This window comes from Labeo rohita, chromosome 18 (genome assembly GCF_022985175.1).
Source record: "Labeo rohita strain BAU-BD-2019 chromosome 18, IGBB_LRoh.1.0, whole genome shotgun sequence".
NCBI lineage: Eukaryota > Metazoa > Chordata > Actinopteri > Cypriniformes > Cyprinidae > Labeo > Labeo rohita.
The window spans coordinates 21,277,469-21,421,647 of record NC_066886.1 but is presented as its reverse complement, the minus strand read 5'-3'; the positions used below and the strand labels follow the sequence as shown (position 1 = coordinate 21,421,647).

Here is a 144,179-nt window from a genome sequence, read left to right as displayed (position 1 = left end):
AACACAGAGGCACGCATCTCTCACAGATTAACTCGCTATGATGAGTAAGCTTTAACTTTTACTTTCACTTTCATTGATACTGCTTTAGTGTGACACACACACAATGCGGTCTCTGAAGACAAAGAAACCTGAAGATTTGTATGTCTCACACCTGTTTATAACCCTTAGGTGCATGTAATCAAATGACGCCACCTGCCGAGGTTATTTAGGCCAATTCTTGGCGTGTTTGACACACATGCTTCACAACCGGTCGAACAAAGATTGTTCTCATTAGCGTATTGATACGCTACATCGAGTGTAGCTTTTGGTAGGGAACAGAACAGAAATGCAGTAAGCGGAGAGTAGGAAAAAATTTCCTACCTGCCATCACAACAACCTTGTCTTGATATGTGGCCAATATAACAGAGTATCCTCCCGAGCCCCAAGGCTGACTCCGTATCACAGCACATTAAAGTAGTACTCAGCATAATCACGATGTCAGTCTATAAATTTCCTTCTAGAGACCAAGCACTGGCATCCATTACCATTCCTGCTGGCGTGCTGTCATATAAGGGCTGAGATGTAGTGCCTGTTGCTGGTCAGCATAAGTTTCCTCTTCAGTCGGTGTTTGGAGATGAGAAGTTGATCGGCGATGCGTCACTTTGATCATGGCGGGATAGATCATGAAGGAAGAGATCCCGAGCTGCGTTAGTCTTTTTCTAGACTGATTCATCTCCTCATCACTGTCTTTTCATGGTGTATTGATTGCTGTAGTTGGGAAAAAAGAGAAGCAAGTTGCCCTTGTGAGGTATTTGTCCTGTGGCTCGTGCTTCCTTAAGGTTGGCGTTTCTGTCCTGGAAGCGAAGCAATTTGAAGATTAGCATTCGCGGGCTCTTTTTGCTGCTGTCACCGGTATAGATGCAATGCCCCCTCTCTATCTCGATCGATCTGTTTTTAAGTGACGGGATCCACTGGGGTAACTGGGTTTGTATGAATCGTAAAGCATCTCTGCCCTCTTCCCCTTCTGTGAGGCCGACGAGACTAATGTTACACTAGTGAGTTTTATCTTCCAGTCTCTCCATCTTGTCTTGAAGTGTATTTACGGTTAGCTTAACTTCGGCCGCGTCTTGCTTAAGTTTCCGAACAGTTGTCTGGATATTGTCAAAGTTATTACTGATCAGTCTCATCCATTTCTCCAGAAATCCAATTCTTTCGGCGATCAGTTGAAATTCCTCCTTAAAAATTTTCCGAACAACGCCAAACTGTATCTTTAGCTCGTCAGCAACCATGGCACGCAGTGCTTCATTAACGGGCTCTTTCTGCCGCTTTTTTCTCCGGATAGGATAGTAAAAGCTGTTATTTAGCCATCACAGAAAAGTAAACGAATTCAGGGAAATAAATATAAGAAAGTTGCACAGAGACTATAACTTAAACGAATGATTTATTAACCAGAGTCAAGCGGCCATCTCTGTCAGTGGGTCACGTGATCTCAAAAATGCTCAAAATCAACAAAACCTAATGATATTACATGAATTACACGTTAAACATTGACATATATGATGCAAACATCCAGTCTATGCTGAAACATCGCAATTTCAACTATCCAACACATAAAAATGCTGGTGCCCCACTGTGCATTAGATAATTCAACATTAAAATAACTAAAACATATTAATAGGATATAATGCCAATTATGTTAGATTATTGTCATAATTTAAGTTTTAACATTACATGACGTGACGAAAAACAACTCAAACTTGCCACGTTACCTATTCAGAATTTCCTTAAATCAACAAAACTACACAAACTGCATCAAAATGCAACATATGAAGTAACATTAGCACATGTATTCAGATGAAATATTAAAACTATGTTTTAGTATGTGTCAGACCTGTGTGTGTGCCTTTTGGACTGTGGACACTTTGGAGTATCTGAATAAACTGCACTTAGTTGGATCTCCGCTCTTCTCCTGCGTCATCCCTCGCACATGACGACTATACCGTGACAGAAACACCGACCAAACAAAATGCTCTGGGCTGAGGATTACCTGTTTAATATCCAGCAGGCAGAAAGGCCGTTGGAGCATTACGTGGAGGATTTTCTGAGTGTTGTACATCTGGTGAGTTGGAGCGATGCTACTATTAACGCGTGTTTTCAAATGGGGCTAAACGAAGATAGATTGTTCAATTTGATAACTCCTGACGATTGCTGCAAACCGGTTGCGGAATTTATCAACTATGTCCTTGCCCTTTTTCATTCCAAGTTCCTTGTGTCGATGTGGAAGATTCTCATCTTCCCCCCCATTTGTAAACATGCGGACGCTCCAGCTCACCACCAGCCAGAATTCTCCACGTGCCGCTCCAACGAGCCCGCTCCCTCCGGTCCTCCCTCGCTCACTCCAGTTCTCCATAACTCCTCCCTTGTCCTCAGCCCAGAGCTCGCGGCCAGCTCCCGGACGCCTCCTCTTGCTGCCAGCGCTCAGACTCCCGCCGCCAGCGCTCGGACTCCCACCACGCCCGCGGCCGCAACTCGCAAAAAGCACCGTAAAGTTGCAGCTGCGTCTCCAGTGTCAATTCAAGTTTCAGCTGCATTTCCTGAGTCAAGTCAAGCTGCAGCTACGTCTTCTGAGGCAAGTCAAGTTGCAGCTGCGCCTCCAGAGTCAAGTCACATTGCAGCTGCGTCTCCTGAGTCCAGTCAAGTTGCAGCTGCTTCTCCTGAGTTCAGTCATGTTGCAGCTGCGTCTCTTGAGTCAAGTCAAGTTTCCGAGTCCAGTCAAGTTGCAGCTGTGTTTCCTGAGTCAAGTCAAGTTTCCGAGTCAAGTCAAGTTGCAGCTGCGTTTCCTGCATCAAGTCAAGTTGCGGCTGTGTCTACTAAGTCTAGTCAAGTGACGTCTGCATCTCCTGAGTCAAATCAAGTTGTAGCTGTGTTTTCCGAGTCCAGTCAAGCTTCCGAGTCCAGTCAAGCTTCCGAGTCAAGTCAAGCCAAAGCTGTCATTCCTGAATCAAGCAAGGTCACGGCCGTCGTTCCTGAATCAAGTAAAGTCACAGCTGTTCCCCATGAGTCAAGCCAAGTTATAGCGGGTGTTCCTGAGTCAAGTCACATTACCACTGTGGTTCCTGAGTCAAGTCACATTGCAGCTGTGTTTACTGAGTCAAGTTACGGCGGCGCTTCCTGAGTCAAGTCACGTCGCAGCTGTCAAGTCAAGTCACAGCGCGCCCCGAGCACCTTCCTGTGTTTGCACCTACAAAGCCCGGCCTTCCCGTGATCTCCTGGGCAGGCTACGCCCTAAGTTCCCCCAAGAAAATTTGGGGTGGGGAGGGGCTACTCCCCTGATCAGCCATGGCCACCTGGACTGTTTACCCGGCCTCCCGAACTCCCGGACCCGCCATGGCCGCAAGGACTATGTACTCGGCCATGGCTGCCTGAACTCCCTGACCCACCGTGGCCACAAGGACTGTGTGCTCGGCCATGGCTCCCCGAACCCCCTGACCCGCCATGGTCGTCTGAACTATGCTCTTGGCCATGGCTCCCCGAATTCCCTGACCCGCCATGGCTCCTAGAGCTCCCGGATCCGACCTGGAGGCGTACCCCTTCTGTGTCTGCCTTGCACAAGCCTCCAAGGCGCCCACCCTATAGAGCAACACTGCTTGATTAATACTGCTGATTTTACTGTGTGCCTAATACATTATTATTAAATGCTTGTTAGGCAGTTGATTCCCACTTTTCAGATGTGATATTTTATGAGAACAGGAAGAAAAGCGAGTTCTGCAAAAGTCATGCTCGACCCTCAGTCGATCGCACCATGTGCCACATCTGTGTACATTTCTCTCCAAACTACGCCACTGCAAACACTGCATGATTCTCTCCAACCAGATGAAATGAACATGACACAAATGTGTTTATTCTCAAAATTTAACAACTTTTTTCTCGTAATTTAACAAGTTTATTCTCAACATTTTATTTCAAATTTTTTCTCTAAATTTAATGACTTTTTATTTCGTAATTTAAAGACTTCTATCTCGTAAATTAATGGCTTTTTTTCTCGCCATGTAATGAGTTTATTCTCAACATTTTATCTCGACTTTTTTCTCGAAATTTAGCGACTTTTTTCTCACAAATTAATTACTTTTTTAATGAGTTTAATGAGTTTAATCTCAACACATTTAATCTCAACTTTTTTCTCGAAATGTAACGACTTTAATCTCGAGATGCTTTTATTTATTTATTTATTTTATTATTTTTTTTAATTGCAGGGCCCTAATCCTCTTCTGTAAATGGCCATTTAGAAATAACCTGAAAGGAAAAAATAATAGCTTTGAGTATGTTCAGGAGTCAGTATCCAATGCACCAAATATAATCAGAATGTAACGTGTTTTTTTTTTTGTTTTTTTTGTTTTTTGACAATGGAAGCATTAATTAATGATACTACAATATATTTTCTCATACAAAAAAGAAAAAAAAAATGATGCAGCATAGGTATAAAAATAGGGGGAAAAAAACAGAATATTTCAAACTGGTTTGGTAATTCAAAGATTTATGAGATATTAGGTAATGCAAATATGATTGCACAGACAAGTGAATACTTCAATATTGGCTGTTTTACGGTTTATTAATTTTTATTGTTTGAGAAAATATATTAACTGTATTACTTAGACTTTGTTCCACCCCACTTGACCTGCTTCATGTCCTGCCCTGCAAGGTCATTGGTTACATTAATAATCAATCATCCATATTAATTCTATCTATAAAAGTGAAAATAATGTATCTGGTCGACTGCATTTGACATCTGCGGTTGAGCTCAATGCTTGGGATGCTTTTCTTTCTTTACACACTCCTGCTTTTCATTCTGCTTCATACAAAAGCAGAAAAGCCTTTTTGTCGAATGATGGGAGACCCTAATTACCCACTGATATCCAAAGATGGAGATGTAACTATTGGAGCACTTTTTCCTATCCGGAGCATAGAGACATTACCTTCATTTGAATTTACACAAAAACCTCAGTTGCTATCATGCTCCAGGTTTTCTACATTTAACTAACATATATCAGAGAAGATAATTCATTTGATATGATCATTTATACATTTGCTACAATAAGTTCATTTGTAAATGTCTACCATAACATCTGTAATGTCATAATGTTTCACAAATGAACCAGATGTATTTTTGAACAATATGTACTTTTTTTGGTATTAATGCTAGCTCTTAAATGTTTTCACAGTGTAAATCTAAGAGATTTTCGGATGGCTCAGACCATGATCTTTGCCATTGACGAGATTAACAACAGTAAAAGTTTACTCCCAAATATTTCTATTGGCTACCGAATTTATGATACCTGTGGTTCAAGATTGTCTTCTATGAGTGCAACTATGGCATTAATGAATGGACAAGAATTTGCAGCAGAGGACACATGCGATGGGCAGTCTCCTATACATGCCATCATAGGAGAAACAGAATCATCAGCCACAGTGATTCTGTCCAGAACTACAGGGCCTTTTAAAATTCCAGTGGTAAGGGTCTGCTCATAGAGTAAATCTAATAGTGATCTCCATACTGATGATGTTATCACTGTTTCCTTTTCTTTCTTTTTCAGATAAGTCACTCAGCCACATGTGAATGTCTCAGTAACAGGAAAAATTATCCATCTTTCTTCAGGACTATTGCTAGCGATTACCACCAGAGCAGAGCTCTTGCATACATAATCAAACACTTTGGCTGGTCTTGGGTGGGAGCTGTGAACAGTGACAATGATTATGGGAACAATGGAATGGGCATATTTCTGAATACGGCCCAGGAAGAAGGGATTTGTGTGGAGTACTCTGAGAAATTCTACCGAACAGAGCCTGAAAAACTTCGAAAAGTGGTGGCGACAATTAAAAAAAGCACTGCAAAAGTGATTGTTGTGTTTCTTACCAGTTTTGAAATGGAAAATTTGCTTGAGCAACTAAGTACTGAGAATATTACAGGCCTCCAAATGATTGGGGTAGAGGCATGGATAACTGCTAAAAGTTTGATTGGTCCAAACAGCTTTCGTGTTCTTGGAGGGTCACTGGGGTTTGCAGTGAGAAAAATCAATATTGAAGGTTTTGCAGACTATGTTATAAAGTCATTTTGGGAAACAGCTTTTCCATGCTCACAGAGAGAAAGAAATCTTCCTCAATATGCATTAAGTTGCAACATATATCAGGATCTGCTTGTGCTTAAAAACTACAATGAAGATGTACCTGAACAAAGATATTCGAGCAATGTGTACAAAGCTGTTTATGCTGTGGCTCATTCACTACACAGTCTACTCAAGTGCAAAGAAAATAAAGGTTGTGAGAAAGACCTAAAAATACAACCTCAGCAGGTAATTGAAAAAACAAATAAATAAAATAAAATTATAAAAAGGTGAGTGACAGAAAGCAAAATGGTTTTCTGTTTGAAAATGTTTAAAATGCCCTTTTCTCAAAAGGTTGTTGAAGCACTGAAAAGAGTAAATTTCACTGTAACAATGGGAGATCGTGTGTGGTTTGACAGCACTGGTGCCGCAGTAGCCCAATATGAAGTTGTGAACTGGCAGAAGGACTCTGATGGCTCAATCCAATTTACACCAGTGGGATACTATGATGCCTCACTGCCCCCTGACCAGCGCTTTGTGCTCAAGACTGAAAACATAATCTGGACTGGAGGACAGCTGGAGGTAAATGGCAATAACATGTTTATTTGAAACAAAATGTCAGAATATATTGCCCTATAGCATATGCAAGAACTGATATACAAACATATATATATATATATATATATATATATATATATATATATATATATATATTGTTTGTGTTGTGATAGATGACAGCTTAAAACGTGATCTGATCTATTAATAAAATGATAAAATGAAATTAGTAGCACAAGGGTGTGTTTCTCTAAAGCAACTATGGTTATAGTTCTGTCTTTACCAATAGAGTTCAATGCAACTTACGACCATAGTTAGCTAATGATGCTTTTGGAAAACACAACCCAGCGTAGTTCAAAACAATGTGGGAAAATAGATGAAGGAAGACATTCAGAAAAACACAGAGATGAACACAACATTCTCCTCCCTCCATACACAGCTCAAAAAAGGAGACAAATAGATGAGCTAAAATTAGGGCTGTCAAACAATTAATTGCGATTAATCGCATACAAAATAAAAGTTTAATTTTGTTGTGTAATTGTGTGTTTACTGTGTGTAATTATTATGTACATATAAATACAAACACATTCATGTATATATTTAAGAAATATTATATGTATATGTATTTATTATAATTTTTATGCAATTTATATTATATATAAATAAAAATATTTTGTGCATCGTCTCTAAAATATATACATTAATTTGTGTGTATTTATATATACATAATAATTACACACAGTACAAGTTAAGTCAAGTCAAGTCACCTTTATTTATATACCGCCTTTAACAATACAGAATTGTGACAAAGTGGCTGTACAGTATTAAATAGTAAAATAGTGCATCAATAATGCAAAAGGGCAACAGTAAACACTCAGTTGTCAGGTAAAGTCAGTTCATCAATGGATTCAATGATGTCATCATCTAGCTCAGCTCAGTTCAAATAGAATACAATATCGTGTGAAGAAGAAGTGTCCCCAACTAAGCAAGCCAGGAGCAACAAAGGTGACAAATGGAGAAAAAGAAAAAACCTTGGGAGAAACCAGGCTCACTCGGGGGGCCAGTTCTCTTCTGGCCAGATGCAGAGGACTCATCTGGTTTCCGTGGTCTTGTGACGATGACCGTCTAGGTGACGAGGTCTTCACTGGGGATCCGTCTCTGGGGCTTATCTAGTCGATGTGGTCTCTGCTGACATAGAAACAGTCTTGAGTAGATTGTTCCAGAGTTTGGGCGCTAGATAAGAGTATGATCTAGAAAAAGAAATTGTCAGAGTTTTGAGAACGCAGCAGACGTGAGGGACTATAATGTGATAAGAGCTCACTCAGGTACTGGGGAGCTAAACCATTTAGGGCTTTACAAGTAATTAGCAAGATTTTAAAATCTATACGTTGCTCAATAGGGAGCCAGTGCCGTGTTGACAGAACCGGGCTAATATGGTCATACTTTCTGGTTCTAGTAAGAACTCTAGCTGCTGCATTTTGGACCAGCTGGAGTTTGTTTATTAAGCGTGCAGAACAACCACCCAATAAAGCATTACAATAATCTAACCTTGAGGTCATAAATGCATGAATTAATGTTTCAGCATTTGACATTGAGAGCATAGGTCATAATTTAGATATATTTTTGAGATGGAAAAATGCATTTTTGCAAATACTAGAAATGTGGTTTTCGAAAGAAAGATTGCTATCAAATAGCACACCTTGGTTCCTAACTGATGACAAAGAATTGACAGAACAGCCATCAAGCATTAGACAGTGTTTTAGGTTATTACACACAGAGGTTTTAGGTCCAATAATTAACACCTCTGTTTTTTTTTTTTTTTTGTTTTGTTTTGTTTTTTTTCAGAATTTAGCAGTAAGAAATTACTTGTCATCCCGTTTTTTAACTCAACTACACAATCTGTTAGTTTTTCAAATTGGTATGTTTCGCCGGGCCACGAAGAAATATAGAGCTGAGTATCATCAGCATAACAGTGAAAGCTAACACCATATTTCCTGATGATATCTCCCAAGGGTAACATGTAAGGCGTAAAAAGTAATGGCCCTAGTACTGAGCCTTGCTGTACTCCATACTGCACTTGTGATCGATATGATACCTCTTCATTCACTGCTACGAATTGATGGCGTTATGATTTGAACCATGCCAATGCACTACCACTAATGCCAACATCATTTTCAAGTCTGTTCAAGAGAATGTTGTGGTCAACAGTATCGAACGCAGCACTAAGATCCAGTAGCACTAACAGAGAGATACAACCATGATTGGATGATAAGAGCAGATCATTTGAGCAGTCTCAGTACTATGATACGGTCTAAAACCTGACTGGAAATCCTCACAGATACCATTTTTCTGTCAGAAGGAAGATAATTGTGAGGATACTACCTTTTCTAGTATCTTTGACAGAAAAGGGAGTTTTGAGATTGGTCTGTAATTAATTAATTTGTTGGGGTCAAGTCCCTACATCTACCCCTAACCCTGCCTAATAAACACTTTATTATTAAAAGTGCCCACAAGGCACTTTATTTCCATTTTTCAAATATTTTCTTAATTTTTACTGAAAATAAACTTTTTTCTGATCTGATATGTGATGGGAAAAGCGAGAAGCATGAATGGCAAAAAAAAAAAATAATTTAAACTCAGGTCAGTTGATGAGTGAGTGGACATAATTTACGAAAAGTAATCTGCCAAATTGGATAGCGTTTAATAGCGTTACCTGCCACAGCTGGTTTTTACCTGCATTTGGCAGGTTGGCGTGTTAATTTCAAACCCTGTGTACAATATGCATTTCTATGTAGAAACCAAGGTCTGTGTGCAGTGAGAGCTGTCCTCCAGGAACTAGGAAAGCTGCACAAAAAGGAAGACCTGTCTGCTGTTATGATTGTATTCCATGTGCAGAAGGAGAAATCAGTAATGAGACAGGTAATATTTAGCTAATTTCACAAAATGTTCTAAGAAAATTGTTTAGCTCCTTTGTGTGTGTGTGTGTGTGTGTGTGTGTGTGTGTGTGTGTGTGTGTGTGTGTGCGTGTGTGTGTGTGTGTAGCTTACAAATAAAACCATTTTCCTTCATTTCTAACTACAGTGATCAACTTCCTTTCCAGATTCAAATAACTGCAAGCAGTGTCCAGCAGAATACTGGTCTAATGCTGAGAAAAATAAATGTGTGTTAAAGGTTGTAGAGTTTCTGTCATTCACAGAAGTTATGGGTATAGTGCTTGTCTTTTTCTCACTCTTTGGAGTAGGATTAACTGCACTGGTAGCCATTCTGTTTTACAGTAAGAAGGACACCCCCATAGTAAAAGCCAACAACTCAGAGCTGAGCTTCCTGCTGCTCTTCTCATTGACTCTTTGTTTTCTCTGCTCACTTACTTTCATTGGTCAGCCCACAGAGTGGTCCTGTATGTTGCGTCACACAGCATTTGGAATAACTTTTGTCCTCTGTATCTCCTGTGTTCTGGGGAAAACAATAGTTGTGTTAATGGCCTTTAAGGCTACACTTCCAGGAAGTAATGTCATGAAATGGTTTGGGCCTGCACAACAACGACTCAGTGTTCTTGCCTTTACACTTATACAAGTTCTTATCTGTGTACTTTGGCTAACAATATCTCCTCCATTTCCTCACAAAAATATGAAATATTATAAGGACAAGATCATTCTTGAGTGTAGTCTGGGTTCTACAATAGGTTTCTCTGCTGTTCTGGGTTATATTGGCCTATTGGCTGTCTTGTGTTTCATTCTGGCTTTTCTGGCTCGCACACTGCCTGATAACTTCAATGAAGCCAAATTCATTACATTCAGTATGCTTATATTCTGTGCTGTATGGATTACATTTATCCCATCTTATGTCAGTTCTCCTGGAAAATTTACTGTAGCTGTGGAGATTTTTGCAATTTTAGCCTCAAGCTTTGGCTTACTGTTCTGCATATTTGCACCTAAATGTTTCATCATCCTACTTAAGCCTGAACAAAATACAAAACAACATATGATGGGAAAGGTTCCATCCAAATCCTACTGAGAAAAAAAATAACATCATATATGTTTACATCATAAATGTAATGGTCTTTAATTGTTCAACAAGCTGATTTACATAGATGTCATTTCATAGATTAAAAACAGACACATTCAGAAAAATGTCTCACCACATGATAATATGACTTCATTTGCATATAATGTGCCCATATGGTGCTTTTTTCTTGCTCCATTAAAACAAATGAGGAACAGTACAACTGAAAATGACAGAGAAAGCAGCAAAGTTTCAAACCCTGAAAGGATGGTGATGTTAGGCCCTTTCATTAAAATAGCTTTTTGAAAGAAAATATATATATTGGCTAATCCCTACAGATGCTATAAATTAACAAAGCCATAACATTAACAGTTTAAGCAGGTGATACATCTAATGCAGGAAATGTTTGTCAATCAAAATTTGAGAAGATTTGAAAAGAAGTGTAATTAAATTAAAATTAAATTCATTTAATATTTAAATGTTATTTCCAACAAATGCTATTAGAGAGTTTTAAGTATATTTTGATGGTGGTACAGCAATAATCATAAAAGACAAAGAGATTTTGCTTGCTTGAATAACATCAGATAGTAAATCATAAGAATGTCATGTATGCTGTATGTATGTATGCTTTCTGAAGCACATTTGAGACTCTGACCAATCAAAACAATTACGAAGGTGTTTTGAGACACATTCCACATGCAACTGATTAGGAGTAAATGCAGGATAGATGCTTACAGCAAAAGCTCCAATAATCAGTTTAACAGCATAACCAATATATTCTACTTCTATGCAACTGTGACTGTAATTATTTAACTTTTTAAAGACTTTTTAAGACACATTTAAAATGTCACCCTAACCACCCATTAACATCTTACTATTTTTTTTTTTTTTTTAGCATTTTAACTATGCGTCTGTATTTTCTTGTTAATCCAAATTCAGATGGAAAAATTTATACTTCTGCTGTAAGGAATTAATACAACTGTAGCATTAAAGTACTCCTTAAGTGTTTGTAACTAACTTAGCAGAAATAGTAATTTAAAATGAACTTTTAAACTTTTAATAATGCAATCAGCATAAAAAATACAGAATTGTTTGACCGATGCTCCACAGACTACTGTATCAGTATCCACACCACAAGCACTTCAGCTGAAGGATAAATGCACACATCACCACCGTAAACAAAGCAGCAAGACTTTTTGACAAGTTCATCTCAGCTACTTGTTAGCTACTGTTTCTGGAAGAAGGGGCGCTGAGAGGAATAAGCCAGAATTTACTTCAGAACGCGATGTGACACGCGGCTTAAGCCAGCAGAGGAGAACGTTTACATTAGTAAGTCTTTTTTTATTAGCCTGCTTGCATTAGTTGTTATTGTGTTATTGTGACATATTGCAGACACATTTGACTAGTTATACTTTTTTCCATGAGATATAAAGGTAATATGAATGTTACTCCTACAAAAGTGATTCACTTTTTTTTTCTTTCTTTTTTCTGATCAACATTTTTATTCAGATTTTTTGTTTCACTTAAGAAAAGAATCACAGTTCACAGCTGAGTCCTTTTTACTGTCCTTTGTGCCATTGAGCCTATTGAAGTAAGCCAAATAAAAGTTGTGGGAGTGGATGGTTCTATGCATAACTTCAAAACAGTCTTTTTGGCAGCAGTACTTGCAGCTGATAGGGTCCCTTTTTTGATGAGAATTCAGCTGGAGAATGGAATTGTCTAACAATAGAAAAAGTACGGGATCTCGAGGTATATCTAAATGTAGGAAATCTGAAATAACAGAACATACAAATTTCCAAAAAAGAACCACCACTGGGCATTCCCAAAACATGTGCAAGTACGAGCCTACTGTAGATTTATTACATAAATGACAATAAGGATCAGATCTGACCTTCATCTTGTATAATACACTGGGGCTAATATAGACCCTATTGATACACTTACAATGTATCATCTGATGTCCAAGATTCTTAGAAGCAGTAAAACATCCGGCCCATACCACGTCCCAGTCAGGTTGAGCAAGACCGTCCCTTTCCCAGGAGTGGATATCTGGAATATAAGTATACTGCAGTAAAAGGATTGAATTATAAATCTTAGAAACTAAACCACTAGAAGGAGTATTAATGTCCAACCACTCCCACAGAGGATGTGGGAGCACATTGGTGGCCCAAGGAACACCATAAACCTGCAAAGCTGGCCTCAGTCTTAAATATAGGAAGAAAGAAAATCCAGGTAAAGAAAACTCCTCACTTAATTCCTGAAATGATTTGAGGCCATTTAAATGTCATTCAACACCAGCGTCAGACCAGGCCTTAGAAACAAAGGGTTTGTTATCAGTGCATAAACGATTATTATGCCATAATGGAGTTGTCTTAGTATATAAAAAAGGACCACCCATGTGGACCACCCACCTTAAGATTTCTTTAAGGATTTTGAAATACCACAAAAGGGAAGATCTTGTAGGTGAACAGGATGGATTTAAATTAGTTCAGGGGGAATTCCGTCACTACCTGGAGTTTTTTTTTTTTTTTTTTTTGGCATGGAGTCTAGAGCCAGTTTCAGTTCATCTAGTGACAGAGGCCTATGTAACATCTCTAAGTGATATTCGTCAGACTTGGGGAGGGGAAACTTAGGTCCAATAAGTAATATCTCTGTCTTATCTGCAGAAAATTGTTGGTCATCCAATCTTTTACATTTTTTTTTTTTTTTTTAACACACTCTGTTAACTTCGATAATTCAGAAGTTTCATCTGGTCTTGTTGAGATATATAGTTGAGTATCATCAGCATAACAATGGAAACTAATCCCGTGTTTTCTAATAATATTACCAAGGGGCAGCAAGTATATTGAAAATAGTAGAGGACCTAGAACAGATCCTTGTGGCACTCCATACTTTACTGGTGATAACTGAGATGACTCCCCATTTAAATAAACAAAGTGGTAGCGATCAGACAGATAGGATCTAAACCATTTTAAAGCCTGCCCTTGGATACCTGCATCATTTTGTAGTCGATCTATTAGTATGTCATGATCTATAGTGTCGAACGCAGCACTAAGATCAAGTAAAACTAGCAATGAGATGCAGCCTTGGTCTGATGCAAGAAGCAAGTCATTAGTGATTTTAACAAGTGCAGTTTCTGTGCTGTGATGGGGCCTGAAACCTGACTGAAATTCTTCATAGATATCATTTTTTTGCAAGAATGAGCACAGTTGAGCAGATATAACTTTCTCTAAAATTTTAGACATAAATGGAAGATTAGAAATGGGTCTATAATTTGCCAGTTCACTAGGGTCTAGTTGTGGTTTCTTAATAAGAGGCTTAATAACCGCCAGCTTGAATGGTTTAGGGGATGTGACCTAAAGATAACGATGAGTTGATAATATTGAGAAGCGGTTCTTCTGCCACAGGTAACAATTCTTTTAGTAATTTAGTGGGTACGGGATCTAATAGGCATGTTGTTGGTTTAGACACAGTGATGAGTTTATTTAACTCTTCCTGTCCTATAGCGGTAAAGTACTGCAGTTTTTCTTTGGGTGCGACGAAAGAAGTTGACATATTAGATGCAGTATAATCTACATTGGTTATTGTATTTCTGATGTTATCTATTTTATCAGTGAAGAAATTCGTAAAGTCATTGCTATTAAACTGCAAAGGAATATTGCAAAGGCGTCTGGTTATTTGTTAATCTAGCCACTGTGCTAAATAAAAACCTTGGATTGTTTTGGTTATTTTCTATGAGTTTGCGGATATGCTCAGCCCTAGCAGCTTTTAAAGCCTGTCTATATCTGGACATACAGTTTTTCCATGCAATTCTGAAAACTTCCAAGTTAGTTTTTCTCCATTTGCGCGCAAGATTGCGAGTTTCTTTCTTGAGGGAATGGGTATTACTGTTGTACCATGGCGCAATACGTTTTTCTCTAACTTTTTTCAATTTGATGGGGGCAACAGCTTCTAACGTATCGGAGAAGATGGTGTCCATATTGCTAGTCATTTTGTCTAGATCCTGTGTATTAAGGGGTACACAGAGCAGTTGAGATAAATCAGGCAGGTTATTTGTAAATCTATCTTTGGTGGCTGGAACAATAGTTCTGCCAAGACGATAACGTGGAGCCATATAGTTAATATCAGTGATACGCAGCATGCACGATACAAGGAAATGGTCAGAAACATCATCACTTTGAGGTACGATATCTATATCAGTAAGATCAATTCCATGCGATATAATTAAATCTAGCGTATGATTAAAACGATGAGTGGGCCCGGTGACATTTTGCTTGACTCCAAAAGAGTTTATTAGGTCAGTAAACGCAAGTCCTAACGCATCATTTGTATTATCAACATGAATGTTAAAATCTCCGACAATTAGCACTTTATCAAAATTAACCAATAGTTCTGAAAGGAATTCTGCAAATTCTTTTAGGAAATCTGTATACGGCCCTGGCGGTCTATACACAGTAGCTAAAACAAGAGATAGGAGAGGTGTATAAAGGTGTATAAATGGTGTATAAATATAAGGGCTGAGGCGTAGTGCCTGTTGCTGGTCAGCATAAGCTTCCACTTCAGTTGGTGTTTGGAGATGAGAAATTGATCTGCAATGCGTCACCGTGATCGTGGTGGGATAGATCATGAAGGAAGAGATCCGGAGCTGCGTGAGCCTTTTCCTAGACTGATTCATCTCCTCATCACCGTCTTTTCATGGTGGTTTGATTGCTGTAGTTGGGAAAAAAGACAAGCGAGTTGCCCTTGTGAAGTATTTGTTAGTTAAAGTTCCTTCTTAAAAATTTCCCGAACAACGGCGAACTGTATCTTTAGCTCGTCAGCTACCATGGCACGCAGTGCTTCATTAACAGGCTCTTTCTGCCGTTTTTTTCTCTGGAGAGGATGGTAAAAGCTGTCGTTTAGCCATCACAGAAAAGTAAACGAATTCAGGGAAATAAATATAAGAAAGCTGCACAGAGACTCTAACTTAAGCGAATGGTTTATTGACCAGAGTCAAGCGGCCACCTGTATCAGCGGGTCACCTGATCTCAAAAAGTGATTCAATTTTGATGGAATTCACACTGCATTGGAAAATTGTGATGCTATGTGAACGTCACAAGTTGGCTGACATCAGGACCAGAAAGCTTAAAAGGGCATCCAGAAAAAAAAAAAAAAAAACAGCTTTAGCTTTTGTGTCTGCAGAAATTGTGTGTCAAGTGTATGTTGTTTATCCTGTGCCAGTAAAAAATTCAATTAACAAATCATTGTGAGAAAACAGCAGTTTAGATTGTATATTACTCCCTGTTTAAGCTACATTATGGATCTGGATATGAGGAGCTCTTTTCCAAAACGCTATAAATCCATTTTGATTAATTTGAGTAAAAATGTGTTTTCTTTACCAAGAAAGTGGCAAGATGAAAACCACTATTTTCTGTTTTAAACTTTCACATATCATCTTTAGGTTATAATAACATAAAAATTCAAATCTAGATTTTGATGGGAAGACATGACATAAGTGCAATCAAATTCTAAAATCTTGTTGAGATTAATGTTTTAAATATACAATTTTAAACAGAGAAATATTAGATGATTTTAATAACTAAAAAGAAGATAAAATGAAATACTGCCAGTAGGTGGCGGTAAGTCACTGATTTAATTTCTGAATCATATCATTTCTTTGATTCGTTCGAACGGCTGATTAATTCAGAAATAAAGCAAGTGACTCTTTTTATGAATGGGTAATTGATTCATTGACTTACTAGAAAACGCACGTTCATTCGTAAACGAAACACCGCTGTGTTTGAATGGAGATGTGCAGTGGCTCAGCTGTGACTTTGTTTCAAACTATTTTTGAAGATGAAATAGAGCAAAATCAGGCAATAGTGTTATAGTCAGACAACGTAAGTCACTTAATGTTAACTTCTTGTTTATTTAACTGTTGTATTAAATCAATATCTCATTTACAAACTCCCTTAAAAATCATTAAAAGCTGTCAATCATCTTAGTTCATGGCGATCTCACAAAATCATAATCAACAAAACTCTCTACACTGCTCAATGAATCTCTTATTTACACTCTCTCTACACTTTGTTTATGAAAAAATTCGTCAGATATGTCTGTGATACATTACTCAACGTTGAAAACGTCTCAGGTTACGTATGTAACCCTGGTTCCCCGAGGGAACGAGACGCCGCGTCGAAACGCTTTGGGAACGTCTTCAGCGTGACCATGCTCTGAATCACATGTGAAATCAGTCCAATGGAAGAGCGAGACGTCAACGGCGGGTGACGTCACCAACCAGGAAGCTATAAATACACGTGCGTTGGAAACCGGCGTCAGCTTCAGGAGAGAAGCAGCGCGCTCGCAGGGATGCAGGATGAGGGCCTCGAGACGCGGCGTCTCGTTCCCTCGGGGAACCAGGGTTACATACGTAACCTGAGACGTTCCCCTTCAGGAACTCGAGCCGCGTCGAAACGCTTTGGGAACGAGATGCCCACGCCGCCAGAAGCCGAGTCCCTGCCTAGGAAGAGCTAGGACAAAGGACAGAAGAGCCAGGAGCGACTCGTAAGTCCAGGTCGTAAAACCTGACAAAAGTAAGGGGCGTGGACCATCCCGCGCATTACAGATGTCCTGCATAGAGACACCTTCAAGAAAGGCTTTGGAGGCCGAAACACTCCGGGTTGAGTGAGCCTTGACCCCTAAAGGAGGAGGGAGACCAGAGGACTCATACGCAGTAGAGATAGCATCCACTATCCAACGACTTAAGGTTTGTTTGGTGGCCGGAAAGCCACGCTTAGCCGGACCATAGCAAACAAAGAGCTGATCAGACTTTCTCCACCTGGCTGCTCTGTGGACGTACGTGTCCAGCGCTCGAACTGGACACATACAGTTTAGCTTCTGCTGGTCGGGCTCCCGAAAGGGAGGAGGACAAAAGGCCTGAAGTACCACTGGCCGTGGTGCTGAGGAGGGGACCTTAGGGATATAACCCGAACGAGGGTGCAAAAAGGCTTTTGCCAAACCTGGCGCAAAGTCCAGAAAAGAAGGGGCCACAGAAAGGGCCTGAAGATCCCCAACTCTCTTTAGAGAAGTGATAGCAATCAGCAAAACTGTCTTAATCGTCAGAAGACGATCAGAAATCTCTTCTATAGGCTCGAAAGGAGGCCCACAGAGAGCCTCTAGCACCAACGACAAGTCCCAGGAGGGAACACGAGAACGTACAGGAGGCCTCAGCCTCAGTGCACCACGGAGGAAACGAGAAACAAGGGGGTCTTTACCCACCGAGAGACCACCGAGAGACCACCGAGAGAGGGGCGTGGTAGGCCGCAATGGCCGCCACGTAAACCTTCAGGGTGGAGTGGGATAACCCTGCGGAAAGCCTATCCTGCAGGAACTCCAGCACTGAACCAACTGGGCAGTTAACTGGGTCCTGCTGGTGGCGTCCACACCAAGAAGTGAAAAGCTTCCACTTCAAGGCATAAAGTTTCCTCGTAGAGGGAGCTCTAGATTGGAGAATGGTCTCAACAACCTCGGTTGAGAGACCGGAAGCTAAGAGGTGTGCCCCCTCAGGGGCCACACCCAAAGTTTCCACAGCTCCGGGCGAGGGTGGAACACAGTGCCCCCCCGCCTGTGAGAGGAGATCCCTCCTGACGGGAATCTCCCACGGAGAGCCGTCGAGGAGAGAAATCAGGTCTGAGAACCAAACTCGGCCCGGCCAGTACGGGGCAACTAGAAGAAGGGAAACCCCGTCCCGGCGCACTCTCTCTAGAACTCCCGGCAGCAGAGCGATCGGGGGAAAAGCGTACAGGCGAAGCCTCGGCCACGTCTGTACCATGGCATCCAGTCCCAGGGGAGCTGGATGAACTAGAGAGTACCAGAGGGGACATTGTGTGTTCTCCCTCGTGGCAAAAAGGTCCACTTGGGCTGGACCGAAGACTCTCCAGATCTGCTTCACCACCTCGGGGTGAAGCATCCATTCCCCGGAGCCTCGGCCCCTGTCTCGACAGGATGTCTGCTACCACATTTAAGTAGCCCGGTAAGTAAACCGCCTTCAGCGAAAGGAGTTTGCCCCGGGACCACACAAGGATCTGGTGCGCCAGCTTGTACAAGGGGCGCGAACGCAGACCTCCCTGGTGGTTGATGTAAGAGACCACTGATGTGCTGTCGGTGCGGACCAACACATGACGGTCTCTCAGGTCCGGGAGAAAGTGCTTTAGCGCTTGAAACACGGCCAGCATCTCCAGGCAATTTATGTGCCAAGTGAGTTGGTGACCTCTCCACAGACCGCGGGCGGTGTGGCCACTCATGACCGCACCCCAACCGGTGAGGGAAGCATCTGTTGCTAGCGTTACGCGGCGACAAGGAGCTCCCAGCACCGGCCCCTGAGACAGGAACCAGGGATTCCTCCACATGTCCAAGGCACGTAGGCATCGCCGCGTGACCTTGATCATGCGAAGCGGGTTTCCCCCGGGGAAAACCCCTGGTTTTGAGCCACCACTGTAGGGGTCTCATGTACAGCAGGCCAAAAGGTATCACGTTGGACGCAGCCGCCATCAGACCCAGCAGTTGTTGAAACTGCTTGACAGTGAGTGACCGGCCTATTCTGACTCTCCTGACTGCGGCAAGGATCGACTCTATCCGAGCAGGAGACAACCGTGCCTGCATCGTGGTCGAGTCCCATACCACACCTAGATAAGTGGTTCTCTGTAATGGAGATAAAACACTTTTCTTGGCGTTCAGTCTCAACCCCAACTCTTTCATATGAGCGAGCACAGCATCTCGATGCTGAGCCGCTACCTGTTCCGACTGTGCTAGGATTAACCAGTCGTCGATATAATTTAGTATGCGGATGCCCTGGAGTCGCAACGGAGCCAGGGCTGCATCCACACACTTGGTAAAAGTGCGGGGGGAGAGTGCTAGGCCGAACGGAAGAACCCGATATTGGTATGCTTCGCCCCTGAAAGCAAACCTCAGGAACTTCCTGTGTTGAGGAAGGATGGAGACATGGAAGTACGCGTCTTTCAGATCTATCGTCACAAACCAGTCCTCGGACCTGATTTGTGACACTACTTGCTTGAGAGTAAGCATCCTGAACTTCAGCTTCATGACTGAGCGGTTCAGAACACGAAGATCTAAAATGGGACGCAGGCCCCCATCCTTCTTCGGAACGATGAAGTACCGGCTGTAGAACCCGGACTCCCTGTCGTGAGGAGGGACCACCTCGATGGCCTCCTTCCTCAGAAGAGAAACTACTTCTTGTTCCATTACCAGACCCTGCTCGGGGCCCACCAAGGTGGGGGAGACCCCGATGAAAGGCGGCGGAGGAGCGCCGAACTGTATTCGATACCCTCTTTCTACAGTACGCAGGACCCAAGCAGACACATTGGGCAGTAGTTTCCACGCTGCCAAATGATCTACTAGGGGAACCAGTCTCTCGAGACTGGCCTCTGGTGTTTGTTGAGCCACTAGAACGGTGTCCTGTAACGGTTGCCCGGCAGGAAGCACCTGAACTAGCGGCCCCTGAGACCCCCTCGGGGGGTGGCGAGCTCCCCGGCCCCGCTACGTTGCCGGGCGGGAGAAACCGAGGTACATGCTCGCTGGAGGCCGCTGCGCCCTGAAGCACCGGCAGGGTTAGCGAAACGGTCTCCCGAGGGCACAGGGGGGGAGGCGGACACCGAGGAATGCGGTGCACCCCGCCTTACCCCCCTTGGGGCTGCCCTCAGCGGTCCTGAACTGTCAGGACCGCTTAGTCGAGGACTTCTTAGACTGCAGCACGACCCTCAGGTCGGGCCTCGCCTTAGAAGTCCCCGACTTAGAGCGTACGACCACTCGCTCTCGATGGGGCGGAGTGCGAGTGGCTACGCTCTGCTTCTGTGCCTCTCTGTATGAGGAGCTGGTAGACGGCCGAGGCTGCTCCCGCCCAGCAGCCTCGCGAGCTGGATGGCGGAGGGGGAGGAACCGCTGGAACGCCGCCGCTTGTTTACGAGCCTCCTGGTACCTGTCGACGACCGAGTTAACGGAGTCGCCGAACAGGCCAGAAGGCGAAAGCGGGGCGTCCAGAAGGAAGACCCTGTCCTTTTCTTTCATATCGGACAGGGTCAACCAAAGATGCCTCTCCGCGGCCACTAGGGCAGCCATAGACCGCCCGATAGCGCGAGCGGTCTCCTTAGTGGCGCGGAGAGCAAGATCAGCGGTCCTCCTAACCTCCGCGATATCTGCATCTTTGATCTCTTCTCCCTCATCCAGCTCTTTTAGCAGGTCGGCCTGGTATGCCTGCAACACGGACATCGTGTGCAGACACGCACCAGCCTGACCTGCCGCCGTGTACCCCTTGCCGACCAACGCTGAGGTGACTCGCAGCGGTTTGGTCGGCAATACCGGAGCCTTGAGAGACGATGCCGAACCGGGGGACAGATAGCTGGCGAGAGTCTGCTCCACCCGTGGCATCGCTCTATAGCCGCGCTCATCCAGCCCCGCAACGCTGCCATAATTATAGGAAGCGGGGATGAACAAGCGGGCTGAAAAGGGGGAATTCCATGATCTCGACACCTCGGTGTGGAGATCGGGAAAAAAGGGAAGGCTCCGGCGGGCTGAAGGTGGCCGAGACTGCAGAAATCTCTCATCCAATCTACTTCTCTGAGGCTCGGCCTGTGACTCGGCGGGCCAATCTATTTTCAGCTTCTCAACCGCACGAGTCACAACCTCCAGCAGCTCCTCATACTGCACAGACTGAGGTGTATCGACGATCTCGACCTCACCCCCCCTCAGAGGATGAGAGACGGACCGTCGAGCCCGATCCGCGGGGGGAAGAAACCGCAGTGCGGGCTTCCGAACCCGCGGACCGGGCTGCGGATCTGCCGGGTGAGGCAGAAGATAGGGGGACACCCGTCTCCATACCCTCCAGCAGATCCAACTGCGAACCCCACGAGTGCAGTGCCCGCTCCGCCTCGGCGGAAGCGGGACCAGACCCGCGGGGAGCGCTGGTGAAGGCTCCCTCCTCGAAGAGAGCCTTCCGGGAGCGGAGCGTGCGCATCGGAAGGAGATCGCAATGCGGGCAATCGGCCCTCTCAAGGGCCGATGCCGCATGCCCCGCTCCCAGACAAACCACGCATAGAGCGTGTGTATCCCCACCCGTGATGTAGCGAGGGCAGGGAGGAACACACGCTCTAAAACATGGCTTGTCTACGTTCTTTGTTTTGTCACTCTTCTTAGACATTGTGCTCAAATAAAAGTGGTGCAAACTAGCAACCGAAAACGAGCACAAACACACATACACAGAGCGCTGCTGAAAGACAGAAGCTGACGCCGGTTTCCAACGCACGTGTATTTATAGCTTCCTGGTTGGTGACGTCACCCGCCGTTGACGTCTCGCTCTTCCATTGGACTGATTTCACATGTGATTCAGAGCATGGTCACGCTGAAGACGTTCCCAAAGCGTTTCGACGCGGCTCGAGTTCCTGAAGGGGAACTAGGATGCGGGGTGTATTCAAAGCGCCGCCTTTACTGTTTACAATGCGTGAAATGCTGCGCTGTGATTGGTTGAGCGGATGTATCGCATTTTGCAGAAAAGGGTGACTGGCGTTTGTCGCGGTTTGGGAAAAAAAGGGAGAAAACATGACAGAATAACACGGCGGATATCGCATTTTTTGTAAAATTAAAAACTTTAGCTGCCTTTTCAATAACGACCAGATACAATACTGGTTTTGGCAGGAACTCAATTTTGTAAAAAAATGGCGTTTATCGCGTTTTGGAAAAGAGCTCTTCATATACACTATATGTTTTTTGAGTGGAGCATGCACAGTCAGCTCTGTAAGGGTGGCCCATTAAGCTTACTCTAAGTGGCTTTTGATGCAAACAATCCACTTCTGCCAGTTTGATCTTTGAGGAGGGCGCACAGGCTTACGGTCTTCACAGTTCATAGGGATCACAGATTGATCTAGCAGAGTGGATGGAGACAGGCCTGGTCCTTTCTGCAACTTCACCTGCTAGATCTAATGTTCCTTCATTGGGTTCTCAAATCTGTGCTGACGTTTCTTCCCCACAGAGTGAGAGCCAGGTGCTGCAGCTGTCTAGTTCTGAGGAGGTAGATGTGTTCAGCATTGATAAGATGTTGGTGGAGGTCGTTACTCATGAAGTGGGCAAGTTAAACATCAACTGACAACCCAAGAAGAAGGAGGATTGTCCAAAAAGCATACTGGATGAGCACTTCTTGCAAGTTAAAATCATGACATCCATGCTGGGGCCTACCACTTTTTCCCTCAATTTCCACAAGGTCCCAAGATCACGGAAGAAATCATTATAGTTACTCGAATATAAGAGGACTGAATGAGGGTGATGCCTAAGGCCTGGGACACACTAGACCATTTTAAAATCTTAACCAATTTTAACTCTCTGTGGTCTGAGGGTGTTTTGGGGCCCTGGAGAAGTTTTGACACGCCCTGACATTTGTGCTTTTTTCAGTATCTTAAAAACATATTAATGGCTAAAGTCTGGTTACACTGTAATCAGCACAAACTGGGATATAATAATATGTACAAGCAACATGAATGTACATGTTTGTGTTTTTGAGAAAACAACTTTTATGTGTGGTTAGTGAAAAACTAAATTTTTTAAGTCGGTGAAATAAGGCCATGAAACACATGTAGAACATTTGTTCACAAGACATGAGAACTGGATGTGGTAGGCTAGAGTTTTTTTCTACAAAATGATATGAAAATCATCTTGTTCACTCGTTCAGAGAAAACAATATATTGATGTCAATTTCTAAGACATGTTTTGTGATCGAAAGGGAATATGTAAAGGAGTGGCAATGATCCATGAATATTTAGCAATTCACACGTGAAAGACAAAGAGCCCTCCCTAATGGCCCATCAATGAGACTGACTCTCAGGAAAGAAACAATGAGAGATTCGAAGAATGGAGTTTTAGATTATTTGTATTTTATTTACAATACAGTATAATCAAAATATACATAATGAAGGTCAAATACACATTATTGAGCACCCTGATCTAACCACAGAGATGTGAACAGACTTTGCGTAGTTTCTGAAACTGTTGAACTGTTGAAACTGTTTGAACTGTCTGAATTCTGTTCAACAAGTGAAAAAAGTATATCATACCTGATATTTAAGTGCTTGCAAATCATCATCTGTGGTCAAGGAACTTGTTTTACACTAGAATATATGTAGTTGAACATCTGATGTTGGTACAGTGCTCTCAGAGCAAAATAATTTGAAAGACAGCAGGATTCATCTGTTGTGCAGGTATCATAAGAAACATCTGTGACATAAGAAACATAAGAAAAACATCTGGGAGCATATTAATATCAGGAGCATCTGTAATATATATATAGTGTATATATAGTGTATGAATTTGTAGCCATAGACTCACGCATTTGTACTAATGTAAAAAGGACATTTTATATCTGAGAAACTAATAATTATTGTTTTTCATGTTAAACATCTATTCGAGAGCAGAGTATTGATAAACATGATCTAAACATACACTCAGTGTAAACACTCATATTACATCCTATTGTTATACGATAAATAAATAACTAAATAATATGATCTTTAAGTCATAAACATAAGCATGCTTTGTATGTATTATACAATAGAAAAACATTTTATATCAGGGGCCCGTTCTTCGTACGTCGCTTATTACATCCGAGATCAAATGACACATCCAAGATGACATAATCGCGCTAATCATGACCTGGCTAATTCGGTTCTTCGAACGCACCTGTTGTTGATGATTAGTATGGCTGGATTGAGTTATCTGTTGGTTTAAAAGGGGCTATGTATCGATACTCAAAACCATGATCAGCAATGCAGCGATTGGCTGGCGGCAAGACAGCAACGTAATGACATCATATGATTAAAAAACACACCTGACGAAAAACATGACAAATTTCTGGACTTTTATAAGGAAACAGCCAAGCGAACAAAACTACATAATGTTATAATAGATCAATGAAATGTGCACTGTTTTTATTTTATTTATTTCTTTATTTTTTTTACATTATTCCCAATTATTTATATTCACAATTTCTAATATTTGTACAGACTTTACTTTTTTTTTTATTTCAATGTAATAATTAGCAATTCATTTAATTTTATATTTGAAACAAATTTGCTACGTGACAGCATTAATTAAAATTTCTTAAGGGTCAAGATCTCATGTTATCTGTATCTCATGTGCTCCATAAAGCCACTCCCATAATAGCTGTCATCACTCAAATTAATACACGCCTCTACATTATCTGTATAACATGTGTGTAAGATTCTAATACATTTATAAAGTACTTTTAATGAGTAAACCTGGCTGTCTATTATAGATTACACAACATTATTATATTATTTTCAAATACATTTTTTTTTATAATTATTATTTTAAATTATTGTCCCTGGGTCAATAGTACTCTTGTAATAAAGTAGTAGTGGTTGGGACAGATTTTAAGTATCAATTCTGCTTAAATGCAATTTGTTTAGATGCAATCTAATCCTGTTTACATGAAATAAGCCTGCTCCCGAGCAGGTTTACGCTTACGGATCTGTTGCTATGACAGCAAGTCCCGGATGAGCTTCGAAGAACCGAACGATCCAAGATCACGCGAAATCGTCAACAATCAAATCCAGCTAACTTAGTTAGCGAGGTACGAAGAACGGACCCCAGGGAAACTATATTATTATTGTTAAGCGTAAGTGTAAACACTATTACCTTTATATCGCATCATTTTCTATTGTATAGAATGTTAAAAAACATCCTGGCGTCGTGAGATATTTTCATGAAATAAAATGAATTCGCCCTCACTTGGCGATTATACTATGAAAAGCAAAGGCAGCTCGTGGGCGTAATCTAATTAAAAATAATGAAGCAGACAGGAGAGACTGGACATATGGATTACTTCATCAGAGAATATTTGTTTTCAGCAAGAGGGGCCGTCATCTAAAAGTACAAATGTCAAGCTTTCTATAGATATACAGTGGATACGGAAAGTATTCAGACCCCCTTAAATTTTTCACTCTTTGTTATATTGCAGCCATTTGCTAAAATCATTTAAGTTCATTTTTTTTCCTCATTAATGTACACACATCACCCCATATTGACAGAAAAACACAGAATTGTTGACATTTTTGCAGATTTATTAAAAAAGAAAAACTGAAATATCACATGGTCCTAAGTATTCAGACCCTTTGCTCAGTATTTAGTAGAAGCACCCTTTTGATCTAATACAGCCATGAGTCTTTTTGGGAAAGATGCAACAAGTTTTTCACACCTGGATTTGGGGATCCTCTGCCATTCCTCCTTGCAGATCCTCTCCAGTTCTGTCAGGTTTGATGGTAAACGTTGGTGGACAGCCATTTTTAGGTCTCTCCAGAGATGCTCAATTGGGTTTAAGTCAGAGCTCTGGCTGGGCCATTCAAGAACCGTCACAGAGTTGTTGTGAAGCCACTCCTTCGTTATTTTAGCTGTGTGCTTAGGGTCATTGTCTTGTTGGAAGGTAAACCTTCGGCCCAGTCTGAGGTCCTGAGCACTCTGGAGAAGGTTTTCGTCCAGGATATCCCTGTACTTGGCCGCATTCATCTTTCCCTCGATTGCAACCGGTCGTCCTGTCCCTGCAGCTGAAAAACACCCCCACAGCATGATGCTGCCACCACCATGTTTCCCTGTTGGGACTGTATTGGACAGGTGATGAGCAGTGCCTGGTTTTCTCCACACATACCGCTTAGAATTAAGGCCAAAAAGTTCTATCTTGGTCTCATCAGACCAGAGAATCTTATTTCTCACCATCTTGGAGTCCTTCAGGTGTTTTTTAGCAAACTCCATGCGGGCTTTCATGTGTCTTGCACTGAGGAGAGGCTTCCGTCGGGCCACTCTGCCATAAAGCCCCGACTGGTGGAGGGCTGCAGTGATGGTTGACTTTCTACAACTTTCTCCCATCTCCCGACTGCATCTCTGGAGCTCAGCCACAGTGATCTTTGGGTTCTTCTTTACCTCTCTCACCAAGGCTCTTCTCCCCCGATAGCTCAGTTTGGCCGGACGGCCAGCTCTAGGAAGGGTTCTGGTCATCCGAAACGTCTTCCATTTAAGGATTATGGAGGTCACTGTGCTCTTAGGAACCTTAAGTGCAGCAGAATTTTTTTTGTAACCTTGGCCAGATCTGTGCCTTGCCACAATTCTGTCTCTGAGCTCTTCAGGCAGTTCCTTTGACCTCATGATTCTCATTTGCTCTGACATGCACTGTGAGCTGTAAGGTCTTATATAGACAGGTGTGTGGCTTTCCTAATCAAGTCCAATCAGTATAATCAAACACAGCTGGACTCAAATGAAGGTGTAGAACCATCTCAAGGATGATCAGAAGAAATGGACAGCACCTGAGTTAAATATACGAGTGTCACAGCAAAGGGTCTGAATACTTAGGACCATGTGATATTTCAGTTTTTCTTTTTTAATAAATCTGCAAAAATGTCAACAATTCTGTGTTTTTCTGTCAATATGGGGTGCTGTGTGTACATTAATGAGGAAAAAAAATGAACTTAAATGATTTTAGCAAATGGCTGCAATATAACAAAGAGTGAAAAATTTAAGGGGGTCTGAATACTTTCCGTACCCACTGTACCTCTCATGTGTGTGTGTCACATATTCGCTGAGTTTTAGTTCAATTTAATGATGCATTTCAAAAAGATACGTGTGGAGACTGAGACTGCTGAATGCGCACCCTGTTTATTTTCTTTGTTTTGCAGAAGCATAATGTTTAGTTGATACTGTGAGTGTACACAAATAAAAGTAGACCCTCTACAGATTTAAATTATGTATTACTCTTATATGTACAATCAAAAATGAGCAAGCATTTTAGGTTATTTTTGCTCCTGATGCAATTGGCATCGCCGGCGGCACTGTGGACCCCAAGAGGTTAAAACCATGGGAGATCACAGACATGAAGACATTTTCAACCAGATTTTAGCCTTATAATCTTCTAAACGCACACAATAGATGATTCGACCAGACCGCAAGAGAGTCCAGGTTCTACAGGCAAAGAAGGATGGGGGTTACATCTGATTCTAGATCTCTGCCAACTAAATCATTCAGTCAAAACATCCAGGTTCAAAATGCCAACACTGAGACAAATCATAACTCAAATCAGATCTGAAGACTGGTTTTCCTCAATAGATCTAAAGGATGCATGCTTCCTTATATCCATCCTTCATCAACACAAGAGGTTCCTGAGGTTTGCTTTTGGTGGCGAAGCATAGTAATATTGGGTTCTTTCAGCAAATACATAGATCTAGATTTGGCTCCACAGCGACTCTGTGGTATTCGCTTGTTACATTATATGAAAGAGTTGGGGTTAAGACTGAGTATCAAGTGTGCTTTCTCTGGCACAGAGAACTACTTATCTAGACATGGTATGGGATTTGACAACAATGTAGGCACATCTGTCTCCTTTTTGTGTCAATTTGTATTTCTAACTCCTGTGTAATATTTTCACGCACACAGACAAACTCTTTTTAGATGCTCAGCAGACATGCAACTTCCTGAAGACAAAACAGCTGGGGATTCCATGACTTATGACTTGCTTCTCCGCTGACACTGTACTTTTGGCTCGCTTCTCCACACACTCCAGTGCTTGTGTCTCGTCAACCTAACTATTTTCCTGCATTTCACATGTGAATCCCTCACTTCTGACAGTGAAAGCTACACTAAACATGTGGCAAGCAGTGCAAGTGACAATAGTAGAAGAAGAAACCATGACTAACCATGATTGCTTAATGATTCTGACTTAACACAGTTGTTTGCTGAATGTGAAAAACGAAGTGAAAGGGAGAAAATAAACATTCGGTACAAATGACAGGCTAACAGGCTTTTTTAGATTAATTGTCAAATTAGATTTTTAGATAATATCAGAAATATAGTGATAAATTAGGTTACATTTTAGCAGAAATTTTACAGAAATTAATAGTAAGATAAGAGGAAGTAAGAGTAAGATCAACAAATTTCCAACACCACCATTACTTCAACCCTGCCATCGATGTCTACTGCAGCAATTCCTACAAATTCTTCAACCCATTGTCCAACAACTGTGGTAAAAGTAACCATAACAAATACCATATCAAATTCAATTTCCCCACGTTTGGTAGACCATCAGACAATGCAGATGCACTACTTTACTTAACTAGATGTCAGGATTTCTTGACCCTACATCGCCTCACCAATGCACACATTCCTACCTTGCCAGGTAATTGCGTAGTCAGGTGAATTCTGTGGAGGAGTTGGGCATACTAGGACACCAGCTGGAAAAGGATTATGAACAACAGCTTCGGTATGAAAGTTAAATAAGTTCTAAACATCAGTTAACATCTCAAAGACCCTCACTGAACCGACCTACTGGAAACCGGAAAATTTCAGTTCAGTGTTGGAGATGCAGAGATCCCCAGTGAAGTGTCCAAACTATACCTCTCCACAGTCATCTGGTCAACAATATACCACCTGCAAACATCCTTATCCCTCTCCTCAGTCAAGGGATCAGTCTTCCAACAACTCCGTGACTGCCACAAGAATGCAGAACTCACCATCTACCACCAAGAAATTCTCAAACTTCACAAGCCCTAATGCACCTGTGACAGTACCAGTATTGATGCCTGGACTGGAAAAGTCATTGTGGATACTAGTGCAAGTTACACAACAACAACAACAATAACAACATTTAAGAATCTGTTTAAAATATGCTGATCTTATGTTCTGACATAGCATCACATAAAAAACCTAAGGTGAAATATATTGTATTTAGCATTTAAGGTAAATATGATGTTATCAGACAAATGATTCTCTCAAGCAGAGGAACAGTTCCTGTTCTCTTATTGTAAGTCAAATGAGCCAGATTACTGAGATGTTCACCTTTTGCTTGTAATGGCTCTTGGTGCCTCTGCCCCAGTCTTTGAGTAGTTATGATGATGGGATTAGGACTGGTGTAAACGGTGCAGGTTGCTATACCTGAATACTTCAGTTGCATGCTTTGTTTGTGGTTGTCACCCAGGAGTGCAATACATTTCTAAGCACTGCCCCTTAAATGTATATAAATTACAATGTATCACTGCCTTAGTTAGACTTTTGATGACTGCAGCGCCACGCAGCGCATTCTCAATAAAGAACTCTGCTGAAGATACCCAAGAGTCCGCTTCTGAGTTTCTAACAACACTCATCCATAAAAGTTTTGTTGCAAAAGTTTCCACTGTCATTCTTTGATTTCAAGCCCTCACCTATGGTGTGGTCCTGGGGTTGAACTTTATTTTCTTCATCATTCAAGATGATCATTCAAGTTGGCACAGCAGATGGCCATCTTGACGTCAACTGTAAGCCTTTCTACTCGCTGTGGGAGTTTTTCTCATTCATTCTGATTAGTGTTTCCTCCCCTCCCCTCCCCTTTATTTCTTGCACGTGAACACGTGCAATATATCAGCTGGCTAATCAGAAACAACACCCATACTCTGTTATAATCATTATCGGGGACTTTAATAAAGCAAACCTCTTACGTGAACTGCCAAAATTCAAATAACACATAACGTGCCCCACCAGAGACAACAATATCTTGGACCACTTCTACACCACAATAAAGGATGCATATCGTTCCATCCCCAGAGCAGGTTCAGGACTCACTTACCACCGCCTGGTTCATCTTCTCCCAACATACAGGCCAAAACTGTTAAGCCTGTAGTAAGGACTGCAAAGAGATGGACTAACAAAACAGAGCGGGCAGTACAAGAATGTTTCGACTGCACTGACTGGAGTGTTTTTGAGTGTTTATGTAACATCATATATAAGTTTCTGTGAGGATATATGTGCATTCCTACCAGGACTTACAGATGGTACTCATCCAGAAAAAAACTTCTACTGCAAAGTTTGCTGCAGTGGCAACATTAGAAGTGTGTATTTGCTGCTTTTAACCGCTAAGTGGTGCTTTAACCACAAACTCTGAAAAGTTAGAATGTGAACATGTTCATGTATTGCACTCTGCTGATGGGCTCGTTGATGGCTGCGGTAGTGGATAAATTGGTTGCAGTTGGTCTATAAGTTACAATAATTCACATCCACAGAAGCAAATGTAGTACTTTAGTGCCTTTGCCATTTAGAACAAATTTGTTAATATAGTATAGCACAATAAATAACAATGAGGCTGTGCTTTCATTTTACTCTGTTACAGAGTACTATGTTGTATTTTAAAATGTACACATTTAACAGATGTGCAGTATTATTTATATTATTGAATTATATTTTACATTACCATAAAATAAAGAAAAGGTGGTTTACTTTGCATTAGAACATCACAAGTGGAAGCACGTTCAATATGGATCAATATCAATATGCTGAATTCAGTGTTGTCACATTACTCAGTATTTGTCACAAATACAAATGTATAAAATTTACATTACTTTGTTATCTGTCCTTATTTAACAGGACAGAGAACTATAGTACTCCTGCACATGACATGCCTGTGATTTAAGAGTGTAACAAGCAGGATGGCATTTAAAAAAACTACAAAATAAATAAATAAATAAATAAATAAATAAATAAATAAATAAATAAATAAATAAATAAATAAATAAAAATAAAATAAAATAAAATAAAATAAAATAAAATAAAATAAAATAAAATAAAATAGTATTATTATGATACTTACTATGATGCCTTACAATGTAATAACTTGTGATAACATATGACTCATTTTAGCTTGACTCTTGTCTGCCCCTGCTTGACCTGACCCATGTCATGCCCTATGAGGTCATTGGCTACATGCACAACCATTCATCCATATTAATTATGCCTATAAAAGTACAAATGTTGTATCAAGTCAGTTGCGTGTGGCCACAGTTAAACTGAATCTTTGTGATGTCTGTCTTTCTTTACATAGTGCTTATCTTTCAACTACATGCAAAGGCAGAACAGCCTCTTTGCCGAATGATGGGAGACCCTAAGTACCCACTGTTATCAAAGGATGGAGATGTAAATATTGGAGCACTGTTTTCAGTCCACAGTATAGAAATATTACCTTCATTTAAGTATACACAAAAACCTCAGCTTCTATCATGCTCAAGGTTTGTTACAGTGTAAAATATTATAGTACTATTTAACAGATATGCAAATATTAATTTCAGTGTTTTTTTATTTTATTTTTTTGTTTTTTTGTTTGTTTTTGTTTTGTTTTTGTTTCATGAATATAAAGTGCAGGGCATTTATAAATATATAACAACTGGAATGTTAATGTCTTTCAGGTGTGAACCACATACATATTGTGAAATAATCCTAATAAATTATGTTTTTTAATTGTATTTATCTGTTTATGCTTTTGGTCTGCATTTAATACACTGTACACTGGTTTAATGTTTTTACAGTGTGAGTCTTAGAGATTTTAGAATGGCTCAGACCATGATTTTTGCCATTGAGGAGATTAACATAAGTCAAAGTTTGTTACCAAATATTTCTGTTGGCTACCGAATTTATGATACCTGTGGTTCAAGAATGTCTTCTATGAGTGCAACTATGGCATTGATGAATGGTCCAGAATTTACAGCAGTAGACAGATGCAATGGACAGTCTCCTATACATGCTATCATAGGAGAAACAGAGTCATCTGCAACAGTAATTCTGTCCAGAACTGCAGGACCTTTTAAAATTCCTGTGGTAAGGAGAATAACACTAAACACTTGGATATAATCACCCTTCTGATGACGGTTTAACATTTTGCAGTTTTTTGTTTTTTTTTTCTTTTTTCCAGATAAGTCCCTCAGCCTCATGTGAATGCCTCAGTAATAAGAAAGATTACCCCTCTTTCTTCAGGACTATTGCTAGTGATTACCACCAGAGCAGAGCACTTGCATACATAGTCAAGCACTTTGGCTGGTCTTGGGTGGGAGCTGTGAACACAGACAATGACTATGGAAACAATGGGATGACAATATTTCTGAATACAGCCCAGGAGGAGGGAATTTGTGTGGAGTATTCTGTGAAATTCTACCGAACAGAGCCTGACAAACTCCAAAAAGTGGTGGAGACAATTAAAAAAGGCACTGCAAAAGTGATTGTTGCATTTCTTACAAGTTCTGAAATGTACAATCTACTAGAGCAGCTAAGTATTCAGAACATTACAGGCCTCCAAATGATTGGAGTGGAGGGATGGATAACTGCAAAGAGTTTGATCACTCCGAACAGTTTTCATGTGCTGGGAGGGTCACTGGGGTTTGCAGTAAGAAAAATTGATATTGAAGGTTTTGCAGATTATGTTATAAAAGCTTTCTGGGAAACGGTTTTTCCATGCTCACAGACTAAGGGAAATTCTTCTCAATATGCAGTAAATTGCAACATATATCAAGATCTACTGTTGCTGAAAAACTACAATGAAGATGTTCCCGAACAAAGATATTCGAGCAATGTCTACAAAGCAGTTTATGCCATAGCTCACTCACTACACAATCTACTCATGTGCAAAAAACAAACAGGTTGTGAGAAAGGCCTGGAAATAAAACCACAGCAGGTAAGTAAGTAAGTAAATAAGTAAATAAATAAACAAACAAACAAGCAGTAAGGCAGAGAAAACAAGAGCAAGAGGATAACTGGATTTCTGTTTGAAAATGTCTTTTTCATAATAGGTTGTTGAGGCTCTTAAAAAGGTCAATTTCACTGTAAAAATGGGAGATCGTGTGTGGTTTGACAGCACTGGTGCCACTGTAGCCCAATATGAAGTTGTGAACTGGCAGAGGGACTCAAATGGATCAATCCAATTTAAAGCAGTGGGATACTATGATGCCTCACTCCCCCTTGACCAGCGCTTTGTGCTCAATACTAAAAACATAATCTGGGCTGGAGGACAAATTGAGGTAAATGCCAGTAATATGTATGTCTCTAAAGGGTTTCTTGACACTGGAAGAACAATATCTTAAATACTTGCACTGTCCTATGCAAATGACATTTACAAGATCACATTAGCAGGATAACAGGATAAACTGAAAAAATGTGGTTCCCCTGTAATATAGTCAAAAGAAACAGCAGAGGGCAGTAATAAACCAGTTTTAAGCAAAAGTACTACCCTGTTGGTAATGATGGTCATTTCAGTAAAATCACTTTCAAATGGCTTTGGTCCAATTACTTTTTTGGTTCATTTAATGATTTAATTATGCAATATGCTGAATTTTAGCAAATGTATCTTCATTCTATTTTTTATTTTATTTTACTTTAATATGCAGAAGCCAAGGTCTGTGTGCAGTGAGAGCTGTCCTCCAGGCACTAGGAAGGCTGCACAGAAAGGAAGACCTGTCTGCTGTTATGATTGTGTTCCATGTGCAGAAGGGGAAATCAGTAATGAGACAGGTAATTTTCGGGCCATCTCACAGTTTCAAGGAAAATTGCTCCTTTTTGTGTTTTCCCTCTTACGTTGCAGTTCTGGATGCAGTTTCCTAGCAAAGGATTTAAATAAAGTTATTTTATCTCTAACAATAACGATCATTACTTTCTTTCCAGATTCAAATAACTGCAAGCAGTGTCCAGATGAATACTGGTCTAATGCTGAGAAAAATAAATGTGTGTTAAAGACTGTAGAGTTTCTGTCATTCACAGAAGTTATGGGTATAGTGCTAGTCTTTTTCTCATTGTTTGGAGCAGGATTAACTGTGCTGATGGCCATCCTCTTTTACAGCAAGAAGGACACCCCCATAGTAAAAGCCAACAACTCAGAGCTGAGCTTTCTGCTGCTTTTCTCATTGGCTCTGTGTTTTCTCTGTTCACTTACTTTCATCGGTCGTCCCACAGAGTGGTCCTGTATGTTGCGTCATACAGCATTTGGGATCACTTTTGTCCTTTGTATCTCTTGTGTTCTGGGGAAAACAATAGTGGTGTTAATGGCTTTCAAGGCTACACTTCCAGGAAGTAATGTCATGAAATGGTTTGGGCCTGCACAACAACGACTCAGTGTTCTTGCCTTTACACTTATACAGGTTCTTATCTGTGTGCTTTGGCTAAAAATATCACCTCCATTTCCATATAAAAATTTGAAATATTATAATGAAAAGATTGTTCTTGAGTGCAGTCTTGGCTCTACAGTAGGTTTCTGGGCTGTGTTAGGTTATATTGGCCTTCTGGCTGTCTTGTGCTTCATTCTGGCTTTTCTGGCTCGCAAGCTGCCTGATAACTTCAATGAAGCCAAATTCATCACATTCAGTATGCTCATATTCTGTGCTGTATGGATCACATTTATTCCATCTTATGTCAGTCCTCCTGGAAAATTTACTGTAGCTGTGGAGATATTTGCCATTTTAGCGTCAAGCTTTGGTTTACTATTTTGCATATTTGTACCTAAATGTTACATAATTCTGTGGAAACCTGAGCAAAATACAAAGCAACATCTGATGGGAAAAGCTTCCATATAACTCATAGTCAAAAATAAACTGATATGTCAATATCAACATTACCGTGTTTTGTGGTGTTTTTCAATAACTTAGATAATGTTAAAACATGTACAAACAAACTGAAAATAAACCGTCAGACTTTTATAATGGATAATATATGAAGAGTTCAGATGCAAAAGCCTCCATCTGACGAATTTCTTTAAAATAAACATTTCTTTCTGGCTACTTTGTATAGGTTTCTATGTAAGTACTGGTTCTTCTGATTGGGCTGAGGCTGCAATGAGCATGTTTCAGTCATATTCGATGTAGAATGTGCACACTTTAATGTAGAACATTGTGTTTATATATATATTTTTTCTGTTAATACAATATATTTTCACCCAGACTGAATAATTTAAAACAAGTTTAAAAAGGTAAATCTTTCATACATATTTTTGATTCTTCATTTTTATTTCTGATATACTCCAATTCTTATTAAAACTAGACACACTAGACATACTTATTCTGTGGATTTCTAGCACTTTTTGTGTAAAATCATATTTATGTTGCCCATCAAATTTGTGCTGTCACTTTTATTGTGTGTAAACAGTGCAGCAAAAATGTATTTTTGTCTTGTTTCTAGTCAAAAATCTAAAAAAAAATCTTATATATATATATATATATATATATATATTAAATAAATAAATAAAGTACATTTTGCTTCAAACAAGTAAAATTATCTGCCAGTGGGGTAAAATATATTTAAAACAAGTCAGATAATTTTACTTTAACTTAGGTCCCCCTGGAAACAAGATTAAATATCTTATGCCATTTTGCTTATCTAGTAAATGAACCTTAACTTAAGAAAATGTAGATGTTTTGACTAGAAACAAGACAAAATACTAAGTAAGATAAGCCTTTTTTTTTCTTTTTTTTTTTTTTTTTTTGCAGTGTAGTTATGTGCGATTCTAATGTATGGAACGTGAAAATAGACAAACCAGCCACCAAAGTCCAGTGTTTACCAGGAACCAGAGCACTTGAGTAAATCTTAGTAAATTTTAAAAGCGCTGCCTAATGCTAAACATAAATTCAGTTAGACTGTCATTCATGTCACTAGCCGAAGATCACTAAAAATAATATTAAGTAGGTATGTGAAATTGCAAGTATGATGTCAGACACTGCAGTTATCTACAGTCCCCTATCTGCTTACTGTGGTGACGAGATACATAGCGAACTGTTGTCACTCAATGGCTGGATGTCTAAGTGGTGCCCGCAGAATAATATGTTTCATAGAATCTTGGGAAAGATGTGACCTGTAAAAAAAAAAAAAAAAGGATTGTCTTCATACATTAACTTTGAACTTTATGCAAATGAGTTCCACACTAGGGTGGGCAACACTGTGGCCACCTAAGACACAAGTGGCCTATCACATTCCAGGAATGGAAAGGTGTCATATTCCAGTCTCCTCCTGATCAGAAACGACCCTTTCATCAGACACTCCTTGTTCTAAGTCTCTGGCACTAACAGATACAACAAAGTTCTGCATTTCCAACTCGACGGGGAAGAAAACATTAACAGACACCAGGGTCTAAGCTTCTGACCTGATGAGAAAAGAGACTTCAAGACAGTGAAGTTAAGGTTCGGCTCATCTCTTGAGTAAACCTTTTATATTCCATTTGGCTGTCCTTGCAAAGATCCCAGCGGTGATATACTTTGTCTGACTCATGCATTTTCCTTTGAACAGCAAGAAAAGACCAAGCAATTATATTATATAATGCACAAGAATTTACTCCCCAAGCTTCAAACACCAGCGTGGAATATGTGGAATCAGGAGATGAAGTGTGTTAGCCTGGGTACCTTCCTTTTTCTTGGAAATATCTACCTCTGATTGTTGGTTTCCCCAAGTTCACAAGAGTAGCGGTCAACTGTACAGTTTCCTTCACATCCTTCACATAATATGATCATACTAGAAAGTATGACCATATTAGCCCAGTTCTGTCAGCACTGCACTGGCTCCCTATTAAACATTGTATAGATTTTAAAAACTTGCTAATTAAAGCCCTAAATGGTTTAGCTCCTCAGTACCTGAGCGAGCTCCTATCACATTATAGTCCCTCATGTCCGCTGCATTCTCAAAACTCTGGCAATTTGATAATACCGAGAATATCAAAATGTATAGAATATCAACACTGTTCGGGATGCAGACACACTCTGTCAATTTAAATCTAGATTAAAGACCCATCTCTTAACCTTGCTTACACATAACACATCAACATATTCCTATAATTCAAATCCGTTAAAGGATTGTTAAGCTGCATTAATTAGGTCAACCGGAACCGGGAACACTTCCCATAACACCCAATATACTCAGTGCATCGGCAGAAGAATGGCATCTATGCTAATATTAGTCTGTTTCTTTCTTATTCCAAGGTCACCTTAACCACCAGATCCAGTCCGTATCCAAATCAGATGGTCACTGCAGTCCCCCGGATCCAGTCCGTACCCAGTCCAGATGGTGGATCAGCACCTAGAGTCGACTTCTACAGCCCTGAATGTCAGTGGAGACCACATCGACTAGATGAGCCCCAGAGACGAATCCCCAGTGAAGAGCTCGTCACCTAGACGGCCGTCAGCACAAGACCACGGGAACCAGATGAGTCCTCTGCGTCTGGCCAGAGGAGAACTGGCCCCCCGACTGAGCCTGGTTTCTCCCAAGGTTTTTTTCTCCATTTGTCACCGATGGAGTTTTGGTTACTTGCCGCTGTCGCCTCTGGCTTGCTTAGTCGGGGACACTTTTTCTTCACACAATATTGTATTTTATTTAAACTGAACTGAGCTAGATGATGACATCATTGAATCCATTGATGAACTGCCTTTACCTGAAAATTAAGTGTTAACTGTTGCCCTTTTGCATTATTGATGCACTATTTCCTATTTAATACTGTACAGCCGCTTGGTCACAATTCTGTATTGTTATAAGGCGGTATATAAATAAAGGTGACTTGACTTGACATACCACATTCATCACAAACATCCATTTACATACAACTCCTTTTGTTGTGTGAGTATACCTATTTTGCTATTGTTATATAGAAATCTAAATTTCTATTATATAGAGAACACTTACAATGATATGTACTGAGAATTGGACTTTTGAAACTGCTCATTTGAATGTGGGATTACAGTGGATCCTCCTCATTATCGTACCCATTTATAACATTTTTTTGTTTAATTGGAAACAGACCTAAAATCCTCTTTTCTTGTGCATTTATTTTATGTTGTGTGAAGAGGTAATTTACAGTATCTCACAAAAGTGAGTACACCCCTCACATTTTTGCAATGTTTTAGTATATCTTCTTAAGGAACAATACTATAGAAGTGAAACTTGGATATATTTTAGAGTAATCAATGTGCAGCTTGTATAGCAGTGTATATTTACTGTCCCCTGAAAACAACTCAACATATAGCCATTATTGTCAAAATAGCTGGCAACAAAAGGGAGTACACACTAAGCGATAACAGCACTATGTCATTTAACCATGCAAAGCCACATGTCCTATTCATCATGTTCATGTATTTGTCTGCTTGACAGGACCATACAAAGTTGTGTATCTTGTATTAGAGCAGTTAAATACTGACCACTGAATGTTCAACAAGGCACCTCATGGCAAAGAACTCTCTGAAGATTTGAGAATTAGAATTGTTGCTCTCCACAAAGATGGCCTAGGCTATAAGAGGTTCAGTAACGACCTGAAGCTGAGTTACAGTACTGTGGCCAGAGTCATACAGAGGTTTTTCAAGATGGGTTTCCATTCGAAATAGGCCTCACAAGGGTTGATCAACAAAGTTAAGTACTCGTTCTGTGCATCAAGTGCAGAACCTGGCTTCAAAAAACAGATGCATGAGTGCTGCCAGCATTGCTTTAGAGGCTGCAGAAGTAGAAGGTCAGCTTGTCAGTGCGCTCCATACGCTCCGCACAGCAACAAGTCGGTTTGCACTGGCATCATCCAAGAAGAAAGCCTCTTCTGAAGCTGGCTTACAAGTAAGCCTGGAAACAATTTGCTGAAGCCAACCTGTCCAAGAGCACGAATTACTGTAATCAGATAAACTTGTTTGGCTCAGATGGTGTCCAGCATGTGTGGTGATGCCCTGGTGAGGAGTACCAAGAAAATTGTGTCTCTCCTACAGTCAAGCATAGTAATGGTAGCATAATGGTCTGGGGCTGCATGAGTGCTGTTGGTACTGGGGAGCTGTGGTTCATTGAGGGAAACATGGATTCCATTATGTACTGTACATTTCTGAAGCAGAACATGATGCCTTCCCTTTAGAAACTGGGCCGAACAGCAATTTTTCAACATGATAATGACCCCAAACACACCATCAGGTGATTTGACCTGAACCCTGTTAAGCACCTATGGGGTATCCTCAAGCGGAAGGTGAAAAAGCACCATGTGTCTAACATCCAGCAGCTCCATGATGTCATTATAGAGGATTTGAAGGGGATCCCAGCAACAACCTGTGCAGCTCTGGTGAATTCCATGTGCAGAATGAATAAGGCAGTGCTAGATAAAAATTGTTTGACACAAAATATTGACACTTTGGACACAGTTTTGACAAGTTCACTTAGGCTGTACTCACTTTTGTTGCCAGCTGTTTTGACAATAATGGCTGTATGTTGAGTTATTTTTAGGGGAGAGTAAATATACACTGCTATACAAGCCACACATTGACTACAAAATATATCCAAGTTTCATTTTTATAGTATTGTCCCTTGAGAAGATATACTAAAATGACTGCTGAAATGTGATGGGTGTACTCACTTTTGTGAGATACTGTATATGTAAGCAGTGGCTTTTAGAACTTATCTGGGTATTTGTAATTTTGACAGGCTTACTCTTACTCCTGCCTGTTTTTACCCCTTAAGTGGCTTTCACACCGAATGTGGAAAGTGCTCCACTGGCCGCTGGGTTCAGCGCAGCCCTTTAGAGTGCAGCGGCAAAAGTTCAGCTATTTTTTTTTTACTACTTTTTGACATGACAATAGTGCAATCGTGCCGCAAGTTTATCCATAAAATCATTGTTAACCGACAGCAGCTTTTACATTTGAGTGGAGATCGGAGCATTTGAGCCGTGTGCAGAACACACAACTGACGGGAGGGAGCGGCTCTGGTGGAGACTGGATATAAAACTTTCAGATGACAAACAGCTCATTTCTCTGTCACTGTATGTTACCGACACCACACATTAAGACATGCAGCACATGGTAGATGCACATTTGTGCGGCAGAGTAGGTCTCTCGCACTGAATGACATGACACACAACTAGTTGTCCAGTCTTGTTCCGTTCACACAGCGCGTGTGTTCCAAGAATGCGGTTGTGAGTCCTGAAAATTTACGGGTGTGAGTTCGGTTATAGAATACGGTTGTCACACCCATAAATAACTGTACTGTGTAAACGTAAGCGTATTAAGGACTCAAATATGGTATTGACAACCATATTCTGCTGCTGTGTGAACATGGTCTTAAAAAACATGACAAATGATAAACTTTCGTTACGACACAGCAGTGGCCCGATCGGGCCAGTGATTAGGCTTGTTTGAGATGCGCCTCGCCTGAAATGTAGGCGAGAGTAGGCGGCTGCAGTGAGGGGAGTAGCGAAATAAGTGCAGTCAAGACGGACAGTTCTGACCTCTCAAAGTAGAACAGATTAGTGATGGGAAGTTCGGATCATTTTACTGACTCGGACCTTTGAGTCTCTTTCAGCAAAATGAACGAATCTTTTTTTGAGTCATTTCGTTCATTTCAGCAAAATATAATTAAAATGTTACCTGTTACCTCCCTAACACATCTACTGCTTACACAAATGTTGATCACACTTAAAACAAAACAAAACTATAATGCTATAAGAAACAGAAAATATTACTTCATTGTTTACCTGGGTCTTTAGTCTACGATTCGCTCACCTCACCTCTTATCTGACAAGTTTTCGGGTTTGAGTCGTTCGTTCATCACCTGACAGCCCAATTAGCTAACCAACGCAGTCTAAGCCGGAAAAAGAATTGATTAGTTCATCTCTCGAGTCTTCGGGTTTGAGTCATTCGTTCATCACGTGACAGCCCCATAAGCTTAACCAATGCAGTCTGAGCCGGAAAGATAATTGATTAGTTCATCTCTCGAGTCTTCAGGTTTGAGTCGTTCGTTCATCACGTGACAGCCCCATAAGCTTAACCAATGCAGTCTGAGCCGGAAAGAGAATTGATTAGTTCATCTCTCGAGTCTTCGGGCTTGAGTCGTTCGTTCATCACGTGACAGCCCCATAAACTTAACCTATGCAGTTTGAGCCTGAAAGAGAATTGATTAGTTCATCTCTCGAGTCTTCGGGTTTGAGTTATTCGTTCATTACATGACAGCCCTATAAGCTTAACCTATGCAGTCTGAGCCGGAAAGAGAATTGATTAGTTCATCTCTCGAGTCTTCGGGTTTGAGTCGTTCGTTCATCACGTGACAGCCCCATAAGGTGAACGAGCGACTCTAAAAACCCGAAGACTCAAAAAAGGTGAACTAATTCCAGTACAGGCGCGACTGAACAAATCACTCCCTGAGACAACTTGTTTGTCCCGAGTCACATTAAAGATTCGTTCAAAATGAACGAATCATTCAAGAACGACCCATCACTAGAACAGATATCTATGAGATTAAAGGTGGATATCACGTTATCACACTCACGTGCTGTGTTGCTGATAAACATAATATAATTTCAGCTCTGTTGTTTTTATGTGAAAATAAATATGATGAACAAGACACTCAAAGTGTTTGCTATTTAATTCTGTTTGCTATTTAATTACATTCTTGTAGTGCAAGATTATTTCACCAAATGGGTGGAAGCGTACCCCCTGCCCAACGACCAGGCTGTTACTGTGGCAGAGGTTATAGTCGCTGAATGGGTCTGCCGTTATGGGGCACCACTTAGCCTCCATAGTGACCAGGGCACCAATTTCGAATCGGAGGTCTTCCAAACAATGTGTGAGCTGCTTGACATTGACAAGACCCGTACAACACCTTTCCGGCCTCAGAGAAAGTAACAGAATGCATTCACAAATACTGAATGCAAATACAAAAAAAAAACAACAAACAACAAAAAAAAAGTCCAATGTTGTGTGCGTGTATATATGTGTGTGCGTGTGTGTGTGTGTGTGTTGAATCAGCCTCACCTGTAAAGTCCGAAAGCACAATAAGGAACAGCGCTGTCCTGTGACGGAATCCCCAAGAAGAAACAGTCCAAGTTCAATAATCCACAAGTGAAATATTTTCACAAGGGCAGTATTTCCAGCAGGGTAGTTATAGAGTCAAATACGTAGGAATATAGAGTGATCGATGGTTGTACAGTAAATTAGCCAGATGAGCGTTGCTCTAGAACGCCGATAAGCTGGCTTCTTTTATCGGAAGTAAGGAATCAGATGATTCAGATGATGTCAGGGGATTCCCAGGCGCGTCGCGGCGGAACTCATGCGAGAGAAAACAAGATCAACGACACTCGATGAGGCAATACAAACAAAGGGACAACAACAACAGCTGAGATATATCAACAGTCTTACAAAATCAACAAATTAGGATTTATAGGTGTTTGGGTATAATTGGCCATGTCCCTTTAAATGTGACCCTGTTGTACCTTACCAAAGTGCAAGTTTATTAAGTTTTTTATTATTATTATTATTAATTAATTAATTAATTTATTTATTTATTTATTATTATTATTATTATTATTTTATTTATTTATTTATTTATTTTTTGATAATTATGGATCTAGAGGGTCCAGAGAATTCTGCTGCAGTGGTATTGTTGAGATTGAGTTTCCAAAAGTAGCTTTTTTAAATCATCTTCAATATTTAATCAACAATGTGATTGACAGCAGTGGTCCTAGAGTCAAAGTTTTTCAGAATGAGGAGATCTATCATATGATATGAAGATCTAGTGTATGTGTGAATGTGTGAATGATATGAACTTTATATTACCATTTAAGGTCATTTACCACATAAATATTGTTTTTGAGGCCTTTTTATTGTTATAGCGCCACCTATGGTCCAGTCTCCATGAAACTTTGCATGCTTATTACGAGTCCACTGACATGTTTTTACCTTGGTAAAGTTTTGAGTTTTCGTTTAGGTTTTATAGGCTTTTGGGTGTTTTGGCCACGCCCCTTTTACTAAATTAACCCGTTATAGCTAAAAAAAGGACTAGTGGCCGATTTCTTTCAAACTTCTTACAGACCTTTAGGGTCATGAGTCGAACATGTCCACAAAGTTTTGTTCCGATCGACCTCTGTTAACCTTGTCTAACAGGTGCTCAAATTCATTGGCCAATGGCAGCCATGTTTTTTGAGATATACAAATGTCCTCATATACTCTCATGGGAAATTGGTCAAAGACACTGCATACCAATTTTCAAGTCGATTGGACTAATGGTTGCGTAGTTATAGCTGTTTTTATGTTTTTTCCCATCTTATAGCGCCACCAAGTAGCAAAGCTGCAAATTTTTTGAGATTGGGCTTATACACGTGTGTAACGAGTTTGGTGAAGATATTTTATTCCGTTCAAGAGTTGTAGCCATTTTAGTTTTAGCGTTCCTATGGGACAGTGGCTTGAAATCTCAACTTTTTTTTTTTTTTTTTGATAATTATTGATAAGCACTGTCCAGAGAATAGTTTTTTTTTTTTTTATTGAGCCAAGGATTACAATGATATAAGATACTTGAGTCTGCAATAAACAGTCTAGGAGTTATGATTGATTTCATGTTTTTTTGATCACTGCAGCACCCTGATATGCCAATATTACCATCTGACCAAGTTTCAGCTCTCTAGTCCTTATGATTTGGGCTGCACGATCAGTTTTAGCGTGGAATAATAATACAAATCTTAACAATTACAATGGGGTTTTAGCACTATGTGCTTGAACCCCTAAAAAAATGCTGACCTGGTCCAAATGGCCACGTATTGATGACACGTCTTAATTTTCTCAGTTACCACTCCATCGATAGCGTATAGCGGATGGGCATGCATGAAGTTCATTTTGTTAATTTTCCTGACTGACAACCAACGCTTGTTAACCGATCATTAACAGTTAACGGTCACATCACGCACATAGCTGCAGCACTTCTGTGTAGGGAGAAAAACAGAATAAAACAACATAAAATTAATACAATAAAAAGTCCTAAACTTAATTTATCCAAAATGCATGAATGTAGGGAGAAAAACAGAATAAAACAACATAAAATAAATAAAATAAAAAGTCCTAAACGAAATTGATTTAACTCAAATAACAAACATATTAACAAAGCCAAAAAAAACCAAACAAACAAAATAAAAAATACCCAACAAGTCTACACCGAGTTCAGTTTCATTTTTGTGACCATGCCAGAAGTTCAAGGTAACCGCACCCTATTTCTTGTCTTTATTTTACAAAAGCACAGTGTTTTGTTTTTAGTATTGTATACACAAATAAAAGTAAACTCTTTATAGTTCCAAATAATGTCTTATTCTTATTTGTATGACAAAGTCGTTTCCGCTGCTATAAGGACAACTACAGCAGTAGTACTATAAACGATACTAAACTAAATTATTATCATCACTCAGAATACTCTATACTCATCATTTTGTAATACGTTCAGAGGGAGCTAGGGCAGATAACAACACAACCCTTATGAAAATTAAAACCAAAATCCATGGTTACTATAGCTAAACCAAGGTAACCACAAATTAACCATGGTTTTGCTAGACTAACCATGAGATGTGTAGTAAAGCTATGGTTGTAAATAAAAAGAGATTATAATCAGTCTGGCAAAAAAAAAAAAAAAAAAAAAAAAAAAAAAAAAAAAGGAAAACATGGTTACTAAACTTTTACTATAATAAACCATGGTTAATTTTGGTAAGAGAAAATATGGTTCATGATAATGCAATCAGTATTAGGATTTTTCTGTAAAGATGTTGTCATGATGTAATCATTATTGGACTAATTTTGACATTTAGGCAATTTAGAAAATATAGTCTTGTTAAATCTATAGTATTTAAGTCATTTTAAGATAAAACAACAAAACATAGTCAATGTGATACTTTAAACTGAACTTAAATAAAATTGTTACTGCAAATAGAATATAATGAGGTGGTTGTTTTTCAACAAGGTGGAGACAAGTCTGCTCATAACAGTAAATGGCTGAAGGGAAAAGTAACAGGTACAAGAAAATTTGTGAAAAAAGCAAACACACACAAAGTGAGATGCAGAGGGATATCAAGGGAAAATTAAGAGACTGAAAAGGAAAATGGAAAAGAAGGTGCAGTTCAAGAGAGAGCCTTTTTCTTATTTTGCACGGCCCCATCCTAAGGTTTTAAACATTTATTTAAATGTGATGGCCTTTAAGAATTTTTTGTGGGTGTATGGGATGGCCTAGATGAGTGTAAAATTTCCCGGCCTGAAATTTTGTCCCAGTCCGGCCCTGTTCTATGGTGGTTGTTTAGCCTTGATACATTCATTAGCTAACAAATTTTAAATGTAAGTTATTTTGCATTAATATGTCAATATGATGTGAGGTCCAGTTACCAGCGTGACACTAAAGCAGGTAGTAGTAATGGGTACTTTTGACTTAAGTACATGTCTGAACCCATACTTCTTTACTATAACTTACGTAAAAAAGTGTACCAGAGTATTTTCAAACATGAATATCTGTACTTCTACTTGAGTGAAGGATATGTGTACTTTTGAAATGATTTGTAGCATTGGCAAACCATGTTTTACCCCAGTTACCCCAAAAGCAGCTTTGGTGCAATCGACTGATAAAAATGCATATGGTATGATATTTAGTCAATGATTATTTGTTCTGTGCATTTTTTGATTTATTGATTTTTTTTTTTTTTTCATAATATGGTAAATAAACCTTGCAATAAATCCCTCCTACAAAGCATCAATAAAGTATCTGTATGAAGTATTCCTTCCACACATTTAAATATTTTTTTTATTTAAATATAATATATATTTACATAGAACTTTATTATTCAACAAATGGCGCTGTATTAAGCAGTATATATAAAAGTGTTTCTGTTGCTCATTAAAACGTTTCTAAAATGTGTGTATTTGACAAATATTGCATTGAATTCACTTAATCTGTGATAGAGTATGCAAAGATTGCGTGAGCATCACTAACGAAATCATTTTACATTTTAAATATGGATATTTTCTTACAAAAACACATCAATTTGCTACAGGAGGCCTTTATTGACCCCCCCGTGAGTCACTTTTTATTATGGATGGATGCACATTATTGGACTTGTTTTGGATTGATGAAGAGAAATTCAAAATTTTAATATAATTCAGATTGCATTCGTCTGAAAGAAGGAAGTCATATACACCTAAGATGCATGGAGGGTGAGTATATAATACGCTACAGTAGTGTTGGGTCCTATTGTCAGCCTGCGTGATCGCCAGTACATGACATTATCGTGCTAATTTATTTCATTATTTACATACTTCGTTTCATTGCCCGAAACCAGCTCCAGCTTAAAGCTATAAGCATCCTAACATTATCAAAGAACATCATCACTGATTAGCTTAGCCTATTCTAGTGCAAGTTTATGCATTTAAAAAAAAAATAATAAAAAAACTACTTGTTATTAGTAAAGCTATCTACACTGTATGATGTATAAATCTCTTACCACACACTGCAACGGCACGTTACGGCTTCCGACACAGCAACCAGAGTAGAGTGTTCTTTAGAACTTCGTAAACTTCAAAACTTTGTGTAGCTGATTTTATATGTGCTATATATAGGTGGAGACTCTTGAGACTACTCTCCTGTCTCGTTCTTATCAGAAACTGAAAAAAATAATAATTGCAACACTGTAAATAATGATAGCGGGCATGAATGTTCAGTTTCATATTATTCATATACTGAGACTGGTAATCCCAGGAGAGTACATAGGGTTCCCCCACTCATACAATATTTTGTTTGCTGTGTTCACATGAAATTATTTATAAAGGCTTGGAAAATATGTGTAGAGTTTGAAAAATTATTATCAGACTAATTGTCTATTAGGCTGAACATTTTTTATATGCTAAGCTATCACTGGTCAGAAATTAAACTGATGTGTGAATATTACAGCACTTATAAGTGTTTCAAAGGAAGCAGACACACTGTGTGTGTGTGTACGCTATATTCCCATACATTATGAGGGCCAAATTTCCCCACAAATATGGTAATACCAGCAACTTTTGACCTTGTGTGCTAGGTTCCCATTAAGTGGAACCAGTGTGTGTGCGTGTGTGCCCCAAACATTAAGTTGGAGTGAGAGTTGATCACTAATGTCAATTATCATACTCCATAAATCCTGATGTTAATGATATACATCACATAATTACAATTTAATGTAATTTATTTTTTATTTTTTAAAGACCAAACAGTAACTACATAAACCGAATCAAAGTTTACAACAAAAACTGAATATTCCAGTTTAAACAGTTTTACAATTTACTATCTACAATTTTACTATCAGAAAATCAGATGCTTTCAAATTAGCAAGACTCTATTCCACCTTGCATCTGACTCAGTACCACCTTGTAATGTCATTGGCTACATTCACAGTCATTCATCCATATGAATTTATCTATAAAAGTGCAAATACTGCATCAGGTTATTTGCATTAGAGATCTGCAGTTCAGCTTAACCTTTGGGATGCTTCTCTTTATTTACAAACTCCTGCTTTTCCATCAACTTCATACAAAAGCAGAAAAGTCTCTTTGCCGAATAATGGGAGACTCGAAGTACCCACTGTTATCCAAGGATGGAGACGTAACTATTGGAGCCCTTTTTCCAATCCGGAGCACAGAGACATTACCGTCATTTGAGTTTACAAAAAAACCTCAGCTGCTATCATGCTCCAGGTATGGCATGTTATGGTGTTTAATGTATGTAACATTCATATATGTAAAAACAATTTTTACAAAAAGTATTTACCTGTTAACTTGTTTTATGTCTTCACAGTGTGAATGTAAGAGGTTTTCGGATGGCTCAGACAATGACTTTTGCTATTGAGGAGATTAATCAAAGTGAAAGCTTGCTTCCAAATGTTTCTATTGGCTACCATATTTATGATAGTTGTGGTTCAAGACTGTCTACCATGAGTGCAACTATGGCATTGATGAACGGTCATGTGTTTGCAGTAGGGGAAAGATGTGATGGACAATCTCCTATACATGCTATCATAGGAGAAACAGAGTCTTCTGCTACAATGATTCTGTCTAGAACTACAGGACCTTTTAAAATTCCAGTAGTAAGAAGCAATGACCATGAAATAATTACTAATGATATACTTTATCACTGTTTCCTGATGTTTTTCTTCTCTTTCTTCTTCCTCCTCTTCTTCTTTTTTTTTCTTCAGATAAGTCACTCGGCTTCATGTGAATGTCTCAGTAATAGGAAAGATTATCCTTCTTTCTTTAGGACTATTGCTAGTGACTACCACCAGAGCAGAGCACTTGCATACATAGTCAAGCACTTTGGCTGGTCTTGGGTGGGAGCTGTGAACAGTGATAATGACTATGGAAACAATGGGATGACAATATTTCTGAATACAGCCCAGGAAGAGGGGATCTGTGTGGAGTACTCTGTGAAATTCTACAGAACAGAGCCTGACAAACTCCAAAAAGTGGTAGAGACAATTAAAAAAAGCACAGCAAAAGTGATTGTTGCTTTTCTTACTACTTCTGAGATGTACAACCTACTCAAGCAGCTAAATATTCAAAACATTACAGGCCTCCAAATGATTGGTGTTGAGTCATGGATAACGGCAAAGAGTTTGATCACTCCAAACAGTTTTCATGTGCTAGGAGGCTCATTGGGGTTTGCAGTAAGAAAAGTTGATATTGAAGGTTTTTCAGATTATGTTATAAAAGCATTCTGGAAAACAGCTATTCCATGCTTACGAACTGAAAAAAATTCCTCTCAATATGCGTTAAATTGTAATGTATATCAAGATCTGCTTGCGCTGAAAAACTACAATGAAGATGTGCCTGAACAAAGATATGCAAGCAATGTCTACAAAGCAGTTTATGCAGTGGCTCATTCACTGCACAGTCTACTCAAGTGCAAAGAAATTAAGGGCTGTGAAAAAGACCTTAAATTACAATCACAGCAGGTAATAACATTTAAAAAAGATAGTGGTAGACAGATAGAAAGTAAGACCAAGAGAATAACCCAGTTGTTCTTAATCCTAGTCCTGGGGACCCCCCACTCTGCACATTTTGTATTTCTCCCTTATCTGAGATATTCAGAACAGTTTATGGAGCTCACTACTAATGATCAGATGATCTGAATCAAGTGTGCTAAAAAGGGGGGATGTCCCCAGGACCAGGATTAAGAACCTCTGGAATAACCTGTTTCTGTTTACACATGCATTAAAGTGCCTTTTTTCACAATAGGTTGTTGAGGCTCTAAAAAACGTAAATTTTACTGTAAAGATGGGTGATCGTGTGTGGTTTGACAGCACTGGTGGCGTAGTAGCCCAATATGAAGTTGTAAACTGGCAGAAGGACTCTGATGGATCAGTCCAGTTTAAACCAGTAGGATACTATGATGCCTCACTGCCTCCTGACCAGCGCTTTGTGCTCAACACTGAAAACATAATCTGGGTTGGAGGACAGCTGGAGGTAAATGCCCATATTTATCGTAAAGAGTTTGCTGACATTGGGACATAAACAAAAGACATAAAGCATACAATTTAATGCACTGCAATTTTATTTATTTATTTGAAATCCTACACAGTGCCTTCCACTTTTCTGTAAGGCACAGCATCTATTCAAATTCAGGACAGAAAATTTGGTTTACACACAATAAATATATATATATGATCCCACATTGGTTTAAAGTAATTTTACCTACATCTGAAAAATGTAGTGCTCATTTTTTGTAAAAGTACTTTCAGATATTTTTGCTCCCAAAACATTTACATTTGCAATAGTAACTGTCAAATGTATTTTTATTCTTATAAGTTTAAATAGCTTTGTACAATGTATTTTTTTTCCCCTCATGTAGAAGCCAAGATCTGTGTGCAGTGAGAGTTGCCCTCCAGGCACTAGAAAGGCTACACAGAAAGGAAGACCTGTCTGCTGTTATGACTGTATTCCATGTGCAGAAGGAGAAATCAGTAATGAGACAGGTAATCTTCAGCCCATTTTACAGTGTCAAAAAAAGACTGGTTATTCCCTTCTTTGTTTTTCCTTCTTCTTTTGTGTTTTCTGCATGCAATGTCTTAAACTGTTCAAATATAGCATAATAATAATATTCATTTTGTTTGTAACTATAGTAATTACAACTTCTATTGCAGATTCAAATAACTGCAAGCAGTGTCCAGGGGAATACTGGTCTAATGCTGAAAAAAATAAATGTGTGTTAAAGGCTGTAGAGTTTCTGTCATTCACAGAAGTTATGGGCATAGTGCTAATCTTTTTCTCACTGTTTGGAGTTGGATTAACTGCACTGGTAGCCATTCTGTTTTACAGTAAGAAGGACACCCCTATAGTAAAAGCCAACAACTCAGAGCTGAGTTTCCTGCTGCTCTTCTCATTGACTCTGTGTTTCCTCTGTTCACTTACTTTCATTGGTCGGCCCACTGAGTGGTCCTGTATGTTGCGCCACACAGCATTTGGAATCACTTTTGTCCTCTGTATCTCTTGTGTTCTGGGGAAAACAATAGTTGTGTTAATGGCCTTTAAGGCTACACTTCCAGGAAGCAATGTCATGAAATGGTTTGGACCTGCACAACAACGACTCAGTGTTCTTGCCTTTACACTTATACAGGTTCTTATCTGTGTACTTTGGTTAACTTTATTTCCTCCATTTCCCTACAAAAATATGAAATATTATAAGGAAAAGATTATTCTTGAGTGCAGTCTGGGTTCTACTACAGGTTTTTGGGCTGTCCTGGGTTATATTGGCCTGCTGGCTGTTTTGTGCTTCATTCTGGCTTTTTTGGCTCGCACACTGCCTGATAACTTCAATGAAGCCAAATTCATCACATTCAGTATGCTCATATTCTGTGCTGTATGGATCACGTTTATACCAGCTTATGTCAGTTCTCCTGGAAAATTCACTGTAGCTGTAGAGATATTTGCCATTTTAGCGTCAAGCTTTGGTTTACTATTTTGCATATTTGCACCAAAATGTTACATTATCCTATTCAAACCTGAGCAAAATACAAAACAACATATGATGGGAAAAGTACCACCTAAGTCCTTTTGAGAGAGAAAATAACATTTTGTAATGTTATATTAATATTATAGTGGTATGCTTGTAAAGTCAATTTATAGAAAAGAACAGAAAATCATAATACTAAAGTGCTGACACGTAAATGACAGACTACATTAATTTATTGGTACATAAAGTGCTAATGGACCATTCCAAACTCTATAAAGAAACCCAGAATAAAGCAGGTGGCAAAATCTCAGTGATGTTTGATTGTCTTTTTATCTCTTGCTATATTAAAACAAATGACAAATAGTATAACTGTACTGATAGGGAAAGCAGAGTACAATGGGTATTTACTCAAAAGTTATTTACACAGTTATACAACTGAAATAAAATTCCTTTGACTTAAACTGTTGATAATTTTGTTACATATTTGTCAGCTAAGCAAGTTGAAAGAAAAGTTCTGTATTGATACTATAAATGATAGTCATAACATTAAGAGTCTGAGCATGCACAAGGTAGCTCTGATGCAGAAAACATCTTGTCAGTCTTGTGGTTCTGGAACCTAGCTCTGGAAAGATGAAGAAAAAAATAAATAAAATAAATAGTTAAGGGGGTTTGAACTACAATGACAGAATGGAAGAAAAAAAAAAAAAACTTTGGAGAAACCAGGCTCAGTCAGGCCAGTTCTTCTCTGGTTTAATTCCAGGGTGCAAAACAACTCAGAATTGTGCAGAAACCTCATCTGGTTCCCATGGACAGAGCCGATGGCCGTCGAGGTCTCTGCAAGCAATCTGTCCATAGGGCTCATCTAGTTGGCATTCAGGTCTGTTGAGGTCATCTCTAGGTGCTGATGCACCATCTGGACTGGATACAGATTGGATCCAGGTGACTCCAGTGGCCATCTGATCTGGATACAAACTGAAATCGGGTGGCTACAGTGACCTCGGAATAAAAGTGAAATGGACCAATATTAGCGTAGATGCCGTTCTTCTTATGATGTAACAAGTACATGGGTGTTATGGAAAGTGTTCCCCGTTGACCTAGGGTTGACCCAGTTAATGCAGCCTAACATTCCTTTAACGGATTTGAATTATAGAAATGTGATAGGGTGTTATGTGTAAGTCAGGTTAAAGAGATGGGTCTTTAATCTATATTTAAATTGACGGAGTGTGTCTGCGTCCTGAACAATGTTGTGTAGATTGTTACAGAGTTTTTAGGTTCTTAATGAAAAATCTATAACATACTTTGGTTAAAATTTCTCAATGGTAGTGTAAAATTATATCCTTTTTACCTTGTCAAAAACAGCTCTGTTCACAGCGAGCCATTTTGGTGCATGTCCCTTTAAATGCTAATGAGCTCTGCTCCTCTGTGGGGTAACAAGCTATTCTGAGAGACTGTAAACTTTAGCCGCATTTATTATTACACATTATTAGGAAAGGTGATTTGCAAAGATTGATTTAAAAATAACCTTATACTCACTTCTGTAAGTGAAGCTGGATCACGAATGATTCGCCCAAACATAGACACATTTACACTGTGTCCAAATGACAAGTGACACAATGCTGTGACATGCGATAAAAGGTATCTTTTCCATGTTAATCAGAGTCTTTGTCCTAACTAGCTGTGACAGCAACACGCAAAATTCTGAAAATATGTTTTAGAAATAGTTTCTATTTCTGTGACGTTTCGGCTGAACAACAGGATACAAATTATGACAATTATAATCTCAGGTACTGATTGTGTGCTTTATTTAATTGTGATGGGTTACTAAATATGTTTATCTTTGTTGAAACTATCTTCGACTACGCCACTCCAATTTCCAATTTTCCCAAGGCCACCAAAAGAGGGGTCCCGCACTGCTATTCAATTCAATGAATATGCTCAAGGCAGAATTACTATAAATAACAATTCACTTTTAATAAATACAATAAATATAATCGTATCTAACTGTGCTCACAAGCTGGCCAAACACTGCTCATATGAGCTGGAAATACAGGAAGTCAGGGGGGTAGTACAATATTTCCAAACCATACCAACCAATACAATGCATAAAAAAAAAAAAAGGAAAATACAATAAACCCAAAAGAAATTACAATCTTCTTACACAGCACACCGACTCATAGACACTCTTAACACCCCACACTTGTGCATATGGAAGTGAGAATACTCCTCTTCTGTAATCACACTGAACAAGGCTATACGTCAAGGCCTCGCTAGTACACAAAAGAAAATCAAAATCAAAATACAAAAGACAAGTCCTGGGCAACACTCAAAAATAGAATATTCGCAAAACAAAATACAAAAAGAAATGAAGGTGGGAAAAACAGTGATCAACTGAGCTGGACTGAAACAAACTCTAAAAAAGAGAAAACAACATTAAGCAGCGAAACACAATTTGTCAGTTCATGTTATACAATCCCACATTCTTAAATTGGACAATTAAAATTACACACATAAGAAAACAAACATTACAATTTCAAATAGAAACCACTGTCTATACATTTATTACAATCAATGTTAAAATGCTAGCTATCCTAGCCTCACAATAACCATTAAAATAATTACCTTTGAAATGGTTAGCTGATCATACACATACATCATAAAGGGGCTATAATCATCACAATACACTTCCTAAAAAAGGAAAGAGTTTTAACACTCTCATTTAGAAGGATGGTAAATTAGTGCATACAAGGATATTCTAATTATCATTTTACACAATAAAACGACCTACCATAGATCGTCAACCCCCACGTGCAGCACGCTGTACCGCACATTCAGCGTCCGCCACTCGTCCAACCCAAGCCAACAAATACAAGAGTCTCAAAACATCTCCAGTTGGCTAAGAGCAATCACATAATTAAAATTACTTCTATACAAAAAAAAAGTGTTACAAATCGTTTTATACAATAAAATGATTCACTTGAACCACCAGTCAATCGTTAACACTCAAGTGCAATATGCAGTGTTGATCATTCAGTATCCACAAAGTATTTAATTCAGAATAACCAGCATGAAAATGTCTAAGACGCACATCTAAAAATCAACTGACAAGCGATTACATGATTACACACCATTCTTCAAAAAGACTCTTCAACAAAAAATGACATTAAACAAAAGAAAACCTACCAGCGATTGTTCTTCCAGTGCAACCACCTGCACGCTAAACAATTGAAATGCTGCTAATCGGAAGTACGCATTTAAAGAGAGTCCTGTCTACCATCGTAGGTTCAACATCGCCTCCTAGTGGCTTGGCTACATAATGTTAAGTGTGTCTAATGTGAGTTTGAATATCATACTGTGACATTTATAGCCATACTGAAAGCAACAACAGGTTGTTTACCTCAGATCTTGAAAATAAATTAGAGCAAACATATGTTAAAACTACGAACTCCATGCAAACCAACAAGTATTTAACATAACAAAAATGTATCAGTCACTCAGTATGTAGTTTTAATAATGTTAAAAAGGTTTAATACTCATGAATTAGATTATAAACTTGCCCATTTCTTTGGGAGTGTAGTGCACTTGTGCGCTTATGAATGGCTAAGTGATTCTGTTACGTCACGCTGTTGCATTGCATCTGGTGTGGACAGCCAAATTGCTTGTTGCTGGAATCTTGTTGTGTCGCATGTAGTTAGAACACGGTATTAGGCAGATCAGGGGGCACACTCCCTTCGAACGAAAGCAATCCTCTTCATCTTTAGCAGCTCAGATGTTGGGAGTAAATGACGAATGCTATGTTCATTATTACATCCAACAACAATACACCTCAACTGCCATTCTTGTCTACTCCTGCTCAGGCATAGAAACAATGGCGGACTGTTCACAGCTCACTCAGGGCAGGTCTGTGCTACAATGGTCGTGTCAATTAATAGTTGTGGAAGCGGCCTGTGCAGAAATACGTCATTCTGCCAGGAATCTCAGAACTGAGAAGGGATCATTATTATTGGAGATAAAAAAAATAAATTAAAAAAAAGGACTGGGTGGATTTGTATCATTATAGGGTGGTTGTGTACACACACTGCCAACACACATTTATGTTTAAACAATATGTAAAAGTTAATTGTGCATCTGATGACCCCTTTAAGTGATGATGAAGATTTGACAGAGCAGCCATCAAGTGTTAAACAGTGTTCTAGGTTATTACATGCAGAGGTTTAGTCTGGTAATTAACACCTCTGTTTTTTTCAGAATTTAGCAGGAAATTACTAGTCATCCAGTTTTTATATCAACTATGCACTCTGTTAATTTTGCAAATTGGTATGCTTCATTGTGCTATGAAGAAATATAGAGCTGCGTAGCCTATCATCAGCATAACAATAAAAGCTAACACCATGTTCCTGATGATATCTCCTGAGGGTACGATGTAAAGCATGAAAAGCAATGGTTCTAGTACTGAGTGTTGTGGTATTCCATACTGCACTCGTGATCGATATGATACCTCATCATTCACTGCTACAAACTGATGACAATCAGATAAGTAGGATTTGAACCATTTGTATGGACTTCCACTAACTGTGTGTTCAAACTGCCGCCGGCGAGAGCGTCAAAATTCGCTCTGGCCGCCCTGCCAACAACGCTGTAGAAAGATTCGTTGACGCTCTGACGATCGAACGCTTGGTCTTGTATTTAAAGCGGCCACATGCAAACAAGCATGTTGATCTTGTGCAGACTGACCACAAGTAGGGTGTAAGATAACCTCATGATTTTTTTTAAAAAAGTGAAAGTAAGAAATTGAATTTAATTGTACTTACATGCAGTGGTGTAGTGGTGCCTGGAGAAGTGGGTATACGCATTAGTTATACACATGTATATACGCAAGATTTTAACTTACTGACATCTGGATGTGACTCTCTGCAATGCCTGACATGAACAGGCAGCAGCTGGGGTGGAGGAGGACTGAGCGGGCGTGGGCGCATCAGGCCCAATCTTCAAACATATTTCAAAAGAAGGTGGCGTCCTTACTGGGTGTTTTTAGTGAATATCTGGATTAATTCACATATGACTGGATGTGCTGGACTGTCATGATTTTGGCTAATGCAGGACACTAGCTTACTGAATGATGTGCATCAGAGGGGATTTCAAAGTGGGTATACGCAAACCCAACTGATAAAATGGATATATGCCGTAAAGCTGCATATACCCTCCACTACACCACGTTTGCTAACGAAATAAACCAATTAACTATACAGACACTGTCTGTATATAGTTAAGCCTAATGACATTTATCGTTATTTTGTTCGCAGAGGTGACTCTTTTTATTTTGAAATATGTGACATACACCCCGTCTCCATCAGATGTCAAAATTTTCGCCGCAGCTCTCTACAACACCTATTTTTCGTTTAATCCAATTTGTGTCGATATGTCAGAAATATTTTTCAGCAGCAACACTGTTGTGCATGCTCTGGCACTAAAGTTAGCATATGCAAATCCCTCTTATTTACAGAAAATATATAACGTTAATGCACATCAACAATCTCAGACACCTTGGTCCACACATCATTTTGCTTGGGAACTAATGTGGTCGGAACCAAAGTTTTACACGACTGCATTCTCTGGAATCCTCTCAAGGGGTGGACTTCTACATTCCGACTGGTTGCAGCAGAACCGCGTCATAGCTCATTACCATAAAGTTGACCTGACTTCAACTCTTCCCGATGCCCACACCATCCAAAACGCGCCGCGCTTTGCAAATGAATGACTTCTGGCCACTTTGACGCACTCGTCGGCGGCGGTAATTTTATAGTCTATTCAAAAGAATGTTTTCGTCAACAGAGTTTACAATGTCTAGAAATACTAATCCTGATGCATCTTTTTCATTACCCACACGGATATTAAATACGCCAGCAGTTAAGACTGCAGCCAGCACTAATTCAGACAGAAAATCACCAAATTCTATGATAAAGTCTGTATGGTGCCCTGGTGGCCTGTGTACAGTAGCTAGCACAAATGTCAATAGGGATTTATCATTAACACTTAACACTAGATAATAATTATCACTAGATAATGTTACATAAAGCACCATTACTTCAAACAAATTATACTTAAAATCAGACCTCTGAGAAATACTGAAAATATTACTATAAATTGTAGCAACACCAGCCCCTTTATCTTTTGGACATGGCTAATGTTTATAACAGTAATCTTGGGGGGAAGACTCATTTAAAGTAATGTAATCATCTGGTTTTAACCAGGTCTATGTCAGAGCACAAATAGGTTTTGATCTGTGATGATATAATTTACAAAAAGCGTGTTCGTAGAAAAGTATCTAATATTCATTAAACCAAGCTTTATCATGTGTTTATCTGCAATATATCTGTTTTTTTTATTTTTATTTGGTGAACATCAATTAAATTGTTGCCCTTAAATTGCTTTGCACCTTTATCAGTTTGGACAGATTTTTTGTATTGGTTTGAACAGATTTTGTGACAAACTTTGGGCTGACTGTGTTCATTGAGGCTGCTGTTGTGAATGCTATGCTCCTGCTGGGCACACTTTGAGGAAGGTGTTCAGGCCTGTAGGCCTTGTGGTTCTGGTACCCACTGTTGCTGAGGCAGAGCAGCAATTAAGGTCATGGAGCTTGCAGAAGGATCTAGCAGAGGGATTAGAGATGGCCTCTTACTTATCTCTGCCCTCACCTGCTAGATCTGGAGCCCCATCTTAGGGTTCAGAAGCCATGGTTTCTTGTGCCTTCTGACCTGTTTGGCAAGTCATCTCAGTTGTTGACAGGTTTTAAGAGACTAAACAGCTGATGGCAGCATTACCTCACTCCCTTGCAGGCCTCAGGCAAAGCATACCAGTATCGGTGTAGCACTGTCACTCCGCAGTTTCACCAAATGTGTGGCCTGCTGTACATGAGACCCTTGCAGTGGTGGCTCAGGACCAAGGGGTTTCCCTGAGGGGTAACCCACTTTGCATGATCAAGATCACGCAGTGATGCCTTTATGCCGTCATGTGGAGAAAGCCTTGGTTCTTGTCCCAGAGTCCTGTGTTGGGAGGTCCTTGTTGTTGCGTAATGCTTATGACAGACACATTTATTACGATTATAGATGGCTGCTCAGCTCAGGGTCTGTGTGGAGAGCATCATCTCTCATGTCACATAAATTGCCTGGAGATTTTGGTCATGTTTCAAGAATTGAAACACTTTATTCCAGACCTGAGAGGCCATCACGTGCTTGTTAACACAGACAACACATCATTGGTCTCTTACATAAACCATCGGGGGGGTCTGTGGTCGCGCCCACTTCGCAAGTTAGCACACCAGATCCTCCTGTGGGCTCAATACTGCCCTTAGAGAGAGCAATTACATCCCCGGGCACCTCATTCAGAAAGCAGATGTCCTGTCAAGGTAGGGGCTGATGTCCAGGGAATAGATGCTGGTGGATCTGTTTGCCACTTAAGAAACGACACACTGTCCGCTCAAGCTCCTTTTAGACTGGATGCCATGGTTTAGACATGGTCAAGACTGTGTGAAAAGCTTTTCTGCACTCAAGGGCAGATTACATTTCGAAGGTGCCTACTACTGTGCCATGGCCCATAATCCTTCCATGACTCAGAACACCACTCATATTGTTTCTATTAAACTGCATTATATTATTGTTAACTCTCTGGGGTCGAAAAAATGCGTTGGCGTGGTTTGTGGCACTTTTTCTCCTAACTCCTAAAAGGAAATTCAGTTACTCTGTCATTTTTGATCATACAGATAAGAGCAATGCACCAATCAAATCCGTAAAGTGTCTACTTTTGTTTGTATATACTTATAATAACAACAAAACATTGTGGTTTTATAAAATAAAGAAAACAAACAGGGTGTGCAGTCTGCCGCTTTGGTCTCTGTGATCTTTATTTAGAAATGCATCACTAAAATGAACTAAAACTCTGCAAATACATGACACAGAGATGCAAGAGATATATCCATAGAAAGCTTGATACATCTACTTTTAAACGAAGTAAGTTTTATCAAAAACAAATATTCTGTGATAAAGTAATCCGTATGAAACCAACGCAACATCCAGTCTTTCCTGTGGGACTTTGATCACACCTACAAGCTACTTTCACTTTTGATATTATAATCGTGTATGTGAAGGCGCGTGACATGTAAACGCCCACATCACCGTAAACAAAGCAGCGAAGCGTAAACAAAGCAGCGAAGCACTAAGCGGCTTCATTGTTCATCTCGGCTACTTGCATCTCGTTTCTGGAAGAATACGGGCTGTGAGGACACACAGTGCGATCCAGCGAAGGAGTTAATTTACATGAGTAAGTCTTTCTTTTATTACCCTATTGTGTAAGTTGTTATTGTGTTACTGTGACATAACTTGTACACATTTTACTAGTTAGACTTTTTCCAAACTATAATTCCTGACTACATCAAGTGAAACGTTATGAAGTACGTTTCATTTCATTGCATCTAAATGTCTCACGACCCCAGGATGTTTTTTTAATGTTCTATAAAAACCATGTGAATAAAAGTAATAGTTTTTACACTGTAACACTAAATGATAGAGTCTAGATAAAATGTTTTTGTATTGTATAATATATACAAAGCAGGCTTATGTTTATGACTATAAAATCCTATTTTTTATTTCTTTGTTTATTTATCATATAACGACAGGATGTAAACATCCTATAAAATGTCCTTTTTTACATTAGTACAAATGCATGAGTCTATGACCACATCATCACACTATATCTATATCTATATCGTCTCGGTTACAACTGTAACCCTCATTCCCTGAAGGAGGGAACGGAGACGTTACGCCAATACTGACGTATTTGGGGTCTCCCTTGGGAGTCCAATCACTTCCAATGAAATTTGGCGAGTGGAATTTGCATGCCACGCCACACCCCCATACATACGGGTATGTAAGATCACGGCGTGCAACCACTCATTCAGGTTTTTGCTGAGGAGCCGAAATCACCCGGCATCTCCAGCGTAGTTCAGGATTGTGGCAAGAGGAATGTAACGTCTCCGTTCCCTCCTTAAGGGAACGAGGGTTACAGTTGTAACCGAGACGTTCCCCTTCAGTCGTTCTCTACGATGTTACGTCAATACTGAAGTATTTGGGGTCCCTATGGAAAACGCCACAAGCCTGAACCGCGTTACGTAATTGAGGACAAATGCCGACAGACAAGTGTGTGTAATAAATTTCGCTTTCGCCAACCTAGGGACGCCAATTAAGGTAGTGAATTTAACTTTCGACAACCTAGGGAGGTGAAATAGGGTAGTGATGGATACTCATGTCACAGCTGATGTTATGATTCTTGGATCGCATCAGTTAATGTGTGGTTATGAGTACATCACATAAGAAAGATTGGTGGGATCTCTAACTTGTAGAACCTCTTCTGTATTATCAACACAAGGAAGACACAAGTTGTAATAAAATAAATTTTATTAACAAAAGATAGACAAGAGTAATCAACAACTACTAAATGAATATCATGAATGAAAAAGGAATAAAGTGCATAAGATGCATAAAAAGCAAGTGATAATGTTGGGAGTTGCTATGTCAGAGCTACGTTATCTGGACAGATGAACTGTTGCTACTCTGAAACAAATAAGGTGAAGAACCTTATTATGCATCAAACAAATACATGTAAAATTTGTTATCAACTGCAATCAGCTGATGGTTGATCTGCTATCGTCTCACCGGATGGGAGACTCAGAATGAAGGTGATCTGTTTCTGATTCATCCCTTACAGAACCAAGACTCAGAACATTGTTGTTCTATTACAGTCCTTTCCTTAACGGACGGCAGACTCAGAACTGGTGTTTCCTTGACAGGCCACAGACTCAGAACAAGGAGTGTCTTTTGGAAGGGTACCTTTATCCCTTTCTGATGAGGAGGAGATTGCAATTTGGCGCTTCTCCATTTCCGTGCTGTGATTGGCTGGTTCCATCAGAGTGGGGGGGCACGTGGTGGCCCACCCTTCTTTCCTCCTGTGGAATTTATTTGCATAGTCCAAACACAAAGCTGTCAAGTGTCACTAAAGTTTTACCGGTGTATTTCTTACTTCTCAAACCATAACCAGAATGCATTTGGCAATGTTATGAACACATTAAGTCCAAACATGATGGGAAAAGACTGAAATGTCATGCATGCATTCATTTGTCCATTAACAGCTAAGTTTGTGTAAGAGGTTGCACTACACGTTGCTGTCACAAGGAATACTTATTTCTCTGAATAAGTATAAGATGCATGTGTTGTAGTGTGCATCAGTTTTAAGGTCTGAAAACAGTTATAAATGGATTTGGATGGATCTCCCTGATCTCTCTTAGTTTCACCCACTGCTGCTGCATCTGAAAGTCCTAAGGAATTTTTATGGTTGGTCACAGGCCAAACCATTAGGAATCAGTCTCAAGGTGGGTGAAGGGCACAAACTGCATTTTGACCAATAGGAAGTTCTGGTGCACTGATCCGAATGGAATGCCGCAGCAAACCGACACCAAGCCGTCCTCCCGTAATTACCTGATTTTACCTTAAAACACTGGAGGAAACTGGCTTTACGCGGAGGTTGTAAAATCTTGCGAAGGTGTTAGGTGTCGCCCAGCCCGCAGCTCTACAAATGTCTGCCAGAGAGGCACCATACGCTAACGCCCAGGAGGAGGCGAACTCCTAGAGGGCACGGCTCACCCTGGCACTGGTATGCCAGTGGGCCAACCTCTGTTTGGAGACAGCATTCCCCTTCTGCTGTCCCCCAAAACAGACAAAGAGCTGCTCAGAGCGTCTGAAGCTCCGGGTGCGGTACACGTAGATGCAAAGAGAACAAACGGGACACAGCAACACTAAGGCCGGTCTGCCTCCTCCGGGGAACCTTGGGCACATAACCGGGCCAGGGTCTCAGGAGAACGTGAGAATCAGCCGGACCAAACTCAAGGCATGATTTGTTGACAGAGAATGCGTGCAGCTCCCCCACCAACTTTTCCTGCAGAAAGGAAAGCACCACTCCGATTGAACATCTCTGAGGGTCCTCTCGATGAGAGGAACACCAATCAATGAACAAACCCCACCTCAGAGCATAAGCCTGCCTCGTAGAGGGGGCTCTAGCCTGAGTGATAGTATCTATCATGGCCTGGGGAAGGCCAGAGAGGTCTGCCGCGTCCTGTCCAGAAGCCACACATGAAGGTTCCACAGATCGGGGCGCGGGTGCCAGATGGTGCCTTCCAGGGAGGGGTTGTCGCAAGGAACATGAGTTCTGCGAACCAGGCCAAAACGGCGCAACCAGCAAGACCTGCTCCTCGTCCTCCCTGATCTTGCACAGAGTCTGTGCAAGGAGGCTCACTGGGGGAAAGGCGTACTTGACTGCTGTCTTGTGACTGAATAGCCCCAGACAATTGAGCACTGACTGTGCGCGCTCCTCCGTGAGGTGCACCATCATGTTGACCGAATCCAACTACATCCCGAGAAAAGAAATGCTCTGCACAGGGGAGAGCTTGCTCTTCTCCCAGTTGACCTGAACCCCCAAAAGTCAAGTCAAGTCACCTTTATTTATATACTGCCTTTAACAATACAGAATTGTGACAAGGCGGCTGTACAGTATTAAATAGGAAACAGTACATCAACAATGCCAAAGGCAACAGTAAACACTCACTTTTTAGGTAAAGGTAGTTAACCAAAAACAATAAAATAAAATGCAATATTGTGTTAAGAGAAAGTGTCCCCAACTAAGCAAGCCAGAGGCGACAGCGGCAAGGAACCAAAACTCCATCGGTGACAAATGGAGAAAAAAAACCTTGGGAGAAACCAGGCTCAGTCGGGGGGCCAGTTCTCCTCTGGCCAAAGTTCCCGTGGTCTTGTGCCGACAGCCGTCTAGGTGATGTGGTCTTCACATTCAGGGCTGTAGAGGTCGTCTCTAGGTGCTGATCCACCATCTGGGCTGGGTTCAGACTGGATCCGGGGGACTGCAGTGACCATCTGATCTGGATACAGACTGGATCTGGTGGTTAACGTGACCTTGGAATAAGAGAGAAACAGACTAATATTAGCGTAGATGCCATTCTTCTGATGATGCACTGAGTACATCGGGTGTTATGGGAAGTGTTCCCGGTTCCGGTTGACCTAATTAGTGCAGCCTAACAATCCTTTAACGGATTTGAATTATAAGAATATGTTGATTTGTTATGTGTAAGCAAGGTTAAAGAGATGGGTCTTTAATCTAGATTTAAACTGACAGAGTGTGTCTGCGTCCCGAACAGTGTAGGGTAGATTGTTCCAGAGTTTGGGCGCTAGATAAGAAAATGATCTCCCACCTGCGGTTGATTTTGATATTCTCTGTATTATCAAATTGCCAGAGTTTTGAGAACGCAGCGGACGTGAGGGACTATAATGTGATAGGAGCTCGCTCAGGTACTGAGGAGCTAAACCATTCAGGGCTTTGTAAGTAATTAGCAAGATTTTAAAATCTATACGATGTTTAATAGGGAGCCAGTGCAGTGTAGACAGAACCGGGCTAATATGATCATACTTTTTGGTTCTAGTAAGAACTCTAGCTGCTGCATTTTGGACCAGGTGGAGTTATAAAGCATTACAATAAAGCATTACAATAATCTAACCGTGAGGTCATAAATGCATGAATTAATGTTTCAGCATTTGACATTGATAGCATAGGTCGTAGTTTAGATATATTTTTGAGATGGAAAAATGCAGTTTTGCAAATACTAGAGATGTGGTTTTCAAAGGAAAGATTACCATCAAATAGCACACCTAGGTTCCTAACTGATGACGAAGAATTGACAGAACAGCCATCAAGTATTAGACAGTGTTGTAGGTTATTACACGCTGAGGTTTTAGGCCCAATAATTAACACCTCTGTATTTTCAGAATTTAGCAGTAAGAAATTACTTGTCATTCAATTTTTTAACTCAACTGCACAATCCATTAGTTTTTCAAATTGGTATGTTTCGCCGGGCCGCGAAGAAATATAAAGCTGGGTATCATCAGCATAGCAGTGAAAGCTAACACCATATTTCCTGATGATATCACCCAAGGGTAACATGTAAAGCGTAAAGAGTAATGGCCCTAGTACTGAGCCTTGCGGTACTCCATACTGCACTTGTGATCGATATGATACCTCTTCATTTACTGCCATGAATTGATGGCGGTCAGATAGATACGATTTGAACCATGCCAATGCACTACCACTAATGCCAACATAATTCTCAAGTCTATTCAAGAGAATGTTGTGGTCAACAGTATCAAATGCAGCACTAAGATCCAGTAGCACTAACAGAGAGATACAACCACGATCGGATGACAAGAGTAGATCATTTGTAACTGTAATAAGAGCAGTCTCAGTACTATGGTACGGTCTAAAACCTGACAGAAAATCCTCAGATATCATATTTCTGTAGGAAGGAAGATAACTGTGAGGATACAACCTTTTCTAATATCTTCAGAAATGGGAGATTCGAGATAGGTCTGTAATTAGTTAATTCGTTGGGGTTCGAGTTGTGGTTTTTTAATTAGAGGCTTAATAGCAGCCAGTTTGAAGGTTTTGGGGACATATCCTAATGACAGTGATGAATTAATAATATTTAGCAGAGGATCTATGAGATCTGGAAGCAAGTCTTTTAGTAGCCTAGATGGAATAGGGTCTAGCATACAAGTTGTTGGTTTAGATGATTTAACAAGTTTATACAATTCTTCCTGACCTATAGTAGAGAATGAGTTGAATTGTTCCCCAGGAGATCTATAGCGCACTATCTGATGCGACACTGTAATTGACGGCTGCATAGTGACAATTTTGTCTCTAATTGTATCGATCTTAGAAGTAAAGTAGTTCATGAAGTCATTACTGCTATGCTGATGGGCATAGTCAGTGCCTGTTGGTTCTTTATTTTTTGTTAACTTAGCCACTGTATTGAATAAATACCTAGGGTTATGTTTGTTTTCTTCTAAAAGAGTCGAAAAGTAATCAGATCTGGCCGATTTTAACGCTTTTCTGTACGATAGGGTACATTCCCGCCAAGCAGTACGAAAAACCTCTAATTTTGTTTTCCTCCAGCTGCGCTCCATTTTCCGGGCTGCTTTCTTTAGGGCGCGAGTGTGCTCGTTATACCACGGGGTCTGACTATTTTCCTTAATCTTCCTTAGGCGCAGAGGAGCGACCGTATCTGGAGTCCTGGAAAAGAGAGAGTCAATAGTTTCTGTTACATCATCAAGTTTTTCTGAGCTATTGGACATGCTGAGGAATTCAGAAAAGTCAGGAAGATTACTTAGAAAGCAATCTTTTGTAGTAGAAGTGATGGTTCTACCATACTTGCAATAAGGAGTTGAATTTACAGTTTTAGTCATCTGGAGAATACACAAGACTAGATAATGATCAGAGATATCATCACTTTGCTGCAGAATCTCAACGGCATTGACATCAATTCCATGTGACAGTATTAAGTCTAGAGTATGATTTCGACAATGAGTGGGACCTGACACGTGTTGTCTAACTCCAATAGAATTTAGAATGTCTGTAAATGCTGCTTCCAGTGCATCATTTTCAATATCAACATGGATGTTAAAGTCACCTACTGTTAAGACCTTATCTGTAGCCAACACCAGCTCAGATATAAAATCAGCGAATTCTTTAAGAAAATCTGTATGGTGCCCTGGTGGCCTGTATACAGTAGCAAGTACAAACGTCATAGGGGATTTATCATTAACACTTGTTTCTCTGGATAATGTTATATGAAGCACCATTACTTCAAACGAGTTATACTTGAAATCCGTTCTCTTTGAAACACTAAAAATATTGCTATAAATTGTAGAAACACCCCCCCCCCCCTTTACCTTTTAGACGTGGCTCATGTTTATAACAGTAATCATGAGGGGTAGACTCATTTAAGATAATGTAATCATCTGATTTTAGCCAGGTTTCTGTCAAACATAGCACATCTAGGTTATGATCAATGATCATATCATTTACAAAAAGCGCTTATGTAGAGAGGGACCTGATATATAAAAGGCCAAGTTTTATCATTTGTTTCTCTGTATTATGTAAATTTTTAATTTGTTGAACGTTGATTAGATTGTTACTCTTAAATTGGTTTGGATGTCTTTTGTATTGTCTAGCTCGGGGGAACAGACACAGTCTCTATAGCATGATATCTAGGTGTGAGGGTCTCTATGTGCTGAGAATTAACTGATTTTGGTGACGTGAGACGGCTAGCAGATGGTCGGATTAGCCAGTCTGTCTGCTTCCTGACCTGGGCCCTAGTTAGTCAAGTGCAAACTCTAAGACTATATGCCATATTACTAGAGAGAAGAGCAGCACCACCCCTGGAGGGATGAAGACCATCTCTTTTCAACAGGTCAGGTCTGCCCCAAAAACTTGTCCAATTGTCTATGAAACCTATGTTATTCTGCGGGCACCACTTAGACATCCAGCCATTTAGTGACGACAGTCTGCTATGTATCTCGTCACCACGATACGCAGGGAGGGACTGAGATGCCAAAGCACCTGATCCAAAGTGGGGCAAGGGCACCCTCCGCGAGCTTGTTAAAGACGCGGGGAGACAGGGCTAGTCCGAAGGGGAGGACTTTGTACTGATACGCCCGACCCTCGAAAGCAAACTGAAGGAACGGTCTGTGTAGAGGCAAAATCGAGACATGAAAGTACTTCAGGTCGATGGCTGCGAACCAATCCTGGTGTTGAATGCATGAAATAATGCGCTTCAGGGTTAACATTTTGAATGGCAGCCTGTGCAGGGACCGATTCAAAACTCGAAGATCCAGGATGGGTCATAACCCACCGTTCTTCTTCGGTACAATGAAATAGGGACTGTGAAATCCCGATTTCATCTTGGCTGGAGGGACTGGCTCGATTGCATCATGAATCGCAATCTCCGCATGCAGAACAGAGGCATCTGTGTCCGAACGGACAGATGTGAATAAGACACCCCTGAACCTGGGCGGGCGCCTCGCGAACCGTCCGGATCAACCAACGTGACGGGTTGGGAAGCGATAGCCAAGCCCCCAACCTGCGTGCTAGTGGGATCAACGGAGCTGGAGACGTACCGACAGTGGGGCAGCCATGGGGGGGAAGGTGACTCAATGTGGAGGGCGCCACGTCCCAAAGAAGAGTCGAGCTGCGAGAAGCAGCACTTACCTTCTGCCCCTGATTCTGCGGAAGTGGTGAACCTATACTCCGAGCCCAAGCCTGAGGAGGTCAGCGGCAGCAGCAAAGGTACAATCCCCGGCCCTCCCCCGGGGTGTGGGCGCAGATGTTGAGGTCCCCCGCAGAGCAATCTCTCCCATCTCCAGGTCGCCCGTCTCAGTGTCGCTTCGCAGACTTCCGGGTGTTCCTTGGGGTCGACACCTTAGCAGTGGGCTGCATTCCTCTCCCACGGTCAGCTTGATGCCCTTGCTGAGGAACTGGAGTCTCCTTAGGTGGTAGTGGAGGCGGAGCGGATGTAGAAGCTGCAGGGGGACGCCCTCGGCGACAAGCAGATGAAGACCTGGTCGCCGGCGGTTTGTTAGACTCACGCCAGGGCAAGATGTGCTTAATCGCCTCCGTCTGCTTCTGGACTGCCGAGAACTGCCGGGCAAAGTCCTCGACAGTGAAGCCGAAGAGGCCGGCCTGGGAGACGGGCGCATCAGGAAAGCGAACTTTGTTGACATCGGCCATTTGCGCCAGTTTCAGCCAGAGATGGCGTTCCTGGACTACCATGGTAGCCATCACCTGACCAAGGGACCGCGCCGTGACCTTGGTCCCCTGGAAAGCAAGTCGGTCGCTGTATGTAGCTCCTGCATCAACCCATTGTCAGGCCTACCCTCGTGCAGCTGTTTTAACGCCTGGGCCTGGCGGACCTGGTGGGCCATGACGTGCAGCGCAAAGGCGGCCTGGCCCGCAGCACTATAAGCCTTCGCAGCGAGAGCCGATGAAATCTTACAGGCCTTAGACGGGAGACGCGGACGGTTCCTCCAGGTGGTGGCATTTTGCGGGCATAAATGCACCGCAACTGCACGCTCCACCTGGGGAATGTCCGCGTACCCCCTAGCTGTCCCATCCTTGAGGGTAGTGAGGAGGGAAGAGCCCGGACGTGTACGGGCGCAATAAGCCGCCATCTTATATACCCGTATGTACGGGGGTGTGCCGTGGCATGCAAATTCCACTCGCCAAATTTCATTGGCTTTTTCTTCTAAGATCGGAGGTGATTGGACTCCCAAGGGAGACCCCAAATACGTCAGTATTGTCGTAACGTCGTAGAGAACGACTGAAGGGGAACTATATCTATATCTAAATGTCACAGATGTTTTGTTTTGTTTTAGTTGTTTGTAATCTGATACCTGCACAACAGATGAATCCTGCTGACTTTCACTTGAGTCTCTATATATGACTACTGACTACTGATGATGAGTTTTGCAAGCACTTGAATATCAGGTAAGATTTACTTGTTTCACTTGTTGATCAGAATTTAGAAAACTGTTTTCAGGAATTACACAAAGTTCGTTCATATCTCTGTGGTTAGATCAGTGTGCTTAATAAATGTGTCTTTGACCTTCATTATGTATGATTACACTTCTCACGTTCTGAATCTTCTCACATTGTTTCTTACCTCACAGTCTCATTGATGGGCCATTGGGGAGGGCCTTTTGTCTCTCAGGTGTGAATCACTAAATATTTATGGTCATTTTCATTCACTCGCATATTACCTTTTGATTACAAAACACGTTTTAGAAAATTGTAAACAAATATACTGTTTTTTGTGGACGACTGAACAAGATGATTTTGTGAAGTGAACTTTTGCCTTTTTGCAGTGTATGAAGTGGCCAGCACTTCTTAATTTTAATATTTAGTGTACCACCTCTTTATCTTGTGCACTTCTCACATGTTGCTGGTACAGGTGGCACTTATGGAGCAGCAGCAATATACAGTTTCCTAGATTACTGCAGTAAACAAAGCAGCACTGCACTTATAAACACATTATAAATACCTTTACAGAAGTATATGATGTCACATGTCACACTTCGTCTGTGTGTGAAGACACTGCAGGCAGCGGTGCAGCGCAAATCCTTGAATGTATGTTCCTGTAACGTCACGCCAGCAGAGGGAGCCCTCACCCACTGACTCTCTGTTACCGCTCCCTCTGCTGCTTCATGGGTTACTTCCTGTTTGGTGGCCATTTAAGGAGGCCTACACCAAACAGACTCCGTGAAGTATTGTTTTGCCTGTGCGGACTCTACCAAGCGTGTTTTCCCTGTTTTCCCTGTTTTCATTGCCTTGTTTTGCTATTCCCACGGTTTTGTTTTATTGTCATAGTTTTGTCTTGTTTTCTGCCATAGTTTTGTTTTGTTACATTGCCATAGTTTTTGCCTAGTTTCATAGCCTTGTTCATTTGTTACTTTTGGACTGTTCACTTGGATTTTGACCTTCTGCCTGTTTTTTTGGATTTCGCGTTTGTCTTGCCCTGGTTGTTACTGTTTGTTTGGAGATCGACCCTGCCTGTCTTGACTACGCTGTGTTATAATAAAGCTTGCATCTGGATCTTACATGCTTCCCTGGAGTCCTGTTACAGAATACTTCGCCTTCCAAAGATCCAGCGGCTTTTAGTACACAGACCACCATGGATCTTCCACCTCCGCCAAGGTAACCAGCCCATTGAGGATTATGTCACTGATTTCTGTGAGCTGTGCTATTTGGTACCTTTTAATGATGTGGCGCTTAAAGACATTTTCTGCCACGGATTAGACGATCTGATTCATTCCTGCCTACCTGGAGGTAAAATCCACTGGACACTTGAACAATACATAGACTTTGCACTCTGCTTAAGTGGCTCACCTTTTACTGTTGGGATTGCGGATGAGGGACCCCGCAATCCTGCAGTAACCCCCATACCACAACCTGCTCATGTCTTGTCTGCTACATCAGAGCCTTCTCATGCCAAGCCTACCAAGCCAAAGCCAGTTCATGTCATGTCCGGAAAGCCAAAGCCTGTTCACGTCATGCCTGCCAAGCGAAAGCCAGTTCAAGTCGCATCCACCAACCCACAGTCTGCTCACGTCACGTCTGCCGCTCCAGGGCCTGCTCACGCCATGCCTGCTGCTCCAGGGCTTGCTCACGCCATGACTGCCGCTCCAGGGCCTGCTCACGCCATGGCTGCCCTTCCAGAGTCTGCACCCGTCAAGGCCGCCGTTCCAGAGTCTGCACCCGTCATGGTTCTTATCCCAGAGCCAGTCCACAAGATGGCCGCCATCCCAGAGCCAGTCCACAAGATGGCCGCCATCACCGAGTCTGTTCACAAGATGGCCGCCATCCCCAGGTCTGTTCACAAGATGGCTGCCACGCCTGAGCCTCATCAGTCCAAAATCATCTCATCCAAATCTCATCTCGCCATGTCTGCTGCACCCAAAGCAAATCAAGTGATGGCTGATCCTCCGGTGTTAAGTCAAGTCAGGGCTGCACTTTCAGTGTCAAGTCAACTGACAGCTGTGTTTCCTGAGCCACGTCAAGTTACAGCTGTTACTTCGGAATCAAGTCAAGTTACAGCTGTAGTTCTTGAATCAAGCCAAGTCACAGCTGTTCTCCATGAGTCAAGTCAAGGTACAGCTGTTCTCCATGAGTCAAGCCAAGACACAGCTGTTGTTCTCCATAAGTCAAGCCAAGATACAGCTGTTCTCCATGAGTCAAGCCAAGTCACAGCTGTTCCCCATGAGTCAAGCCAAGTCACAGCTGTTCCCCATGAGTCAAGCCAAGTCACAGCTGTTCCCCAAAAGTCAAGCCAAGTCACAGCTGTTGTTACTGAGTCAAGCCATGTTACAGCTGTTGTTCCTGAGTCAAGCCAAGTTACAGCTGTTGTCCCTAAGCCAAGCCAAGTTACAGCAGATCTTCATGAGCCAAGTCAAGTTGCTGCTGTTGTCCCCAAGCCAAGCCAAGCCACAGTTGATCTTCATGAGCCAAACCAAGTTACAGTAGATCTTCATGAGCCTAGTCAAGTCACAGTTGATCTTCCTGAGCCAAGTCAAGTCACAGCTGGTCTTCACGAGCCAGGTCAAGACACAGCTGTTCTTCATGAGTCAAGTCAAGTCACGGCAGACCTCCCTGAGTCAAGTCAAGTCACGGCAGACCTCCCTGAGTCAAGTCAAGTTACGGCAGACCTTCCCGAGTCAAGTCCAGTCACAATAGACCTTCCTGAATCAAGTCAAGAAACAGCTACGCTCCTAACAGAACCTCTTCACGACATAGCTGCTAGTACAGGGCCTCGCCAAGCCACGGCCATCCTGCCAGAACCTCACCAAGTCCCCTCTGACCTTCCAAAGCCACGTCACATCTCAGCTGATCCTCTAGAGTCTCGTCATGTCTCAGCTGATCCTACAGAGCCTCGTCGTGTCTCAGCTGACCTCCTAGAGCCTCGTCACATCTCAGCTGACATCCTAGAGCCTAGTCACGTCTCAGCTGACCCCCTAGAGCCTCGTCACGTATCAGCTGACCCCCCAGAGCCTCGTCACATATCAGCTGACATCCCAAGCCACGCAGAGCCCACGCTCCCAAGCCACATGTCCACACCCTCAAGGCCGGCAGGCATCCCACTATCTACTGTGCTGCCTGTAATGGCTGTTGCCATTTTGAGCGTGTGGGCCACACACTGCGCTCCAGAAGCCTCGTCTGACCACGAGTCTGCTCCAGAGGCCTCGTCTGACCACGAGTCTGCTCCTGAAGCCCCGTCTGTCCACAGGTCTGTGCCAGAGGCCTTTCTTGCCAACGAGTTTGCGCCAATACCTCCTGAGGTGTTAGCATGCACTGTAGAACCTCCTACCACGTCTGACCACGAATTTGCACCAGTGCCTCCAGAGGTGTCAAGGAAAGCTGTAGGACCTCCCACGGAGGCGGTGTCCACCCTTGAACTCACTGCCATGTCTGACTATGAATCTGCGCCAATGCCCCCAGAGGTGGCGGCTTCGGCTGCAGAACCCCTAAGGGGGCGGCGTCCTCCTATGAACTCTCTGCCCGCCATGTCACGGTCAAGAAGGCCAATCATGAACTCTCTGCCCATCATGTCACGGCCAAGGAGGCCTATCATGAACTCTCTGCCTGTCATGTCACAGCCAAGGAGACCAATCATGAATTCTCTGCCTGCCATATCATGGCCAAGAAGGCCTATCATGAACTCACTGCCTGTCATGTCACAGCCAAGGAAGCCCAGGAGGCAAAGGAAACCATCTACGAACTCTCTGCTCTGCTATGGATGTCATTTGTTCCACTGTGGATATAATTGCTCCTGTCTGCTCTGCTTGCTCTGTCTGTCCCGCTATGGCTCCCTGTTCTGCCTGCTCTATCTGCCTCGCCATGGCTTCCTGCTCTGCCTGCCCCACCATGGCTTCCTGCTCTGCCTGCCCCGCCATGGCTTCCTGCTCTGCCTGCCCCGCCATGGCTGCCTGCTCTCCCTGCTCCACCATGGCACCAGGCTCCTCCGAATCAAACATGGTGGACTTCTGCTCCAGTGTTATGCTGTCTGCCATTCCTCCACGGCCCAGGTCCTCCAAGGTTCCACTGTCTGCTACTGCTCCACGGCCCAGGTCCTCCAAGGTTCCACTGTCTTCCACAGCTCCACGGCCCAGGTCCTCCAAGGTTCCACTGTTTGCCACAGCTCCACAGCCCTGGTCCTCCAAAGTTCCACTGTCTGCCACAGCTCCACGGTCCAGGTCCTCCAGGGTTCCACTGTCTGCCACAGCTCCACGGTCCAGGTCCTCCAGGGTTCCAGCGCCATTAGTCGCTCCTGGGGGGGGTTGTTACTGTTTGTTTGGAGATCGACCCTGCCTGTCTTGACTACGCTGTGTTATAATAAAGCTCGCATCTGGATCTTACACGCTTCCCTGGGGTCTCATTACAGTTCCGAATGGGGCAGCCGTGACCTAAAGTCGGGCTTGTAACCGAACAGTGACCGAAAGAGGGCAAGGATTGGGATTGGGAACCACTGGTCTAGTGGAGTCCATGCCTTGACAGGTCAGGACTGTTTTGGACCAACACAATATTAGGAAGGTGGTCATAATGTTATGTCTGATTGGAATTTAACACAACTTAAATTAAATTAAATTAAAGTATGCTGTACCTAAAAGTTAAATAAAAACTGTACTGTACTTAAATGTAAAATAATAATAATAAATAAATAAAAAATTGTACTCAAATAAAAATTAAATTAAATCGTCTTGTGTTTTAACATTCATTTATATTTCATTTAGTGATTCCTCTGCGTATCACTAGAGGGAGCCTGAGTACCACTAGTGGTATTCGTACCACACTTAGCACTGCCTTAAGATATCAAAAACCGCTTAACAACCTGAAACGAGATATTTTACATTTTTCTAAAATGTCTTACTATCTTCAGCCAATTGGTGGCACTAAAATCGTGACCCACACTACCCACATCAAAGTGATCAGATAACAAAGCCAAACATATGTGTGAAGTTTGATGTAAATCACAGAAGGCACATAGAAGATGTGTTTTTAATGATATTTAGTTCCTCTTGCATCCCTAGGAAGAACGTTTTAAAATCCACAGTATGCTATTTTCAGCTGTTTAAAATGACTGACTTCTTGTCACACACTTGGCACATCTTATCACAGCTAATGAAAACATCGACCTTAGAATAAACGAATGTGAACATTGAGATTACACAGCTTATTCAAATGACAATGCGCCATGTGATGATGTCATTATGTCAGATTGAGTTAGACCTATTGGAGACCTGTTTCATGACAGAACTTTGTATTTTTATGATCATAAGCTAGTTTCTTAAAATACATTGTCAATATTTCTTGCTAAAATCTGGAAATATTTTAACCAGAAGGAAGTATTTACATGCATACAGAGAAGCACTAACAAGGCTTAAAGAGCTTGCAGTCATGTATAGACACAGGTGTAGAAAAATAAATAAATAAATACATTAATTAATTAAAAATAAAACACATTGCTTGACTGACTGACTGACTGACTGACTGATTGATTGTTTGATTGACTGATTGACACCAAAACCCAAGATGACTGTTGAAAAACAGAAATTGGGATTTCTGATCCACTTGTCAGTTCTGTGACACAGATGCTTTGAAATTACTTTTACTCATACTTGACCTACCTCATGTGCCTATGAAGTCACTGGCTACGTTCACAAACAATCATCCATATTAATTATCCCTATAAAAGTGAAAATGATCTACCAGGTGAAACACATCTGACATATGCAGTTGAGCTCAATCTTTGGGATGCTTCTCTTTCTTTACACAATCCTGCTTTTTTGTCAACTTTGTACAAAAGCAGAAAAGTATATATGCCAAATGATAGGAGACCCGAAGTACCCGCTGTTATCCAAGGATGGAGACATAACTATTGGAGCACTTTTTCCGATCCGAAGCATAGAGACATTACCTTCATTTGAGTTTACAAAAAAACCTCAGCCTCTATCATGCTCTAGGTTTGTTTTATTTTATTTTATTTTATTTCATTTTATTTTATTTAATTTAATACAACTAGACTTTTACACACACACAGAAGTAAATAATTAAATGTTGTTGTTATTATTATTATTATTATTATTTTTATTATTATGTATTTTGACTACTTATTTAATGTTTTTACAGTGTTAATCTAAGAGATTTCAGAAAGGCTCAGACCATGATTTTTGCCATTGAGGAGATTAACCAAAGTGAACGTTTGCTTCCAAATGTTTCTGTTGGCTACAAAATCTATGATACCTGTGGTTCAAGACTGTCTTCTATGAGTGCAACTATGACATTAATGAATGGTCATGATGTTGCAGCAGGGGACAAATACACATGCAAACAGTCTCCTATACATGCTATTATTGGAGAAACAGAGTCTTCTGCTACAGTGATTCTATCCAGAACTACAGGACCTTTTAAAATTCCAGTGGTAAGGGGCAATAACACTAAATGTATTCCTGCATGTTCATGGACATAACTGTATCACTGTTTTTCATGCTTTCTTTTTCAGATAAGTCACTCAGCCACATGTGAATGTCTTAGTAATAGAAAAGATTACCCTTCTTTCTTCAGGACTATTGCTAGTGATTACCACCAGAGCAGAGCTCTTGCATACATAGTCAAGCACTTAGGCTGGTCTTGGGTGGGAGCTGTGAACACTGATAATGACTATGGAAACAATGGCATGGCCATATTTCTGACTACAGCCCAGGAAGAGGGGATCTGTGTGGAGTATTCTGTGAAATTCTACCGAACAGAGCCCGACAAACTCCAGAAAGTGGTAGAGACAATTAAAAAAGGCACTGCAAAAGTGATTGTTGCATTTCTTACCAGTTACGAGATGTACAACCTACTTGAACAGCTAAGTATTCAAAACATTACAGGCCTCCAAATGATTGGTGTGGAGGCATGGATAACAGCAAAGCGTTTGATCACTCCAAACTGTTTTCATGTACTGGGAGGATCACTGGGGTTTGCAGTCAGAAAAATTGATATTGCAGGTTTTGCAGATTATGTTACAAAAGTATTCTGGGAAACAGCTTTTCCATGCTCAAAACCTGATGAAAATTTGTCTCAATATGCATTAAGTTGCAAAATATATCAGGATCTGCTTGTGCTAAAAAACTTCAGTGATGATGTGCCTGAACAAAGATATGCAAGTAATGTCTACAATGCAGTTTATGCTGTGGCTCATTCATTACACAGTCTTCTCAAGTGCACAGAAGGTTGTGAAAAAGATATGTTAATACAACCACAGCAGGTAATATAATTTAAAAAAGAGTGGTAGACAGATAGAAAATAAGAACAATAGAATAAACCATTTTAGTTTAAATGGGTGTTAAAATACCCTTTTTTTTTTTTTTTTTTTTTTTGCAATAGGTAGCTGAGGCTTTAAAAAAAGTAAATTTCACTGTAAAGATGGGAGATCATGTGTGGTTTGACAGAACTGGTGGCGTCATAGCCCAATACGAAGTCATAAACTGGCAGCAGGACTCTGATGGATCAGTCCAGTTTAAACCTGTGGGATACTATGATGGCTCACTACCCCCTGATAAGCGCTTTTTGCTTAATTCTGAAAGCATAATCTGGGTTGGAGGACAGCTGGAGGTGAACAGCACAAATGTATACTTACATTGACCTATAAACAGAATGCACCATATCCATTTAAACTGTATCTGTTTAAATTTAGCACAGCAAATTTGGTCCACACAACAAAACCATCTGCAGATTTGCAAATGCATGTAATTTCACATTAGTTTGAAAAAGCTAATATGACTTACATCTATAAGAATATTGGAATATCTATAAGAATTTTTTGGTGGATGGGGTTAATTATTGTCTCCAGTGGTCTAAATTGTACATAATGTATTTATATTGCTTACTGGCACTGGAAATTGTGCTTAATTTCTGTAACAGCACTTTTGAATTACTTGTTTTCATCAAAAACATTCACTGTCATGATTTATTGCTTCAACTATACAATCTTTTATCAATAATACAGGTGAATGTATTTCTGTTTTTGAGAGTCATTTGAAAAGCACACTGTATGCTATTTAAAAATATACAATGCATTTTTACATGTAGAAGCCAAGGTCTGTGTGCAGTGAGAGCTGTCCTCCAGGCACTAGAAAGGCTGCACAGAAAGGAAGACCTGTCTGCTGTTATGACTGTATCCCATGTGCAGAAGGAGAAATCAGTAATGAGACAGGTAATCTTCAGCTCATCTCCCTGCTTCTACAGTTTCTGCATGCAGTGACTTAGCAAAGGAGTTCATAAATAAAACCATTTTCTTTATGTTTAAACTGCAATGATCACATTTTCCTTTTCAGATTCAAATAACTGCAAGCAGTGTCCAATGGAATATTGGTCTAATACTGAGAAAAATAAATGTGTGTTAAAGGCTGTAGAATTTTTGACATTCACAGAAGTTATGGGAATAGCACTAGTTTTTTTCTCACTGTTTGGAGTAGGATTAACTGTGTTGATGGCCATCCTGTTTTACAGCAAGAAGGACACCCCCATAGTAAAAGCCAACAACTCAGAGCTGAGCTTCCTGCTGCTCTTCTCACTGACTCTGTGTTTCCTCTGTTCACTTACTTTTATTGGTCGGCCAACTGAGTTGTCCTGTATGTTGCGTCACACAGCATTTGGGATCACTTTTGTTCTCTGTATCTCCTGTGTTCTGGGAAAAACAATAGTGGTGTTAATGGCCTTCAAGGCTACACTTCCAGGAAGTAATGTCATGAAATGGTTTGGGCCTGTACAACAGCGACTTAGTGTTTTTGCCTGTACACTTATACAGGTTCTTATCTGTGTGATGTGGCTAATAATATCTCCTCCATTTCCTCACAAAAATATGAAATATTATCATGAAAAGATCATTCTTGAGTGCAATCTAGGTTCTACTGCAGGATTTTCTGCTGTTCTGGGTTATATTGGCCTACTGGCTGTCTTATGCTTTATTCTGGCTTTTCTGGCTCGCACTTTGCCTGATAATTTCAATGAAGCTAAATTTATCACATTCAGTATGCTCATATTCTGTGCTGTATGGATAACATTTATACCAGCTTATGTCAGTTCTCCTGGAAAATTTACTGTAGCTGTGGAGATATTTGCTATTTTAGCCTCAAGCTTTGGTTTACTATTTTGCATATTTGCACCTAAATGTTATATTATCCTGTTTAAGCCTGAACAAAACACAAAACAACATATGATGGGAAAGGTTCCATCCAAGTCTTATTGATAAAGACGGGAGGCAGAAATATAAGTCTATATTAACATTGGATCAGTTATTTATTTATTTATTTATTTAAAAACACTGTCACAACATTTCAAATCCATCACCCAATATACATTTATAGTAAACAAATGTTATAGCTATGTAAATAATTTCAAGAACAATGACAGAAATAAGTGACATTACTACATCACTAAAAGATTTGTTACATTCAAACAGAAAATGAAGAGAATGTGTACATGATTTTATATGCACGTTATTAATGTTGCAGATATATACGCAACAGTAGCAAACTGAAATTAAATGTAACTAAACAAATTTTGTTCATTGTTATTAGTTGTTACATTTACATGTATTAATGCAATGTAAAACTATTTTGATGTTCAAGAGCAAAGGTTTTCTCTCGAAATTATTTCTTAGCTTATTGTAATATTGGACTCTGAAACCTGCCATTAAAACGCCTCACCACGCCATAGAACATTATCACACAACCTCAGCATTTCACCAGCAAGAAGTAGCTGAATGAAAACTAGTTTGTTTGCAAAACTACTATGACAAAAGGATGTTTGATCTTTACTTAAAATGAAAGACTGAAGCCTTCAGAATCAATATTGGAACAATGATTTATGATTGATTAAATAATAATAATAATAATAATAAAGAATATATATTATAAGAATAATGAAGACTTCAGATGCAAAAGCCTCTAAATCCATCTGATGTATTTCTTTAAAATTAGCATTTCTTTCTGACTACTTTGTATAGGTTTCTGTGTAAGTACTGGTATACTATGTATCAAGAGCATTCACTCAGTATCATTAACTCACTTTTGACTGAGATGGCTTTTAGCTGGTTTTGCATCTGAACTCACACACACGTTTGTTTTTGTGAATTGTGGGGACTTTCCATAGACTTCTATAGATTTTATACTGACCAAATGATATTGTCTATCCCCTAACCTAACCCTAACCCTAAACCTAGCCCCCACAGAAAACAAGTTTGCATCGTTACACTTTCAGATAAACATCATTTACTATTTTTAATAATTTTTTAACATTGTGATATATATATATATATATATATATATATATATATATACATATTTTTGTTTGTTTTAAAGTGAAGACAGACCATTTTTATTTTCTAATTTATTTATTTTTTATTTAACTTTCAAAGAATATACACTGCACACAGCAAGAAGTCAAACTGAAGTGGGGCATAGATATAACATAACCTGCTACATAAAACATGGTACAAGTATTAGATTCTACATATTACTTTTTTTATAATAATAATAAGAGATGATTTTATATACTTTTTATTTGTAACATCATAACATACTTTAAGATCTTTAGCTTTATGTATATGACCCCCCCACCACAAATTTCACATATTGTGTAGAAATCATTTCAGAACATTACATTTTAAGGCAAATCACACATCAGGCCAATAAATAAAATGTTAATAATAATAATAATAATAATAATAATAATAATAATCTAATTGTTTCTTAGATTTTTTTTTTTTTTTTTTTTTTTCAAAAATCAACAAATAATAAGAAACAATATTCTGATTATTGTCATGGTTATGTGGTACAACAAATGCATGATAAACAAAATGAAAGATGACAGTCCTTCAATATTCCACACAGGGTAGCTCCAACAAAGAGAAGGCAATCCAATACAACCAAAACATAGACAACAGCAGACAACTGAACTGACACAGAATAAGACTTAAATACACATGATAATGAGACAAGCACACAGGGCCTAAAATTAACACTCGCCAAGTGTCGGCATTGGTGAGTATATGTAACAGTGTCAATCGCCAGTTGGCGGGTAAAACCTTTATGAAATATAATAAAGCAATGTTGTGACAACAACAGACAGTTTTCAAAGAGATGCGCTGTTTCTGACGTAAACGAATAAAATAATCTTTTCCGAAGACGAGATCATCATGATCAGCTGTTCTGTCATTAGCAAAACGACCGAAACAAATAATAGGATACAAACAGGCTGATAAGCAGTGTGATGGCCAGCTTGTCTCTAGACACAGTTCTAATAAATTTTAACTGAGAAGATATTGGTGCTTCATTTCAGAAACTAACGTTTTCCCTTCTTTATTTCTAATAATCCGAGAATGTGGCGACACATACTTGGGATTCCGCCTAAACGTTGCAGTTAAGTATAGTTTGAAAGGTTGCGCTTACTGCTGTACACATACACTAAACCGCTTCAGACAGCTCACCAGTACCACAGATGAAAACACACACATTCATATTAAAATGCACGTTTGTGGGGATAGCACGCTGTAGTCATTTTCTGTGTGACTTTCCATTTAGCACAGATGTCTTGAAAGATGGCTGACATGAACTCCGTAACTTGATCAGACAAAATGAAATCTGGTAACCCCCACTCAGTGAAGATTTCTTCTCGAAGGTGGGAAGCAACAGTTTGAACAGTGGCATTTCGCTAGGGGAATAATTCAAGCCACTGAGATTAATAATCTGCAAATAAAAAATAAATAAATAAATAAAAATAATAATAATCTGCAAATACTAGTAGATATTCATGTCTGTGAGAACTGCGAGGCAGTGGACCCATGATATCCACTCCCAACATCTCGTTTGGATGAAAGGTGGTGGTCTGTTAAATTTTTCCAGCAGGTTTGCGATTCTTAATTTTCAAGGTTTGACATTTCATACACCTTTTCACATATTGTTTCACAGATGTCCGCATGGCTGGCCAGAAGGCAACTTGATGTTGAATTTTGTAAAATCATAGGTGACCACTTAACGGGTGTGCGTGGAAATGTTGTAGAATGTTTGGGACAAGGGTAGCAGGAACATAGATTCTATAATGCACTTGTCCATTTTCCATTTACTGGTCATCCATTATATCTGATGACACTACTGGAAGTTGTGGTGGAGGAATAGAACTGAACAACAAAAGGGTTTGGTTTGAATTTGTGTTGTGTTGTTTCATTTTCAGCTGTGGGGGGTTTACAACTGGAACACTGGCTTGGCCTAGTTGAAAAGGATATTTCTTGTGGGGAGCTACCTTAAACAAATATTTCCTGTCTGCAACATTTATTTGCAGGCCAGTGGAAAAGATGAAGTCCAAGCCTAAGACCACAGAGTAAGTCAGGGCTTTTGAAGTGAAAATGACAACACGTACAGTAAAGACTTGGTCATGAGGCATGATCTGTGTATTTGTCCATCCTAAAGGTACTTAGGCATGTTTCAGACTTGGTGGATGACTTTGAAGGAATTGCGACAGACATGGCATTGTTAGAAGGCAAAACTCCTGACAGGTTGGAAGGAACATTTACTTCCCATAAAAGAATGCTGATTGAAAGAACACTGAGTGGATGGAAGAATGGAATAGAGTGGACAGTTCCCCAACAGATGGTGTACTTTGCATCTCCAACACTGGACTGGAGGTTTTTCAGCAGGTCGATTAGAGGTGGGTCTTTGTGGTGGTGCGGGTTGAGTTGTTATGCGTCTTTCATAGTGTAACTGTGGTGCATGATCTCTTTCCAGTTGAAAGCCTAGTTCATTCACAGTGTTTACACAGCTGCAAAGTTGCCTGGTGAGGTAAGGTTTGACATTCTTGAGGATCATTTTAACTAACTCGCTCTCGATTAAAGCGGGCTTCCAACATTTACATAAAGGTCTGTAGGTGAAGGCAAAGTTTAATTGATTATTTTTCTCCTTGTGTCTTAGTCCTTACTTGCTCTGCCAGCTCATCTTTATAATCTTCTGAAAGGAAGGCTGACAGCAATGCGGATTCAAACTCGCTCCAGGTACTAATGGAAGATTGAGCAACTTCCCACCAATCATGTGACGTGCCATATAGACAGTGCAAAAGTGCATTTTAGTTTTCAGCTCCCAGATAAATTCAAGATAGAGCACAAACAAAGCTACACATACACAATGTGCCTGTCACATGAAAACACAAAAGCATTGGAGTTAAACAACACACTCACAAAAATAGATTTTGCTTTTTCCAAGTCAAAAAATGTTATTTAGGGACAATTCTAACAAAATTACAATAATCAGTTTCCCAGTATTTAAACAATTTTGAGAAAAGAAAAAGGAAGAGAAAAAAATACAATAAATGGAAATTAGTAAGTAACAGTATTGCTCCTTGTTCAGTCAGTCAGTTCAGTCTTTCAATTCAGTCCAAAAAAGGAAAACGTAAAAACTCTTTGAGTACCAAACTTTATCTCAGATTTGAAAAAAAAAGGGGAGGGGGGGGGGTGTTTCTTAGTCCATACAGGTTCACACACACAAAATAACGTGCACACTGTGGATTTTAAGAAAGTGCACAGAAGCTGTGTGTGTGTGCACTTACCATAACATGGATTTTAGAAACACCATACTGAGGGGGGTAACTGAGCAGAGTGATCAATAGCTTAGCTCTTGAGAGTGTTGCGATTTTTAGCTCAAAGGGAAATGTATATAAATAATTACAATTAATTATGATTAATTACAATTACTTATATCAGCTGCCAGTAGTAACTGTAGCAGAATCAATTTTCCATCAACTAATCTGTTCGCTCAGCGAACATTCAGTATAATCTTTATATCAACTCTAAGAAATGATATTTTCTTGGCCACAGAAAATAACTTTCTTAAAGTACCATTGCATTAGAGCATGTAGCTCGAATCGGAATCGTAAAGGGACATTAATTTGCAAGGCAGAATCAGAATCAAAACTCATGTAATTTGTGCACAATAGTTTATTAACGAAGGACTAACACATAACTAATCTAAACAAACAAACATGAAATCACTCATACATGGGGGAATGGTCAGTGAGAAGTAGTTAGAGAGAGACAAGGAAATGAAGCTATGAAAACAGTCAGTTAACCACCTGCTGTGAAACCATCAGTGCTGTCTGCAGCTTATACTAAACCTCTGTTTGTTTAGTTAAGTGTACGATACTTGCATTGCCTTGGTCGTCGAACAAGTGTCCAAATGCAGTCTCTGAAAGTCTTGATGGTTTGGAGCAGTGGTGGTTTTGGAATTGCAATCACGTTCTTCCGGGTCTGGAGAGTGATGAATTCCAAAGATGTCCTGACTCGTTGGTGACTGGGAGTTTCTTCCCATGTGAAAAGTGAAGAAGAACCAAGAGCTGAGAGGGACCCAGCTGACGTCCTGTGATCTTTGGGAAATGGAAAGACAAGGCCGCAAGGCCTGGCGCACACTTAGGGAAGTCCTGAAGAGTTCTAGCTCATCTTCTTAGGTTCTCCAAGAACCACTGACTGACTGAGGTGAGTCATGAAGATGAATTCCAGGGATGAGTGGAACTGTCTGGCTCTTTGTGGTCGAGAGCCACAGCTCTGTATGTTGGGCCTGTCGGGCCCGCCGGGCATGCCCTGTGCCGGCTCCGGCTCCCCGTGGGTTCCTCCACACGGGCAGCAATCGGTAGATGTTGCAGACGAGGGAGAAAGTGAAGAAGAGGGAAGAACTAGGGACGTGGTCAACCGTTTGCCTTTAAGCTCTCTGGAGGCTGCGCCTCCAGGAGGTCCATGAACCAATGGTAACTTTCACCTTCGGAGAGAAAGTTTATGACTCTTTGTCCGTGAGCATGGTATTTTGCATATGTAATTCGACTGGGTGTTGATGCAAAACTACTAGGTTTCTTAAAACACTAATATGTTGCATAGGTATCAACATCTAATTTACACCATCTTTTAGATCATCAACATACGAATTAAAAGAGACCAAACATGACATAGGTGCTTTATACAACTAGTCATCTATCATAACGCATGCATAAAACAGTAGAAAGACAAATAAAAATACAACAGACAAAATTAAAATACAATGCAGTAATACTGTACACAATGACCTGGGCTATGTGTGATAGGAAGGTCAAAGAAAGGTTTGTCTGGGAATGAATAGGAAAGAGTCTATAGGCATTGTGTCTTTCCTATGGCAAATGTAGCATGGGCAGATGTGCATTCCTTGAAGCAATAAAACCTCTTATCAGATAGTCACCGTGGCAACTAAGCCCTTTTGGGGTGTTATTTGCTTTGGGGGTTGTCTTCAAACTCCAGCATGTAGCTGGGTTGTTGGTTTTAAAGATTATTTGTTAAATGTAACAAATAACTGTATGTCTGATTGGTCCAGATGCTACAAGAGAGAGGAAGACTTACATGATCTGCTGAGGGGCGGTGATCTCATTAAAGACCCTCCCACAGTGAGGGGAGTACTACTGTGTCCAGACTGCAAATGGGACATCAGCAGTGTGATTCAGGTTTAGAAGGGGATCACACATTCCAATAGGGTTCCACCATATAGAGGCAGCTGACCAAGGAGGCGAAACGGGTAGGCCTAAAAACTCTACACTCTCAGCTCTCGGGTTGAGGCGGTCCTTATGACTCAAACTGGGAGCGATAAGAGCGCTCCCTACCTAGACCAGAAGGCAGTGCTAGATTGAAGGGCAGTCCAGCAGGGCCCGAAGGGGTCCTGATTCAACAGACCCAAAGAACCTGTAGAAGCACTGGGAGGCAGTAACCCATTCATGCAAGAAGATATACCATTCCTCAGAGCCAGATAATCAGGAAGGGTTTCTACAGAGACACACCTCACTCATACCTCAGGGAAAGCAATGCTCGAGCCCACTCCACAGAGGGGCGAGTCACTGGTCCGACCATAAGGGCAGTGTGACAGGGAGGTCCATCCATCGAGTGATGTTAAGGAGTGAAGCCACTTGTCACCACAGCGAGAGGAGCTCTAACTCAGAAATGTGCATGAAGGTTGAGTGGACGACTCAAATCTCAGGAGATGCCTTGGGGTGAGACATGAGTAGGGCGTCCTGGCAGGACAGCTTCTTGAAGCAGACACCAGCCTGGGGTGCGTATCCCAAAAGCATTGTTAGCTAACTATGGTCACAAGTTCTGTCATTACCAACATAGTTCAGCGATTCTGTGTTTCCCGAAACGTGGTTGGAATTACAGCTCTCACCCTGTCGTCAGAAGATTAGTTCCTTGTTAGTGTCATGAATCTGGTCGGTGACCTGCGGTCCGCTCACCACGAGATGTCGCTCTCGCTCTGTCTTCACACACAGACTGTTGCTCTACATCCCCTGGACTACATCTCCCATTATCCACCACGCTGATTGCGCCATACACCTGTGGCCAATCAGCGGCCCTATTTAAGCCCCGGACTTTCACTCGGTAGTCACCGAGTATTGTGGAGTGTTTTTGTGGAGAACTGTGTCGGTTGCGTTTAGCGCTCTCCTAGTGCTAGCACCTTATCAGTGTTGTTCCTTAGTTTCCCTGAGTTTCCTAGTTCCTAGTTTCCTAGTTGCCGTGTTCCCTTGTTTCCAAGTTCCCTAGTTCCTGTGCTCCCTTAGTTTTGTATTCTCGCCTGGCTTCCCCATTTTCGTCTGTCTCGCCGCCTGCCTTCCTGGACTCTTGCTCGTTGTAAGGATTACCCCTCTTCCTCACGTCATGGATTATGTTCGCCGCTGATCGACCCACACCTGCCTCTCGGACTACTCTTGTGCCTCGCCTCCAACATACCTGTTTGTAACTGTTCTGACCCTGCCTGTCTGACCATGTCTTTGTCTCATCGTTTAAATAAAAGCTTGCGCATGGATCCCCTTGCCTCTCGTCTCCCTCTCCACATTACAGTTAGTAAGACGTGATTAATAAATTATGCTCTTGGACACAATAAGCAAGCTAACATAAAGTACAATCTATATCTTCCGTTCTACCTAAATATAATTGCATTTTAATATATGTATTTTTGCGCATCTTCTAAAAGCTCCATTTTTGAATAGTGCGCATGTATGACATCAGAGGGAACCGGCGATAAATCAAACGTCAACTAAAGCAAAATGACAGGAAACAAAAACTAGTAAATTAGTCATCAGGTGCCATGTTCAATATAGCTGCATTTTAGAGATTTCTAATCAGTTAAATAGCAGAAGTTATTACTCCACCACAGCAAGTGATGTCATTAACAACGGCCCTACATTGTTGAACTAATGTGGCTCAAAGTACGGAGATGCAACAGTGTTTGGGAAACAGTCGTGACTAGCTAGTTTGTTTCACCACAATGCATCGTACTATGGAGGTTAATCAGCAAGTTGCGTCGTTGTATGGGAAACACACCCATGGACATAGGGAGCAGATCACGAAGCATAACATTCCAAGAATACTAAACCTGAATGGAGGCCCCGCAAGTTCTGGGGTTGCAGTGTTATGTTGGGTACGCGAAGGCCAAGGAAGCTCCTGCAGATGCCTAGCGACTTGGCTGGATGATCCAACAAACGTGAAGCCGAAGATGTAGGCTGTCATACAGTCTGGATCCAGTGAGACCATCAATCAGTCAGAGCCTGTAGAGGTCCTAGCCCTGTAACAAAGTAAAGGTACAAAAACAGGTACTGCAGTGGCAGTTTGCTTAGTGGCATGGAGAGTGAGATCTGTGGTGTGGCACAGCTCAGACACCCCCTCCCCCCGACATTTTAGGTGGTTTAAAACCTTTCATTAAAGTTGTCCTAAAACCAAAACAATACCCCTTCTTGTCTTAGGACAACTTTGATGAACTTTTTCGATCCACTTCAAATAATGACTACTATATTTACTCATGGCAAAATAAACAAGCAACGATATAATAATAATATTAAAAATATAACAATACAGAACAAAGAATATGTAAGAAAGACTGAAAAGGTTGTTTAAAGTCTAAATAGATACTAGATCATCTAAATTAAAGAATACATCAAAAACATAAAACTCCAGTATAAATATTTTTATAGCTTACTACCTTTTTTATAATTTCAAGAAATCAAACTCTGTCAAATTAGACTATCTGCTTGACCCGCCTCTTGTCTTGCCCTATGAGGTAACTACATTCACAATCATTCATCCATACTATTTATGTCTATAAAATGCAAAATACTATCATTTGCATTTGACAGGTGCATTTGAACTGAGTCTTTAGGATGCTCATCTTTCTTTACACACTTCTGCCTTTCTATCATCTATATACCAAGGCAGAAAACACTATTTGCCAAATGATGGGAGACCCTAAATATCCGCTGCTTTCCAAGGATGGAGACATAATCATTGGAGCACTTTTTGTTATCCACTCTGAAGTATCATTACCTTCATTTGAATTTACACAAAAACCTCAGCATATATTATGCTCCAGGTTTGTTTCTTTTGAGCATTTTACATTTGCATTTTACATGTGCCTTTATCCGAATAACGTATTTATACATAAGCGTTTTTCCATTGATTTTTTGTTTCTTTATTTATTTGCTTTATGTGTTTCTTTATTTATTTACTTTTCACCCTGATGATTTAATGTTTTTATAGTGTGAATATAAAAGATTTTCGGCTGGCTCAAACCATGATCTTTGCTATAGAGGAGATTAACAAAAGTAAAAGTTTGCTCCCAAATGTTTCTGTTGGCTATAAAATTTATGATACCTGTGGTTCAAGACTGTGTTCTATGAGTGCAACTATGGGATTGATGAATGGTTTAGAGTTTGCAGCAAGAGACATATGCACTGGGCAATCTCCTATACATGCCATCATAGGAGAAACAGAGTCTTCCAACACAGTGATTTTGTCTAGAACCACAGAACCTTTTAAAATTCCAGTGGTAAGTACCAAGTACAGTACACATTTGATAATATTGATACTATACTGATATACTGATGTGTTTCTGTTTCTGTGTTTTTTTTTTTTTTTAAGATAAGTCCCTCAGCCACATGTGACTGTCTTAGCAATAGGAAAGATTATCCATCTTTCTTCAGGACAATTGCTAGTGATTACCACCAGAGCAGAGCACTTGCATACATAGTCAAGCACTTTGGCTGGTCTTGGGTGGGAGCTGTGAACAGTGACAATGACTATGGAAACAATGGAATGGCCATATTTCTGAAAACAGCTGAAGAAGAAGGGATTTGTGTGGAGTACTCTGTGAAATTCTTGAGGACAGAGCCTGAAAAAATTAGAAATGTAGTGGATATCATAAAACAAGGCACAACTAAAGTAATTGTTGCATTTCTTACCGGTTTTGAGATGAAAAGTCTGCTCGAGCAGCTACGTATACAGAACATTGCAGGTCTCCAAATGATTGGTGTAGAGGCATGGATAACTTCAAAAAGTTTGATGACTCCAAACAGTTTTCATGTGCTGGGAGGGTCACTGGGTTTTGCAGTTAGAAAAATTCAAATTGAAGGGTTTGCAGATTATGTTGTGAAAGCATTCTGGGATACAGCTTTTCCATGCTCTTTTAATGCTGAATTAAATTGCAGTCAATATCAGGATCTATTTGTGGTCAAAAACTATAATGAAGATGTGCCTGAACAAAGATTTCCAAGCTATGTCTACAAAGCAGTTTATGCTGTGGCTCATTCACTACACAGTCTACTCAAGTGCAGAGAACAAAATGGTTGTGAAAAAGACCTGACAATACAACCACATCAGGTAAAATATATATATATATATATATATATATATATATATATATATATTGCCTTTCAGTGTGTTCAAATGCTTTAGTGATAATCTACTAAAATGGTCTTATTTCAATAGGTGGTTGAGGCCTTGAAAAAGGTCAATTTTACTGTAAAGATGGGAGATCGTGTGTGGTTTGACAGCACTGGTGGTGCAGTGGCCCAGTATGAAGTTGTGAACTGGCAGCAGAACCTAGATGGATCATTCCAATTTAAATCAGTGGGATACTATGATGCCTCATTGCCCCCTGATCAGCGCTTTGTTATTAACACTAAAAACATAATCTGGGCCAGAGGACAACTGGAGGTAATAATCTGTTTGTGCAGCTAGGTTTATTTAAACTGTGGAAATGTAATACCAAAATCCTAAGTCATTATTCTGACATTTACGTATTAAAATATAAATACTTGTGGGTAAATATGCATTAAAGCATTGCCATCCACAAAGCTCTGCTCCTTTTTAAAAATAAAGAACAGAAGATGTATGTGTGAAGGTTTACATTTGTGTACCGCTTAATATATAAGCTATTAGTTACTGATATTAGAAATTGTGACATTCATTTAAAAAAAATAATAATAAAAAAAAAAAAAGAAAAGAAAGAAAACGAAAGCTACAGTCCACAACAGGCTACATTTTGAGCTAAAAGGCAGTATTTTGCTAAACAGACTTTCTAAAACAGACCTTTCAAACTTTTTTTTTTTCTGGATATGTTTTACTAATACAGTGAACATTTGTGCCATTTAATGCATCAAAGAACCACAAGTCTCTTCTAAATAATACTGGCACTTCATTTAATTTTCACTTTATATTCAATATAAATAACTATGTATGATGTGATATTCCATGTAGAAGCCAAGGTCTGTGTGCAGTGAGAGCTGTCCTCCAGGCACTAGGAAGGCTGCACAAAAAGGAAGACCTGTCTGCTGTTATGATTGTATTCCATGTGCAGAAGGAGAAATCAGTAATGAGACAGGTAATCTTCAGCCCATTTCACAGTTTCAAAAATTTAAAAGAAAACTGATTATTGGCTCATTTTGTATTATTCTTTTATTGTTCAGAATAAAGTTTCTTATCAAAGAAGTTCATAAATAAAATGTTTTTCTTTTTATCTGTAACTAACACAACTTCCTTTCCAGATTCAATTAACTGCAAGCAGTGTCCAGGGGAATACTGGTCAAATGCTGAGAAAAATAAATGTGTATTAAAGGCAGTAGAATTTCTGTCATTCACAGAAGTTATGGGTATAGTGCTTGTCTTTTTCTCACTCTTTGGAGTGGGATTAACTGTGCTGGTGGCCATCCTGTTTTACAGTAAGAAGGACACCCCCATAGTAAAAGCCAACAACTCAGAACTGAGCTTCCTGCTGCTCTTCTCTTTGACTCTGTGTTTCCTCTGTTCACTTACTTTCATTGGTCGGCCTACTGAGTTGTCCTGTATGTTGCGTCACACAATGTTTGGGATCACTTTTGTTCTCTGTATCTCCTGTGTTCTGGGGAAGACAATAGTGGTGTTAATGGCCTTCAAAGCTACACTTCCAAGAAGTAATGTCATGAAAAGGTTTGGGCCTGCACAACAACGAATTAGTATTCTTGCATTTACACTTATACAGGTTCTTATCTGTGTGCTGTGGCTAACAATATCCCCTCCATTTCCCTACAAAAATATGAAATATTATAAGGAAAAGATCATTTTTGAGTGCAGTCTGGGTTCTACATTAGGTTTCTCTGCTGTGCTAGGTTATATTGGTCTACTGGCAGTCGTGTGCTTCATGTTGGCTTTTCTGGCTCACACACTGCCTGATAACTTCAATGAAGCCAAATTCATCACATTCAGTATGCTCATATTTTGTGCTGTATGGATCACATTTATTCCAGCTTATGTCAGTTCTCCTGGAAAATTTATTGTAGCTGTGGAGATATTTGCCATTTTATCCTCAAGCTTTGGTTTACTATTTTGCATATTTGCACCTAAATGTTACATCATCCTACTCAAACCTGAACAAAACACAAAGCAACACATAATGGGAAAAACATCATCTTAATTTTGAGAAATAAAATAGCTTAGGTATATTATTGCTAGAAAAATGGTGATGTCAAATAAATAAATAAATACATACATTTTCTGACCTATGGTAATTACCATTTTGAGCAGCTTTATCAGAAGAGCAAGAAAAACTAATTTTAGTCTTTGTGTAATGGCTACTCCACTAGATTAAGATTTTTGACAAAAAACACAAAAAACAAAAACAAAACAAAACAAAACAAAAAAACAAATATATATACATACATATATATATATATATATATATATATATAAGTTTATCTGATGCATTTTCCTGCCATGAATATATGTATATGTTCACTAGTATATATATATATATATATATATATATATATATATATATATATATATATATATATATATATATATATATATTTATTTATTTATTTATTAGTTTATCTGATGCATTTTCCTGCCATGAATATATGTATATGTTCACTAGTATATATATATATGAAGTCAAATAATATGTGTGTTTGAAGAAACTGTAAAGGAAATTTACAAATTTATTTAAATTTATTTTATTTTATTTTATTACTGTATTCTTATTAGCTGGTAATTGTTCATAACAACTAATGCTGCACAAGTGTTTTCCAACTTAATTGGTATTGAGGACTGAAATAAAGACTTTAGTGGCCTGATACACTTTCGTCTATCCCTGTATTTGTTCATTTACTTGTTGTCCTTTGTTTGAAATCATTGGTTAGGGGTCAAACTGAACTGACAGGAAAATTAAAAGTATAAGGAAAGTATAAAGACTCTAGTGATTTGTACTTGACCAGAAGCTAGAAAGGAGTCCTGACAAACAATTTAAAAAAAAAAAAAACCTTTTGAATTGAAGCACAGCTGGAAGCTACACCGTAGTAGTATCAAAAACATGTTTAATTGATTTCAACAAACAAGGCCATGAACAAACAACTGATGTAACCTACTGTTAAATTGGGTACAACTATTTATTTATTTGACTTAGCTTTTCTGAAGTAAAAGTATGTGGCACTTTAGTTTAAGTGAGTTTAAATCATTACATTTTATAACAAAGAAAGAAAAGAAATAGAAATGTACAAAAAGTGATTTTTTCAGCTTATAAATAAATGTATATGCTTAATTCAGTTGTATATTTTTAATTCAAGCAGTTTCCTGCAGTATGACCTGCAGAATTACCTTATTCAGTATTACTTCCTTCTTTAACATAAATACATTTAGTTTCAATGATTTAATTTTAATTAAGACATCACAGATAGAAAACAGACAGGAGAGGACAGAGGATAGTTTTAGTAAAGAAACAAGCTACTAAGCCACTAAGAAAATTTTAATGTTCTTCTTCTCTGCTCTGTTTTGGGTTCTATGCAATGGTCTCTACACTACGGGGCCTTGGTCATTTCACTGAACACATAATAAGCACAGAGGGAGCAATTAGGGTAGTACCACATAGTACAGAAATGGTTATGATGCAAAAATAAATGAGGAGACACGGACCAAACACAAATGACAGTCTTTAATAATCCAAATAGAGAATACAAGGCAGTCAGGAACACACGTAGCACACCACTAGGGAACTAGAAGATGTCTGACTTCGGACACAGTACACAAGAAACATAAGGCTTATGTAACTACGAACTAATGAGAATAATAAAGGAAACAAAGGTGAATGGAATGACTAATTAAGAAACTAGGTCACGGGGAGCACATGGGGAGAGAAAACACAACAAAAAAAGTCCATAATTCTGACATATTGTCCCCCTCCCAGAAGGTGCATCCTCACGTCATAGAAACATCTGAAGGAGGGATATGTGGTAAATTGGAAGGAGGCTCGAGAGGAGGACGGGACACCCGGAAGAGGCCCTGCAGAAAGAGTCCATGGAGGAGATAATGGAGGTAGGAGCCAGGGAATAGACAGGAGGAGCCAGGGCGGACCAGACAGAGACAGGAGGGACGTGGAGCAGGAAGAGCCAGGCAGGACCCAGGCCACAGCCATAATGGCGACCCACGGTGAAGCCAACGGAGGGAGGAGCCATGGAGGAGGATGGGCTGACAACTCCAAGGGGCCGAAGGACAGTGGCGGAGCAGGTGGCAGAGGAGTCCAAGGCAGAGATGGAGAGCCAATGAGCCAGGGTGACGAGGAGGATCTGGAGGCCTGAGGTGGAGCAGATGGCTAAGGCGACCGATGCAGAGGCGTAGAACCAGAAGGCCACGGTAGAGCTGGAGCAATAGAGGACCAATGTGGAGGACCAAGCCTGACAAAGCTGGAGGAGTGAAGTCCTGAGGCGAGGGATGGTGTTGTAGAATTTTCCTTGCTCAAAATAAATAGCTCTGAAGAGGTTTTGAAGTCAGACAGACCTTTATTAACAAGTTAACAAAAGGCCGAGTAATGTTCGAACACCACTCAAGAGTTTCGTCTCAAGCACACATATATACATCCTGAAGCATTCCATATATGCACTGTTGTATTTTTGGACAAGGTATTTTTTACCATATATGAATTCCTGAAGGTTGATCAATAGCTGTCATGTATTTCTAGCTCCTGAACAGGTTCATTCCAGGCATAAGTGTTTTTCAAGCTTTAAATAGATATCTTTGCTCTAAGCTCACTGCACAGAGTTAATACACAGTCAGATGATAATAGTAGAATAATATCCTCTTATGCATAGCATAATTCTATGTTTTATATTGATTCAAGATTAATGAAAGTCTTCTACAATGGCCGACAACAGACCAAGGTGGAGCCGGAGGGACGAGAGTAGGGAGCTAGGAGCCATGGTGGAGGCGCTGGATCGACGAGCTGAGGTGGAGTCCTGGACTCTGAGGCTGGAGGTGGAGACAGGGGATCCTCCAGCCACAACACTGATGGAGACTGGTAGACCCACGGTGAGCCCACTGCACAGATGGTGGGCTGAGTGTGAGCAGAGGGGCTGCCAGATGACAACAGAGGAGGAGGCAGAAGCGGGTTAGAGCATGGGAATTTGTGAGCTTCTGGGCTCTTAGAGCTGCCCCTGGGAACAGAAGCCCTCTTTTGGCTGGACTGAGGGACAGTCTCTCTCTCTGGGCTGGACTTGGAAACAGGAGCCCTCCCTGAGCTGGACATGGGAACAGAAGCCCTCCTGAAGCTAGACACAGGAACAAGAGTAACTGAGGGCTCCGGTGAAGGAGGGAGGAGAGGAGGCAGGTCGGCATACAAGTCCAAATTGAAAACCCCCTCAATCTCCAAGAGTCCCAGATCTACTAATAGCTCACCCTTAGCCATAGTGAAGTGGGCGGAGCTCCTCTCCACAATCTCACAGGCCACTCCTTTCTAACTCCTGGCGAGTGTGGTAGCCAGCTCTCCCACCTGGTATGATGTTACTTGCAGCTCTTCGTCATCGGTGGGCTCAGGCTTAAATGACAAACTTTAATCGATCAAGATGGCGCTGCACATGGCTGCCTCGGTTTGTTGCTCCTCCGTACTTTTACTGTTTTTGTTTGTCTTAAGCAACGTTTTTCCAATCAGCTTCTCTAGAAGCGAGCTCTTGGACATAAGAAATAGCACACCAGATAACTTTTTGCCAACATTTGAACATTCAGACGTTTTACTGGACATTTTAGTCGGAGGGGCTGCACTCCTATACAAGCGCTCCAAGTGACGCAAGCGAGGAAAGAGCGGCGGCGCACTCATGAAATTCCGACAGTGCGGTCTTAGGACTCCGTTGCCGAGTATTCATCTGGCGAATCTCCGCTCTCTTGCAAATAAATCAGACGAACTACAACTTCTCACCCGCACAAACAAACTCTGCTGTGCTTTGCTTCACGGAAACCTGGTTAAACGGAGCCATTCCGGACAACGCGCTTCATCTAATGGGCTTCCAGCTGTTCAGAGCAGACCGTGTCACCGAGTCGTTGGGGAAAATGAGAGGAGGTGGATTATGTTTTTATGTCAATGAAGGCTGGAGTACAGACGTGAAAGTTTTAAAGAAGATGTGCTGCCCAAACTTGGAAGCTGTCTTTATTAACCATAAGCCTTTTTATTCGCCACAGGAGTTTTCCTCTTTTATTCTGGTGAGTGTGTATATTCATATTCCTCCTGATGCGCATGTAAGCGTAGTGCTAGAACTGTTGGCCGATCAGATTACACACACAGAGCAGTGTTACCCGGACTCTTTCATTATCATTCTCTGTGATTTTAATAAAGCTAATCTCACCAGCGAACTGCCCAAATATAGACAGCAATATACTGGACCATTGCTACACTGTTTTCAAGGATGCATACCAGTCTGTCCCCCATGCCGCGCTGGGACTCTCTGATCACTGTTTAGCACTGTTTACATCTTCTACCAGCCTACAGGCAGAAACTTAAATGCTAAGCCTGTAGTAAGAACTGTAAAGAGACGGACTGTTGAAGCAGAGTGGTATTTACAAGCCTGCTTCAAACTTACTGATTGGAGTGTTTTTGAGGCTGCAGCTACTGATCTGGATGAGCTCACTGACACTGTGACAGTTTCTGTGAGTACGTGTGTACCCACCAGGACTTATTTAACATTTAACAACGACAAACCTTGGTTCAGTGCAAAACTCAAACAGCTTTGCCAGGCCAAAGAGGACGCCTACAGGAGTGGGGACAAAGCTTTGTACAAACAGGCCAAAAAACACACTGAATAGGGAAATAAGAGTCGCAAAGTTAAACTACTCTGGAAAGCTAAAAAAACAGCTTTCAAGCAATGACTCGAAATCAGTGTGGAATGGCCTGAAAGCCATCACCAGCTACAAGAGCCCATCCCCCAACACTGAGGCCAATCAACAACTGGCTGATGACTTGAATGAGTTTTACTGCAGGTTTGAAAAACAAAAGACTGGTCTGACACCCTGCACCCGCCCCGACTGTCCCGCAACACAGCCATCAACACCCTCCCCCTCTCTCCCCTACTGTTTCTCAGCCTGCCCTTAACCCTCTGGGGTCTGAGGGTGTTTTGGGGCCCTGGAGAAGTTTTGACATGCGCTCACATTTGTGCTTTTATCGGTATCTTAAAAACATATTCATGGCTAAAGTCTGGCTACACTGTAATCAGCACAAACTAGGCTACAATAATATGTAAGCAACATGAATGTACATTTTTGTGTTTTTGAGAAAACAACGTTTATGCGTGGTTAGTGAAAAACTAAAAATTTTAAGTTACTGAAACAAGGCCATGAAAGACATTCAGAACATTATTTCACAAGACTTTTGAGAACTGGATGCGGTAGGCTAGAGTTTTTTTCTACAAAATGATGTGAAAATCATCTCATTCACTCGTTCAGAGAAAACAATATATTGATGTAAATTTTCTAAGACATGTTTTGTGATCGAAAGGGAATATGCGAAGGAGTGGCAATGACCCATGAATATTTAGCAATTCACACCTGAGAGACAAAGAGCCCTCCCTAATGGCCCATCAATGAGACTGTGACTGTCAGGTAACAATGAGAGATTCAAAGAATGGAGTTTTAGATTGTTTGTATTTTATTTACAACACAGTATAATCAAAATATACATAATGAAGGTCAAATACACACAATTGAACACCCTGATCTAACCACAGAGATGTGAACAGACTTTGTGTAGTTTCTGAAAACTGTTTTCTGAATTCTGTTCAACAAGTGAAACAAGTAAATCATACCTGATCATACCTGATCTCTAAACTCATCATCAGTAGTCAAGGAACTTTTTTTTTACACTAGAATATGTGTAGTTGAACATCTGATCTTAGTACAGCGCTCTCAGTTTGACAGACAGCAGGATTCATCTGTTGTGCAGGTATCAGCTCACAAAAAAACAAACAACATAAGAAAAACATCTGTGAGCATGTTAATATCAGGAGCATCTGTAATATATATATATATATATATATATATATGTAGCCACAGACTCACGCATTTGTACTAACGTAAAAAGGACATTTTATATCTATATATAAGTAATAATTATTGTTTTTCACATTAAACATCTATTCGAGAGCAGAGTATTGATAAACATGGTCTAAACATACACTCAATGTAAACACTCATAGTACATCATATTGTTATACGATAAATAACTAAATAATATGATCTTTAAGTCATAAACATAAGCATGCTTTGTATGTATTATACAATACAAAAACGTTTTAGATTTGGGAAACTTTATTATTATTGTTAAGCGTAAGTGTAAACACTATTATCTATTATATCGCATCGTTTTCTATTGTATAGAACGTTAAAAAAAACATCCTGGCGTCGTGAGACATTTTGATACAATGAAATGAAACGTACTTCATGATGTTTCACTTGCTGTAGTCATGAATTATAGTTTGAAAAAAAGTCTAACTAGTAAAATGTGTACAAGCTCTGTCACAGTAACACAGTAACAACTAACGAAAGCAGGCTGATAAAAGAAAGACTTACTCACGTAAATATCTCCTCTGATGGATCGCGCCGTGTGTCACATCGTGTTCTTCCTCCGAATTCTTATTCCTCACAGCGCATCTTCTTACAGAAACGACAAGTAGCCCAGATGAACTTAGGAAAGAAAAGGTCTCGGCGCTTTGTTTACGGTGATGTGGGCGGTTACGTTTGGCGCGCGTCCTCACGTGGCGATTACACTATGAAAGCGAAAGCATCTCGTGGGCGTGATCTAATTAAAAATAATGAAGCAGACGGGAGAGACTGAACATGGAGTTGGTTTCATGCGAATTACTTCATCAGAGAATATTTGTTTTCGGCAAGAGGGGCTTCTAAAAGTAAAAATATCAAGCTTTCTATAGATATATCTCTCATGTGTGTGTGTCATGTATTCGCTGAGTTTTAGTTCATTGTTTGTGGACTTCAGCTCTGCTTTCAACACCATCATTCCAGAAATCCCTCAGAATAAACTGTCACAGCTCTCTGTACCTCACCTCCATCTGTCAGTGGATCACCAGCTTCCTGACAAACAGGCAGCAGCTATTGAGGCTAGGAAAACTCACATCCAGCACCCGCACCATCGGCACTGGAGCTCCCCAGGGCTGCGTTCTCTCCCCACTGCTCTTCTCCCTCTGCACAAATGACTGCATCTCTAAAGACCCCTCTGTCAAACTTCTGAAGTTTGCAGATGACACTATGGTCATCAGTCTCAATCAGGATGGCGACGAATCTGCTTACAGACAGGAGGTTGAGAAGGTTGAGCAGCTGGCTGTCTGGTGCACTCAAAACAACCTGGAGCTCAACATGCTCAAAACTGTAGAGATGACAGTGGACCTCAGGAGAAACACCCCTGCACTCCCCCCCTCTCACCATCATGAACAGCACTGTGGCTGCAGTGGATTCATTCAAGTTCCTAGGAACTAACATCTCCCAGGACCTGAAGTGGGACATTCACATTGACTCCATTGTGAAAAAACCCAGCAGAGGTTGTACTTTCTTCGTCAACTGAAAAAGTTCAATCTACCATAGGCACTGATGACACAGTTTTACTCAGCTGTCACTGAGTCAGTTCTGTGCTCTTCTATAACTGTCTGGTTTGGGGCAGCCAGCAAATCAGATATAAGAAGACTGCAACAGACTGTTAGGACAGCAGAAAGGATCATTGGTGTGCACCTGCCCAACCTTCAGGACTTGTACATCTCCAGAGTGAAGAAACGGGCAGGAAACATCATCAATTTTTCTCCATTCTAATTATTGTCTCTTTCTGTAGTATTATTATGTAAACACATATGCATATCTCTTATTTATACAGCTGTATATAGAGTAAATAATGCACAAATCTGTACATAAATCTTCTGTTCCAGATTCATACACATTATTATTTATTTAAAACTTATTTTATTTAAATGTTTTCTCTGTTCTTATGTCAGATATGTATGCATGTATGTACCAGCAGCACCTTAAAAAAAAAAACACATCAAATTTCTTGTGTGTTTGCGCACACCTGGCGAATAAAGCTAATTCTGATTCTGATAATAATCCTGTTATGTGCCAGGGATTTTGTTTCTGTTGTTCCCTCCCCCTTTCTTTTGTTATTTGCTCTCTGCTTTCCCTCCAAATATAGGAGTTGCGATTGGTTGGCTGAGTTGCTGTATTTGAACTAATCATGGATGGTGAGCTGTGACTTAAGCTGCTCTAGGGACAGGAAGAGGAGGGGCTTGAAGACTTTGAGTCTTTTTGTTGGTGGGTTTTTAACCCTCTTGTATGTTGGCTCCTGATACTCTGTTGTGTGTGGTTCACTTGTTTGTTTGATTGTTATTGAGTTATATCTGAATTAAGCTACGCTTCAACAAACCCAGAGGGAAGTGAAAGGAGAGAAAGTCACATGACATGCATATTACATTTACACAGATTTGGTACTGTTAGACACATTAGGTAAGAAGCATGTGCTACCCTCTGTATGTTTGTTTTTGTTAGCAAGCGTAGTTTTAGTTAGGGCGTTTGTTACAGAGGAATATTTTATTTTATTTTGTTTTTAGTTAGTTTAGAGGGTTGGGTTCAGGTAGTGTGTGTTTGGTTTTGTTATTTTCTTTGGTTTGGCACTGCTTGTGTTCCTTCCTTTCTGAGGTTTGTTTCATTTTATACACACATATACATACATACATACATACATACATTGTACATATATAGCTGTATACATATTTTTTTGGTGATTGTTTGTTTTCATTTACTCACATCTGTAAATAAAGCGAACCACGTTTGCAACTTTAGTCATTGTCCCTGTGTTGGTTTGCAGCTATTGGTCCCAGGGTATTACATCATAGGGTTGTTTTATTATGTTTGCTCCTTTTCATACCCCGAACCACTACGGGGCATAACATAATGTGGGGGCTCGCCTGGGATCTTTCTCAGCATTCATCATCAAGGAAGTTCCGGATGTGAGGATAGCTCTTTTCTTTTTTCCTGGGAGTTGTTGTGAACTGACACAGGTGAGCGTAAATTGATATCCTGCGTGATTTAGAGTATGTTTGTTAAGCTTCGTAGTGTCTTCGATTGCGCTTAAGGTTATTGAAAATCCGTCACTAGAGCTTATTGAGAAATGTCGTAAAGACGACCTTGTAGTAATAGCTGAACACTACCAAATCTCTGTTAATCGACAATCATTAAAACGTGAAATTAAAACTGCTGTTTTAAATGGGCTTGTAGAACAGAAAGTTTTCAGTTTGCCTGCTCTGGGTTGAGTACCAGATCAAAGCAGTGAGTCAGCGTCTACTTCTGACTCAGCGAGCAAAGATACAACAGAGTGTGTTTCGCCTACCTTTGCTTTTGATGTGAGTAAAAACATTTCATTAGTGCTGCTGTTTAGAGAGATGGAAGTCGACAGTTATTTTAGTTTATTTGAGAGAACTGCTGCGTCATTAAACTGGCCAAAGGAAGTTTGGTCATTGCTTTTGCAATGTAGACTAGTACGGAAAGCTATGGAAGTGCTTTCTACGTAGTTTTTGGAAGATAGCTTACAATATGAGACCGTGAAAGCAGCTACTTTGCGTGCGTATGAATTGGTGCCTGAAACTTATTGGCAAAAATTCAGAAACCACAGGAAGAGTGGTAATCCGACCTTTGTTGAGTTTGCACGTAAAAAGGGAGTGTTGTTTGATAAATGGTGTACTTCAAGTCAGGTTAATGATTCTTCTTCCTTGCGCAAATTAATGTTCCTTGAAGATTTTAAAAAAATGCGTGCCTGAACAAATTGTTTTGTATTTGAATGAACAGCAGGTGACACAGTTGTCCACTGCTGCTGTGTTGGCAGACGAGTTTGCCTTAACGCATAAGTGTGTTTAGTTCCATGCGTGGTGGCGACAAAAACAGTTCTGCTGGCATTTCACTGCTTACCGTTCTGTCCAAAATAAAGGTAGAACAGCCCTGAGAAAAATGTGAATGTTTTTACTGCCACAAGCTAGGCCATGTAATTGCAGACTGTGGGATGTTGAAGAAAAAGCAGCACAATTCTTCTGGTGCACAGCCTGTTGGTTTGGTTACAATGCTGTCAGTTCCTACTGATACTGCTTATGAACCATTCATGTTTGAAGCCTTTGTGTCTTTCAGTGGTCAGCCTGCTGATCAATTCGTAGTGCGGGTGCTGCGGGACACTGGAGCAGCTTGCTCGTTCATACGTGGAGATGTTTTACCGTTCTCCGAGGACTCTTATCTTGGTTCCAGTATTCTAGTGCAAGGTATCAGTATGGAAGTAGTGTAGGTGCCATTGCATCATGTACATTTATAGACAGAGTTGATTACTGGATTTGTGAATGTGGCTGTACGAACTGCATTGCAGTACCTGGCTGGGGGCAGAATGTTACCTGTACTGGAAGTGTTGGACAGACCTGTTATCACTTCTGTTACAGAAAAAATGACTCATGAGTATCCAGAGGCTTTTCCAGCTTGTGTGTTAACTCGCCCAGACAAGGAAGATGGGGACAGAATTTACTTTGGATGACATGTTTATGTGTACCGACGATGATGTTATCAGTGCAGGAAAATGCAGGAGTCAGGAAGCAAGAAATGAGAAGGTTAGTAGTTCCTGTTTAGTATTGTTCGTATGTTTTTTTCATTTGCTCATGATCATGCTATGTCAGGACACTTACAAAAGGCATTACAAAGACATATAATTGTGTTCTGCACCATTTTTTTTGGCCTAGGTTGAAAAAGGACATTACAGCTTATTGTTGAACGTGCTCTACATTTCAAAACATGAAGAAACCAAATCAGGTTATTCCTCCCGCGCCATTGGTCCCAATTCCTGTGATTGGTGAGCCCTTTGGATTGTGTTGGGCCTAAAACAGACTGGCAATCAATTCTTGCTTACAGTGATGTGTGTAGCTACTCGCTATCCTGAAGCAGTGCCATTACGAAAGATCACTTCTAAGGCAGTTGTTAAGGCATTGGTCAAGTTCTGTTCTACCTTTGGGTTGCGAATAAAGCAAACCACGTTTGCAACTTCAGTCATTATCCCTGTGTTGGTTTGCAGCAATTGGTCCCGGGGAATTAAGTCATAGGGTTACGCTTGCTCATTTTCATACCCCAAACCACTAGGGGGCGTAACAAATCCAAACAGGGAATACAGAGCAGGCAGGAACATGTAGCACACCACTAGGGAACTGGAAGACGTTTGATTACGGACACAGTACACAAAAAAAAAAAAAAAAAAAAAAACCCAGGGATTAAGTAACTAGGAACTAATAAGGATAATAAGGGAAACACAGGTGAACGGAATGACTAATTATACAAGGGAGAAACTAGGTCACTGAGAGCACATGGGGAGGGAAAACACAACAAAACAGGTCCATAATCCTGACAGCATACAAGCAAAAAAACTAAACAATGAATATGTTTTAAGTATTGAACTGGGTATGCTCTCATACGCTTTACTGGAAACACAGTAATGAAAATCATATAAAACATGCAAATTAAAGTGGTTACAGTTTTGCTACCTTCTGATAGTTTGATAACATCAAAGTCTTTAAAATTAGCTTGACTCTACAGTGCGTGCATAATTATTAGGCAAGCTGATATTGTGATCTGATAGATCACCTGTTTTTTCTGACTGTGCTGACCCAATGAGTATTTCGCTGTCCAATGGTCATGCCTTAACTTTGCAAATGCTAGTATTGCATTAGTATTGCATTCTTCTCATGAGCATCTATTATTTTTGACTTTCTTTCTGATATAAATCTCTTTCTTTTTCTTTTTTTTTTTTTTTTTTTTTTTTTTTTTTTTTTTTAATCTGTAAAAGAAAACCTGCTTAACAATTATGCACACCTAAATACAAGGCGTTCTTCACTTCCAGCCTTCATGGACAATTATATATCACTCATAAATGATGAAATACAAAATTATTAATAGTTAAGATGTAGTTTGGAATTGGTAAAATGTGCTTGAAAAAAAAAAAAAAAATATATATATATATATATATATATATATATATATATATATATCAGAATATCAACTTGCCTAATAATTATGCATGCACTGTATTCCACTCCTGCTCAACCTGACTCATGTCCTGCCCTATGATGTCACTGGCAATGTCTACAAAAATTATCCATATTAATTATGCCTATAAAAATGAAAATCATTTATCAGGTCATTTGAATTTGGCAGTCGCAGTTTAGCGCAATCACTAGGATGTTTCTCTTTCTTTACACACTCCTGCTTTTCTATCACCTTAATGTGAAGGCAGAAAAAAATATTTGCAGAATAATGGGAGACCCTACGTACCCCCTGTTTTCCAAGGACGGAGACGTAACTATTGGAGCAATTTTGGCAATACACAGTAAACTAGCATTATCTTCATTTGAGTTTACACAAAAACCTCAGCTTCTATCATGCTCCAGGTTAGTTACATTGTCTGCCCTATAAAGTTTTCAATGTATTTAATGCAGACATCCGGAAAGTTATGGTGTTTTTGGTATGGAAAACATGAGAAGAAGTCAAAGGAAATCAAATACCTTCAACTTTATTTCTGTTTATTTGTTAACTTTGTTTAATGTTTTCACAGTGTGAATCTACAAGATTTTAGGATGATTCAAACAATGATCTTTGCCATAGACGAAATTAACAAAAGTGAAATTTTGCTCCCAAATGTTTCTATTGGCTACAGAATTTATGATAGCTGTGGTTCAAGACTGGCTTCTATGAGTGCAACTATGGCACTGATGAATGGACCAGAGTTTGCAGGAGGGGAGACATGTAATGAACGGTCCTCTGTACATGCTATCATAGGGGAACCACAATCTTCTGCCACTGTGATTCTGTCCAGAACAACAGGATCTTTTAAAATTCCAGTGGTAAGGAGAGATAAAAGTAAATGTTTGATCTCCATGCACATTACTGTATAACTGTTTTAAACGTTTTCTTTTTTTTTTCTTTTTCCACAGATAAGTCACTCAGCCACATGTGAATGTCTCAGTAATAGAAAATATTACCCATCTGTCTTTAGGACTATTGCTAGTGATTATCACCAGAGCAGAGCACTTGCATACATGGTCAAATACTTTGGCTGGTCCTGGGTGGGAGCTGTGAACAGTGACAATGACTATGGGAACTATGGAATGGCCATATTTCTGAATATAGCCCAGGAAGAGAGCATTTGTGTGGAGTACTCTGTGAAATTCCAGAGAACAGAGACTGAAAAACTAAAAATCGTAGTAGACACAATAAAAAAAGGCACTGCAAAAGTGATTGTTGCATTTCTTACCAGTTTTGAGATGAACAATCTACTTGATCAGCTAAGTATTCAAAACATTACAGGCCTCCAGGTAATTGGCGTGGAGGCATGGATAACAGCAAGCAGTATGATAACTCCAAACAGTTTCAGTGTGCTGGGAGGGTCACTGGGGTTTGCAGTTAGAAAAATCAATATCAGAGGTTTTGCAGATTATGTTCTAAAAGCATTCTGGAAAACAGCTTTTGCCTGTTCACAGAAGAATTCTTCTGAAACTGAATTAAGTTGCAGCAGATATCAGGATCTGCTTGTGCTGGAAAGCTACAATGAAGATGTGCCTGAACAAAGATATGCAAGTAATGTGTACAAAGCGGTTTATGCTGTGGCTCATTCACTACATAGTCTTCTCAAATGCAAAGAACATGAAGGCTGCAAGCAAAACATAACAATACAACCACAGGAGGTATCTATCTATCTATCTATCTATCTATCTATCTATCTATCTATCTATCTATCCATCTGTTATATCAGGAAAAAAAATATTGATATAAAGAGAGCATGAGTCTAACCTGTTTATGTTGTAGCTCTTTGTCAACATTCTAAATCTGTATTTTTGCTAGGTGGTTGAGGCTCTGAAAAATGTCAATTTCACTGTAAAGATGGGAGATCGTGTGTGGTTTGACAGCACTGGTGCCACAGTAGCCCAATATGAAGTTGTAAACTGGCAGCAGGACTCTGATGGATCAATTCAGTTTAAACCAGTGGGATACTATGATGCCTCACTGCCCCTTGATCAGCGCTTTGTGCTCAACATTGACAGCATAATCTGGGCTGGAGGACAGCTCGAGGTAAACTGCAAACCTGTCAACAAAGTTTGTTTTTGCCACTGGAAATTTAGAGCATTAAAACCGAGTGGCAGTCAGGCCTGATCAAGACTTAGAGGACTTTGACCAGTGAGACAACAGGCTACCATGCTGAGCAGTCTTAATAAAACTGTTAAATTTTTAATAACATCACTTCACAATTTTTCAAATATATTCACAATACAGCAGATTACTATAGCTTGCATTATTTGATGTTTTAAAGCTGCAATAGTCTGTATGTGTATATTAGTATAATGTTTCTATGCAGAAGCCAAGGTCTGTGTGCAGTGATAGCTGTCTTCCAGGCACAAGGAAGGCTACACAGAAAGGAAGACCTGTCTGCTGTTATGACTGCATTCCATGTGCAGAAGGAGAAATCAGTAATGAGACAGGTAATATTCAGCCCATCTCACAATTTCAAAGAAAATTAGTTAGTTGCTCCTTTTGTATTCTTCTTTTACTTTTCAGGGTGCAGTTTTTCTATCAAACGAATTAAAATAGTAATAATAATAATAATAATAATAATAATAATAATACATTTCCTCTTGTCTTCTAACTATAGTGAAAACAACTTCCTTTCCAGATTCAAATAACTGCAAGCAGTGTCCAGGGGAATACTGGTCTAATGCTGAGAAAAATAAATGTGTGTTAAAGGCTATAGAGTTTCTGTCATTCACAGAAATTATGGGTGTAGTACTAGTCTTTTTTTCACTGTTTGGAGCAGGATTAACTGTGCTTGTGGCCATCTTGTTTTACAATAAGAAAGACACCCCCATAGTAAAAGCCAACAACTCAGAGCTGAGCTTCCTGCTGCTCTTCTCATTGTCTCTGTGTTTTCTCTGTTCACTTACTTTCATTGGTCGGCCCACTGAGTGGTCCTGTATGTTGCGTCATACAGCATTTGGGATCACCTTTGTCCTTTGCATCTCCTGTGTTCTAGGGAAAACAATAGTGGTGTTAATGGCCTTCAAGGCTACACTTCCAGGAAGTAATGTCATGAAATGGTTTGGGCCTGCACAACAACGACTCAGTGTTCTTGCCTTTACACTAATACAGGTTCTTATATGTGTGCTTTGGTTAACAATATCACCTCCATTTCCCTACAAAAATATGAAATACTATAATGAAAAGATCATTCTTGAGTGCAGTCTGGGTTCTACAATAGGTTTCTCTGCTGTGCTGGGTTATATTGGCCTGCTGGCTGTATTGTGCTTTATTTTAGCTTTTCTAGCTCGCACACTGCCTGACAACTTTAATGAAGCCAAATTCATCACATTCAGTATGCTCATATTCTGTGCTGTATGGATTACATTTATACCAGCTTATGTTAGTTCTCCTGGAAAATTGACTGTAGCTGTGGAGATATTTGCCATTTTAGCCTCAAGCTTTGGGTTATTACTTTGTATATTTGCACCAAAATTTTATATCATCCTGCTTAAGCCTGAACAAAATACAAAGCAACATGTAATGGGAAAGATTTAATCCAAATCCTGTTGAGAAATAAACTACAGTAATGTGGTTGTTTCAAATTATACGGAATAATAATTTATTAATGGAATAAAGAGGAAAATCAGAGTGACATCACTAAATTTTTTTAGAATGCTAATATATTATAAAGTTAAATAAAAGACAAATATGTTTATGTTTTTATATACATAGGGATACTTTTCACTGTATTCTTGTTAACGGTTAGTCATTTGTAACAACTAATGTTGCACAAGTGTTTTACATCTTCATGGCTCTTGTGAAGGGCTGAAATAAAGAATTTAATGGCCTGCTACACTTTTGGCTGTCCCTGCATTTGTTCACTTTCTTTTTGTGTCCTTTGTTTGCAATCAGTTGGTGGGAGTCAAACCAAAGTGACAAAAAGAAAAAGCCTCAGGGCAGTGACAGGTTGCAACCTGAAAAACAGGCTGACGCAAAGGCTCCAGTGATTTGTAATTGCCCCGAAGCTAGGTCATAAGGAGTCTCCACAAACATAAAAACAGAAATAATAAACACTTTAATTAAGGAACAGCTGGAAGCTACACCCTGTTAATGTCAAAACATGTGAATTGTTAACTATTTTCAACAACAACAAAAACACTTGATGTAACTTACTGTTAAATTAATTTTTGGTCTGTGAAAAGTATGATAGAAGTTGGTCTGTGTAAAGTTTATAAGTATAAAGTATAAAAAGTATAGTATAGTAAAGTATATAAGTACAAAAAGTTTATATATATATATATATATATATATGTAATAGTATACAGTCATGTGAAAAAGTTCGGACACCCTATAGAATTTCATGGTTTTCTGTATCAGGACATAATAAAAAATAATCTGGTCCTTGGCAGGTCTTAAAATTTGGAAAATAATTCCTCAGATAAACATCATCACATGACATATCACACTGTGTCATTATTTATTTAAGAAAAATACAGCCAAGAGGGAAAGGCCATGTGTGACAAAGTTAGGACACCCTACGAGTCAATTGCCTGTAGCAGCAATAACTTGAAGCATTCATTTTCTATATGACTTTTTCAGTCTCTCACACCATTCTGGAGGAATTTGGACCAGTCTTCTTTTCAATGTTGCTCCAGTTTATTGAGGTTTGTGGGCATTTGCTTATGCACAGCTCTCACCACAGCATTTGAGTCAGGATGAGTTCTGGACTTTGACTGGGCTATTGCAACACCTTGATTCTTTTCTTTTCAGCCATTCTGTTGTAGATTTGATGGTGTGCTTGGGATCATTGTCCTGTTGCAAGACCCAATTTTGGCCCAACATTAGATGTCGGACAAATGCCTTCGCATTTGACTCTAGAATACTTTGATATACAGAGGAGTTCATGGCCAGCTCAATGACTGTGAGGTGCCCAGGTCCTGTGGCTACAAAACAAGCCCAAAATAATCAGCCCTCCTCCAGCATGCTTGTCTTTTGGTATGAGGTGTTTGTGCTGATATGCTCTTTAGGTTTTCACCAAACTTGGCGCTGTGCATTATGGCCAAACATCTCCATTTCGGTCTCGTCTGTTCAAAGGACATTATTCTAGAAGACTTGTGTTTTGTTCAGATGTAACTTTGCAGACCTAAACTGTGCTGCATTTTTTTTTTTTTTTTTTTTTTTTTTTTTTATATAGAAGATGCTTTCTTCTGCTAAGCCTTCCAAACATGCCATTTTTGTCCCATATTTTTCTAATGGTATTGTCATGAACTTTATCATTTAACATGTTAACTGAGGCCTGTAGAGTCTGAGGTGTAGTTCTTGGGCTGTCTGCCATTTCTCTGAGCTTTACACGGTCTGATCTTGGGGTGAATTTTCTGGGACGTCCACTCCTGGAAGGAGCGGTGTCTGTTTTAAATGTCTTCCACTTGTGAATAAACTTCAAATTGTTTGGAAATGGCCGTATTACTCTTCTCAGATTGATCGCAGCAACAATTGCTTCTGATGTCTTACCTCCTTGGCATTGTGTTAACACACACCTGAAGGCTCCAGATCAGCAAACTGCCAAAGCTTTTGCGTTTATAGAAGCGCTCAGACTTGCTGATGATCAGTTAATCAAAGGTATTTGATTAGCAGTGCTTGACTGTTATCTACCCTCTTAATTCCAGTGTTAACAGTAAAGGTGTCCTTACTTTGTCACACATGGCTTTTCCATTTTGGCTTTATTTTTGTTCAGTAAATAATGACACGGTGCAATTTGTCATGCGTTGTTGTTCATCTGAGGTTTTATAAATATTAAGAGCGGCCATGGACCAGTTTTATTTTAATGATGTGCTGATTCGGAAAACCATGGAATTCAGTAGGGTGTCCTAACTTTTTCACATGACTGTATATTTAGATAGTAAAATGCAAAATGGAAAAGGAGCAACTAAATATTAAAAAAAATGCACAGTTTGAGCAGCAAGACTGTGTTCAGTTTCAACTCTTTCTTCCATTTTGTATCTTTGGGTAAGCATAAGAAGCACTTCATCCAGTACTTAGTCTCTTTCATTCCAACATAAGAAACATTGCTGGAATCAGTGCGTATAGATGCATTTACAGTTTAATTAATTCAGATAGGACATGGATGCATGTTACAAAACCTGCAGTTACAAATGCATAAATAATGCTTTGTTTTAAACATAAAACTTTGAATACCAATATTTGAAATTGTTTAAAATATGAAAAAAAGGAACAGTTTATTTAAACAGCTGGTTTATTCAGGAACGAAACATTTGACTGTGCAAATGAGTGAGTCACTGGATCATTTATCCAACAGATTTATTACAAAAGCTGATTCATTTAATAAGGAAACCTGTGTTACTCAGAGATGCAAAACAGAGCTAGATCTTTGTTTGAACAAAACAGGCAATATTGTGTCTAAAATGTAAGTCACTTAATGATAACTTCATTACACTTGCAAAAAATCAATATTACATTTGTTGTCATGCCAATATCTGGAATAAAAACAGCACTCTTTGTGTGGTGTAGATTATTTTTATGATCCCAAATGTTTTTAACAGACTAGGTCACAAAGTGAAGAATAAGAATAATTCAGATTTTAAACTGCAGAGTTAGTTTAGAGCAGAGGTGTAAAGAGTACCTGAAAACCATACTTGAGTGGTACAGATACCATAAAGCAAAAATAACTCCATTACAAGTTACAAGTCACCAATGCCAATATGACTTTAGTAAAAGTCTTATCCCCGGTTGCACAGACAAGGCTTAAGATGAGTCGTAAACTAAAATGTAAGTATGAGCTGTTTCAACTGAAAGAAACTTGCACTGACTGATGTTAATATATATCAGTGATTTTTCTTTTGTCTCAATATGTATACCAGTAATGTTTTTTTCAAAGGCACGTTTATAAAAATTACTTAAATGTCCTAATAGAACTATGGCTTAATCCTGGCTTAGTCTAAGCCTTGTCTGCAAGACCAGGCCTTAAAGTATCTGATATTAACAGTATTTTACTCATACTTAAAGCTGCCGTCCATAACTTTTGCTTCTGTCGCTATCTCTGTTTGAAACCTGCAACTGCAGATATTTACAGAATTATCATCTTTACGTGGGCTGTGCATGTTTACGTGGGCTGTGCATGTTAACAACATCAGCATTGGTTTAACTATGTGTAGCGTGCATTAGCATTACCTGTAGATTTCAATTTCAGTAGTCAATTCTCTAATTGTTATACCTTTTGAATCTCATATATAGAAATTGTTCTTTTAACCCAAAAAGCAAATCTATTTTCCTTAGAACTGGTTCTTTTTGAAATACAAATTTTGTGTAACCCCACATGTTTAATTAGATACACATTTAAAACTGGAATATAATCTAATTTCAGTCACTTACATGTGCTTCATTAACACAATCCTTTCTGGATTTCAATCCACCATCAAAATGATAAATTTAATTAATCCAGCTGGTGTGGAAAAAAAGGCTATACCTATGATCCGCCACCTACAGCACCTTCACATGCGATATCGCCTACTAGCCAAGACTCCTTCTTTATGTTTACAGATGTGATGTTATGACACAAAGACGAAAGATGGCATGATTGTAGGTCCCGCGAAAACTCACCAGTACCACTCAAATTAGAAAACATCATTACAAGCTTACTGTTGTGAATCGGGCTAAGGTAAGGAGATAGTTTTGAACACTTCCTGGTTATGTACTTGGTCAAAAATTGATTTCAGATCATTTTTAACCAAAATGAGTTACGGACTGCAGCTTTAATGTAGGCTCAACGCCCTCACCATCTAAGAGACATGCCAGTGAAATTCATGAAACAGTTGATCTGTGAGGAGAGCAATCAAATGTTTATGTTCTAAAATCAAAATAAAACTGAACACCTCAAAATATATAGATCAATGTCTACCATCTACTGATTAATCAATTTCATGAGTATAAAGTTGTTCTTCATTCGCTGAAATGAACAGGTGCCTTTTATAAAAATGTAGATATTCTCAACTGTGTAAAAGATTAAGACAGTAATCAAAGTTCAATAATATGTTCGTTATTTTGATTCATATATAAAACACCCATAATTCACAACTACCTGCTAATGCACCACATTTGCATGAAATAGCCTTGTTGACAAGTTTGGGTAAACAAGGGCAAAACGCACAAGATATAGTATCTTCAGTGCCCTGTAGATGGCAATATCACTACGTTTGTAACAGAAATAAACTGCTGCAGAAAAAAAAGTGTCATGCAGTAATTGCATTACTCATCACAAAATTATTGAGTAAATGTTGCTAATACCTTTAAAACTAAGTGACACTACTAAGTAGCCAAAAACATACTTAAGTACAATAACTAATTACATTTACTCAAATACTTTACACAGCTGGTTTTGAATTCTAAAATTTGGAGAATGTTCTTACTGTACAGCAAACTCTTCTATGTGTAAGTATCAAGAATACTTTGATTTTCCATTTCATTTCCCCTTTACGCCCTATGCATTCATTGGCTGTGTACAAAATCATTCATCCATATTAATTATGTCCATAAAAGTGCAAATACTGTATCATTTCATTTGCATTGGTAGGTGCAGTGGAGCTCAATCTTTGGGATGCTTTTCTTTTTTTACACACTCCTGCTTTTCCATAACTTTGAGGCAAAGGTAAACACACTTTGCCGAATGATGGGAGACCCCATGTACCCACTGCTTTCCAAGAGCGGAGACATAACTATTGGAGGAATTTTTGCAGTCCACAGTAAATTAACATTGTCTTCATATGAGTTTACGGAAAAATCTCGGCCTCTGTCATGCTCCAGGTTTGTCATATTGAAAACTTTGAGAAACATTAGAAAATATTACATAATAAAAGTATTATTCAATAGCATTTATTAATGCATTTATTAACATATTTTTGTAATGAATATATATAATTTTCCACATTATTTAATGCTTTCATAGTGTAAATCTACGAGATTTCCGGATGGCCCAGATTATGATCTTTGCCATTGAGGAAATTAACAGAAGTGAAAGTTTGCTCCCAAATGTTTCTATTGGCTACCAAATCTATGATAACTGTGGTTCAAGACTGGCTTCTATGAATTCAAGTATGGCATTGATGAATGGTCATGAGTTTGTAGCAGAGGACACATGCAATGGACATTCACCTATTCATGCTATCATAGGAGAATCAGAATCTTCAGCCACAGTAATTCTGTCCAGAACCACAGGACCTTTTGAAATTCCAGTGGTAAGGAAAAATAACACTAAATGTCTGATACAATTACTATTTTGATGACTGTTTCATTGTGTTCTGTTCTTTCTCTTCTCTCTCTCTCTCTAAGATAAGTCAGTCAGCCACATGCGAATGTCTCAGTAATAGGAAAAATTACCCCTCTTTCTTCAGAACTATTGCTAGTGATTACCACCAGAGCAGAGCACTTGCATACATAGTCAAGCACTTTGGCTGGTCTTGGGTGGGAGCTGTGAACACTGACAATGACTATGGAAACTATGGAATGAATATATTCCTCAATACAGCCCAGGAAGAGGGGATTTGTGTGGAGTACTCTGTGAAATTCTACAGAACAGAGCATGAAAAACTTAAAAAAGTGGTAGACATCATAAAGCAAAGCACTGCAAAAGTTATTGTTGCATTTCTTACAAGTTTTGAAATGAACAGTCTACTTGAGCAGTTAAGTATTCAGAACATTACAGGCCTACAAATGATTGGTGTGGAAGCATGGATAACTGCAAAGAGTTTGATCACTTCAAAGAGTTTTCAAATTCTGGGAGGGTCACTGGGATTTGCAGTGAGAAAAATCAATGTTGAAGGGTTTTCAGATTATGTTCTAAAAGAATTCTGGGACACAGCTTTTCCATGCTCACAGACTGAGAGGAATTCTTCTCAATATGCACTAAAATGCAGTGGATATCAGGATCTACTTCCACTGAAAAACTATAATGAAGATGTGATATGAACAACGATATGCCAGAACAAAGATATGCAAGCAACGTCTATAAAGCAGTTTATGCTGTGGCTCATTCAGTGCACAGTCTACTCAAATGCACAGAACAAGATGGTTGTGAGAAAGGCCTGACACTACAACCACAACAGGTGGGTAGGTATGTAGGTTGGTAAACTAACTAACTAACTAACTAACTAAATAAATAAATAAATACAAGAAAGAAATGCAGTGCTAGAGGTGCAGACAGGGAGAGCAAGAGGCTAAACCTGTATTTTTTTTTTTTTTTTTTTTTTGCTAGGTGGTTGAGGCACTTAAAAACGTAAGTTTTACAGTAAAGTTTGGAGATCATGTGTGGTTTGACAGCACTGGTGGTGCAGTGGCCCAATATGAAATTGTGAACTGGCAGCAGGACTCTGATGGATCAATCCAATTTAACCCAGTAGGATACTATGATGCCTCACTCTCCCCTGACCAGCGCTTTGTGCTCAACACTGAAAACATCATTTGGGCTGGAGGACAGCTGGAGGTAAATGGCAGTTATCTGTTTATCCTACAGGGTTTGTTTTATCTGGTTCATTAATTAATTAATTAGTTCATTACTAAATAACTTACAGTACTTAACTGCAGTACTGTATAACTGAAAGTTGGTTTCTAAGAAGCTAATATACATTTATACATATTATGTATAAGTCAAATCTGTGAATAAATTGGAAATCAAACATTAACAAACACACATTAATTTCTATATGTCAGGTATAATACTTATTTAAAATGATTTTTAGGAATTCATTTTAAGACAATTTCAAAGAAAATGATTACTATTGGAAATTCAGGGTAATTAGTGACAAATTTAATCAACTGAAGGATTAAGGGTCTCGGTGCGGTGAGTCTCGGTGAGTTTTTTTTATAACAACACTAATTTTTTATAAGAACACTTTTAAATATTGGTTTATTCTTAAGAAATATTCACAGTGATCTAGAATACAATAGCTCCTATTGCACATTTGCAAAATTTATGCCTGAAAGCTGCAGTATTCTGTTTTGAAAAATATGCACTTTTTTTCTTGTGTAGATATAAATAACTATATGTATATTTTCCCATGTAGAAGCCAAGATCTGTGTGCAGTGAGAGCTGTCCTCCAGGCACTAGGAAGGCTGCACAAAAAGGAAAACCTATCTGCTGTTATGACTGTATTGCATGTGCAGAAGGAGAAATCAGTAATGAGACAGGTAATCTTCAGGCCATCTCACACTTCCAAAGGATACTGGTTAGTTGTTCTATTTGCATTCTTTTTCTACTATTTAAGGTGCAGTTTCTTATCAAAGGAGTTAATAAACAATAAATAAACAATGTTCCTTTTGTCTCTAACTAGTAATCACAACTTCCTTTTCAGATTCAAATAACTGCAAGCAGTGTCCAGGGGAATACTGGTCTAATGCTGAAAAAAATGAATGCATATTAAAGGCTGTAGAGTTTCTGTCATTCACAGAAGTTATGGGTATAGTGCTAGTCTTTTTCTCACTGTTTGGAGCAGGATTAACTGTGCTGGTGGCCATCTTGTTTTACAATAATAAGGACACCCCCATAGTAAAAGCCAACAACTCAGAGTTGAGCTTCCTGCTGCTCTTCTCATTGACTCTGTGTTTCCTCTGTTCACTTACTTTTATTGGTCGGCCCACTGAGTGGTCTTGTATGTTGCGTCACACAGCGTTTGGGATCACCTTTGTCCTCTGTATTTCCTGTGTTCTTGGTAAAACAATAGTGGTGTTAATGGCCTTCAAGGCTACACTTCCAGGAAGCAATGTCATGAAATGGTTTGGACCTGCACAACAACGACTTAGTGTTCTTGCCTTTACACTAATACAGGTTTTTATTTGTGTGCTTTGGCTAACAATAACTCCTCCATTTCCCCACAAAAATATGAAATATTATCAAGAAAAAATCATTCTTGAATGTCATCTAGGTTCTATTACAGGTTTCTCTGCTGTGCTGGGTTACATTGGCCTACTGGCTGTATTGTGTTTCATTCTAGCTTTTCTGGCTCGCACACTACCTGATAACTTTAATGAAGCCAAATTCATCACATTCAGTATGCTTATATTCTGTGCTGTATGGATCACATTTATACCAGCTTATGTCAGTTCTCCTGGAAAATTGACTGTAGCTGTGGAGATATTTGCCATTGTAGCCTCAAGCTTTGGTTTACTATTCTGCATATTTGCACCTAAATGTCACATTATCCTGTTTAAGCCTGAACAAAATACAAAACAACATATGATGGGGAAAGCGGCAACTAAATCTTAATGAAAAACAAAACAACATGTCTATGTTCAAAAGAGTGTTAAACACTTAAATGTCATGCAGCTGTAAAGGACAAAGTGCAAAGTGGGAAGGGGAAAAGTGAAGTTAAAGTTTTTGAAGTAAGGCAACATTTTTTGACATTTTAGGAGATGTGAGCTCCAGGGCATCAGCACCCATTCAGCGCTCATGAACCTGCCGAGAGCAGCCTCTATAGTGGTTAAACATGAGTTATAATTAGTTTTGGGTAAATCTAACGGTTAGTCTTTGGTCTCATTAATCTATCATTTGTTCCAGAGCAAATAGTTTTGGCTGAGAGCAAAATCTCATCATGCTGTATAAATTCAATGCTGTATATCAGAGTGCTGTCTTTATACTTTTGACTGAATTGCCTAGCAGTTTTTATGATGGCTGTTGTTGTTGTTTGTTAATTATTATTCAATAAATAATATGTTATATAATTAATAGCAGTATTTAGTATTAGGAAACCATGTGTATGTGTGTATTCTTGATGGTGATTTTAGTTGCATTGTTCCGCCATTAGATGGTGACAAGAGACTGTTTTTACAAGTCAGCAGCAGTAAAGACTTCTATATTAAAAAAGACTGAAACTGAAGTTATTTTTACTTTTAACAACAGCTTGTAAGACACAACCAATAAATGCACTAATCAGTGCTATCACCGTAAATCACCCTCAACAGATGAAAGAAGTGATGGGCAAATGAAGCCTCGTGAAGGTCTGAGACTTTGTCTGAGACTTTCCTCTGACTGTTTTGGGAAAAGATTTGAAGCTTTGAGAGTGTCGAAAAAAAGTATGTGGTTGCTCTGGTAGTTAGTTTAAAATAAAGCAGCCAAAAGTCTGTAAAAGAAGCTCTGTCGGACAAAGCAGCCATCACACATTCCATAGATCGATTTGTGTTGCACAAATAAAAGCCTAACAGTGTGTGTGTGTGTGTGTGTGTTTTTTTTTTTTTTTTTTTTTTTTTGCTTGTTGAATTTCTGTCTCTGATAAATTCATTTACCCATTAATCTGTGACATTTTGTGCCAGTATGAATATCAACATGATGTAGTAGAAGAATAATGTACACATATATGAATTGCATATAGCAAATACTTAATTTTTCTGAAGTAATTTGTATTTGTCATATTACTTGTATTACTGGGTACTTAGAAAATAACTGAAAAGGTCTGAATAAAAACTTACTAGTTACACTACATACAGTGGATTTACAGAGACTTACATTTACACTTAGCTTGTGTGCCGTTTTTGTCGAATCTGCATGCCCTGCTGTAGCCTATATTTTGATCAGTTGATGAAAAACAACCTTATGCGGATTCTACACATTTACACAATTCAGATAAGTTATCTAGATTTATGGAGCAGATAAAATACATATAATCATTTATTAATCAATTATCATTTAATAATTGATTAAATTACTTAACCATTTTCTTTATTTAAAGGCTGAAATGTGAGGGTTACCTTTTAGGAAATGTTTTCAAAGCTTTATTTGATCATTTACATTTGATATTTGAACATGCTAGTTAAACTGTTGTCAGTCATGTTGCCATTTAAAATGTGGACATCACTGGTACTATTATTGTTTTAGTGATTATGCAAAAAGAAAGTCATTTTATTTGTTGTTTGTTGATTTTAAATATAAATTGGATTGGATTAGGGATCTTTTCAACCAGATATTCCTCATGGGAAAGTTTCACTATTTGTATCACTTTCAGCATTTCTCACAATGAGCATCATGGTGGACGACCAAATCCACTATAATTTTACAAATACTACTGTTGTTGTGTCATGGAATTTCATTTTGAGAGCTTTTTAAAGCATGATTGTAGTTGCTTACATTTCAAATATGCCGTTTGTTTATAAAGATATTGTTATTAAAGACTTTTATTTTGAAAGAGGATGAAACAGGGCTGTAAATGAGGACATCAGAAATCTCCTTAACATTTGAAAGGATACTACAACAAAGATATTTCTTTGCTCAGCACACAATCAAACGAATGCTTTATTCTGAATATAAGACTAAGCTGAAGAATGCTGTATCAGGTCCTTGAAATTTTCCCTGCTCTGGACTAAATATTATGGTCATAATATGATAGTCATACTATAGTCAGTTGCAATAATCTGAATGCTGCCACTTAAAATACATTCTGGAAAGAAATGCCATCAAATTAAGTGATAATGTATGAACTGAATGAAAGGTAAATATGGCAAATTATTATTATATGTTAATACCATTTTGGTATTTGGTATACCATTTGCTAGTATAATGTGGGCCTTTGCTGGGGTGAAAAAAAAAAAGAAAAAAAAAAAAAGATCGCATTGTAAACACAAAGCCTCAGGTCTGTGACACTGAACTTTCACACACAGTGAACTGATAAACAGGCTGATGCAAATACTTGTACTTGCCCAGGAGCAAATTTGATAGATGCTTCAATGAACTCATAAACAAAAATAAGAAACCATTTCATTAAAACACTGCCAGAAGCTATTAATGTCATAAACATCCAAAGGTTAATTTGATCTCTAAAACAATGTACATGAATTATGTAAACAGATGATGCAACCGACTTTCAAATAAGTGTAACTGTGTCAGGCCTGAATGAAAGAGGTGAAGGTTTTTGTTTTTTTTTTTGTTTTTAAGAACATAAGTTTAAGTGAACTACAACTGTGAGGTGATTAAAACAGTGAAAACTTTTAAAAGTTTAGTTAGTTCACAATGTTGAAAAAAAGTATTCTCCATATATCTGCCAATTACCAATATACATGGACTAAACAGTGCACAAGATTAGTAAAAATTGCTACAATAATCATCCTGAGAAGACAACATTTTTTTGTTAGTGAGTCAGTATCCTGTAAGCTACCTGTTTAGGGAAATAAAATATGCTTACTTTCTATTGTTTTGTGTTTTATATAAAGCAAGCTAAACTACAAAGCTTTTCACTAAATAGTGAAAACATGGAGACAGGATTATCTGTGTATCATCTGCTGTAAGTTATATGCAGTAGCAAAGATATTTACTAATGCCAAAATAGAATTTCACACACACAAAAAAAAAGCAAAAAAAAAAAAAAACATTGAACATGGTAGGCACGTAATGATTTTATGAAATACTAGGTAATGCAGATCTGAGTGTACAGCAAAGAAATTAATGATCCAGTATTCAAAGTTTAAAAACCTACTATAATCTGACATGGTAAGAGAATTAGTTTGACTCTATTGACTCTATTTGACCAATGCCCTACCTCACATGCTGCCCTGTGAGGTCATGGGCTACGTTTGCAGTCATTCATCCATAATAATTATGTCTATAAAAGTGGAAATACTTTATTAAGTGCATTTGGCAGATGATGTTGAGCTCAATCTTTGGGATGCTTCTGTTTCTTTACATACTCCTGTGCTTCATTCAGATTCAAGCAAAGGCAGGAAACATTCCTTGCCGAATGATGGGAGAACCTAAGTACCCTCTGTTTTTCAAGGATGGAGACGTAACTATTGGGGCACTTTTTCCAGTACACAGCATAGAGACGTTATCTTCATTTAAGTTTACACAAAAACCTCAGTTTCTATCATGCTCCAGGTCTGTTATAATGTTATGTGAAATTTAGTATGTATATGCATGTCTTTTACTTCAACACTATCTTTATCTGTTTATTCATTTAGTTGCTGTTTGCTGGTTTAATGTTTTCGCAGTGTGAGTCTGAGAGATTTTCGGCTGGCTCAAATCATGATCTTTGCCATTGAGGAGATTAACAGAAGTGAAAGTTTGCTTCCAAATATTTCTATTGGTTACAAAATTTATGATACCTGTAGTTCAAGAATGTCTTCTATGAGTGCAACTATGGGACTAATGAATGGTCTAGAGTTTGTAGCAGGGGACACTTGCACTAAAAAGTCTCCTATACATGCCATCATAGGAGAAACAGAGTCTTCTGCCACAGTGATTTTGTCCAGAACTACAGGACCTTTTAAAATTCCAGTGGTAGGTGGAAATTAAAACAGGTTCGATCACCATATTGTGGACTCATTTTGTTGATTCTTCTAATCTCCCGTCTTTTTTTTTTTTTTTTTCAAGATAAGTCATGCGGCCTCCTGTGAATGTCTCAGTAACAGAATAGATTATCCTTCATTCTTCAGGACTATTTCTAGTGATTACCACCAAGGCAGAGCACTTGCATATATAGTCAAGCACTTTGGCTGGTCTTGGGTGGGGGCTGTGAACAGTGACAATGACTATGGAAACAATGGAATGGCCATATTTCTCAACACAGCTCAGAAAGAAGGGATCTGTGTGGAGTACTCTGTGAAATTCTATCGAACAGAGCATGAAAAACTCAAAAAAGTGGTAGACATAATAAAAAAAAGGTACAGCAAAAGTGCTTGTTGCATTTATTTCATTTCTTGAGATGGGCTTATTAACTGAACAGTTAAGTATTCAGAACATTACGGGCCTCCAAATGGTCGGTGTGGAGGCATGGATAACTTCCAAGAGTTTGATCACTCCAACTACTTTTCGTGTGCTGGGAGGTTCACTGGGGTTTGCAATGAGAAAAATCAATATCGAAGGTTTTGCAGACTATGTTATAAAAGCATTCTGGGACACAGCTGTTCCATGCTCACAGGGTCAAGGTAATGATTCTCAGATCAAAGTAAATTGCAGCAGATATCAGGATCTGCTAGTGCTGAAAAATTACAATGAAGATGTGCCTGAACACAGATTTTCAAGCAACGTTTACAAAGCAGTTTATGCTGTGGCTCATTCATTACACAATCTACTAAAGTGCAAAACACAAGAAGGTTGTGAGAAAGGCCTGACAATACAACCACAACAGGTAAGTAAGTAAGTATGTAAATACAAAATTAAGCTAAACTTATATATATATATATATATAAATTCTTTTTTTTTTTTTACTGATTGACACTGTATTACAATTTGTCAATTACATCTAATTTGTCTTTTTACTAGGTGGTTGAGGCTCTGAAAAAAGTAAATTTCACTGTAAAGTTCGGAGATTGTGTGTGGTTTGACAGTACTGGTGCCACAGTAGCCCAATATGAAATTGTTAACTGGCAGCAGGACTCTGATGGATCAATCCAATTTAAACCAGTAGGATACTATGATGCCTCACTGCCTCCTGACCAACGCTTTGTGGTTAACACTGAAAACATACTTTGGGCTGGAGGAACACTAAAGGTAAATGACAATAACCTTTATTGTTCAGAGTTTAAACTGGGTAGCCATAATGGCAAAATCATACATATATACAAATGTATGTGTGTATGTATGTATGTATGTATACACAGTGAGAATACATAACTATACGCATATTTCACAATGTAGAAGCCAAGGTCTGTGTGCAGTGAGAGCTGTTCTCCAGGCACTAGGAAGGCTGCACAGAAAGGAAGACCCATCTGCTGTTATGACTGTATTCCATGTGCAGAAGGAGAAATCAGTAACGAGACAGGTAATCTTCAGTTTATCTCAAAGTTCCAAAGAAAACTGGCTAGTTGTTCTTTTTGTGGTTTTCTTCTACTCTTCAGGGTGCATTTTTTTATCAAAGGAGTTCATAAATAAAACTTCTTTTTTTTTTCTTTTTAATTTCTAACCATAGTAAACACAACTTCCTTTCCAGATTCAAATAACTGCAAGCAGTGTCCAGGGGAATACTGGTCTAATGCTGAAAAAAATAAGTGTGTGCTAAAGGCTGTAGAGTTTCTCTCATTCACAGAAGTTATGGGTATAGTGCTAGTCATTTTCTCACTGTTTGGAGTAGGATTAACAGTGCTGGTGGCCATCCTCTTTTACAACAAGAAGGACACCCCCATAGTAAAAGCCAACAACTCAGAGCTGAGCTTCCTGCTGCTCTTCTCATTGTCTCTGTGTTTCCTCTGTTCACTTACTTTCATTGGTCGACCCACTGAGTGGTCCTGCATGTTGCGTCACACAGCATTTGGGATCACTTTTGTTCTCTGTATCTCCTGTGTTCTTGGGAAAACAATAGTAGTGTTAATGGCCTTCAAGGCTACACTTCCAGGAAGTAATGTCATGAAATGGTTTGGGCCTGCACAACAACGAATCAGTGTTCTTGCCTTTACACTCATGCAGGTTCTTATCTGTGTGCTTTGGCTCACAATATCACCTCCATTTCCCTACAAAAATATGAAATATTATAAGGAAAAGATTATTCTTGAGTGCAGTCTGGGTTCTACTCTAGGTTTCTGGGCGGTTTTGGGTTATATTGGCCTACTGGCTGTCTTGTGCTTTATTCTGGCTTTTCTGGCTCGCACACTGCCTGATAACTTTAATGAAGCCAAATTCATCACATTTAGTATGCTCATATTTTGTGCTGTATGGATTACATTTATACCAGCTTATGTCAGTTCTCCTGGAAAATTTACTGTAGCTGTGGAGATATTTGCCATTTTATCCTCAAGCACTGGTTTACTATTCTGCATATTTGCTCCTAAATGTTATATCATCCTGCTTAAGCCTGAACAAAATACAAAGCAATGCATGATGGGAAAAACAACACCTAAGTCCTATTGACAAAGAAAACAATATACACATTGTTATATTCTTATATATTCTTTTATGTACATATTTTTTTTTATATTATTATTATTTTTTTTTTTTTCCAAAGTGTGTGTGAGATGGAGGGTGAAGGGGTTCAGTGTCTCAGGTCTTTGACACTGTGCTGTGACATGTTGTAACCTGAAAATCAGGCTGATGCAAATGCTCACCTGAGTTGCATGTACTCACTTGAGAGGAAATTTCATAGGTATCTCCACAAACATGGAAAACACAAATAAGAAACCCTTTAATTAAAGCCCAGTTGGAAGATACACCATTTCAGTGTCATAAACATTAAGGGGGTGAAATTGTGAACAACAAAGGGAATGAACAAAATACATGATGCAACTGATTGTTTAATTATGTGCGGTTATTGAATCGTTTACGGTTGGTTTCTGTTTCTGAAATGTCACAAGTATGATTTACAATGTAAATTCTCAATGAGGTGCTTACAAAAAAAATAAATTAATTAATTGAAAAAATTAAATAAATAAATAAATAAATAAATAAAAATTAAAGGTTAAAAGTTCCACAGAGTCATATTGTAGAAGAAGACAACAGACAAATCAACCTGGTCTCATGGCAAAAACGTACCTGTGGGAACTTTTTCGCGAGGTGTGAAATACATACAATAAGTAAATATCACTGCAGTTTCAAACCGAAATGAACACTGGAGGCAGTAAAACAGCAAGCACTTGCAATCGTTTTTGTACACAGTTATGATAACAGCTCCATACTGTATGTTTCGCTTTCCAGTGTTATAGCAGCTTATGTCAATTCACTCAACAGACATTTAAAGTCAGAACTGTGGTGACATGTACAAAACCAATGTCACATAAAACGTGGTTGATATAGCTGTGGCTGGAAACTAACAATAAATTACATTTTCTACCTATTAGATCTGAAAAGTACGTTTTCGCCACGAGACCGGGTTGCCAGAAATATTAGGGGTGGGAATTTTTAGGTACCTGACGATTTAATTTAAATAGCTTCTTGGAGTTGTGATTCGATTAAAATCGAATTATTATCTTCCTAATAAATTAAAAATATTTTACATCTCCCATTAGGAATATGCCCAAATCCCACCATGTTTGGAAAAGAAATGACATGCACTAAAACGGAATAAATATGAGATGGGAGAAAAAAAAAAAAAGTCAATATATATAAATATATAAATTTGCCGGCATCAGGGAGCTGTTATTAATATGCTCGTTTTTTATTTTCACTTTTGAGATTCGTGATTGCACATACTCTGTGTACATTACGGAGCGGCAGTACATACCACATATTTTACAAGATTAGATGTTTATCAGTGGTGCTCAGGATCTGCAAATCATTCGTCATTGTCCTATCAGTCACCTCTCCTTACTCTGTTTATGTGGTAAGAGAAATTGTATGCAACTCTATTGTAACAGGCTACCGCTAAGAGGCTAACCATGTCCCTTTAGTGGCTCCGTAGAACGTGTTTTCGTTTTCCATGTCTTTGCGAATATGGATTCGGGCGCATTTCTACTTCCCATAATAAATAAAGATCAATAATTACTTGCCCTCGCTGAAAATGGGGCAGGATGTATTTGTTTTTCTTCTCCATTGCTGTTGCATTTTTTTCCGAGAACATCATGCTATTATTATTATTAACTACAAAAATTATTTTTGGAAATTTGTGAATCGATCAGTAGAAGACTAAATCATGATTCAAATGTGAATAGATTTTTCCCCCACCCCTAAGAAATATACAAATGAGTTTTTAAAACCACTTCTGTCTGAATTCACATACATGTTTTATATGTTTTCACATGTAAAACAATGACAGCAGTTCTCTTTCACATTGCTTGAAATTTAATATAAAACTGTTTTGAACATTTCCTTTAACTAGGCAGTTTATACATGCAGTAATACATGCAGTTTACATGCACATGTAGTTTTAATAACTACTATTGAGAGATTATATTGGATATTTACAAGTATTTAGGTGTTTTACACACCTGATATGGTGACAAACTTTTTTTTGTTAGAACACTACATAAATAAATGTTAACCTAAAATCTTGATTTTTCTTGATCTTGTGGATAAATATCTATTTCAAGAGATTGAGATACTCCACCACATGCAGAATGAGAACATAAAAACAAAGTAGCTATTTTTAAACATGTTTAGAATATCTATTCTGCAGGGCCTCAATTGTTTCTTTGAACACAGAATATAAAAAGTCAAAATGATTATATAACACACATAGTGTTTCATACAGGCGTAGAAATAAAGTAAATAAAACTAAATACATACATACACCCAAAACTGCTTTTATTTCCAGCAAAATTATTGAGTCATGAACTGAACAAGATTCACAGGCATTTGACAAACAGAAATGGAATACCGCTACCTGCCTTAAAGAGACAAGTGGACAAGTCTACTTCACTTGCATCTCATCCTCATGGACTGCACTAGATTTACTAGTTTAGATTTACTGGCACTTGCAAGTTCTAAGAAACTTCCGAGGGACACACAGGGCTTGTCCAAATACTCACACTTGTGGTCTTTGCACTTGACCTCTTGTCTACTTACATGGGATGGGATACGCGATGGGACACATTTATAAGTTAGTAAAATTCAAGTGTTTACAGAACTTTATTTTGATTTTCAATACTTTGCATTTTAAAATAAACATATGTCTCTGTGCAGTAGTCTTACTGAGATAAAAAGCAGCTGCAAATCTTTCCACTCCACCAGTAAAATCAGCAACACTTAGTTTAACCTCCAAATTACATGTAAAATCTAAATATTAATAATATTTGATTTACACTGGAAAGGATTCTGTTACCTGTCGAAGATCTCGCCAAAAAGCCTTACAATTTATTTCCAGAACATGATTGGATATGCTTAGTGTGGGTTTAGTGTGCATTAAGGGCACTGTGCTCTGGCGTTTTTAAAACCTGGGACAGTCTTGCGCACTTACTTCCTGTTGTGCGCATATGTGCTCTCAAGTGTTCAAGACCGCAAGTGTGGGTATTTGGACAAGCTCATGGTTAGACGGTTTGCCACTGCAAGGACGATTAACTGTCCTTCCTCTCTCCCTGTAGCACTGTCTTAGGTGTTGTACATTACAGTCATTGCAGTTCATTGTGCTGGCCACATATGCACATATAAATCTGCATGTTTATTTAGGTGAGCAGGAAACCTGGGCATTCTTCTGATGTTTTTCAGAGTCAGTAGAAAGTCAGTAGTACTGTCCCAAGTTATTGTAACTGTGACCTTAACTGCCTACCTGTAAACTGCTAGTGTCTTAAGGACAGTTATGGAGGCCCATGTGTAATAATTATGCTTAAACCATTTTCAATAAATATCTGTAAAACAAATTTGGACTTTACAAAAATACCTTTAAAATACAGTATCCTGAAAAACAGATATTTATTTATTTATTTAAACTCATTGCAAAACTAGACTGACTGGACTTTTATAATGGTGCAGTATCAAAATGATTATGCCACTGGTTGGACACTAGGGGATGCTATAGGGTTATGTTTGCTGTGCAACATCTAGTGCAAATGATCAATTTACACATTAAAAAAAAAATTTCAACCAAAAATTAAGGTAAGGTGCAGTGCCTTCATTGTTGTGTCAAGAGAGAGAGAGAGAGAGAGAGAGAGAGAGAGAGAGAGAAAGAACAAGAACATGCATATTTTCTTGAGGTTAAATTATCATGTGTCACAAACTCCTCATTAAATGCATTTTAAGATCAAAGTATACAATTTTGACTTGAACAACTAGCTTACACATACAGGTAAATAGACATAGTCTTTCAAAGTATACTCCATTTGATAGCATGCGCAAACACATATGAACTAGAAAGTTTAATGCTTCTCTAGTGTCTGTGGTCTTTCCCTTCAAGTTATGACTGCTAAAAATATATCTGTATTCTTTGTAGTGTATGTCTTAACCGCTTCACACTTCATGTCTTAACAGCACTCATCAGTGCAGGCATCTACTGATCTATTGTTATTGCCGTCTCGAGTAGTATGTTCTTATTGTTTCATTTTTTTTTTTTTTTTTTTTTTTACTTTTTTGAAAACCTGGGCCAGTGTTGCTACCTTGTGGGCAACTAATTGTGTAAAGGTTCAATGCACTTTTCTGAGAAAAACGGGGTGTGCAGAATGTGCTTTTAATGCTGATGACAAAATTAATGCCATGTGCACTATAAACATTTCCAACATGAAAAAAAAACAAAAACTGATAATACTGTGGATGTATACAGAGTATCCGCGATTATAAACGTAAGTTTAATGCAAACAAGCCCACTATCTTTTCCACCTTAAAACCTCCATCTTGCTCCAGGTTTGTTATAATGTTATGTGAAATTCAGTTTGCATATGCAAGTGTTTTACTTTAACACTGTCTTTATCTGTTTATTAATTCTGTTGCTGTTTACTGGTTTAATGTTTTCACAGTGTGAATCTAAGAGATTGAGGTGATTAACAGAAGTGAAGAATTTGCACCCAAATGCTACAAAGTTTATGATACCTGTAGTTCGAAAATGTCTTCTATGTGTGCAGCAATATAGGATTTATGAATGCTTCTGACTTTGTGGCAGGGGCACATGCAATGCACAGTCTCCAACAGATGCTATAATTGCTACATATATATGCTATACAAATATGATGCCATGATTACCACAGCACTTGCATACATAGTCAAATACTTAAGCTGGTCTAGTCTTATCTATCTTTCTATCTGCTTACTTTATTTATTTGACTGCTTCGTCAGATGAGTCAGGAAAGGCCTGTGAGTGTCCCTGTAGCTCGAACAATCATTCAGTGTTCAATTTGTAAGGAGTGCATAGAGTAATAAAAATATAGTACAGTATGTTCAGTTTGGAAAATGTAATGTAAAATGTGATACTTGTTTTGGGGTATTTGCTTAAAAGCAAGAGGGAACAGGCTAACTGTACTAGTATGATTGTAAATCTGGCATACAATGAATGCTTTGCCAAAAAAAAAGAAGAGCAGAGGGCATTTTTGAGCAAGGTTTTGGGAAGAAAAAAAAAGCAGAATAGAATACACTTTTGCAGTTATGTGAAAGTATGTTGTGTTAATTGTATAAGGCAATACAAAAATTAAATAGAGGAAAAAAGAAAAATATTTTATTTATGAAACCATTTGGGGGAAATAAAAACATCTTCAACAGCAGAAAAATCACATGAAGAGCAACACTAAACAGAATTAAAATAAGAACAGTTTACACAGTTTACACAGGGCTACATAAAGTACTGGCTTAACAATAGTGGCCTATGACTATGTGTACCTAGGCTACTATGCTGACCGACTTAACGCTAATCAGCGTAAACTTCTTCGGAACTATGAAGTACCAGCTTTAGAACCCAGACTCCTTCTCGGGAAGAGGAATATGCTTCATGGCCTTCTTCAGCAAGAGGGATTTTACCCTCATCCAACCCTGCTCAGGGTTGGCTACCATCCAAACCACCCTGTTGAGCTTGGGTGGATGAGATCTAAACTAGATTCTGTAACCTCTTTCCACCGTACACAGGACCTACTGAGATACGCTAGGTAGTAGTGTCCATGCTTTTATGTAATCTAATAGGGGGATCAATCTTTTGAGATTGACCTTGGGCGCTTACTGGGTTCGGCTTAATAAAAGACCAGTAGCTAATACTGTATTGTGGGAAATGTAGCAGTGTTACCTTCGTAGCTTCCACCTTTGTACCCGGCGGGGCCTATAGCTTTGGGCTCATCACATGCTGTCTGTGAGTAGCCCACACTAGCGCACTTACATTAATCCCATGATGGTCCAGTGTGGGCCAGCCCATTCAAGCCCAGAGCAACTTTTGTACCTTTGAGCCCATGCAGGTTTTATGTAGGCAGCCCTGCAATGCAACTAGGAAAATACTAACAACACCGACCGGCCATTCTTTAGCCACTTAATTGAACTGAAATGGATCAAACTAAAAGAGACCTGTTTAGAACTTGTTTCATATAGGCCAGGGATCCTCAAATCTGGCTCGCAAGATCTGCTTTTCTGCAGAGACTGGGTGCAGCCTTAATCAAACATACCTGAGCATAGTAATCAATGTCTTCAGGATCATTAGATAATCACAGGTGGGTGAGTTTGATCAAAGTTGGAGCTGAACTCTGCAGAAAAGTGGATTTCACAAGCCAGATTTGAGGATCCCCTATATTGGCCTATTTGCTTTCCAGATGCTGATTGAAAATGTTCTTTTTAGCCAAGTCCTCCTGATTCCGAAGTTGAGAGTGAGATAAAGGTGTGGTTGCAGAATTCAAGAGACAGGGTGGGTGGACGAAAGGAGCGCTACCACCGTCTCATGACTAGTTGAGAGACCTCACCAAAACATATTTTCAGCAGAGGTCAAATTTGGTATTTTTTTATGTTTATGTTAAATAATATTATTTTTATATTTGTATAGATAATTTGTAGTCCCTTTCAGAGTGTTAAATGAGCAGTATCAACCTGAATTGAATGTTTTTTATTTTTATTTTTTATTTTGTGTTTAATAAATCCATTGATTTGAAATCCCTTTGACTACTATACATTTTTGATAATAAAGACATTAGTTCTGTAGTGATTTCAGACAACTGTTTTTTTCCTAAAGACTTAAGTTATAATAGCTGTATAAAGTATTTGTAAGTTAAAGTATTTGTAGTGAAACAGTAGTAATAGTGGGGGCCCTGTGTGGGCCTAGTGAGGGCTGCCTGTGCAAGGCCAGCACTAAGGGCCTGTGTGGGCCTAGTGAGGGCTTCCTGGGGGCTAGGTGAGGGCTGCCCATGCAGGGCCAGCACTAAGGGGCCAACGTTTTGCCAATGAGCAAAGTCTCAACGACCCTGCGCTGGCACCCTGCTGGGGACCCTTTAGGCTAGCCCTAAGTGGGCCGGTAAAGGGTCAGTGCAGGCTTGTTTGCAGGGTATGCTGTCATGGCGCAACACTAATCAAGATCGGGCTAGTTTCATATGTGCTTCAGACACTGTCATGCTGACAGTGTCATCGACGCAGCATGACTTACCTTGAAAGGAAACCATGATTCCCTACTAAACTGAGCCGTTTACAACAGGAAAACTAAAGAAATATGAAAAATTATGATGTTTCATGTATAAAACTTTTGTGAAAAAAAAAAAAAAAAAAAAGATAATTTAACTTTCCACTATATGTATGTTTATTAATTTAGCTGCTATTTAATGGTTTAATGTTTCTAGACCTGGCTCAAACCATGATATTTGCTATTATAAGGAAATTAACAAAAGTGAAAGTTTGCTCCCAAACGTTTCTACTGGCTACATAATTTCTGATACATGTGGTTCAAGACAGTCATGACTGTAACTATGTGAACAATGGTCAGGAGCTGGCAGCAGGGTACATTTGCAATGGACATGATCTTTTGTACATGCTATTATAGGAGAATGAGAGAATCAGAATTATGTGTAGAACTACAGGACCTTTTAATAACAGTAATAACAAAATGTTGGACATAATCACCATAATGATGTATCACACTTTCAGAAGCTGAAACAAGTACCAGGCATGTGATATTGAACTGTGACATGTTGCAACCTGAAAATCAGACTGACGCAAATGCTCACCTGAGTTGCACGTACTCACCTGAGGGGAAATGTCATAGGTGTCTCACAGACAAGTAGGGGCACACTAATAAATTAATTATCTGGAGGATACACCATATTAGTGTCATAAACATCAAGGGAGTGAAACTGTTCTCAACAACAAAGGCAATGAACAAAACATGTGATGCAACTGACAGTTAAAAGTGTAATTATTAAATTGTTTATGGTTGGTCTCTGAAATATCACAAGTATTATTTAAAATACAAATGAATTCTAAATGAATTCTTATGCTGAATGTGTAGTTGACATGACATGTCAAGCAATCACAAGAGTTTTCTTAATGATTAAGACTGCAATTAATAATAATAATAATTAAAAAAATAAATAAATAAAAAAATCGTAAGACCAACATTTTCTTGTATAATTGCAGTTTTATACAACATAGCATGCAGTTTTATAACCTCATATTAATGAAAGATTACATGGGATACATACTTGTACATTGAAAAGTGAACATTGTTCATTTTAATGTTGATAGACAGCATCCCATTAAGAATGAGAAATTTAAACATAAACAAATCGCTTTTTTCGGATACCTATTAGTGGCTATGTTTAAAGGGTTAGTTTACCTAAATCAACCCTTCCTTTCTTCCTTCCCAATGCATTTCAGTCCCAAACATGCACAGTCTTCCAAACATCTCATTCAAATTTGGAAAAACATATGGGTGATTAAAAGATGACATACACTAGCATACATATGTATGAATGGCAAAATTAGACTTGCCAAATTATTATAATTTTCACACCAGTTTAACAATTATGTCCAAGCTGTTGGTAGTGTATTACCACTTGCTGCACACCATGGGGTAATTTCTGCTGCATGCCAAGTTCTGTCATGAACGATGGGGCAGGCTGATGGGTCATTAACGCAAACTGATGATATTCACAGCTTTAAACTACTTGGTACAAGCTGAGTGGTTCATGTTGCATATGCAGCCAATGAGTTTGCTGTTGTTAATATGGTTAATAACTCTCATGTTAGAAAATACACTTACAGTACCTAGCTTGCATAACTCACATAAAATGCGTGGTCACACTTTATTTGGTAACACTTTACTTTACGGTTTCTTGACTAGTTGCATATTACTAGAACATTAGCCATTTATTAGTACTAATTAAGCACATATTAATGCCTTATTCTGACCTCGATCGTTTTCCGGGTAATAGGATGGAGCATGGAGGAGCGAGGAAACGAGGAGGGATATTGAGAAGCACCCCAGATTCCCCAGCCAAGATGGCCACCATGTCAGAGTCCCCGGCCAAGATGGCCGCCATGCCAGAGTCCCCGGCCAAGATGGCCGCCACGGCTGAGTCCCCAGCCAAGAAGGCCTCCATGTCAGATTCCCCAGCCAAGATTCTCAGCTGTGTGGAACATCCTTTTTTGCATTTTCAGTGAAGAGATCGCCCTGCTGCGCTCAGATGAGTGCTGCGGTCCTCCCCTGGGCAATCTATCCTAAAAGAGCAATTTCCTACAGCATGTCTTTTTCAAGCTGGCATTTGTGGATGGGTTATGCCCACGCTGTGTCGGCATGCACATTATTACACTCGGTCACAGTTTACATTTAATATGTAAGTCACCTTTGCGTTCTACCCTTTCCAGTTTCGCGGGTCGCTAGACTCCCGAGGCTGCATTGGCTGGAAGCATGGGAGACCGGAGGATTATAGTCTGGATTGCTCTGCCGGGTCAGTCCCCGTGGAGGTCCGGCTCCTCTCAGTGTATTACCGTCGAGTTTCTGAATGTCGATGCCGGTTCGTCCCAGCACGAGCCTTGCGTCTCGTTTAGGGCTCATGAGGAAGTTAAGATGTCTATCGCCGCATCAGTGGAGGGGCTATCGTCTTCTGACGCTGGAGATTCTGCTGAGCAGCCCCCCGTTGTGGCAACTGCACAGCCGGAGTCTGAGGCTAGGTTGATGGCCATGTTCCCCCCGGGCAGCCTTGACACCAGGCTGGAGGGTGGGTTCCCTGTCTTCCCCTGGGCGTTCGTGGTCTGACGGTTGGTTTCCGGCGTCCCTGGTGCCTTTCCTCCCAGAGGTTCATGAAAAGCTCAGCTACATGTTTGGCTCTTTTCCCCGCACTTCCCTCGTGGATGGGGGTGGCCTGGGAACACATTTATGTCCTCCGGTGGAGTGTGCGATTGTGGGGCATTCGTGCTTGCGAAACGCCGCTAACTGGAGGGGGTGTCTGTGCTTCCCGCCTTAGCCTGTAAGCATCTGCCAGCCCTGGCTGTAAAGCAGGGCTCACAGCGCTGCAGGCCATGCCGCCTCCGCCCTGCACGCTATGGCCCTTGGTGTTTCTTGGTGTTCTGTTCTCAGGCCAGCCTCTTTGGTGACACTGTCCAGGACTTGTCCCAGCGGTCTTGGGTAGTTCACACGCAGCAAAAGAACTGAGAGTGCCTGTGGAAGGGTCGCATTTTCCTGTCGCCGAAGGCACCCCCCGCTGGCCCCAACAGGAATTGCTCCGCTCCCCTTCGGGGGCATTGAGCTGGCTACACCTAGGGGGCGCAGTCTGCCATTGGGTTGCCGTGCATGAAAGTGGCGCTTCCTGGAAGCAGACTACCCAAGGACTAGAGGAAAAAAGGGACTTTCTACACCGCTGCCACCTCTGACCTACGGGTCAGCAGGTACCCACCCTTTCAATAAAAAAGCAATTTCCTCTATGTTCTTTAAGGTTCTCAGAACACGTTGGGTTTGTCTGTGAGTGACGCACGTCCTCCTCACACTCAGGACGTGTCGCTTCCTCACACTCTGGTAGCAACAACACGGGATCGTGGATCAAAGGTAAGCGCCGGCAAGTGCTTCCCGGGTTGAGCCATCCTTAAAAAATAAAAAAAAAATGGTTGTCCCCCCGCTCTTTTGAAGCTCTTTTCTTAGCATGGAGCGCCATTCCTTACGGATCTGTGCACTTTCTCCCAGTTGTTCCCTTTGGGGAACTCTGGGTTCTCCATTGCCCCGCAATTCGGATTAGGACCGTAGACTGTGATTTTGCTCTGACAGGGGGTCTCCTTCGCCCCCTGGAGGTTGTGGTATAATGTCTCAGTATTTTTCTCCACGGTTTATCCCACCGTGTTTCCCCTAGAATCTTAACAGATATTTTATTTTACCCAGTTCCCACATGGCTTAAAATTTCGTCATTGTGCTCTGCCACCCAACGGTTGCTTCAGATACCTGGCACCCCTGGTGGGCCGTTATCTGGCATACAGGGCATTGGGAAGGTTACGTGTTGAGCTGCATTTGTCCTGACACACTTGCCTGTCAGCATCTGTTCCTCAACTACGTAACGTGGTTCAGGGTTGTGGCATTTTCCAGAGGAGACCCCAAATACATCAGTATTGACATAACGTCGTAGAGTACAACTGAAGGGAACGTCTAGGTTACGTCTGTAACCCTCGTTCCCTGAAGGAGGGAACGGAGACATTACGTCCTCCTGCCACAATCCTGAACTGCGCTGAATGCAGGGATGTGTCTCGGCTCCTCAGCATAAACCTGAATGAGTGGATGCATGCCGCCATCTTATATACCCGTGTGTACGGGGGGAGTGGCTTGGCACACAAATTCCACTCGCCAATGTATATTGGCCTGTTTTCTTAAGCTCAGAGGTGACTGGGCTCCCAAGTGAGACACCAAATACGTCAGTATTAACGTAAGGTCTCCGTTACCTCCTTCAGGGAACGAGGGTTACAGACGTAACCTAGACGTTACTTTCGTTTGTGTGCTCAAGTTTTCTATGTCTGATATTCTCCTGTGGTCTCATTGATTAACGACTGTGAAAGATTATTCTAGACTCCTGCGTTCTCCCTGCTACAATGCAAGCGTGACAGTATAACATGCCCATTATGTTTTGAGGTTTTAGGTTTTAGAGTTTATGGTCAGTGCAGTACAACATATGACTGAATCTATACTGTGACTGTACTTTTCAGATGAAAGGTGAGCTATAGTAATGTGCAGTCCTTATCATGGTAATGACTCTACGCAGTATTACATGGCATAATGTAATGAAATATAGTTTTACAAATGAGGAAGTCCTCAAAGGGAGGTTTTTGGTGATTTTGTGAGGTTTTCACTCACTTCTGGGTACCAGTGTGTGTCCCCAAAATGTGGTTAAATAGGTACACACACACACACACACACAGACACACCAACACACACACATAAGAAAGGGTAGGTAATGGACTTAATTGTGAACTTTTATTACTGGTTTTTACATGATACACTGTCATTCCATTAGAGTCCACACACAAGCAACTAGAAGTGGGCAGACCCAGACTGACAGGCTAGCACTGAGTAAATTATCTGCATTATAAAAAGTTGTCTAGTCTTTGCTTGTTTACAGTGCTTTGTTATATAGACTAAAGATACTTATTCTCGATAAAGGATGTCTTGAATGTCCCAAAAATATCAATAACTAATTTTTAAACAAACACAAAGTTACAGACTTTTACCTTTGCATGGCTGCGTAGCAGATCTATTCCACCAAGACCAAATACGTTAACATTGTCATATCCATTACCACGCTAAAACTTTCATAGTATACATATCCATGCTAAAAACTTACAAGAGTTGTCATGACAGTAATGTTATTTTTATTTTTTTTTTTATTTATTTAATTTTTTTTTTTTTTTTTTTTTTTTTTCAACTTTGATCAGTTTTTTGTGTTGATTTCTTTTCACACAGTGACGGTCATGATACGATGTCACCCTCTGTGGCATCTTTAAAAAAAAAAAAAATCAATGTATAACATATATGAAACGTAATGCAAATGTATGAATATGCAATCTACCACAATCTACGCAATCTACCTGCTGATATAACATTTGTTATTAAGTAAATTTCATTGATGTTTTCCCTTTTTAAACAACTCCCTATTGTTTTGGCTTTTTAAAACTTCATAATGGTTGCCATGGCAAACCACACCAAAATATGCTTTTAATCAATCAAACAAATGTGCATTCAATAAAATGCTTAATATGAAAAACGGTAAGTGAATGAATACAATGGGCGTATTAAAAAAAAACAAACAAAAAAAAAAAAAGCCCTGCCCTGTGAGGTCATATTTTCTCAATCATGCATCCTTATTAATTATCTCCCTCTATATATACCATATACATATTTAAAAAATAATTTGTCAGATCATTTGTATTCGTCAGTCACAGTTGAACAATCTTTAGGATGCTTCTCTTACTTTACACACTCACACTTTTCGATCACTTTCATACAAAGGCAGAAAACACACTCTGTCAAATGATGGGAGATCCGAAGTACCCGCTACTTTCCAAGGATGGTGAAGCAACTATCGGAGGAATTTTTGCAATGCACAGTAAAGAAACGTTACCTTCATTTGAGTTTACACAAAAACCTCAGCCTCTATTATGCTCCAGGTTTGTTACATTGCAAATATTGAGAAACATTACAGTAGATAATACGCATACGTTTCTATAGTATGTAACACAATGTAATGCATCTAAAAGTTCTTATCATTACAATGAACTACAAATTTGGAAAATGATGGTCTTTCAAAGCATAAATAAGTGAAATTAATTGTTTGTTTACTTTTTATGGAAATGTTATCCTTATACTATAATTTCTTAATTTACTTGCTATTTATTATACTGGTTAAATTTTTTTCACAGTGTGAATCTACCAGATTTTCGTCTAGCTCAAATAATGATCTTTGCCATTGAAGAGATTAACAGAAGTGAAATGTTGCTCCCAAATGTTTCTATTGGTTACCAAATCTATGATACCTGTAGCTCAAGAATGTCTTCTATGAGTGCAACTATGGGACTGATGAATGGTCCAGAGTTTCCAGGAGGGGAGACATGCAATGGACAGTCTTCTATACATGCTATAATAGGGGAAACAGAGTCTTCTGCCACAGTCATTCTGTCCAGAACTACAGGACCTTTTAAAATTCCAGTGGTAAAGAGCAATAAAACCAAAAGCTGACATAATGATACTGATGTCACCCAGATGTACTGATGACTTTTCATCATTTCATGTTTTTCACAGTTTTTTTTTCTCCTTAGATAAGTCACACAGCTTCGTGTGAATGTCTCAGTAATAGGAAAGATCATCCCTCATTCTTCAGGACTATTTCTAGTGATTACCACCAGAGCAGAGCACTTGCATACATTGTCAAGCACCTAGGCTGGTCTTGGGTGGGAACTGTGAACAGTGACAATGACTATGGAAATTATGGAATGGCCATATTTCTGAATACGGCACAAAAAGAGGGGATTTGTGTAGAGTACTCAGAGAAATTCTATCGAACAGAGCCAGAAAAACTCAAAAAAGTGGTAGAAACAATAAAAAAAAGCACCACAAAAGTGATTGTTGCATTTGTTTCATTTATTGAGATGGGCTTACTTATTGATCAGTTAAGTATTCAGAATATTACAGGCCTCCAAATAATTGGAGTGGAAGGATGGATAACCTCAAAGAGCTTGATCACTCCAAAGAGTTTTCAGGTGATGGGAGGGTCATTGGGGCTTGCACTGAGAAAAATCAACGTTGAAGGGTTTTCGGATTATGTTCTAAAAGCATTTTGGGACACAGCTTTTCCATGCTCAGAGATTCAGGGGGATTCCTCTCAGTATGTGATAAACTGCAGCAGATATCAAGATCTACTTGGACTGAAAGACTACAATGAAGATGTGCCTGAACAAAGATATTCAAGCCATGTCTACAAAGCAGTTTATGCTGTGGCTTACTCACTACACAGTCTACTCAAGTGCAAAGAACAAGAAGGTTGCGAGAAAGGCCTGACAATACAACCACAACAGGTAAAAGACAGATAAGTAGAAAGGAAGAGAAAATATTAACAATAGTTTTGGTGAACACTAATTTAAAAAAATGTCAATGATAATGTTCCATAACTATTAGGTGGTTGAGGCACTGAAAAAAGTAAATTTTACAGTGAAGTTTGGAGATCGTGTGTGGTTTGACAGCACTGGTGCCGCAGTACCCCAGTATGAAGTTGTGAACTGGCAACAGGACTCTGATGGATCATTACAATTTAAATCAGTGGGATACTATGATGCCTCACTGCCCCCTGACCAGCGCTTTGTGCTCAATACTAAGAACATAATCTGGGCTAGAGGACAGCTGGAGGTAAATAAACTGTTTGAAAGAGAGAGAGAAAAAAAACAAAACTTTTTGATAAGTTAAATACAGAGCAATTGTGCAAATTTCTATAACAATTTTCTAATTCTTGCTTTACTTCTAAGAAGTGTGGTACACACAAGTACGCACAAACAAAAGACAAAATTTCACAAATTTCATGCTCCAATAATTCATTATACTGTACTAAAAATACTGACAAATGTACCTACATTCTTCAGAGTCTATAAATAACTCTATGTATATTTTTTACTTGTAGAAGCCAAGGTCTGTGTGCAGCGAAAGCTGTCCTCCAGGCACTAGGAAGGCTGCACAAAAAGGAAGGCCCGTCTGCTGTTATGACTGTATTCCATGCGCAGAAGGAGAAATCAGTAATGAGACAGGTAATCTCACTGCCCATCTGACAGCTCATCTCGTTTATGTAAACTGTTTTCCTTTTGTCTCCAACTAGTCATTGCAACTTCCTTTCCAGACTCAAATAACTGCAAGCAGTGTCCAGAAGAATACTGGTCTAATGCTGAGAAAAATAAATGTGTGTTAAAGGCTGTAGAGTTTCTGTCATTTACAGAAGTTATGGGTATAGTGCTAGTCTTTTTCTCACTCTTTGGAACAGGATTAACTGTGCTGGTGGCCATCCTGTTTTATAGAATGAGGGACACCCCCATAGTAAAAGCCAACAACTCAGAGCTGAGTTTTCTGCTACTCTTCTCATTGACTCTGTGTTTCCTCTGTTCTCTTACTTTCATTGGTCAGCCTAATGAGTGGTCGTGTATGTTGCGTCACACAGCTTTTGGGATCACTTTTGTCCTCTGTATCTCCTGTGTTCTGGGGAAAACAATAGTGGTGTTAATGGCCTTCAAGGCTACACTTCCAGGAAGTAATGTCATGAAATGGTTTGGGCCTGCACAACAACGACTCAGTGTTTGTGTCTTTACACTTATACAGGTTCTAATATGTGTGCTATGGCTAACAATATCACCTCCATTTCCATATAAAAATACAAAATATTTTAAGGAAAAAATCATTCTTGAGTGCAGTCTGGGTTCTACTATAGGTTTCTGGGCTGTTCTGGGTTATATTGGCCTACTGGCTTTCTTGTGCTATATTCTGGCTTTTTGGGCTCGCACACTGCCTGATAACTTCAATGAAGCCAAATTCATCACATTCAGTATGCTCATATTCTGTGCTGTATGGATCACATTTATACCAGCTTATGTCAGTTCTCCTGGAAAATTTACTGTAGCTGTGGAGATATTTGCCATTTTAGCCTCAAGCTTTGGTTTACTATTCTGCATATTTGCACCTAAATGTTACATCATCCTTCTTAAGCCTGACCAAAATACAAAGAAACATATAATGGGAAAAACATCCTTTAAGACCTAAAATATCCCTCTGATACATGAATTATTATATCACAAAGTAATATTTTTTTTACATGTTTGGTTTTACTTTTAAACAAGTGAAAAATCAAGCCTATATATATATATATATATATATATATATATATATATATATATATATATATATATATATATATATATATATATATATATATATATATTTTTTTTTTTTTTTTTTTTTTTTTTTTCTTTTTTTTGAGGGAGTTACATATCTGTCCACTGTAGTGGACGCCATGCATCAACGGTATACATAGTGATTTAATGGAAGTCACTGACTGGTCCGAAACAAACATGTTTTTAAAACATTTACTAACAGTAAATTGTATAAATACACATAAGAACAACAAGCTATGTAATGACGACAAGTAAAGTGACGTGTAACAAACAAAAGGTAAGAGTCTATGGGGCAGAGGTTTGTGGGGTTGTGTGGGGGTGTGGGGGTGTTTGGGGTGGGGGCGGGGGTGGTGGGCTATTCATACGCAAGTAAGCACAAATACAAATACAAACACACAAGCACACACACCTTCCCACCACACACTTGAATGCAATTACGAACACATATATCTGCACTCATACAATGTATTCATGCTTACAGTTATATAAGACCTAATTAGCAAACACAGACTGTAAGCATTGAATTAAATGATAAAATCTGAAGGCTATTTAATATTTCTGTTAAATAATAATACCATTCAAGTGTAAATTATATCACAATTTTATACCCGTTGGTGCATGACGTCCACTGTAGTGCACCAATATTTTTTCTGTCACAGAAAAAATGGAAAAGAAAAATATTGTTAAAATGTGAATGAAATTATTTCTGACATCCTATTTAGCTGAAAAATATTTTTTTGTACCTGTGTTGTTTTCTGAGAATAAAATAATTCAAAACTTATTCCTGAGGCACATGGTGCATCCCCTTTTTCTGCCGCCATTTTGTATATGTAATATACATATTATGTAATATCTCAAAAAACACAACTGCCCTTGTTGTGTCCTGATTAGTTAACTCGTTTCACCTGTTTGTGCATCATTAGCCACCCTTTATAAGTTGTTTCAGTTCTATGCCTTGTGTCCGGTCTCGTCTATTAACACGTACTTTTCTTACTTCATATTTTACTTTTATTTATACTGTTTTAGTTTTCTCATGTTTATGTTTTTCTGCTGCTATTTTACCTTTCAACGCAGAGACAAGTATTTCAACTATTGTCGTTGGCCATACATTTAGCTTGGCCTCACAAGTCAGTGGTTATATACACACACCACGATTCGGTTCAATTATGAAAAAACAGATAATTATATAATTAACATGAAACGCTGCCATTCATTTTGAAAACAGCTGAGGAAAAGCAAACATTAAGGTATAATTTTCTAAACTAAATGTGTCATGTTTTTAAGTTAGACACAAGGTAGCTCCACACAATGCTTGTTGGAAGCAGTGACATCAAATGACGTGTTTTGCTGAAATCCGGCTTTCACCGATCTGCCCCAAATTTACAGGTCAGATTTTCAATTTTCAAGCAGGAGGTGGGAAAATTCTGAATTTCAATTTGTCTGGAACACAGCATTTGTCCATATTAGGGATTTCCTGGAATGTCATGAGTTTTATTACTACTGTGATGCATGTGTGGAGTTTATGTTTACCTTAATGTTTGCTTTTCATCATCTGTTTTCAAAACGCACGGCAGCATTTCATGTTAATTATATTCTGTTTTTGCCATAATTGACAAAAACACAAAATGCTCTCATTGTGTCATGGCAGCTTAAGGTGACCATGATTGAATGGAACTCACTGAGGTTTCAAGTGGGACATTTCAACTCGGACATTCCCACTTTCCAACCTCATCTTGGATGCAGCAAAAGGCATCCAGCTATTGCTGTTACTGAATAAACGAAGATAGAAATATTTGAACTGATTAAACATGAAGACAGAAAATGCTTGACTGCAACAATCTGTGTTCCTACAGCCATCTCTAGTATTTTCATAATAATAAAGCATATTTATAATCTAATGTTAATCGACATAGCCTTTGTTGCAGTATAAAATATACCCTTTTTCTGTCTCATTCTGTGTTAAGAATCCACAGTTCAGAACACTTAATTAATGTTGTGGAGTAAAATCATGTTATTAAATGTCAGAAAATGCTTCTCTTTACGTTTTTTGGTGTGTGTTGCTTTTTTAGATGCATGTTATATAATTAAAATCTTGCAGAGATCAGCATTTACTACTGTTCATATATAACAAAAAATTGCAAAATAAATAAATAAATGAATAAATGAATAAATAACGATTGATCGTTTAGCCCTACATCATGAACAGGGACTGTATGTTGATCGCCACTAAAGGTCCACTGAAGTGCATTGAAACATGCAGCGCTATTCTATTTGTTGACGTATTATCAAAAAACTTTAATTGTGACTAATGTCTAGCCTTAATGCACATGTATTTAAAAAAAAAAAAAAAAAAAAAAATTCTTCCATTTGCATACTTCACTCCAGAAACTTTGTAGTGTTTATGTTGCCTTTGGTTCTCTTAGCACTATCACTGTCAGCAATTGTCCATGTTTACCATGTTATCTTGAGCAGTACGCAGTTTTTCTTTTTCTGGGCACGCTCTAATAACTTGACCCTCCTACCCACAACCAAAATATTTCATCATACTTGAAATTCCAAAAATCACATAATCAAACTTATCAACTTTGAATGATCAAAGCAAGGTTCAGTTGTTAATTTTTGTTATTTAAAATCATATACACGTGTTGTGTAAAAGATACCACATTTTGCAAAGGAGAACTGTACCACAGTGGGATATTTTAAATCTTTGACATAATTTTACCATCTCTTGACTGTTCTCTTTCCAAATATTCTTCTTGGTAACACTTTAGAATAGGGAACACTAATACACTATTAACTATGATTTTTCCCTCAATAAATTCCTAATTTGCTGCTTATTAACAGTTAGTAAGGTAGTTGTTAGATTAGGTAATGGGTAGGATTAGGGATGTAGAATAAGGTCATGTAGAATAAGGCATTAATATGTGCTTAATTAGTACTAATAAATGTCTACTATTCTAGTAATATGCATCCTAATATGCAACTAGTTAAGAAACCGTAAAATAAAGTGTTACCTTCTTCTTTACTGAATGGCGACACATTTAACAGTGTTACTCTCTTTGCTGGTTCCGCAAGAGGCATCACTGGAGTAAACGTGTCATTGCTCATGATGCCATTCGCCACCACTAAATTCACTTATCAATGCTTTCTAAAAACAACACAACAGAACTGTTCATTCTAGACGCTGATAATGTGCTCTCACATCCGACTACATCTGCTACTGCTAAACGTCTCAGGTTACGTATGTAACCCTGGTTCCCTGAGAAGGGAACGAGACACTGCGTCCTCTAGGGGGCACTAGGGGGAATGCCGTCTGCGTGACCTGTGTCTGAAGTCTACATACAAAAACATCAACAGAGTTGGCCAGCGACAGCCTATGACGTCACTTCCGGCGCGACTCGTCGCTGCCGGTGCGTCACTACCGGCGCGACCACAGTATAAAAGGACGCCGGTAGAGCAGGATGGTCACTTCTTCATCTGAAGCTTACATCCTGAAGCATGGCCACGAGCCTAGAGGACGCAGTGTCTCGTTCCCTTCTTAGGGAACCAGGGTTAAATACGTAACCTGAGACGTTCCCTTTCGAGGAACTCGAACTGCGTCCTCTAGGGGACGCTAGGGGGAATGGTTATACCCACGCTGCCATGCTGAGGGGAGTGCCTGTCAAGGAGAGACAAGCACTAAGTACCAACTCCCTAGGACTTAAGGGAGTTGCCCCAGAGATAAAGTGACGGCTGTCAGTGACATATCCCCTACGGCCAGAGGCTGGGCTGCATACCCAAACTTACCTGCAAGGGTCGGGACACTGGACCCGGGGTAGAGCCTTAAGCTTGGAAACCGTAGTTATTCCTTTAAGGGGATATGGCCAGGAGCCTAGGATTACCTAGGTTGGCCCGTCACCCAGGAGCTACCGCAGCTCTGCACGATTCCCTCAGGAGCTGTATCACAGAACGCAAGTGGTAACTCCCTGCTCAACTTGGCTGAGCGTGAATAAAGAGCGCGCTGGAACTAGGAGCGCGTAATACCGTTCCTTTAGCCTGGCAGATGCTCTGGAGAGGGACCCAAGGTGACCGGGGTTTCAACCATCTCGGGAAAGGGTACGGGCAATAGCGCGTGAATCCCTACCATAAAGGATTTTAGAATGGACGCAGAACTCCGGTGCATTCCATACCACAGTGTGGATTTTAGAAAAGTGCCCAAAGGTTTACGTGTGCACTTACCATATACATGGATTTGAGAAAGCGCCCAAAGGTTCGTGTGGGCCTTACCATAAAAATGGATTTTAGACGTACCGTTGAGAAACAATGGAATAAGACGACCCTCAGGGTGAGGGGAGCACTCCCGGCTTAACAAGGCTCTAAGGGGAAGGTAGTAAGGGCGCATCTCAGCCGCCCAAACAGGCAATGCTCAAAGCAAAACCCTCAAAGAGAGGGGAGCAGAATATGTCAAACAGACAGTAGCCGCAGCTATCTGTCTATTAAACTGCCATCGGGACAGGCTTCTACCCCCGACACAGGAGGAGCCACTGATCCCCCCAAGGGGGACGAGCTCAGAGACCCTTTCCGTAGAGAGGGGAGCATCATCGCGCCCTGTACAGGAGCCTTAGATGAGATCTGATCCCGGCGATCAGTTCCATTGGCCTAAGGGGGAGGCAGTAAGGGTGAACCTCAGTTGGCCGATAGGGCAGTGCTCAAGCAAACCCTCGAAGGGAGGGGAGCATTCTGCACCAAGCAGACAGCGGCCGCAGCCAGCTGTCTAATAATGCTGCCTAAGACCTGATACATCTAACCACAAAGTGGCATATCAGAACAGGCTTCTACTCCCGAAAGACGGGAGGGACGCCTGATCCCCCCCAAGGGGGACGAGCTCTAGCGAACCCTTCCTGCAGAAAGGGGAGCCTCGTCGCACCCTGCCCAGGAAGAGATACAGGGACCAGATATGACAGGGAGCCACCTCTACAAAGCTGCACAGAAAGCAGTAACATCCCCAGCCCTCAGGCTGTTCTGCGGGTAACCTCTCAAGGGGGCATAAGCCCTTCCCACCCCACACAGACCTATGCTTACCACGTCGATGGAAGCATGGGCCCTGCTTTACCAGAAGCAGAACCTTGGGAGCAAGGGCCGAGAATATAACAAAAGGCTCCTCGGAGCACTCGTAAGATGGTGAAACATAGCGAGATCAAGCCCGCTCCTCGGAGGGGCGACCCGCTAGATCACCACATTGCAAGGGAACAGGTCTGTGTAAAAGGCAGAAAACCCAGCAGCAGAAGGCCCCTCAGGGCGGGACGCAAATAGAGGGTCTCAACCAGGTGGCCTCAGGTCCATGTGTCTATCCCAAACGACCAGGAGCTCCATGCGAAAAAGATTTCTGAAGAGCTTACCTGGAGGTAGGGCCGTAACCCTAGTTGTAGTGCTGTAGTGAGGACCTGAAAGCCAAAAGTGGCCATGATGTCTCCATGATGAAGGCAGATCCAGGACAAGCAGGCCACAACCATAGTCAGAGACCAGAAGGCGGTGCTCGAAGAGGACCTACTTAAAAGACAGAGAACAGAAAACACAAGAGACGGGTCCGAACATACAGCAAAAGGAGACTAGACACATGATAAAGGATCGTACTCACCCATCCGAGCCCTGTAAAGGAGGCCTAGGAAGAGATCCAAAGGAAACACACAAGACATGTCCCAGAAATACAGCATGGTTAGACACATAATAAAGGATCGTACTCACCCACCGTGGTTCCCACACCTGACTCCAGTTACCAGAAAGACCTTCTTGAGAAACTGCCAGACCATCATAGTGGGTCACCTACTTATAACCCTAACAGGGGAGATAACACCATCTAGGCAGGGCTCAGGGAGACCACTGCTTAAAAACCCTATAAAGGGGAGCAATCACAGAGTTAACAGAAAAGGGAAATCAACCACGATTGACCTGACCACAAAGAATGGGCTGTCTACCTACATCCCAGGCAGCGGAGACAGCACTTACCTGGCTAAGAGCTCAAAGAGACCGCTACTTAGAAACCCTAGGAAGGGGAGCAATCACAGAGCTAACACCTGGCTATCCTCAGATAGACAGCTCTATGAAAAGGGACAGGTTAACACACAGCTAGCCTCAGATAGCTGCACTTAACCACATAAATAATGCAAAAACTATAACCATCCTCAGATGGTTATACTATCCTCTTCATTTTCTGTCCATACCCTCGAGTATGGCAGAAAATTAACACCACAATCCCAACGCGCAGCATATGTTCAACCCCCTGGGGAGCTGAACACGCTCCGCCCACGTGCCAGACTCCCCCGGGAATCAGGCGGAACGGAGCCGCCGCCGCGAATGCGTTGTTAATGCCCGAGAGGCAAACACACTCATGCAAATTCGGGTATAGAGAAGACTCACCTCCCTCCTTTGCGAATGCATCATGATGAGCACATCCAGTTCCCTCGCGAGCTGGACGCGCTGCTCCCGACCACACACACACAGCTCGAGAGCTTCGTGCAGGCGGCTACGAGAGCACGCCAGTCCATCGCAAGAAATAAGCACTGAATGCGACGATCGCATTCAACTCCCTCGAGAGCTGAAAGCGCAGCTGGCTACCGCACACGGCCCGCGAGCCTTGTGTAAGCGGGTATGAGAGCGTGTCTGCCTCTGGCAACAAGTAATAAATGCGGTGATCTCGTTCAACTCCCTCGAGAGCCGATATTTGCTTAATCCTCACCATATGATAGGTGCGGGT

The 144,179-nt window shown here is 39.8% G+C and overlaps 8 protein-coding genes, 1 long non-coding RNA gene and 1 pseudogene across 9 annotated transcripts; 9 read left to right on the top strand and 1 right to left on the bottom strand.

Moving 5' to 3' along the window:
* Positions 1-4,789: 4,789 nt before the first annotated feature.
* Positions 4,790-10,646, top strand: LOC127180807 (extracellular calcium-sensing receptor). The gene is made up of 6 exons (XM_051135113.1): positions 4,790-4,998; positions 5,199-5,487; positions 5,571-6,326; positions 6,432-6,659; positions 9,428-9,551; positions 9,733-10,646. Exons 1-6 carry the CDS (start codon positions 4,790-4,792, stop codon positions 10,644-10,646), a joined length of 2,520 nt encoding a protein of 839 aa, XP_050991070.1.
* A 20,835-nt stretch (positions 10,647-31,481) lies between these two features.
* Positions 31,482-35,026, top strand: LOC127180824 (extracellular calcium-sensing receptor). Its single transcript, XM_051135129.1, has 6 exons — positions 31,482-31,702; positions 32,000-32,288; positions 32,383-33,138; positions 33,254-33,481; positions 33,848-33,971; positions 34,122-35,026. Exons 1-6 carry the CDS (start codon positions 31,497-31,499, stop codon positions 35,024-35,026), a joined length of 2,508 nt encoding a protein of 835 aa, XP_050991086.1. The 5' UTR covers positions 31,482-31,496.
* Positions 35,027-47,695: 12,669 nt separating this feature from the next.
* On the top strand, positions 47,696-51,260 carry LOC127180801 (extracellular calcium-sensing receptor). Its single transcript, XM_051135108.1, has 6 exons — positions 47,696-47,905; positions 48,006-48,294; positions 48,403-49,158; positions 49,442-49,669; positions 50,055-50,178; positions 50,347-51,260. The coding sequence occupies exons 1-6, from the start codon at positions 47,697-47,699 to the stop codon at positions 51,258-51,260; spliced, it is 2,520 nt and encodes an 839-aa protein (XP_050991065.1). The 5' UTR covers position 47,696.
* A 1,893-nt stretch (positions 51,261-53,153) lies between these two features.
* Positions 53,154-54,366, bottom strand: LOC127180842 (uncharacterized). Its single transcript, XR_007829706.1, has 4 exons — positions 54,336-54,366; positions 53,941-54,048; positions 53,775-53,840; positions 53,154-53,565 (listed from the first exon to the last, which is right to left on the bottom strand). It is a non-coding gene; the product is annotated as an uncharacterized LOC127180842 (long non-coding RNA).
* Positions 54,367-74,302: 19,936 nt separating this feature from the next.
* On the top strand, positions 74,303-77,880 carry LOC127180825 (extracellular calcium-sensing receptor-like). The gene is made up of 6 exons (XM_051135130.1): positions 74,303-74,608; positions 74,775-75,066; positions 75,148-75,897; positions 76,017-76,244; positions 76,722-76,845; positions 76,967-77,880. The coding sequence occupies exons 1-6, from the start codon at positions 74,376-74,378 to the stop codon at positions 77,878-77,880; spliced, it is 2,541 nt and encodes an 846-aa protein (XP_050991087.1). The 5' UTR covers positions 74,303-74,375.
* Positions 77,881-86,837: 8,957 nt separating this feature from the next.
* Positions 86,838-90,403, top strand: LOC127180816 (extracellular calcium-sensing receptor-like). The gene is made up of 6 exons (XM_051135119.1): positions 86,838-87,046; positions 87,214-87,502; positions 87,595-88,332; positions 88,441-88,668; positions 89,212-89,335; positions 89,499-90,403. Exons 1-6 carry the CDS (start codon positions 86,838-86,840, stop codon positions 90,401-90,403), a joined length of 2,493 nt encoding a protein of 830 aa, XP_050991076.1.
* Positions 90,404-102,492: 12,089 nt separating this feature from the next.
* On the top strand, positions 102,493-105,876 carry LOC127180808 (extracellular calcium-sensing receptor-like). Its single transcript, XM_051135114.1, has 6 exons — positions 102,493-102,701; positions 102,866-103,154; positions 103,245-103,994; positions 104,152-104,379; positions 104,663-104,786; positions 104,978-105,876. The coding sequence occupies exons 1-6, from the start codon at positions 102,493-102,495 to the stop codon at positions 105,874-105,876; spliced, it is 2,499 nt and encodes an 832-aa protein (XP_050991071.1).
* A 5,056-nt stretch (positions 105,877-110,932) lies between these two features.
* LOC127180812 (extracellular calcium-sensing receptor-like) lies at positions 110,933-114,592 on the top strand (annotated as a pseudogene).
* Positions 114,593-117,938: 3,346 nt separating this feature from the next.
* On the top strand, positions 117,939-121,153 carry LOC127180821 (extracellular calcium-sensing receptor-like). The gene is given in 7 exon segments (XM_051135127.1): positions 117,939-118,186; positions 118,300-118,588; positions 118,682-118,963; positions 118,965-119,438; positions 119,573-119,800; positions 119,948-120,071; positions 120,240-121,153. Coding segments are annotated over 7 exon segments (2,544 nt in total). The 5' UTR covers positions 117,939-117,953.
* A 12,829-nt stretch (positions 121,154-133,982) lies between these two features.
* Positions 133,983-137,315, top strand: LOC127180815 (extracellular calcium-sensing receptor-like). Its single transcript, XM_051135118.1, has 6 exons — positions 133,983-134,191; positions 134,444-134,732; positions 134,840-135,595; positions 135,696-135,923; positions 136,192-136,315; positions 136,405-137,315. Exons 1-6 carry the CDS (start codon positions 133,983-133,985, stop codon positions 137,313-137,315), a joined length of 2,517 nt encoding a protein of 838 aa, XP_050991075.1.
* Positions 137,316-144,179: the final 6,864 nt, after the last annotated feature.

Bases quoted from the DNA above. Each gene is read 5' to 3' on its own strand.
- LOC127180824 (XM_051135129.1), top strand. From the start codon at position 31,497: ATGTCTGTCTTTCTTTACATAGTGCTTATCTTTCAACTACATGCAAAG. The intron at 32,289-32,382 runs GTAAGGAGAATA...TCTTTTTTCCAG, and splicing joins GACCTTTTAAAATTCCTGTG to ATAAGTCCCTCAGCCTCATG. The intron at 33,139-33,253 runs GTAAGTAAGTAA...TTTTCATAATAG, and splicing joins TGGAAATAAAACCACAGCAG to GTTGTTGAGGCTCTTAAAAA.
- LOC127180801 (XM_051135108.1), top strand. From the start codon at position 47,697: ATGCTTCTCTTTATTTACAAACTCCTGCTTTTCCATCAACTTCATACA. The intron at 48,295-48,402 runs GTAAGAAGCAAT...TTTTTTCTTCAG, and splicing joins GACCTTTTAAAATTCCAGTA to ATAAGTCACTCGGCTTCATG. The intron at 50,179-50,346 runs GTAATCTTCAGC...CTTCTATTGCAG, and splicing joins AGAAATCAGTAATGAGACAG to ATTCAAATAACTGCAAGCAG.
- LOC127180807 (XM_051135113.1), top strand. From the start codon at position 4,790: ATGCTTTTCTTTCTTTACACACTCCTGCTTTTCATTCTGCTTCATACA. The intron at 5,488-5,570 runs GTAAGGGTCTGC...TTTCTTTTTCAG, and splicing joins GGCCTTTTAAAATTCCAGTG to ATAAGTCACTCAGCCACATG. The intron at 6,327-6,431 runs GTAATTGAAAAA...TTTTCTCAAAAG, and splicing joins TAAAAATACAACCTCAGCAG to GTTGTTGAAGCACTGAAAAG.
- LOC127180815 (XM_051135118.1), top strand. From the start codon at position 133,983: ATGCTTCTCTTACTTTACACACTCACACTTTTCGATCACTTTCATACA. The intron at 134,733-134,839 runs GTAAAGAGCAAT...TTTTCTCCTTAG, and splicing joins GACCTTTTAAAATTCCAGTG to ATAAGTCACACAGCTTCGTG. The intron at 136,316-136,404 runs GTAATCTCACTG...CTTCCTTTCCAG, and splicing joins AGAAATCAGTAATGAGACAG to ACTCAAATAACTGCAAGCAG.
- LOC127180825 (XM_051135130.1), top strand. From the start codon at position 74,376: ATGCAGTTGAGCTCAATCTTTGGGATGCTTCTCTTTCTTTACACAATC. The intron at 76,245-76,721 runs GTGAACAGCACA...TTTTACATGTAG, and splicing joins GGGTTGGAGGACAGCTGGAG to AAGCCAAGGTCTGTGTGCAG. The intron at 76,846-76,966 runs GTAATCTTCAGC...TTTCCTTTTCAG, and splicing joins AGAAATCAGTAATGAGACAG to ATTCAAATAACTGCAAGCAG.
- LOC127180808 (XM_051135114.1), top strand. From the start codon at position 102,493: ATGTTTCTCTTTCTTTACACACTCCTGCTTTTCTATCACCTTAATGTG. The intron at 104,380-104,662 runs GTAAACTGCAAA...GTTTCTATGCAG, and splicing joins GGGCTGGAGGACAGCTCGAG to AAGCCAAGGTCTGTGTGCAG. The intron at 104,787-104,977 runs GTAATATTCAGC...CTTCCTTTCCAG, and splicing joins AGAAATCAGTAATGAGACAG to ATTCAAATAACTGCAAGCAG.
- LOC127180816 (XM_051135119.1), top strand. From the start codon at position 86,838: ATGCTCATCTTTCTTTACACACTTCTGCCTTTCTATCATCTATATACC. The intron at 88,333-88,440 runs GTAAAATATATA...TTATTTCAATAG, and splicing joins TGACAATACAACCACATCAG to GTGGTTGAGGCCTTGAAAAA. The intron at 89,336-89,498 runs GTAATCTTCAGC...CTTCCTTTCCAG, and splicing joins AGAAATCAGTAATGAGACAG to ATTCAATTAACTGCAAGCAG.